The following is a 139,353-nucleotide window of genomic DNA, read 5'->3' on the forward strand; positions in this document are numbered from 1 at the left end:
CCTGTAGTAAAACCACACACAGGCTCAGCACTGTGCTTGCTCAGGCATGAGGTCCTGGGCTGTGTTGGGTACTGGAGCGATGGGGCCTGGGTAGCGCACGGGTGGGTAAAGCATCCTTCAAGGCACTGGCAGCCTTGTCGCCATCCTCACCCTGGAGGAAACAGCTTTTCCCAGTGACTAAAAAAATCTCTGCCTGGTCCCATCCCCACTGGGGTGATGCTTTCTACAACAGCAGCTCCAGCAAGGGCTCGCAATGCATCTGCACCATGGCCCTACAAGGAGAATGGGAGCAAGCACAAACCGCCCTGGGGTGAGCCCGTCTCACGCCACGCTGCCCCAAAAGGAGCAGGAATGAGTTGTCCATACGCAGCAAGGCCCAGATTCACCTCTCCAAGCTTTGGCCATCTGCAAGAGAGGTGTCTCCTCCAATGTTTAGCTCCTCTTGGCTCAGCAGAGGAAGATGGTGCTCACAGAGGGATTGGTCTCAGTCAGTTTGAGTCCTGATCAGGGGCTGGGCTGAAGCCAAGCGCTTGAACAAAACCAGTCCCATCATCCCATTGCCCAGACTGGGTGCAAAGCAGGTGGGTAAAATTCACGCAGGAATGAAAGACTGTGCAGGCAGCAAACCCTAAATCCTGACCATGACCGCAGTGTAGCACTGCTCCAGGGGACACAGCCATGAGCAGGCTCTGGAGACAGGAGGATGGTGATAACATTGGATGTTTTCCAGAGCTCCTGAGTATCCAGGGCAGCCCAGACAAGGAACTCTGCTGGGACTGAAGAAGCACGCAATAGAGAAACTTTATTAATGGCCTCATGACAAGGTCTCAGACCACAAAGGCATAAAACGTCAATGAAAGATACACTGCTAGGACATGGCTGAGCACACAATACAACAATTCTGTGCAGTTTCTTTGAGTTATTTATCTAACAATTCTTCCTATTGCAGTAATGACCTAACCATTTTCCCTGGCATGTTTAAGTTGAAGACACATTTTGGCAGGAACAAGTAGTTATTGTAACGATGCATCAGCAAAACACGCTTTTTCCCTACCTGTAGTAAAGACACCAGATATCACTAGATACACTTTGAAATATAGGATGGTAAACAGAGACACCCAAGGATGGGGAATGTTATCTCCCATTTTAGTTTGCTACTTGTAATTTTAAGCAACTTCATATCCCTTAAGCTTTGGGCTTCTATTAAGGAGAGGGAATGGGTGGGGGAGCTTGTTTACGAGTTACTTCGCTATAAAGAACCTGAATATGCCTGCATTGCCTTCGGTAAGAAATCAGCTCATTCAGAGGAGAATTGCTGAATTCAATTTCTGAGCCCATTTCCAAAGAAAATAAGGAGAAACCCAAACCAGTTTCACTGTTTTCTTCTTGGTATACTTTAAGAAAACAAACCCAGGCTGAAATCTTAACAAGGGTTGGCATTTTCTGAGGAGCCTAAGGGAATAAAATCTTCCAAATCATATTAAGAAGGAGATAATCTTCTGGTCTCTTTTGCAAAACCACAGCAGAAATGTGGAATAACTTGCCACTCAAATGATTGCTTTGCCCTTCAAAGGGTGAAATCCAGCCCTGAGCAGGGGGTACCAAGCACACAAGTAACAAAAGCATTATCCCGCCAGCTTCACTGGATAAATTTCACCCTACAGGCTTGAACCTGCTCTCAGTGGAATGGTTCCCACTAAGTTCAACAGTGCAGGATCAAGCCTTAGGCATTATGTGGCAGGGTCAGGTACTCTGGTATGTCTTATTCCAATTCATTCATTACTGCAGAAATTTTGCAGCCAATTTGTCCTATAAAAGGAAGGCAACAAGACTTTTCTTTCTATGGTTTCCCTCCTCCCATGTAATGGATACCGTTGATCTCCATTCCTGTAGTTACTTCCTGATGCTTCTCCTGCTGGACGAGGTTGTGGTCATGGTGTAGGATTTGGAGTCACCCCCAGGGGAGAGGCTGAGCACCCCGCTGCCCATGCCTGCTCCCAGGCTAAGGCGTCCTCCACTTCCTCCTCCCAGAAATCCACTGGAACTGGCATAGCCACCTCCACTGCTGGAGCTGACCAAGGCTGTGGCACAGAGAGAAGCAAACCAAACGTGAACACCAGGGAACTTCAAACCCAGTTTGGCACTCTCACAAAAAGGGCATTTTTAAATTGCAGCAACCAGATGAAAACTCTCTGTGATCTCCTGCAAAACACAGGGCCTGGGACACTAATCTCTTGTTACATTTTGGCCCAGAGCATTTATTCTCTGTGCCAAGCCAGATGCATGTGACGGCTGAGCAGTCCATCCCCTTCTCCATCGTTCAGTCTGGCTCAGGACCTCCTGCAGCATGGAAAACCCCATACCATAAACACATTCAGCTCATCTCTTGGTGCACCAAAGAGGCTGTGGGCATGTAGTTCACCAGCTATCAGTGGCAATTAAGTGAATGAAAAGTAGAGCCACTGGTTTAGAGCTGTGGACAGCGTCTCCAAGATGCCAGCATCTGCCCAATGTCCAGGCAAGGTGAATATGCAATGCTTCCCAAGCTGCTAAGACACCCTCTACTGTCACCTTTGCACTAACTTCCAGTCCAGGCAATGCCCTTTCTCATTAGTACATTTTTCTCCATGCAAAAATGGGAGGAAAGAAAGATCAATATTCCCCCAAGTTAAATTTCATACAGATGAGTTAGAGCTGAAGTCTGCCCTGGAGCCAGCAGCACTATCAATTGTCTCAGGAGGGGTCTCATTTAGGAAGGGGGCTATCTGGGTTGCAGAAACTAAGGCAGGACACTATGAGGCTCCTGCATGCAGGCCCAGCTGGTCCCCACCTGCATTTTCTATAGGCACATGGCTATGTGTAACTATTATAAATCATAAAATCAACTCACAGATGTTGACGTTGCCAACTCCATCACCAGCCAACCTGTTGGAGAAGAAAAACACAAAGGCAAAAAGGAAGAGGACAGGTTAGACTCTGCATTACTCAGTGTTCCCCCAGGGCCTCAGTGCTGAGGATGAAGACAATGGCAGTGAGTTATTACCACTGTTGTAAATAATTCAGACAAGATAAGTGTGCCATCCAGCGCTTTGTTCTGGCCCTACATTTACAAGCTCTGTTATCACCTGTGGAGGGGCTGAAAGAGCACAGGAGCTCTGTCCTAATTCCACGGGGATTTAAGCCACTTGGAAATTTTCTGCTACAGCATCAAACATATGATGGAAAACAACTTTTTTCTTCTTTGCATATTTTCACCAAAAGTATCAAATTTTCCCCAGAACTTGCCAGTTTGGCTCTTCAGCCAAAGCATTTTCAGGACCAAAAATAAGTTTAAAATGCAAGGTTTTCTCTTCTGTATTTCCCTGCAGAAATTGGAATCGGGCCCTCATAACGTGCCCAAGCGATGGGAACAAAGGGCTGGACCCTTCCTCATGTAAAACACACAGGCTGCACCCACCTGCTCTCCTCTCCCTCCAGCAGCTTCCTGTAGGTCGCGATCTCGATGTCCAGGGCCAGCTTGATGCTCATGAGCTCCTGGTACTCGCGGAGCTGCCGGGCCATGTCCTGCTTCGCTTTCTGCAGAGCTGCCTCCAACTCCTCCAGCTTTGCCTTGGCATCTTTGACAGCCAACTCACCACGTTCCTCAGCTTCAGCAATGGCTGTCTCCAGCTTGGCACGCTGCAGGGACAGAGCAGAGTACATCAGTGGGAATCTCACCTCCTTGGTGGAGGACACTACTGCCCATGGACTTCTGACATCTACTGCCCAGACAATCTCTGTGTCTCTGTAGAGCCCTAGAGCCATCTGCTCAACTTAGATCCCTACAGTTTTATGCCCACACATTTTTTTGGGCACTGGGCAGAGATCAGCCTGCAAAGGAAGCTCATCTCATCCCAAGATACATTCTTCTGGAAGGCAGACCCTACTTCTCTCCACTGCCTACATTTTTGGAAGACTTTCTTCAGGTAATCCTCAGCTTCTTAAGCTCACCCACACCACACACAACAGCGCAACACTTAGGGTTAATGCAGGCTCAAGTTTTCTCTCCTATTATGCCCCAGAGCTTGTTCAGAGCCAGTTAGTCTCCAGCAAGCTTTGATGTGAGGCAAGCATGGACTCGAGCAGACCTGCCGTTAACAAATAATCCAGACCAATACCAAAAGCACCCCTGTGGGGCCACATCAAGCTGGCAGTCGCATCCTCAACTGTGCCCACTGCACCTCCAAAAAAGCTCCATGTCTGGCAGGAAGGGCTCACAATGAACAGATGTACTTCTTACTCTCATTCATTATTCAAGGGAGCTGCACCGGGTCAGCTCTTTGCTTGTAAGTGTGTGTTGAAGCCTCCCTGCCCTGAAACCAAACACACACAAATGGATGAATCACAATAGCTTATCTCCAGCTTTGAGCTCCCTGGTTATTCACAACCAGTTTTCAGCCCTGAACATGGTCTGAACCACTCAACTGGTCTGGCTTTCACCAGCCATTTGATAAAGTGGTAACGGTCTCTGGAGAAAGCAAACAGAACTCCCATACAGCTGCAAAATTCTTTTATGTGCTCAAACATGGTGTTCCCTTCTGCAGAAAGGCAGTGGACAAAGATCCCAGAAGCAAGAGGGTACAAGGAATGTGTGTGGCTGGAAAAGAGGCCACACGCAGCCTTGCCCTTTGGAAACGGCTCTGCATCACTCCCCTTCTGTACTCCCAGGTTGCTGGCAGACTTGTTCTCACCTATAGTTCAGCTGTCTCTCAGCATTTCATTGCTCACAACACACTTTCTCCCTCCAGCAGAACTGACGTCTTTTGAGGTGAGCATTGCAGCCACCCCCAAACTGCTTCTACAGATGTTGTGTTACACCCAGATCCCTGGCACGCTTGTTGCTGTTAAATCCACTGATCTGCAGGAGGAGAACAAGGGCAGCTCCTCACCTGGGCCTTTGCCTTTTCGATTTCACCCTGCAGCCTCTGGATCATGCGGTTTATCTCTGTGATCTCATTCTTCATGTTGCGCAGATCATCTCCGTGTTTCCCAGCAGTGACCTGCAGTGCCTCATACTGTGGCATAAAACAGTATAAGAGAAAAGGATGGAGTCAGACTGGCAGTCAATTAGCCAGCTGAAATCTCTCCCACTCATGACACACAGGATACATGTACTAGCAGAAGCTGTAACTGCCTTTATCTCTCCCATAACTCACCTTGCTTTGGTACCAGGACTCAGCCTCTGCCCGGCTCCTGTTGGCAATCTCCTCATATTGGGCTTTGACCTCTGCAATGATGCCGTCCAGGTCCAGGTTTCGATTGTTATCCATAGACAGCACCACAGAGGTGTCAGAGATCTGGGCCTGCAGCTCCTTAAGTTCCTGCCAGTTGCATTAAAAACAATACCATTAATCACTGACTTTTAAGGGACTCTCTTTTGGAAGCCAATTAAAGAGAGAATCTGAGAAGAAAAGGGAAAGGGAGGCAGATAAGAAGAATTCAATCAAAACATTAAGTAATTAGAAGGAAACCAACTGAATCACATCAACCTTGCAAAGCACAAAGTAACAAACAACAGCAGAAATTAAGTTACTTCTTATCATCCACATTTTGACAGCAAGGTTAGTTTACCCCACTCCTGAGATAAGAACTCAGCATGAAATGCTAGTCCAAGAAGCTTGAGCATCAGCTTCACAACAAAGCGATGGCCAAATTCCACCATCTCACCCAAGGATCCAAGTGTCCAGTTCAATCAAACTCTTATCTTGCAAATAATGGGTAAGATAGAGGTGTCTTAGACAAGGAGCTTTCCTTTCTTTCTCTCACACAGCACACAAACACACAAGCACACACCAGCACTACAGCACTGGCTATAATACACTGGTTTTCCTTGTTTTCACACTAACAGCATCAAAAAAATAATACATATCCTGGCTACATTCGCAATAAATCCATCTCACATCCCAGACAGGGAGAAATCACTGTGACAATTCACAGGATGTGCACTTTACTTGCAGGCTTATTTCTGCTTAGACAAGGGAAGACTCCACGTCTCCATCGCATTTTTTGTCTCTGGAAACAGCACGTTAATTTTCTCAGTCACCATTCTCTGTTCTTCACCCACTGGTGGAGCTACACTGCAGCACCCACAAGAAGCAGAAAGGATCTTACCGCTTCATAGAGAGACCTCAGGAAGTTAATCTCCTCTGTCAGCACATCCACCCTGACCTCCAGCTCCACTTTGTTCATGTATGCGGCATCCACATCCTAAAAAAGTGATAATCCATTGAGATTGCCATAGCTTTGATGACTAAGTCCACCCAGCCTTTGATGGCTTCAAAAGCAGCCATAAACCCATCAAGTTCCCCAAGCTGTCTGCTCTCCATGTCCGTCTGCTCAGTGACCCACCACGTCCTAAAAATTATCTACCAGTGTACTAAATATTGCTGGTGTGCAGGATCCCATATGTTCTGTAGGGTCCCCTGGACCTGTGTTTGCAAGTCCACTGTCAGTGTGGACAGTCAGGGAAGGCCTTAGGAAATGTCCCAAAGAAAGACATAGCCATAATCTATGATATCCATGGGACCTGGCACTCCTCCCCAGCTTCCTATAGAGACTTCAGTGCCTACACTGAGGCAGGCTTTAGGCAGAAATGAGAGCTGTAATTCTTCACCTGCAGGTCTCTAGGCACAGCTGTAGCAAAGAGAGCGTAGGGGCAAAAGGGGGAGAAGGGCTGCAAACGTATATAATCAGCCTCAGGTAACATCCATGGCACGCACCTTCTTGAGCACCACAAACTCATTTTCCACTGCAGCGTGCTTGTTGATTTCATCTTCATATCTGCCAGAAAAAGGGGATTGGTGTGAAGTTAGAGCCTGGGTTAAAGGAAAAAACATCACAGATAAGAGTTACCCTGATTCCCTTCTCTCCCCCTCCATTTCTCTCTGTGAACTGCTGCAGCGAAGCCTATGACTTCCCCAAGCAAGCCAGCCACAGGCAGAAGAGGTTTGCTGTATCACTGCAGCATGTGTAGTATTTGCACAAGAGATACCAGCTGTATTCCACAGTTCCAGTTCCAGTCTCACCCGGGGTTTGGATGAGCTGATGCCTGAAAGCTGTTCTGGTCCATGCTGCCATGACCACTAACCTGGAAAGCCTTTCTCACCCATGCCTTCCCACATTCATCAAAATTCACTGCACTTAAGAAGATTTCTGCTCCTTATCCTCAGTCATGGACAGCTGCAAGATGGCAGCCTATGTCCTGAGGGTCTCAGCTTTTTCACTTGCCCCTTGAGAGAGCAAGTACAAATGCAGAAGAGATGCAAGCAGATTCAACAAATTCCTCTATGCCGATCAAAGCACCTGCTAATGTTACTTTCACTGTGCACTTCCTTATTACACACATTTGAGAACATTTTGCAGGTGTCAATCGCCTGCCACTGTCCTGGTAAGAGCGAAGTATAATTATTCTCATACGGCACAGAGTCGCTATGCTTCAAAGTCACACAAACTTCTAATATTGGCTACATCCCTTCGTTAGGTGTTCACCTTTAGATGTAATGAGCTAGATCCTCAGCAGATAAAAAACCATGCTCTGTTGACTTTATGGGAGTTCACCGATTTGTACCACTTGCAAGCCTGGATCTCAGAGCCTGCCTTACACCATTCTATGTACAGCCAACCTGCTGAAACAAACAGCAAGAATCTGCTATACGAATCCTGAAAGTCATCCAAGGAACAGAGCAGGAACCACCTTTTCTGGCTGTTTTGGAATTGTTGTTGCCAAAATTAGAACACTGGTCTATTTATTTACACAGTCCCTGCATGGCTAGCACTGTAATCTGCCTTCCAAAGTGTGAGCTACTTCACTTTCAACAGCCTTCATGTACCTCCCCTTCTGCTCCACACTGGAAGCTTGCCCATCCACACTAGCCGAAATGGACATTGTCCCTTTCGAGGTCAATGATCTGCATCTGTTACTATTGCAGAGTAATATATGACCTGGAAATTACATGACCATGCCGCATATGCACAGCCTGCAGCGCAGAATGGATAATCAGAGATAGGTAAAAAGGCTGAACTATTCTAGAACGGTTTGTCAAATTCCTCGTTTCCTGGGGGAAGCTCCACCAAGCTGCTCAATGAACTGACAAATCATTCAATATTCTCCATTAACTCCCGAAGCGCCTCAGGAAGCCCAATGCACTATCACACCTTGGCATGCCCTGCACCAAGGATAGCATGAATACAGTCTGCTCCTACACTGGCTTACTTTGAACCACACCCTTAGTCAATGCAGTTACTGAATAAGGGACTGAATCTCAATCCCTGGAGCCTTGTGCATATAAATCTCCTCCCCTACCCCAGATATAAATGGAGAATTACTGTGTAAATTGGACATATTGAAAAAGTGGCAACAGACACATAAAGAGCTAGTCATGTTTTAGGTATTCTACTTAGAAGATGAGATTTTCTTCATATAAATGGGGAGAAGCAGGTTCTGAACTCCAGTTACTGCATCCTCACTCCCTCTGCTGCACTAGCATCTTAGGCTCCTAATTCCTGCTTCCCTTCTCTTAGCACATACAGGGTTTGGTTCTACATGGACCTGTAAGCTGGAGGAATAAATATGCACCTGTGCACCTTGCATTCATGTGACATGCAACTAAAATTAGGGCCATAATTCCTCTGGGTGCAAACCAGCTCCTTGCTGCTGCCTTGCAGAGATGCAAAGTACAGCTGTGAATGAGCATGGGGTAGAAATAACTGAGCAGGGTTGGGGAAAACATCATCCCCATGCACCTCCTTGGGAATCACTGGCTATTGACCTTCCCTAAACACACCCTGGGGATTATCAGATCTGTTTGTTTTCAGTTCCGGCTTGATCCAGTATGCCAGCTCCCTCTTTTCTTTCTCCCCCCCCCCCCCCCCCCCCCCCCTTTTTTTTAATTAAAGGCATTCCCCTGTACAGCTGGGTTGGGCACAGGCTGGGACAAAGGCTACTTTCTTCATTGGACTCCTCCCAGGTGACACGATTTGGACTGAAAAGTCACTTACAAATTGCAGATCACCCGCTCCATTACCTACCCACAAAACAAGCAGCAGTTCACCCACTGCCTGCCAACCCGCTGAGCTCCCATGGGGTTCCTAAGGACCTGAACTGCCACGTCCAACCCAAAGTATGAAGCCATCCCTGAGAAGGCTCCAAAGCAAAGCCAAGAGGATGGAGCCACTGAAGACCATGTAGGAACAAGGTGCCAGGAACAAAAAGCGATCCAGGCAAGAAGAATCCAGGCAGCTTCCCTAGACTAGACACCTAACTCGTGGCTGGAAAAAAATGTCCCTCCCTAGCAGAAAAGCTGGGGACATCTCTGCCAGAATACTGACCAACCTGCCAGCTCAACTACACCATTAGATGGGAAGATTATACGTTACTTGGTCTTGAAATCCTCAACAAGATCCTGCATGTTCTTCAGTTCGCCCTCCAAACGTGCTTTGTCATTCAACAACCCATCCAGCTGATGTTGCAGGTTGTTGATGTGTGTCTCAAACACAGGAGCAATGTTACTCCGGGTGGTCTTCTGGTCCTGGAGGAGGCTCCATTTGGTCTCCAGTATTTTGTTTTGCTGCTCCAGGAACCGGACCTGGAAAGCAACCAAGAGACATTTGTGAAAGCGGGAGGAAGGGGGAGCTGACACTACCAGAGTTTGGATCCTGAGGGAAGGACAGGCTGTGGATGGTATTTGAAGAATTTAGATTGCTCATATGAAGCACCTAAACTCTGGAGGGTAATAAAGACCATGAGGGAGCACTGTTACTCTGAGGCTTGGCTTATGACTTTAAGGCTTTGTATGAATTAAAGATAAGCAGATTCTGCTTGCCTGACACTTGACAGAAGCCATCCACAGACCTCAAAGTTATCCAATTACTCAAACTCCAGGTCTGGATTCCTTGCATTTTGAGGATGCCAAAGGTGAAGTTTACACAGGACATAGGATCAATTAGTGCAAGACGGTAAAGCCACAGAGGTACAGGGCAGTGCAAACAAACACAGCAAGCTCTTACTTATGTCAAGATATGTTCTACTGGCACGATTCCTCTCCAAGAGGCCCCCTCCTCCCTGAATTTGGTGGTGGTGTGCTTGAGTGCAGATTTGCTTTTTAAAGCCTGCACCCACATGATGGGCAATACCAGCTGAATAAAGGGGGTACGAAGCTGGCCTAACCAGGGCAAAACCCTTTACTCTCAGTAAATGCAAGCAGGGCTTTAATAAGAGTTATTGGATTGCAGTAGGCAAATCCTGAGCCCATTTGTGAATCCCTCACTGGGTTAAGCAAGCTTTGGGTCAGACCTGCTTTTAAAGCAGTGTCCACAGAGCTATCAGTCCTTCCAGCACCTCACCTTGTCAATGAAGGAGGCGAATCTGTTGTTGAGTATCTTGATTTGCTCCTTCTCCTCCTTGCGCACCCGCTGGATATTGGGGTCAATCTCCAGGTTCAGGGGCCTCAGGAGGCTCTGGTTGATGACGACCTCCTGAACGCCCCCAGGGCTGAGCACTCCACCATATCCCATGCCTCCGTAGCCGTATCCAGGGTGAAAGTTGAGGGGCTTGCCAGCGTAGAGGAAGTACTTCCTGGCAAGGCCAAGGTTGCAGAGGCTGGAGCTGCCAAAGCCACCTGGCCTGTTTAAGCTGACACCTCCTCCTCCTCCACGGCTTAAGGAGACAGTGCTGACCCGCACTTGGCTGACCCCTGGGACAGCTGCAGAGCGAGAGCTGAAGTTCAAAGGCTTGGACATGGCTGCTCCAAGGGTGTTTTCAGTATCCCTCACCCTTCAAAAGCTCAGGGAAGCTGTGCTGCAGACCAGGGAAGTGAGTGAGTTCTCCTGACTGCTTCTCCTTTTATCCGTTAGAAAAGCTGGGCTTGGCCCAAGGGCAAGAGGGATCATTTTACTGCCTCGGAGATCTGGGTGTGCCTGGCTGCCTTCCCACCCTCCGTCAACCTGCTGAATTTGAGCAGGCGAGAAGGGAAGGGCCAGGGAAGGGACAGGACTCACCTGGCGCCGTGTCCCCACGCTCAGACGTGGCTTTGTTCTGCACCACCCTTCGCCTCTGCCACATGTGCAGCCAAGGGACATGAAGCATGGGCTCTTCTCAGCTCCCTTCACAGAGAGTTAGAACAACACAGGTCCGAGCCCCGTTTCCTCAAGGCTTCTCCATTCCTCCTCGCTTGCATAAATGGATGTTGAAATGAGAAGAGGGGGAATATGCATTTATTTTTAACTCTATTGCAGAGCAGGTAGCTCCCCTGTGCAACGGCAGAAAGATGAGGGGCCTCAGCTTAGTGCCAGGTCATGCCTAGTTTAATATAAACCAAAGCCAGCTGCAGCCTTGGCACACACATTGTACTCTGCCAGCAGCACCCAGCGAGTCTGCGCCAGGCAAGGGAATGAGGGTGGCAGTTGGGAGATGCCGCAGCTATCCCTGGACACCATGGTTTTGCTTTCTCTCTCCTGTTAGTGCTAAAATAAAGATGGTTTAGGTGGGTTGCACCCTGCACATGGAAATACCCAACATGCTAGTCCACACTCAAGAGGAGACAGGACAGGCTTCTGCTTAAATTTCTGGGTTCCTATGCAGAAGAGGCAGAGACAAAAATTAGTTTTATGGGCTTTCTGCATTTTCAAATAGCCTTAAAGGGACAGGTCTCTACTATCAGGTTGTAAATCCTCCATGAGAACTTCAAAGTTTGGCCTGAATGTGTCACCCTTCAGCGCTTCCCCTCATCAGGGCAGCAAGATAGCGCTGGCTACATATTCTGGCCACAGCCTATTCAAAATATGTACTTCCTTCTTTGCGGGAAGAATACAAGTTGACTGGAGATCCCAGCTACTAAAAGGAAATTCTCTTTTTGAAGGAGGCAAAGGGGGAGATTGAGCCAGACAGAGACGTATGAGGCAAGATTCTTCCCTGCCCTGCAAGCTGGCTTGGCTTCCACCAGCAAAAAAAAAAATAATCCATTGAGTGTAAAGCAAACTTACATGTTACACACACCCAGCTACACTCGACCTGATGCCTGATGTAGACAGGCTAGGGTTCATTTCATGTGTACATAGCTAGCAACAAGGCAGAAGCCTCCAGCTGCTTTACATAGCTCCAGGTTCTTCCGAGTTCACAGAGGGAGACAGGCTGCTCTCCTGCAACTCCTCTGGGTTGGCTTGAGAAGACAGGGATTGAATCTGAATGTGTGATTTAGAGTCCGACACTCAGGCAAGAATAACTCCCACCAAAGTAAGGCCCAGCTGCTGGATTTTATCAGGTTGCATTCCAGCCTCAACTCCTTTGTATCAGCAGACAGGGATTTTTTGCACAACACAACACGCAAACCAGAAAGCAATCCAGCCAGGTAAAATACAAGCCTGCTGTCAGATAAACTATCATAAAGGCAAAGCTGTTCTCAGCAGCCTCAGCAGAAACACCAGCTGAGCAGTAAGAGAACTGAACTTCACCCTGGTTTGCACTATCAAGGGCCAGATCAATGAAAAGCCATTTTTCCCATTGAAAAGCCATACCCCCATTACTGGCATGCAGCACCACTGATTATAGGTAAGAATGAGTCCATTTTCCATTCAAAGTTCAAGCTTTTTTTTCTGTACCATTAGCAACCCAGTCAATGCAGGAGAGACCAAGGAAAGCCTCATTTACCTTGCTGCTATATGCTCCCCTGCTCCCAGTGTTGCAGCTAGCCAGTTTAGATCCCTTGCACCCCTCCTACAAAGTGAACATTCCCCATTTAAGTCTGGTTTCAAGTCAGGTTAAGTCAGAGCAGGATGCAGCGATCCATGGATGTCACCAGAGTTTGTGTTGTTGAGATGCCATGGTAACACTGCATAGTTTCACAACCGCACGGACTGGTAAATACTTCCAAGCCCATGCGAATGACCCCCAGGGATTCAGGTTAGGTAACACAAAAGACACTGTACTGACTGGTTAAACTCCCTCTTGGGGTACATTGTGACTGTTGTGCTTGGTGTCACCACAAGCTAGCCCAGTCCCTGCACACCCAGGAACAGCCTGCCACTGTGCACCGACGCTCACAAAGCCAAGACTCACAAATGATAAATCCCTCCATAAACCCTTGGGAAAATGAACCAAGCTCTCAATTCCAGCCCAGAAAGTGAAAAAAGAAAAAAAAAAAAAAATCAAATATGGTCATGTCCTAATGGAAGAGGAAGAAATCTTCACAGGTGAGCAAAATTCTGTGTTAAGAACATGTTATTATGCTGATCAATGTTGGCCTGTTGTTTCCACATCTTCTGTCAATATCCCATGGGCTATCTCCTGCTGTACATTTAGATTGCAATGTTTGGATTGAAAGCTTTGTGGAGCAGGGAGTGCCCTTAGGTTTTGTGTGTGCACAGTGCAGTCCTAGTTTGTGATTACTGCTCCAAAGTGCTTCAGCAGTGAGTTATAAATTAATTAACATCCTAATGACAAGCAGTGTTTGGTGGTCTCATGATTGGGGTATCACAAGAGAACAATGGGGCACTCATGGGGCTGTCAGAACGATGCTGTCAAACTGTTGTTCTTGCTAACAATACCCAAAAGTGATGCCAACACAGCAGCACTTCCATGGACACCTGCAGCCATAAAACTGCCATGCTGAATTTTCCCACCATGCTGTGATCACAGCTCACCCTTTCAGGATCTAAGTAGCCTCACTAATAAAAATTTCCAGCTCATTAATAATTCCTGCGAATATAGAGAGGTTGCTCCAGAGAGAACTTGTTCTCTTACTGTCCCAAATGCAGGTACTGTAATTCAACAATCTGATACACAAGTGACTCATGTTAGGATGAGATGGCTACCTATCATGAAGTTTTATTGATTTGTTTAGTCCTACTTCCTGTGTCACTCAGGCTATAAATAATATAACGATACAGCTCTTCAGCCTAATATCTCAACAACAGGGAAGCAGCTTTTCCAGAAAGGCAACGGCTCGCTGATGTGAAGGATTCATTCGTTCTAAAGGCTGGTACCTTGGTACAGTTCATTGCTTTGCAGCAGGAACCCTCCTGCAATAACTCAGGGCTTTACGGCTAATTTGAAGTCGTTTAATGGGTGTGTTTAGTTTTCTGCCACTGCCCACTTCCGAAGCACTTAAATGGCTCTCTTGAACCTGGTACGATTTCCCCATTAATGTTAAGTCACCACCCTCTTAGTCTTATATTGGATAAACTGAATGGGCTGAAATCCTGACACATTTCATAAATAAATGGCTTTTCTGAGGACCTGAAATCACTTCTATAGCCTCTCTCTGCTCCAGTGCCCTTGGCACGTGCATCAGTATTGTTCGTGCTGCGACTTCATGCAGTTTTACACGTAGAAACCGCATTTTGCTCTCCACTTTTACAGCCCCGCAGCTGTAATGGCCTCAGGTCTCAATCAGTGCTAGAGGCTGGTATGACGGGTCTTACTTAAACTACACTGTGTCTTCCAGCTACACCTCTCCTTTTCACAACAAAGCGGAACAGCCCGAGTATTCAGGGGGGCACCACAGGGACCGGTGAGAATAGCTGGATGCAGCTTGCCTGGGATGACAGAGCCAGCTGCTGTAGACCAGAGGCAGCTCCATGTTAACAAGGCTTCCAGAAAGCTCCTGTCCCTCCAGGAGCTGTATCTCACCTTTCCTCCTCCCTCTGCCTGCTCCACCGAGGCTGGGAAGCTCTCAGCTTAGCTCCTTGCTGCCTGGCCACTCCTGGGAAGCTGCCTGCTGCTGGCTGTGTAATCCACCACTGAGAAACACCTCCCTGAGCTCAGAATTGGCCACGCTCGTTCTGCTGTCTGAAACACAAAAAGAGCATTGGTCCAAACTCCAAGGTGTTTAGCTAACAGCACAAAACCACTTGCCAGGCACCTCCAGGAACAACTTGGACTCCCAAAGCAGTTGCTGTCGCTGGAGTCGTGTGTCGTCCCCCCGCCTCCTCCCCAGCATTTTCCAGCTGCTCAGCACAGCAGTGTAGCTCCCCTGTCCCACGGATGGAGCCCCACATGCCTCCTGCCCTGTTTGCAGAAGGAGCGTTTACACCCCACGCTGCAGCTGCAGCAGTGGGAACCTCTGCACGTTGCCATGAGATCCTGGACAAACAAGCAAACCCAGCCCAGGCAGATGGACTGCAGGGATCCTTCCCAGGGACACAGCGTGGGGCAGGGCACCAGCTCATCAGAAAAGCTCTCTGTGCCTGACGCATGGTGGAGGCATTCAAGCTATGGACTTTCCCCCCCTCCAGCCTATTTTACATTTACCTAAAGCTGTTTTTTTCCCCTCTCCCCCAAATTACAAGAAATCATGAAGGAATAACTATAAATACAGTTATAATTACATATAATCATAATTACATGGATAATTTTTACATGAAAGTTGAGAGTCACTCCCACAGCTAAAGCCTTAAGGAAAAACAAACAAACAAACAAATTAAAACACTACAATTCTCAAGGCCAAGGTGAAATTGCCAGCCCTGGTAATGCTGAGCTCAGTTTTTCTGGAAACGGCACGTCTCAGAAGAGACTGGAAAAATCCATGTTCTGTCCTCACAAAAAAATCACATGCAACTTTTGAGTCCTGCCCATTGAATCTGTTGGTCTGTTCAAGTTCCTAACAGCTGATCTGATCTAACCTCTGTGGATACTTGCATGGTACAGAGCAGGCAAGCCAGGTCAGATCAGAGTCCATCTATCTCAAGCCAGTAATACATGTTGGCCAGCCCCAAAATACAGGGCAATTATGCAGTGATCCTTCCTCTAGCCACATTTCTCCAGCCATCAGCTGTTTAACCCTTCCCAAGTTGGAGGTTGCATCTTGACCAGCACGTTTAACTCCTGCTGATGGTCCTCCCTCCCCATTATTGGTCCACTCCTTGGTTAAACTCATCCCTGCTCACTACAGCCTGCAGCAATGAGATTGCATGTGGCATGACAAGATCTTCCCCTACTCCTCTTCTAATTAACTCAACTGCAAGCTAATGTGCCCCATTCAGAGCAGATGGAAACTGTGAGGTCATTTCACTGCAGTCAAGGGAACACCACCAGTTTATAAGAGCTGAAATAAAACTAGTGCAACAGTACTCAGCATTATTACAGGAGTTTGTGGGCCTGATTCATGCCTAGGTGAAAGGATAATGACGCAAAGTAAATGGAGCAAGGAAGGAGAGAAACGATCTAGCACAGTCATCAACAAGAAATGCTCTTATCAAAATTTTGTTTCACCTGACACAGCTTGGGCAGAGTCAATGGCATGATGCCACTTTACACCAACTGATCCTCCACCTCCAAATCCAGGAAGGATTAAGGTCTTACTTCCCCCAAAACACTAAGCATCCAACAAGACAGCCATCCTAATTCACCCGTGTTTGTACAGCCCTTGGCGCAATGTAATTGTGGACAATGACTGGGTTTCTTAATAGCTGCCACAACACAAATAACCATCTTCACCCTGGTGACTACACGGGAACAAAGATGCTCCGCAACCTCTGACCCCAATTATGAATTCCAAGATCTTTTGCAAAATCAAAACTGTCCAAACACATCTGTTGCCTAATAAATGCTCCTAAGGAAGAAAAACAACAAAGAAACACAGAACTGTATGCAGTGTTTTAGAGATAAACTGTCCTGCAGGCAGGAACTATGTGGGAGAGGCAGGAGTAAAACCCATATCACCTCCCTCCACTCCCTATGCACGGAGCAACATGTTACCAAATATGTGGCTGCAAATATTCATTTGAATTTTCAGGCTACTAGATTGCAAAAACTCCATCAGATTCAGTGTAAACTGTTCTCCTGCTACAGAAGGCAGTTCGTACCAGCCAGGGTTTCCAAAGATGGTTTCTCCTGGACAAGCACCAGGGACATCCACAGTGGGGATGTTTTCCATGTGCAGCTGCAGGAATTCAACACATTTAACTTGTAAAAATGGGAGGTTATAGGATCTTCCCAAAACAGCTCAACCTGTGAACACACGAACAATTTTGTGAAGGGCAGAGAAGCAGAAAAGCCAAAGCAGAGGGGCTAAACCAAAGAAGTGTAGGACCTCCTAGCAAGTGAGTCACCGTCAGAAGAAGAGAAGCAAAAAAAAAAAAAATTCAAGCGATTGAATTGTTACAAGTATTTTATTACGGCTATAATCACCAAGCTGAGATATGGTGTAACCATATCTCTGCTTACAGAGGGGCTAATTCAGCTCTCAGGGAGACAAGGTTTTTTTCCTACAATTGCAAACACGGGAAATACAGAAACAAGGAGAATCACGCTCCCAAGATCTGGCCTTCAGCACTTCCCACCTGTTTGCTGTTGCACCAGCCTGGTATTTTATCTCAGCATTTATATCTCAGCCAGTAAGACACACTAGTCCAGCACCCAGCTTTTAACCCTAATGTGACAGAGTTAGAAGCTTCCAAATGAAAACCAAAAGGAAAGCGAAACGCCTCCTTTCCTCTGGTCTTCTCCCAGCTTGGGACTTGGTATCAGGTTTTAGAGTAGGAGCAAAGGGCAAGATTGCAGCCTTGGACCAGATGGGGAGCCAAGCCCTGGGTGCTGATAGCAACAGAGGGTGTGGTAGGCCTGTATCAGGCACCATCATAATCAATACATTCAATGATGACAATTATAATTGTAATTATCTTGCACCTGCCCACATTGCCTATGACATGAATGACTCTTCCCAGGTCTGTGGGAGGGGAGGGAAGATCAGGTCCAGCAGTGCATGGAGCTGGGGCTACCCACGGCCATGGCTGCTGCTCAGAAACCTCCACCGGCCCCAGCACCCGACCGCCTCCTCCCTACACCCAGCAGCACCCCAAAGCCACCTCCAGCCATCAGCTCCACTTGCGGCAGGTTTCCATGTTACACGAGGACAGCGTGGGAGGAGAGAGGCTTGGCAGGAAAAGTAGAAGAGGGAAAACAGTGCCAAGAGTGAGAACAGCTCTCCACGACGCTGAGGATGCTTCCTTCCCACATACCGTGGGCTGCACAACTCTTCAGTGCAGGGGAAGAGCTTTACCCGGTACGAGAAAAGGCATAAGTGCCCTTCAAGGCAGGACTGAGCTGCCAGTTTACCGCGTTCACCAGGCGTGCACCAGGCATGAATCAGTCGTGCAGAATTTGACCCCAGGAGTTAAAAATCAGGATGAATCAGATCTGGTACCAGATTTAAGAGGGATTACAGACTCGCTCCTGGGCTTAGTGCCGGTGTGGCCCTGACACATGCACACACGTGGGGTTGCACGGGGCTGTCGCACAGGCACATGCAGCCTGGCCGTGCCATGTCATAACTGTCCTCACAAAGCCAAGACAGAGTGAAGCAAGCGGGCGATTCCTCCCTCTGCCTCAAGGTGCTGACTTGGGCCTGGGCCTGTGCTGGGTGCACGCTACAAACCTGTTGAGCTACGCTACAGGGCACACCATTTGGTGCCAAAGTTTCCCTTGCAGACACGTTGGAACGGCAAGCGGCTCCCAGCTGCAGGCTGCATTGCTAAGAGGAGGCTCCAGGAGTTAACCGGCCCCTGGGGGTAACCCAGCACCAAACCCATGCCCACGGCAACTGCCCCTTTGCAGCAATTCAAGCACTGACCAGGAGCAGAGCGGGCCGTGCCCTGCACCTCTCTGTCTGCGCTGCGGAGAGGTTGGGTTGCATCATTTGGGAAGTATGCAGCATGACAAACCGCCCCAGGAGAGCTGTGGTGAGGTGTAGGCATAGCCGAACGCCCGCTTTGCATTTATTCCAGAAAGGTGTTGGTGGCACAAGGTGAAAAGTGGGGGACTGAGATCCAATTCACATAAGTGGCCAGGAAAAAAAATAAACTCAGACCTTTTGCCTGATGATTTGGGCATGTGGCCTCTGAAAAGTGCAGGCACAAGGCAGCCTCACTCAGCAAGTGAGGGGGCTCCAGCACAAGGAGCTCCCACCCTGATCTTCATGGGATCCCACAGCAAATTGTCCCTCAGTTTGTCCCAACACAGCTGTGGCACCAAGCAGTGACACCATGCCCTTCTCCCATTCCCACCCTCACCATGCCTCTCTGCTCCTAGCTTGTGGCTCCCACCTGATGAAAAATGCAGCAGGAGCCCAAATCCCTGTCCTCACAGACGAAAAATACACTCAAAGACGTCTCACCTCATGTGCTGTCCCTTAAATTTCTGGGCTCAGTCCCGCTACACTAATTTTAGGAGAGAAGCTGCTGTAGGCTGGGATTGCTCCAATCAGCCACCAATTCCCACCTTGGGGCAAAATGATCTGTTTCTGCAATTCCCAATGCAAATGTCCACCTCCTAACTACCACTTCGATGTCTTAGGTCTCTCCCCCCCCCCCCCCCCCCCCCCCCCCCCCCCTGAAAAAAAGATCCCAGTGTATTTTAGTCTCAGAACCTGCATGTTGCAAAACAGGTAGATGGCCTCATAAATATCCATGCACCCTCATTAAAAGCTAAAGGTTTGCAGCACCCACTGAAACACAATACATCATTATTTATGCTGCAAACCATGTGAGAATGACACACAATGCAGAAACAAAATGCCCAATTAAAAGTGACACAAGAGCACAGAGCCAGATTGTAATCAGAGTGGCGGATACTGGGTGCTGTCTAAAAGGAATGAAGTCATTTGCTCAAGTGTAGATTGAGAAACACTAAGCAGTAAATCCTCACATTGTGTGTCTCATTTATGCTCTTTTTATAAGCAGGGACACTGAGAAAGGAGAAGCCATTTGCCAAAGTAACAGGACAGGTTATTAGAAAGGGAACTGGCAACATTCAGGCTCCCAGCATAGCTCAAAGAGTGGTTGACAAGTGGGGATGATGGACAGCTGAGAACACATGGAGATTCATAGACTTTGGGACAGCCTTCAACTGAGAAAATAAAGCAGCAGTTTCTAAGATGAAGCAGAGTCCTTTTTTTTTGGGAGATGATATGATACGGCTGCCTGGGGGAGATCTAGTGCCCAGCAGCTGCTTCCCCAGCCCTAGGCACGGAGAGTATCACCCAGCCTCTTTGTACAGTGGGAAGGGAAAAGCCTGCAGCACCTGAACAGAAACAAGTGATGTCACCACCACTTAATTAGTCCTCCTTATTTTTTTTCAATACCTGAAATTTCCTGGAAACTACGTGAGCAAAAGCGCAGCAGATGGGTTGGAAACCTTCCTGAGTGTGAAGCAGATGTGGGCGCGTCCCATCCTGCTTTCCAAACCCTTCTATAAATTCTTTGCAAGTGACGTCTATTGGGGGGAAGTGATCTAGATGGCAGGGTTTTAGCTACTTGCTGTTTCACCCAGAAATCAAAGAGGAGGAAGCAGGGAAGGGGGTTGGCAGGAGGAAGGGGACGCGGATGGCTCCGGGCAGGCACATAAAGGAATGAAAGGAGCAAGAGAGTATGGAAATGTGACACTAGAAGGGTGGATGAGCACGTGAAGAAGGAATAAGTGAGAAAGAAGGAAAAAGTAGGGGTGGGGTGGAGCTGGGGAAGGCTGCAGAGCTACCCCCAACCCTCCCCCAAACCAGGGTCCACAAAGAGCCACTGTCTGGGGTGAAATTCTCCCGTCCTCAGCCACCATGCCCCGATCCCAGCACAGGCAGGGTGGCTACAGTGCTTCCGTCAGTGCCCATCCACCGTCGCCCAGGTTTAGGGAGGGTCGGACAAGGAGAGCAATGGCAAACCACATGCGTGCCCAAATCAGCATGCAGCCCTGTGGTCACTGGCGTGTCCCTGGCTGTCCTACCACAGCACTGGTCTGGGCATGCCTCCAGCCCAGCCCAGCACCTTCCCTTCTCCACCGGGCACTGCAGAGATGGGCTGAGAAACAGAGCTGAACTACGGCGTCTCTGCAATCAAAGTCCCTCACCACAAACCCAGCTCTGGGCAGTGTTGCTGGCCATATAATCAACCTATCTACAGCCTACGCCACTGAACAGGTAAATGCCTCTCCTGTCACAGGATAAGGGCCAGCAGCCAAATTTAACAAAAACAAAACAAGCATTTAACAAAATAAACCCTCTTCTTACTTTTTTTTAAACCTGAAGTAAACTCAGTGGACTGAATTGGCTCTCTGGAACTAGGAACCTGCAGCTGCTCTGCCTTGCCCTACCTGCGGCCACAATATCAGCCATTCCCCTGCGATGTGTCATTTGGTTTAACACACACAGTTCCCACTCCAGACGCTCCTCGCGTGCCTGATGAGGCTTAAATAAGTCCTGCTGACCCACTCATTACCTCCGCAGCTCTCTGCATCCCTCAGCCCTGTCTCTGTCTTGCTTAACCTTAATCATTCGGATTCCTTGGGGCAAATGCTGATTCGTTGTTTATGCTTCATACATTACCCATACTTAATAAACAGCAATTACTTATGGAAACTTGATAAATAAATTATTCTACTATGTGTATACATACTGAGCCCATAACCCTAAAATGTGATTTTCCAGATGGCCAGGATAAATCTCCATGTATCAAGGGACACGTGACAAGACTCTCTAGGTTTGTCTGCAAAGATTTAAGCACCCCCAAGCCACCCTGTGATGGTTTAAGCCACCCTGTGCCCATCCCCAAACATCAACCTACAAAACAACCACACTGCAAACTCAAAGCAACACATTGCCTTGCTCCAGACATATCCAGAATGGCAGACTCTGGGACTGCTCAGCATCTTTGGATGGTGATGACTCCATCCAAACAGAGCAGGAGACAAGCTAGACCAGGCTGCAAGGACACAGGCAGCAACACTACGGCAGTAGAAAGACACAGCAGGTTAGCTGGAGGTGACTGGACCCTTCATCGCATCCTCCAGAGCCTTCTCCACCTTGTACCACCCTCCTCTGGTCCCCATCCTTTTTTAGCTTGTTTTGCTGTGTAGCCAAGGCGGCTAGCACCAAATCTCAAAGCCCGATTTTAGAGACCAGCCCATTCCAAATTGAACCAAATACCTGGCCGAGGAGGAGCATCGAGAACATCAGCAGGAAAGGAAGAAACACCCTGACTCAGCACTGCCTCTCCCATAGGGCAGGGAAGACAACAAGGGAGAGAAACGTGTAGCAAGGCTTTGGCTGCCAATGTGTAAAGCAGCCCTCCTTTCTTCATCCTTGAAAAGACAGCATGGGGTGACAGGTTTCTGCACTAAGTGCACCTACAATACCAAAGAGCAGAATCATTTCAGCATCAGGCCGTTGGGCACTGCCATGGAGCAATGCCCTGGCTAGACTGAAATTAGGGTCCCCCTAGGACCCAGGACCACGAGCAGCAGTGTCCCCCCCTTAACAGGGCAAGCTTGGATCCCCACCTCACCCATCTGCCTAGCAGGTGGGACAACAGGAGCTTCAGCCTTGGCACCTAGAAAGGAGAGGTTAGAAAGCAGGTTACTCCTCTCTATGCAAGCTCTTCCCACACATCCTCACATCACGTGCCAGCAGAGATGACCACTTGCAAACACTTTCCTTCGAGGGTTATTGAAAATTATACCCATCCTTCTGTAAGGAGGTAGAACTTTGAAAAGCCTTGCTCATCTGAGTAGAATGGCCCCAATGCTCCCACTGAAAAATGGCTTTCCACCCTGCCTTTCCCAAACATTAAAGGCAGCTTTAAACCTAAGCCATCATCCTTCTACATCTTTCTGTGGCAGAATGATTTCGGCTCCTGCCTCCAGCATCTAATAGAGAGGATATGGGATATAGTACACAATGCTATGCAGGAACGGGGACTCAAAAGGCATCAAGCAACATGTTACAATTAGATCTGATCACCTGAAGAGTTTTTTGGTTTGTGCTGTTCTGCACTGGGAGATGCTATTTCAGCCAAACTAGATATCCTCACAGGCTGGATCCAGTGTTAGAAACTTCATTTCAAGGAGAAAAAAAAAAAAAAAAAAAAAAAAAAAAAAAAAAAAAAAAAAAAAAAAGAGGGGAGAGAAAGAATTGATACTTAAAGGAGAAAGGACTTGATGCTCAGGCAGATGTGGTTGCCGATGCAATGACCAGCAGTGCTTTCTCTGCAACAGTGCTTCCTGGGATCTTGCAAAACATAATCGTGCAACATCCCACCTAGCTCAGTGCAGAACACTGCTTCCAGCCGCTATTAAATTGAACTAGCCTAATTTCATCTCTATCTCCTTCCCTCAGAGGGATCATTCCTAGGGAGCCATCAAAACTGCCCTCAGTACGAGATGAAGCAAAAACCTGCCAGGTGACCCCATGACCTGATGCTAATCAGGAACACTGATGTGCCTGCAACCGCAAAGCCACAAACCAGCAGCCCACGATGAGATACATAATCTCACCTCACCTTGCAAGAGCCATAAGCTTTGTCATCTCCCAGCCATAAATTTTGTTTTAGTCCTTAAAATAAACCATCAGGACTAAACTGAAAAGTCTTGACAAGGATCCGTTGAGTGAGGGAGTTGGTATTCAAATGGATCATCAGGGGAAACATTTTCCCTGGAAAGGGTGTTTTGGCAAGATGGACATGCCATGTGAAAGCCCACTGTTCATGGCAAAATATTGAAACTACACTTGAAGAAAAGGTTAACCCTACTGGAATGGGTCACCTTCCTTCTGAAGTCCTTCCTAAGACAAAAACTACTACATCATCAGATATGTTTCTTGTTGAAGCAGGTCTGTGACAGATCCAAGCTTTCTTTTGCCTCACTTGGCAGGGAAATTCCCAGCTTGTCTTCCAACATAGGGCAGAACCAAAACAGCAGCTTTCCCACAAAATGGAAATTCCAAATTTTGGCCAGAGATGACCATCCCCTTTCCTGAGAAGACCACAATGCCAATAGACAAAAAGAGGTAGAAACGGGTGTTGTTCTGTCCTGATTTTTCACATGAGAAACTGAGTTAAAGCAGGAAAATACTTTCAAGAGAGCTTTGTCCAACATTGATTTATACCTAGGTCCAAACAGGTATTTAAGGGCGTGCCACCTTAGCTGCCTAGAATTCATTAAAAGACAGTGGTTTTTGGTGTCTCCAGTGCCAGCTTTTAAAGGGCTTTCAAGGAGCGGGAACACAGCAGTCAAAGATGGACTTGGGCACTTTTAAGATCCAACTCTGTGTCTAGAGATTTTGAAGGTCTCTGTTGTTGCCAGACCAGATGACTGAATAACCTCAGGACTCTTTGTCCACACCCAGGGGTCTCAAAATGAGACCTATCATCCCTAAAACACTAAGAGCACCAGAAGCTTCTGTGATGTGCCCATGTGGTCAAAGGAAGACCATGAACACCTCTAATGATGATGAGCTTGAGATGTGTTTCCAAACTCCTACCTTTAGCCAACTCAGGCTCACTCTTTACGATTTTAAACATTCCCCCCCACCACCCCCCCCCCCAAAAAAAAAAAAAAAAAAAAAAAAAAAAAAAAATCACAATTCCTTCCTGCAGATTCTGGCTAGAAACCAGCCAGGGGCTGAACCCAGGCTCCATCCGTCAAGCACTAGTGCAGCAGCTGTGCTCAGAGCCATCCTCCCCAAGCCTGCTGCAGCCCAGCACCTTTGATTGCTTTCTTCACCATTTAAGGATGAGGAAAGCAGCCGCTTGGGGCCCAGCGAATTACCTGTGAGTGATTTGTTTTTGCTGTGAGTGCCTATGCCCTCACCACACAAACAAGCTCCTGAAGAAAGGAGGGTACAGACAGAGGAGGGAAAAAGAAAAAAAAAAAAATAAAAAGCCAACAGGTTGATCTGGATTACATCAACGGTTACACCCTCCTCCGTTTAATGAACATAGGAGAACAGGTGCTTGTAATTCATTAGCCAACCCACGAGCTGAGGAGACAGGAATTAAGCCGACCAAACTCCTCAGTGTGCCACTACTCTCCTTCCCTTTGAGGCAGCAGCAGCAAGAAAACTTCATCTCTTTTTTTTTTTTTTTTTTTTTTCCTTCCCCTTTCCCTCCCCTCCCCTTGAGCTGCAGAGCCGCAAGCTGAGCATGACTAACCCTTGCAAAGCCTTCACCAGTGGCTCCCTCTCTTCTTGGGAGGTGTCAGGGAAGATGAGCAGAGGAAAAGCAGCCAGCACGTCCCCGGATCGCCTGGGCCGCTGCAGTCCCAACGGGTTGGCCAGCAATGGCTACAGCTCTCTCAGCCTCCACGGAGATGGCGGATACCGGTGCTCCTCTTATCCCTCCTTCTCCATCGACAGGAGACTCCTGGCCCCCGTGCACCTCGATATCGACTCAGACTTCCAAGCCATGCGGCAGCAGGAAAAAGAGGACATCAAGTTGCTCAACAACCAGTTTGTGACCCTAATTGAGAAGGTAAGGTGAGCTACTGAGGACCATGGTACAGCATGGGGACAAGGATGGTGGCGGGGAAGCAGACAATAACCAGTCTCTCAGGAGACTTATCAAGGCCTTCAGCTAACAATTGCCAGGCTCTGAATATTAGGCTAATTACCCAATTAGTTATTCCTTCAGTGCTATCTGTTTCAACAAAGGCTAGCAGTGTCTCTAGGTGAAGCCGGGCCACGTCTATGGTCAGAGGCATCAGGCTGCCCGTGCCTCTCCTTTGCTGCGCCTGTCACCCCGTGGGACCCCGGGAGGACGGGCAGCCCTGCCCTCGGGGACCCTGCCCTGCCTGAGCAGCAAAGGCAGGGCCATACAGGCACGGTGCCGGATAGAGCAGGCCTCGGCTCCTGTAGTGGACAAACAGCCATGGCCGGTGACGCTGATTAAGGCTGCAGCTCAAATTCTTCTCCAGCTGCTAAAGAGAGCTGGAAATTCACCTCTGTGCCAACGTGGTGGGCAAGGGAGACATCCCACCCACCTCCCTCCTCTGTGGTTTTTATTGCGAGGGGTTGCGTGCTTAGCCAAGAAAGTGTTGCTTTCATCTCTTAAGATCCATGAGAAGGCAGAAGGTTTTCTCAAAGGAAAACAACTCATCCAGCCGAGGCAGGTTTCTGCAAAGCCCTGGTGCTCTGTAAACAGATGGTAATCTCCTAGGAGGATTGCTTCACTGCAGTCTACAATACAGGCACTCAATGCCAAGCTACTATGGCTTAGGATTTATTTTGTTTTGTTTTAGCTCTACCTCTAAGAGGACCTGTATTCACACTGAGAAGGAGAGTGGCAGGGGAACCATCTCCCATAGCATCTATCCAAACTGAATAGTTGTGAACCAGCCACACCTGTATGTGCAAACAGGCATGTGGCCGTACCAGGGGGCTGACCCTGGCTGGAGGGGCATGGCAGCTTCCATGTCTGTGCTTTTCCAAGCACAGGTCTTGGCAACGTGCATTTGGAGAACCCCTGGTTTGGAATTCACCCAGATGGGTTGTGTTGCACGTGCTGCAGGACTAGTCCTTTGACTATCCCGATCGAGAGGTCAGGGTTTGTGTGGATGTTGGCCCTGCTCAGAAATCAGACCTCAGCAGAAAGGATGGGGGTAGGGGAGATGGGACAAGACCATGCAGTGACAATATGTACGTGAGCCAGACCACATGCACTAGCCTGTTCCGTGCAAACAGGGATGGAATAAGTAAGAAAGCCTCCAGATTTCCTGATAAACCCAATCTGGTGGCCTGCTGATAAGTGTGCATTACAGGCTTGATGAACAGAAGATACAAACACCCCACCTTAGCTGGGTGGTTTTGACTTTAGTGTTGGCAGCTCCTGCATTGAGCTTTGAAGGTTGTAGCTTCAAGTGGTACATCAAGTGGCAAACTTCAGCCATCTGCCTCAGGCCCTCATTCCAGAGGAAAGTAATGACACTGCCTTGTCAAAGAGAACTTGTCTTTTTAATCAGGAATTCAGATGGTCTCAAGCCCGAGCGGCTAATTCCTCAGATAATTGACTGCACTAACTTTAGGAGTTTGCTGCTGATGGTTTTCCAGCAGGCTGTTCCAGACCTGCTAGTATTTATTTTCCATCCAGATATGTCCAGGTGGAAAACAGGGAAAAGCCAAGTCATGGAGCCCCTGGTTGAAGCCCTAGCTTTAGCCTGAGCAGCACAGAGGTAGAGGCCTCTGAGGACCAAGCTTTGGTCACTTCTTCTGTGTTCAGGCATGATTTTCCAGGAAATGAGGCCAGACCTAGGTGATTCTTCTGCTGCAAAGCTCATGTCAAAAGACGCTGCAAGGAAGAATTTCTGCTAAGAGGGATGGTGTATAAGCCAAGATGTAAGGAGTTCAGCCCAGTGGATGGGTATGGTTTGGGAACAGGAAAGAAACTGAATTGTTTGGGGAAAGGAGAAAAAGAGCAGCTAAGGATTAGGAGCAAGGTCAGGAACTGAGACTTGATTTGACACTCAAAGATGGACTTAGAACAACAGCCAACACATTCAGTCATTTACTGTCCCAGCAGCAAACAGGGAAACTGCCTTAAAATGAGAGGCTGTTCCCTACAGACAATCCCACAGGCTCACCCCAGCCCCGCTGACCCCAGCCCTGCAGAGGGATGCGCTATCACACTCTCTGAGATGCCTCAGATGGAGAGAACAGATGGCCCAATTGGCTCCTGGTAGCCCCAGAGGCCACTTATTTGTGCCACTTGCAATGCCCCTTTCTGGCTCTGCTGCAGCATCATCCTCCGGTTCTCAGCCTCACGCGTGCACACACACACACAGTGTGCCACTGATTTTGTGCCAGGACAAAGCAGCGAGTCAGTAGACTGGACTACCGACGGGATGTCTATGGCCATGTGTTAAGATATCAGGAAGAAAGGATTAGGTCTCTAACAGTGAGACCTGGAAGATCCCAACACTCACATCCCTTCTGCTGTAAACTGACTGTGAGCATTGGAATGCTTCTGCTTTGCTTGGCTGCTCTCTGTTCCTGCTTCTCTCTCTCTGTTCAGACAAGAAGTGTTTTGGGAAAGATGCTGTCTCTCACCATGTGCATCTGTGCAGGGGTCAGCAGTTGGGAACTCTGCCTCTTCAATACACTGATGCTGCTTCGGGCCACAGAAAGTCAAAATCAAGGCTGAAGGCCAAGCAGAAGGTCAAGGCCTGATAGCATCTGCACCCCACTGCTCACACCACACAGGGCATAATATCAGCACTGAATCATCATCATGACAGAGTGGAGGACACTGTTGGAGGCAACTGACAAATCACCAGCCAAAACGTGACTGAAGGAGTTCAGTTTTGTTCCGAGAGCAATAAGAGAGGTAGCAATTAGATATTAATTTAAGTTAGCCAAGAGCTTTGAAGATGAAAACTGTTAAACACTGAGCATTACTGTTAAGATTGTGAATATTAGGAAAGAAGAGTGCCAGACTCATCAAACGGCAGGTGGATGAAAATGCAGTGTATCCTCTCTCAAGCAGACATGCGCGCGCACACATAGACCTCACGTGGAGTCTGTAATTATTTTGCTTATTCTCTAGAGTTCCCATAGGCCTTGTCTATGTTACTTTGCAATACAAACCAGGACTCTGATTCATTACTCAAACTTCACCATGGTGTAATCCTACAGATTTGAGAGGAGTTATCTTTGTGCCACTCTGAGGTAGTAAATCTGACTTTCATTCACCCTGGACATCTGTGCATGACCTGTGGTGGATTTTCAGCCTTTGCTTCAATATGTTCACAGGCAAAGGGGACTAGCATTGAACAGTTTTTATTTTTCAGTGACTTAATAAAAGATGCTTATTCACTTTGATGTTCTATCAAACATGAACATGTTCTATCAAGAAATTAATTAGTAGGTAATGTGTAAAACCTCTAAAAGTCCCTATAACCCTCTATCCTCAGGCCTAATTTTCAGGGCATTTCTCGTTCTTACCTGGAAACCTCCGCTGATTCCAGCAGCTTCTCACTACTCTGAAGGTCTCCAGGTCAATGTCTCCTGCCCTGCCAGGAGCAGTCAGAGTTGATTTTGGCTGTCAGTGTTACTAATATCTCGGAAACCTCTTCTGTAGGTCCAGTGCTTGGAGCAACAGAACAAGATCCTGACGACAAGGTGGAACTTCCTGAAGGATCAAGACAATTCCCACTCCGAGTTGGACATCAAGGCCATCTACGATCAGTACATGAGCAAAATGAATCAAGAGATGAAGGCGCTCAACTACGAGCAGGAAAATCTTGAGTTGGAGCTGACAAAGGTCCTGAGCACCATGGATAACTTTCGAAGCAAGTAGGTGTCTAGCCTAGCTGGGTATTACAAGGGGGAAGGTATCGGTTCAGCTGTGTGCACAAAGAGTAGTGTGGGATTGATTTAACACAGAAAGTCTGTTATTCCCAGGAACAAATTCCTAGTTTGGTGTGCACAGAACTGCGTATTTGAGAAGTTAGCATCCTAGCCTTTTCCTGATTAACTAGAGATGAAAGGAAACCCATAAAAAGTGAAATACCAAAGAGTGCAGGGCATCTGAGAAATGCCTCAGGCCAGAAAACAGCTCTGGGGAACAGTATTATCAGGAATGACAGCCACTAAAACAGAGAAATATTTATTCTCCATGCTTTTGCCACAAACCAGAACTTTCTCCCCAAACCACTTTATGGCTCTAGGCTGCTTCATACTAACAAACATCCCTTCCTTTCCGCCTTCACCCCACAACATTCAATGCAAAATTCTGCTTTGACCAAAAAATCAGACTTTTACCCAGAAAACCTCTTGACAGAAAATACTGAGGCAGCTGAAAGTTTAAGGGAGGACCAGCTGCCACGTGCTTATCGCTGCTTTTGCCAAGAGCTTTGAGATCTTCAGATAAGAGCATTTGAGATGTGCCATGGCTCATTCAAGAAGACAATGCTTTTCTTATTATCGGTGTCATTTGCATACCACAGATGAATCCACAATTAGATACTTTCCCTTACAGTTACACCCATCTGCCTACACAAGATCTCTGGAGTCTTCCATGCTGATTTGTAGCAGAGAGCCATGTATGGGCCCTGTCAAAACAGAACAGTGATGCTAAGGGACTACCTTCTGCTGGCACTGATAGACATCACTGTAGTAATAGCCCAAACCTGTTCCTGAGGTACGAAGTGATGCATAAATAATAACAGTGCCCTCTCCGGGGAGTTTAGCCCAAGGATCTTAAAGCTCTTTGTAGCCTTTGATTAAACCAGCCACTCAACGTATCTGCAAATTAGGGGAAGGACCGATACCTCCACTTTACGGACATATTAACGGAGACACAGCAGTTAAATGTCTTACTCCAGCTCCCAGCGCAAGCTGGTGGCAGAGCAGGAATAAGAACTAGGAGTTTGGTTCTTGACCTTATGCTGAAATCATTATGCTCAGCATCCTTCAAGAAGTGACGCACTGATACCCAGGTGCCCAGAAATACCTAAATTCCTTGCGATGGGTGTCTGTCTGCTCTTTGTTTGGATGCTGGTTTCACTACAAGACTTAGGCTCACTGATGCTTGCATTGCTGACAGGTAGAAACCCTGAGCTCAGATCAAAGCCACAATATGGATTATGCCATTTACTCCCTGCCCTAAAAAGGTTAAAGCCTGTCATCCCTCTCTGGAGCACTTGGTCTTCCTTGCACTTCCCCAAGGAAGTAACTGCTCTGTGGCCCTGCAGTTATAAAAGATACTTCTTGGTTTATTCCCTGACAGTCAGGAAAACCCAGGTAGGAAAATGGCTGGGCTGGTGGAGAAATGTCAGATCAGTCAACCATATCTGCTCTCACAGTTTGTACTCATATTTGTGTTCAGTAATTGTCTCATTAATTGCCTGCGCCTGGCACTTCATTTATTTTTCAACCTGATTACTTAAGGATTTGTGCTTACACAAACATGCTATCTGTGTGTTTCCCCCTACCGTTTGATTTTCTTGGGCAGTTACTACCTAGTTGGACAACGGGATAAGATATGATAGGGATGCTACAACCCTCAAAATTAAAAAAAGAGACTGACTAGAGGAACAGGACCCACCCCACACCCAACACACACAGAAGATAAGGATGCAGCATATGCACATGTGCAGTATTAGACAGCAGAGAATCCACAAAGGGCACCAGCTTACAACTAGCCCAACTGTCGGTCTTGAGAAGAGTTCCCGTTTTGTGGGACTACACAGCCATGGGAAAACAGTGTTCAGAAATTACACTGCTCCTCAAAGCACTTCTCCCTCATTTGTGGAGCCTTCCCCTTCCGCTTTCTCCCATTTGTGAGCTGCAAGGCACGAGCCCTGCCAGGGGTGACCTAAGCAGCAAAACCCACCCTGTCATTGGGTACTGTTAACACCCAAAGCCAGTGCAGGTGGATTTCTGTGACAGCGACAATGCACTGTGCTGCTCCCAGCAGTTAGTGATTCACAGGGAGAGAACTGCTGCTTCTGCTGAGCCTTCTCCAGGCAGCAATCCAACCCCATCCTAACCCACACTGGCTCTGTTGAGTCCTGCACGCTGCCTTCGAGAAGGCTGCCTCAGCCCAGTTGTTTTTCTGGAGCAAATGGTCTGTCTAAACCATGCAAATTTTGGAGACTTCCAACTCCTCTGGAGGTTTCTTTTCCCAAGGGAATTTTTTGGGGGGAGGAAAAGCTAATAACTTCACTGGCAAATTTAACTGGTTATGTTCTCATCCAAGCTGCGGCACTCCAGATGAAACATGCCAGGCACACGGTGATGACCCAAGCAGGCTGCTGCCCAACAGATCACTTAAGATGTGAAATCTACCTGTCAGTGCCCCTCTGCAAGGCCCTAATTTGTCTGTTTTCTCTGTCCAGGGACTGCTTTCCAAAACCATACAGGAGATTTAACTAGCTGAGATACTTGCGCCTCCTTCTCAAATTAGGTTGTCATTGACCAGCAATTGCAAACGCAGAGAAGAATGGAGAGGGGATAGGGAAGCTGGTTGGAGGCTGGCACAGCATCTCAAACCCTGCTTCTTTAGGAAGTCAAGCTAAAAATCAAATACTGAAACATACCTGAATAGGGATAACTGCCCAGAGGTGCACATCTGTACAAGTGTTTGCTTCAGCTCCCCACATGTGTGATTTGCACATGCAAAGACCCATTTGAATGAGAAGGCTGGGAATTTTTGCCTATGCTGACCTACTCTGGTGTGGCACTGGGTAGATACTGCAGGAAAATATGGGGCATACAGCCCTTAGGGGATCCATTTCTGAGATCCAGGGATTGTATTAGTCAAATCTTGCCACCTGAAGACTGCCACCAGGCAGTCAACACCCCTCTACCTTCAACCTCTGCAGCTGGTTTTCAGCTACTTCCTGCCCCATTTCCTTGCTTTGCAAGACGAAGACTGACTTAATTTTATGTCACCAGGCTCAGGTCCATCCCACCACTATATCTTCACACTAAAGTAGTCTTGAAGGCACATCCAGAGAGGAACATAGGCCTGCCTCGGATTTGGTTCACCTCTGATTTTGCTTCACTGTCTATGGAAGGAGCCCAAGGCAACCAGACGCCTGTCTCAAGCGTGTCTTAAGTGCATGAATTGAGATGGGATGGATTTATGCCTTAATGCATGACTGCTTGAGGATTATCTCTAAGAAGATAAATGCTGTAATGTGTTTGTGGAATGCTCCATCCACATGTGAGTCACCTCCCAGCCGCCAGGTCCCTCCAGAGCCGTGCAGTGAGCATGTTTGGCTGGCTGGGCCTGCTCTCTTTCACTCGAGTGTTGTTTGTTCAATATGCAAGATTATGTCAGCGCCCGGCAATGTGTGAAGCTGCTTCAGCAGGCTGGGACAGACTGGGATTGGGCTGAGATGCAGTGAGGATGAAGGAAGAGTGGCAGGCTGTAATTAAGCTCAGTACATAGTTGCTGGCAGCAAGGCTAACATTCCAGCTAAAGAGCAGAGAAACCAGACAGGTAAATCTCGTTAGCCACGCTAACTGCCCTTACAAAAGCAGGCAAGGAGAGGGCAATTTTAACACCATGGGGGTACTCCAGAGGAATCTTAGAAGTGCCTAAATGTAGAGCCTGCGACTGTCAGATCCCCTCCATGCCCTCACTATCCCCTCTGTCGAGGGAGCAACAGCTCCACAGAGCTGTTTTTGATATTTCAGGTCAGCTCCTGAGCATGACTTACCTCCTTCCCCTGCAATGTGATCCCCTGTGCTGTGTTCCCAATTCCTTCTCCTCTTTCTGCTCCTAGGCACAGCTCCTCTTTCTCCTAAAGGTTTGTACAACAGCAGGGAAGGCTTTCGAGAGTAACTGCAGTGATGATGCACCAGACCACCAAACAATAGAATATGGCTGTCATTCCTGATTTTATCATCATCAGTCTGTTAGGAGATGCCATTTTACCTCATTCCCAAAGGTCTCAGCCTTCCCCATATCAGCTTGGTGACATCTATAAGTAGCAATGAAAGGTTTAATTCACAGCTTGGAAATGCTATGCGCACATTAGGCTAAGAGGAGCCTGAGGTATCATGGAAGAGCAGGGAAGCTGCGACCTTGCTGAGAGCGCAACCTGCTCTGGTCTCAGCAGAAGAGCCAACACTCCCAAAGTGTGTCCAGCAGTGCAGTGGGAGATACCAAACATCCATCACATAATGCTCCTGCATGGCAAACAAACCAACCTCTGCTGGTCACACACCAGGCCCAAAGGAGACCCTGTGGCTTCCTGGTCAGATACCTGCTTTTAGCAACACCAGGGCTAGCCACATGCTCATCCGAAGTGCCAACAAGGGTTGGTGTGTTCCCTAAACTACTCTCTCATGTCTGCTGCTGGCCATCAAGAAATGCATTTGCCCCTGGACTAAGTCTTTGCTATCCTGGTCCTGCCTTATCAAACCTGTTTTTAAACACCTGCAGGGTTGGTTCCTCTGCCGGATATTTAGCCATTAGGACTCCACCCTATCCCGTCCGGTTTTTGTTACCTTCTGCTCTGTGGGCACTGTTTTCCATGAATTGCTTTGCCAGGTCCTGTGTTACTTCACAAATTGTGCTACATTTAGGATAAGTTATGACACTAGTCCAGTATTCTCGGAATTTTCACAAGTCAAAGTTTTCTCCCTTGAGAAGACTCTCAGACTCTGGAAATTAAATTATGAGGATACCTGAAAGAAACAGAAGAGGAAGGCTTAGGGTGAAAATTTAGGAGTCTTTGGGCATGCAACTGGGTTTCGCAGAGAATAACTCACCACACCCCACTTCTCCATGCCTACTCTCTCTTTCTGTGGCAAATGTGAGGTAACCTGAGGTTGCTTAGCCCTCAAATTAAATAGAATTAAAGATACCTCCTCTCTACTCTGGGGCTCTTCAGACTTAAGGTGCTCATGGTGTTACTACAGAGCAGCTGGCATGTGGCAGCTTGTTATCCTCTCTCTTGTCCAAGATGCCCACACCTAGGAGATACCTCTCCTTGCTGTCTAGCGTATGTCAAGGAGGTGGGACATCACAGTACAAGCAGAAAGTTTCAAAACCAACGCTTTTTGAGGCCAGAAAGACAACCTTAAGCATCCCAGAGGCTTTCACTATGTACAATTTCTTACTGCTTTTTCCACTCTCCTTAGATACGAGGATGAAATTCGCCTCTGTAGCGGCATGGAATACACCTTCACAGAGCTCAAAAAGGTCAGTGGCAAGAGAAGCTTTTCATCGGGACAGGCTCTACACCAGCTCTGCGTAGTCACAGAAGAGCCTGGAGAGGCAAGATGGTCCACGCTCAGCTAAGACAGTCCAGAGCTAGCTCTGGACTGAGTCCTTGTACCACAGATGTTTTGTGGGGTAATAAGGTCTTGAGGAGGACAGTAGAGTGGTGAACACCATCACCATTTCAATTGGAAAAGTACAAGTGAGTCTGGGCCACTTGTAAAGTGGCCACAGAAAAGCCCCACGGCTCTTGGCAGAAGCACTTGGGGGTCAGACCATGCCTGCACCCAACCACATTGCAATTACACTGGCCAGACCTGGCCTGGAGGGGTCTGTACCCCAGGACCCTCCAAGACAACACCTCTCCTCCCTGGCATGTTTTCTCTCAGATTGACATCATAGGTTGGGAAAGGCTGGAAACTGATAAATGTGTTTGCTTTTGTTTCCTGTCACATGGCCACACCCTGTTTAAACATCCCAACCCTGACCTAGCTGCATTTGAATATCAGCTGAAATGGGAGGCTTTGTGCACAGCCTTTACATAAAAAAAAAAAAAAAAAAAAAAAAAAAAAAAAATCCAAGATGCAGGAATGCAGGGTACTATTAGACAGAGGAAACATTCTCCACAAATGATCATTATGGCTAATTGCATGTTTTCCCTGACACACTCATCAGCCAGTAAGGGCAGTTCTGGTGACTTCTGTGGATGGCATCAGAGTTTTCAATAACCCATGCTTTTTGTGGTGAACAAAAGATGAGTGGGTATGGACCAGCCCTGCCTGTTTCCTTCTCCACCCTACCTCATTTGAGACTTCCACCAAAGCACTTGCTCAAAAAAATAAAAAAAAAAAAACCTGCAGAGGAAAAAGGTCCACAAAGGAACCTCCCTACTTGTAGAGCAGAAGAGCAGTTTCACAAGTACCTGCCAATAAATAGCAAGCAGGACACTTGCTGGGGGAGTGGTGGCAGGGGGAAGACTTCTTGCTACAAACTCAAAGACAAACTATTGATTAATACACTTTCCATCTCCTGTAGGATTTAGATGTGAGCTCCTTGCATAGAACTGAGCTGGAGGTAAAACTCAACGGGCTCAAAGAGCTGATGGATTTGAAAAAAACCATCTATGAGCAGGTAAAAATGCATTTGGGAGAGTGGCCTGGGAACACACAAGCTACCATGCAAAAAAGTGACATTTTTGTGGGCAGTTCCACTACAGAGAGGGCATTGTTCCAGATTTATGCCAAAATGAGAGCTTGTCCAGGGGAGTTGCATGGTGTTGCAGACAACTATTAGATGGCTTAAGGCAGGGTCTCTTGAGCTAATCCCCTTCCCTTAATTAAACCAGCTCCATTTTAAATTTGATGAGGATGTTCCTCCTGCCCCACAGCTACTGCAGGGAGGCTGCTCCAGCAGGTCTCCCCTCTAACAGTCCAGAACCCCCATCTAACTCCTGAGCTGGCTGGTTTTGGGCTCAGCTCTTAACCCCCACTGATAGTGTTTGCCTTGATACCAAGTTCCCCAGGTCATGAGTGAGCTGAATATTATTCTATTCAGATTCAGAGGAGGGGCTCAACAAGAGACAAACTGTGGTGAAACTGGGTGAGGTGCTGGATGCTCTTTAACACAATCCAACATACTCCATTTCCACTTAAATGAGAAGTGTGCAGTTAGGTATGATTTCACCAAGGGGGTGAAGAATACAGAGTCTGCAGTCCTTCAGACAAACCCAAAGGCTGCAGCGTGCCTGTATCTACTCAAACAGGGTGAAGCGATTACAGCCACTTACTCAGAGCCTGTAAAATGTTACCAAGCAGGCTCAGCCGTGTTTTGGGAATACTAATGATTCGTCTAAATTCTACCAATACAAACAATTAAAATGCTTGACAGAGGAATGTTAACATTCCTTGTGGGGAAGCTGAGGCACAGAGAGGCAGAAGGACCTGCATAATATCTGAACTGCATTAGAACACATGCTCTGCCTGCAACTAACCATGAAGCCTTACCTTCCTTAAAATTATAAGATTATTCCTCGTGCAAGGCAATTCACAGGGGTAGTTGGAAATCAGATCCTGCTGTGAGGATCTTCTTGAGCTGAATTCCTCCAGGTTCCACATTGCTGTCCTGGCAGAAGGCTGCATTTTTTTTACCCATGCTTCATGTAAAGAAATTACCCTCCACCTCTCTCTCTGCCCCCTCCTCTCAATAGCTTGTTTTCAGGTTAGTCATTTTCTCGCCTGTACCTGTTGATTTGACTGACATCAACATATAAGCACACATATCCAGTGGAAGGGCAAATGAGGAAAACTTTGCTTGACAGTTTTGCTCACAGCTTGTTGCTATGAATCAGAAGAAAATCCCAGCCTCAATCCTCATTAATAAACCACCAGGTTTTTTGGTTTGGGGTTTTTTTTTTTCCCCTCCCCTGGCAGAGGATGCTCAAGTATTTGCAATAAACATATGTTTTCTCATATAGCTATTAACCTGCTTAAAGATTAACAAAGAGGCTCAAGGATTAAACACCAGTGGGAAAAAATACACTGATAATCCTTCTCTTTGGAAGAGTGGTGGGGTATTTTTCTATTATCCATGAATCACCATATCAGGGTGCCCTTTGTTTCCCCAGTCAGGGGAAGGCAAGGCAAACAAGGTATACAAATGCTTCTCTAAAGAGATTAGAGCCCTCAGCACAAAAGGGAAGAACAAAAACATCAAGATGAAAGGTAAATGATGGGGAGAGATGTATGCTGCTCTTTTTTAACACTGGTGTAAATCAGAAGCAACTGCAGATACCGATAAGAGTGACACCCCTGCAGGAACAGTTTGAGGCTGGGGGGGGGAGCTGCCAAGTGAATGTGTACGCCATCTGCTCAACATCAAGTCATGTCTCGCCTGGATACAAACCACCCAGGAGTGCAGTTTACAGGCACGGATTAAGAGTCCTTTTTAGGTTCACTGAGGGCAGTCTGCATTCATCATTGTTTGGCTCCTCTTTCTAAAGCTGTGACCGAGTCAGCTATCAAGAGCAAATATCCCAGTCAGCTTGTGTGTGCATGTTCCTGCTTCCCCCATGCTGGCTTGAGTTTCCCCAGCATATGAGAGCAGTACTGGGGACTGGAATAGGTCTGCAAGTGACAGATGTGTTCAGAGAAGAGTCCTGTTTCTCCTTTCTCTAACTAGACACAAAGCAGACTATAATAACACCAGTGGCAGCCACAGCCTCCCTAGATACTGAAGCAGAGCTCAGCAAAGGCATCTTCCTAGCACCACCAGCCTGCAAAATGATTGACACTGCCCTAATTCTTGCCCAAGACATACATGCCCACCATCCCAATATTGATATTGAAGCATGACCATCAGTTCAATTAACCTGCTCCTGATGCAGTAGAAATGCACTACTTTGTCAGACTCTTAACAGATTGTATCCAAAGGTCCCAAACCAACACCCTACGCTGAGTCTGGATTTTATGGAGAAAATAATACCAGCTTCCAAACTTCAGAGACTGAAAACCTAGGAAATCTCACCATCTCCACACTGCATATGAAAGATGCTTTGCCTAGCTAACAACAGCAGATCTGCCAGGGTTCAGGACTCTCCTGGCTTGTAGCTTTGTTGACTACTTGGTATCACAGTCCTGTCCTCTCTTTGCTATTCAGGAACTCGAGGAGTTGCTGACAGAAATTAAGGACATTTCTGTTATACTGGGAATTGACAATGCATGCAAACTTGATCTGAGCAGAATTGTGGAAGAAGTGAGGGCCCAGTATGAAGCCCTGGCTCTCCGGAGCTGGGAGGAAGCTGAAGCCCTTACCAGGAGAAAGGTATTTGTCTCCTTATCTGATTGATACTGGGGAGAGGCAGGGAAAGAAGAGGGAGAGAGATCAGCCTAGAAACTACAGGAATCAGCAAGATGTGGAGGGACACACTACACCTGGGAATGGAGGGAGGGACAGGGTGCTAACCCACATCGACTCCTCCTAACTCAGGTGTGTAAATTAGTAGTTTCATTGCTCTAGGCTCTCAATACTGTCAGTGGAGAAAGGCAAGGACATCTCCCAGTGGCAGCTTGTCCCACCTAAGATGCAAATGACCTTCCACTGGTGTCTCCTCCAAACAGAGGAAGAATGTGATTAACCCCAAGAGAGACTTGCTCTATACCTGGCACAGCTACAGCCAGAAGAAGATATGAGAATGAGCCCCCAATCCTTCCACACACCCACTATTTTTCCCCAGTTAGGCACTTCTCCTCAAGGGCAGTGGGAATCCTCCCAGATTCCGTTGCTACAGCAGAGGTGGTGTGCAGATAACCCACTCTTTCATCTCTCCTGCAGCTGAATGAAGGAAGCACCCAGTCAGGCACTTACGGGGGTCACCTCCTTGACAGCCGACGGGAGATCGCAGACCTGAACATACAGATCCAGAAGCTGAGGTCCTGCATCGTGTCCCAAAAGAGCCAGGTGTGTCCTGGGGTGGGGGGACAAAACTCTGACATACAGGTCTGAAATTACAACATACCTAACGCCTCCACCACCCTTCCCTTTACCCTTTGCAACACCAGTGCCTGTACTTAGAGGAGCATATCAAAGAAGCAGGAGAGCATGGCGAGATGGCCCTCAAGGATGCCAAAGCCAAACTGGTCAAGCTAGAAGAAGCCCTACAGAAGAGCAAGGAGGATATGGCTCATCTGGTGAAAGAGTATCAGGAGCTGATGAACATCAAGCTGGCACTGGATGTGGAGATCCTCACTTACAGGAAGCTGATGGAAGGGGAGGAGAGCAGGTAAGCTGCACTTCCTTGTGCCTGAAGAGGGGAAGGGATGCACCCAAACACCTAGGGAGAAAGCAGACATCCCAAGCTTTGAGCCTGGTATTGAAGGTTTGATCAAAGAAAGAACAAATTCCAGCATTCCCCATACAGTTCAGCCCTGTTTCTGGCTCTGCAGTTTTCCTTAAGACTCCCCACATTGGACGGGTTCCAGCACTTCTCTAGATGATGCTTTGCCCAGATGCTGCTGAGTTAGCCTTCATGATCCAGCCATGCACTTGGCTCTGCCCACATAGCTCAGCTCAAATGGGCCAAACTCCAGTCCTCTACATCTCTTTGGCACTGCAGAGGTTAATATGTGTCCTCACACACTGTCCTTGCGTTCACAGCATGGAGCAACCAATACCCACAGTCATCAGCACCGTCCACTCCAGACCAAAGCACCGTAAGTGGTTTTATTCATACAACTTGGTTAAGCAGAGTGTGAATGAAACATTTCTAACCTCCCCCCTCTCATTCACCCCAACCTCTGCAGTTTCTGCCAGCACCTTGAGAAACTCCAAGCTGTTTGCAAGAGGAACAGGCAGCACCAATAGTGAGATGAAGCCAAATGGAGGCAGCACAAAGATACTGCTCTCTAGAAGCCACAGTGACAACTCAGCAACACCCAAAGCAGATGCCTTCATCAGCGGTGCCCGGCCAAAGCTCAGTTCCCTGCCCACAGAAGAATGCTCCTAGGAGAAACAGAGCCCCACTGCATAAACACAAGACCCGTTGGCATCTGTAGCCAAATGAGGCCAAAGCACTTTCTCCTGAACTCAAGCCAATGTCCAGGGGACAAAGGATAAGAATCCACTCCAGGCTGCCTCTTTTAAGTTTGTCTTTACAACATCCCAGTTAACATCTCTGTTACCAGTTACAAGCAGAAACCGACCCAGGATTTTAGAGACTCTCCCATTCAGATACCACACTAACATCTTCCTCTGTAAGTCTGTTTCCCCAGGAGGACTTGCATTCACAACCTTCAAGATCTACCTATAGGCAACTTGGCAGGAGGGGAAAGTATTATTACACAAGCTTTTAACACAGCAGCCAGAAGCCATCAGCCCAGCCATGTTACCAGTATTACAAAATCATTCTCTGTGCTCTGTCCCTGCTCTATGCATGTCTGTGAGAGGTGTTCACTGATGTGGCTTTCAGAAGAAGGCAGCATCGAGCTTTCCAAACTGAACTGATGGGGAGATGCAGGTAAACAATCTGAGCCAGATGGATTTGCGACATCTGGATTTGCCTATCTGGTGACAAACATGCTGGCTGTACTAGGAAGGGGATCCTTGGCCACTTCAGAGCATTTAACTGATTTTACTGCCTTTTGGGTGGCCCCTCATTCCTTCCCATGCCACCAAAGCTAAAATTCCTCAAAACTTGTATTTTCATAAGCCACCTCTCTCTAACAGAGAGCATCTCCGCCTGTCTCACCTAAAGGCATTCCAGACTCCACACACAGTGGTGCTAGGTCCTAAAAATGGGATACAACAAGCAGGACTTGTCTTTGTATTTATTGAACCTACCTAGCAGCTTTTACCTTACCTGGCTGACACCAGCCAATGCACACCAGTCATGTTGCACCAAAGCTACTAGAGCCAACTCTGTAGATGCCACGTCCCCCTGCGAGCAAGGAGGGGGAGATGTTCTGGCCTCAACACAGACATTTCTGTGGCCCTCTTGCACAACCTAACATAGGCAGTGCCCTGCAGTATCTTCCTTTATAAGGCCAGGCTCTGGCCTCAGCCATTGCCATGCAGCCCCACTTGAGTTCCCAGATCTTGAGTTCCCAGGAGGAGTTGTTAATAGTCTCTTGGCATATTTCCGTTGAGTGCATCACAGTATTTCCACACTTCTGTAGGATAGACAATTACTGTAGCGTCCATGTAACTGAACACCGGCTCTCCGGGGTTATGGCTGTTATAATAAAGTATTGTGTGTCACACAACACATTGTGCTGTTGGTTTTCTCCAAGTTTCTTACCACATCCCACCTGAAACAGCAGTTCCTTCCCCAGATGCCAGCAGGTCTCAGCTGAGGGCTCTGGCTAAATGCTGGCAGCCAAATGAAGCTGAAATTGCTTCCCAGGTAATTTGTTCAGTCCACATCCCCAGGAAGAAGTACACAGGGCTGGAGGGGCAGACGCAGAGCCAGCAGCCAAGGCTTTGGGGAGCTCACCGCTGTTCTGCCACCAGGCTCCCACCTGGCTTTGAATCACAGAGCAGCTCAAGCATGTTTCAGGAGATGAAGAGTTATTGCACAGGCCACCACACTCTCACCATTGTACTCATCTACACAAAGCTTCCCCTTGCTAAACTCCCCCTGTACCTCTGCAAAGGGGAACTTCTGTGCACCTGGGACCCAAATCTGTCCTGGGGAACCACAGTTCCATGCAGCACCTCATTTCAGAGGTGCCCTTCCAGAGCACAGGGGTTTTCTTGGTGCTCCTTGCTCAAAAACACCCTCCTCTAAGGGACTTCCTTGGGAGATCCAAAACAGACAAGGTCCCCAGAGGTGCCAGGGGACTGGAGATGGGGAGCATCTCTGCCCACCTGAGAGAAACACTGCACTTTCAATGTCAGCTCAAAGGGTACAGGGGCAGAGGAGGGGAGGACAGTCCAGGCCAGCTGAAAGAGCCCACAGCTGTTAAATCTGGTGTCTCAAACTGGCAGGGGTGGGAAAAGGGGGAGCTATGAGTTAGCTCCCAGTCATACAAGCCGTTCCTAGCTCAGAAGGAGACAGCACTTTAGTGGAGAGCTTCCCCTGGAGGCAGGACCCAGCTGAGCCCTTCAACAACAGCCCTTCCAGCTGGAGGAACAATGCTGCATTTGTGCAACGCTGCACGACACCAAAGGTGCGTGAGGCCCAGAAGATGAATGACTGCTCTGAATAGCCTGGCATCCTTGGGGGGGCGGAGGGCTGAGGCTCTGTGAGCAAGGCGGGGGAAGGAGAAACACAGAGCTAGTGTTGCCCTGAATGAAACCTGAATGGAAAGGGAGGGTTTGGGAGGCCTGAAAATTCAAGCGGGGGGAACTGGAGGAGAGGGTGGTAAGAGATGTGTGCTTGTGGCCAGGCTGGAAAGGGCAGGGGCTCAACAGCAGCCCAGTCCTGCAAGAGGAGTTTCTAGCTGTTTTCCCTCCCTGCCGTATAGGTTTTGTTTTTTTTCAGCTGGTTCTGAGCCTTCACCACCCAGGGGACTGGGAGAGAGCCCTGAGGCCAGAGCAGGGCACTAGGAAGCTGGACTCCTGGGTTCAGTTCACTGTTCTAGGACCCAGGAGAGAAGGACCCAACTCACTACTTCACTGTCTCAGTCACTTCACTGCTCTGTGCTTCGGTTTCCCCACTGACAACTGGAAAGTGTGTATCAAGCCACATCATACCAGGGCAATTATTTTATGCAGCAGAATAATTCTGGCACTCCATTGATGGGAGCTGAGCTACGTCTGAGATAGTCACATTGCTTTGGGACACCCATTATCTGCCCATGCACCCATCCTTCCCCCTCCACCATACTACCCCTTAAGCACTGACTCCATTTGAAGGACCAGCCCCTTCCTCAGGGCTAATTTCTGTAGCTATTCTTACACCAGAGACACAGCCAGCCCTAAACCCAGCTGTTAAATTCACTGGGGAAGTTCTGTATCTTTTGCATTTGTCCAGTGAAGGGTATCACACCCCTTGCCCCCTTAAGAAATACCAGGCAATGCCATCAACTCAGGATCTCAGAAACCCCTTTGGGGAGCTGTGGGACAGTCCTACACGGGCAAGGATGCCAAGCCAGCAGTAATCAACAGAGCTGCCAACAGATTTAGCTGCTGCTAAGGCGGTCAGTGGAATAAAGGCAAGCTCATCTGCGTTATCTGGTGAGCTACATCTGTGCAATCCAAAGCACAGCCATCTCCAGGTAAAGCCGTATCAGTTTCAGCTGCAAGAGGCTTCCCAAAGATGATCTCAAACCCTGTCTGGAGCCAAAGATTGGCACATCTGCCCAAGCGTGGGGAAAGGAGACATCAGATGTCCAGGACATGGCCCAGTTGTGAGGCAAAGCCCAGGGGCAAAACTCAGGGACAGATAAATCCATGTGCTGAAAGCAGGGGGCAGAGCTGATTTTGGTGGGGCAGACTCTGGCAGGGAAGATCACCAGGGAAATATTCACATCTGCACAACAGCAACTGGGCTGGAGTCCAGAAGACAAGCCAGAGCAGACCCAGGGAAGCAGCAGGGCTCCTCTGCTGTCTTCCAAGCAGGGAGAGTCTGAGCCCCAGACCACATCTAAGGGCACCACATACCTGGGCTGCTGCCTCCCGGGGTGGGGAGCACCCAAGTGTGAGCTCCAGGCTCCCTCTCCTGGGCAGGTGACACCATTGCAAATGCCTCCAAAGAGGAGGCTCAGTGGCCTCCACAAGCCCTGGATCCCATAAGCTGCCACATCCCAAACAACCCCCTCCTTCCTTCCAGCAAGCCCAGCCTCCCAGGAGAACGGAAAAACAGCTCCCAGGCACCGAGGAAGAGAACACCAAAGCATGGTCAAAATCTTTCCCTGGATGCTTCAAGAGAGTAGAACAGTGACTACAAAGGTAGACTGAGACGCAGAGGTTTGCCTGATCCTAAAGCGTGTTCCTCACCCACCAAAAACTCACGTCCTGGTGGAAATCACGCCTGTAACCCTGGCTGGCTGGCCCAGATTCGTTTCACCGCAAACTGAGATCTCATTCCTTCGTAGCCCACACACACTTTTGAATCAGTCTAGGGATCTGCTTGGGGAAGGCAAATCAGTTCCCAGCAGCATTACCAAGAGTGAGAAACACCTCCCTCGATCAGATCCCACCAGTCCAGGGAATGGACCTGTTACATTCCCCTCCTTGGTGTCTGGCTTTGGTGAGTAACATCGAAAGCTCTGGCTGGGGCCTGTGCTGCCAGCCCCACTCTGAAAAAAGGCCATGGACCCTTTCTAACCTGCAGACACACACCACTTTTTTTGTCCTTTTAGGGCTAAATCCTGCAAGCAAACACTAAAAATAACTTTATAGAAGAGACAAACCACATCTTCCTTTGGAAACTCAGCTTTCAGCCCATCTGCTCCCCATGAAACAGCTATCCAGCTGCACATGGGAGCACTTCTGGTTCTTCTCCCACCTCTCCTTTCTCTCCAGATGTAGGGATGCTCCTTTGGGCAGAAGCCCACCAGGCTCCCATTAAAACAGGCCACGGACCTGGTCTCAGTGCAGACAGCCTAGCTTCTAGTCCTCCCCAGGGCACTGAGCAGCCAGGCTCACGGAGACAAGTAAATTTAGACTGGGGAAATCTGCCTCAAGCTGAGTTCATGCTCTGTACCGGAGCAGGGGGGGAAAATCCCTCCACACGTTCTATGTTGTTAAATGTGTGGGAAGTGAGATGGAAATGTGTTCCTGGGGTGCAGAAAGGATGGCCTAGAGCTCTAGAGACTTTCCACTACACTAGTCCCACTGAGTGCAATTGCACTCTTCCAAAAATACCCCCAAGCCCACTCCAATTTCCAACCCAGTTTAATCTGCCAAGTTCCACTTCACCCCCAGCTGCTCCCCCTGGTTCCAGCTTATGTCTGGAGCAACTCCAAGAGACAGGGCACAAGACAGGAGGAGAAAGACAGATCCTCCAGGCTCATCTCCCAGGCCTGCTGCCTGGCACAGCAGTTTCCAGGGATCGAAGCAGATCGAAGCAGCTCACCCCAAGAAATCAGCCATTGGGAAAAGGAACTCCCCCAGTCTTGGGCAGAGAAAAGAGTTTAATTTCCTTTCCCTGCATGATCTTGGACAAAACCATGCCTCAGTTTCTCCTGTTTGTTTTTGCCTGAAGCCTAAGATGGGATCAAGTTGAGGGGGGTATAATTTAGTTTTCTTAACCAAATGCTCCAGCCCAGGACAGAGAGCAGGGAGTTTAGCAAGCATGAAAGGGGCTTAACCATCAGGCAGGCAGTGATTTGTACTGTCCCTACTGCCTACCTGAGCTTGAAGAGGTCTCCAGCCCCACCAAGGGCACCCTTGGCTGCCCACCCATCATCTCCCTGGCTCTTGGGGAACACAAAACCAGCCACACTCACTGCGGGGGGAACCAGCCTCTTTGCAAGCCCCAGAAATCAGCCACGCTGGCTGCAAAGCCAACGCTGTAATTGTCTCCAGGGCACCAGGAGAAGGGAGGGGAGGGCAGGGAAGGGTGGAGGAAAACATGCCCGACCCCATCAGCCCATCCACACCTCTCCGCACATCCCTTCAGAGGAAGGAGGAGGAGCAGTCGGCACTGGTTTTTTGACCATATAAGGCTGGGTTTTTCTCTCCGTGGCCAATCCGGGGAGGAATGTGAACACCTGAGCTTTGCCTGGTTTGCCAAGGCCCACCCTCCCCTGCCCACACCCTGCCTCCTCGGCCAGGTGTGCAGAGCTCTACCTGCAGCAGGGGAGGGGAGGCTGCCTCCGCACAGCCCACTCCACACCTGGCACGGAACAGGGGGTGATTCTGCCCTGCATGAATTTGTAACTGGGGACAGCAGGCCAGTCGGGGCTTTCCTCTCCTGCAGCCCCTTGGACTCTCCAGGGCGGCCAAGCTGAGCTCAGGTTGTCTGCTGCAAGGCTGGGTTGCCCCTTTCAACTCTTTCCAGTTATTCACCATCCCAGACACGTGAAACACCTCTTCTTCTGTCCTGCAGCCATCCCTGTTGCTTAGTTTCCATCTCCACCTGCGCCTGGCTGGCTGAGGGCAGCCCTGGGGTCTCTACCTCCCAGACAGTGCCTGGGAGACAGGAGCCTGCACAGACCTGCTAAGGGAGCTTCACCTTTGAGATGTCCTCAGTCTGGCTTTGGTTCAGGGGAACTGGATCACTGGGGGACCCCACGCATCGCCCTGTCACGGCTGGGACTCCCAGCCGTACCAAAACTGGCAGCCTTCTAGCCCAGTGGCTCCCGGTCCTCGTACCACATCTCACTGCCTCAGCCCAGGGTGAGAGGAGGAATGAAGGACAAGGTTGGCCCATCACTTGGTGCCCCCAGACTAGTGGGGAAAAAAAAAAAAAAAAAAAAATAGACCCAAGCTGCTACCAGCCAGGGGGACATAGGAGAGACCCTGAGCTGCCAGCCCAGCCAGCCCCACAGTCCCGTGTCCAGGCCTCACTGCCTGCCTCTGCCACAGCGATACACGTGCCAACTCTGCCATGACTCCGCATGCCAGCGCCCTGACCAAACGAGCCCAAGAATTTCAGAGAAACCAGCGTTCCCTTGTTGTGCTGCCAAGATTCGGTACCCGCCTTCCAACGATCCTGGTTAGAGCGGGACAGATGCCAGGAGAGTTGTGTCAGCTCACTGCCCTTGGGCTTATGGGGTGGGGGTGCCAACACGTCCCCCACCTCCGCCTCCAGGCATGCCAGGGACTCGCACACGCAGTGAGGTAGCAGCAGCTGCTGCTTCAACACACTCCCCACCCAGCCCAAATTCCTGCGTATCCACAAGGCCGTCACAGGCCTGGAGGAAGCCTCACCTGAAACAAAATGGCAATAAGGTTGGCCATTTGATGTTTGCCCATGTTTAATCCTGCACAGCCCCTCCAGGAGGGCAGAGCCCCAGCGTGGGGGCAAAAAGGGTGGGGACCAGTGCGTGTGGGAGGGCAACGTTTCATTCCCTGGAAGGCATGAGTCAAAACAGCATTTCCCAGCACCTCCTGACCTGCTCTCCCCTCTATGTACACACCATTTATGCTACACAGCAACATCACCCCGTGGCAGTGATGGTCAAGAAGGTCTTCCAGTGCAAGAAGCAAAGGGGCACTGTGAAAAGCAGTAGCTCTGCTCACAGATGGGGACATGAACAAGACTGTCCCTGCCTGGCAGGAGGGGAGTGTGGACTGCGGCCCATGCTAACCTCCATCAGGTCTCAGCAGAGATGGGGACATTCCTCTTTCCAGCATAGAAAGGTCATGGGGGCTTGGGAAGTCCAGAGGACAGATGTGTGTGAGGTGGTGGCCGTTTTGCTGGGCAAACAAAGGAAAACAAAGCAGTTCAGGCCAAATTACTACTAGTGACAGGACTGAGACTTTGCAGCTCATACCAGGGTCTGTCTGTACCAGCTTTCACATAATCCAGGCTCTGTATGGTCCAGAGACCGTTTACCACCTCACAACCATCATCTTTGCTCTGCGTAGATGCTAGCTGAGTCTGAGACAGCTTTCAACTGTGGAGCCTGACAGCACATCATGGCATGGACTGCAGATCTTCACTGGTATCTTAACCTTGCTAGCAGGCACTGCTAGCACAGAAGACCTGCTCCCTTAGGCCTTTGTAGACATTAGGAACCAGAGCTTGTAACTGTGGTTCAGAGTTTGTTGTCTACTTGAGAGGTCATGCTGAAGTCTCAGCTACTGCACCCTCTCTGCTAGCTTTAAGCATGGCTACTTAAACAACACGTATCCCTCAACAACCTCACCAGGAACAACCAAGCGCTCGTGGTGTATTTGAGGAGGTGGAAGAAGCCATGTCCACCTTCAGGAAACGGAGATGGTTCGGGCCCAGACCACCCAGCTGTGCTTCCTCCCAGCCTGACATCTCTCCAATACACAAATACACCAGGCAGCCTCCAAACCTGAGTCGAGACCCATGGAGGGGCCTGGGTGAGCTGGGGCAGCGCCCAGCATGTAGGGCAGGGCAACAGAAAATATTTGAGATTGCAGGTTGGACGAGATGAGTCATTCACAAGGATGGGCAGTCCAGCTGCCAGAGCTGCTCAACTCTCCACCCCTACTAGCATAGTACCCTGGGAAGTTGCTAACCGTGGGAACTGGGATATCACAGCAGGCCAAGCAAGTAGAAAAACATGGCAGTTGCTGAGAGGAGATTAAAACTGTCCATCTCTGCAAAGCAATGACTTAGCGAGAGAAGCAAAACCCCAGAGCTCAGCAGGTCTAGGTGCTTGAGATTGGCTGCTCAGCCTGGCAGGATCCCCGTGGCAATCAGCCAGGTATTCATAACATAATGGGAACGGTGCTCACCCATTCCTGCCAGGGCCTGTGTGTGTTTGCGAGATTTCATAGACACACCCTTCAATTCAAGGGTTTGGAAAAAAAGCTCAGCACCTGAGGAGGAGGGGGAGAAAGAAAAAGAGAAGGAACCACTTCAGAGCTGAGGAATCCCAGCCGTGACTCACTGCGGGATGGGCAGCAGGGGCTCCAACACAGGAAGCAAAGAGGGCTGGGAATGCTGGGGAGAGGGTCAGGGCAGGCTGTCTGTAGCCCTGCAAGGGGATCCTGCAGGGCAAGGCAGCCCCCTCTGCGCAAAGGAGTCCTCCCCTAGACTCACCCAGCACCCAGCCTCCTCATGCAAAGGGGGGCTGCTGCCATTGGGGGCCAACTTCTACTCAGGGAAATGGGCCTTGCTATATTTTAGCATTAGCAAACCTGGCCTGCACATTTCCCAGCTTCCTAACGCCCATGTGCCCAGCTTTACCCACCTATATGGCACTCGCATCAACTCCAGGAGTCCCAAACCCTCCTTTGTCTCGAATGTTTCTCAGGCTGCTCATATTCCTGTGCAACACCAAGACCTTCCCTGGCTGGCAATCTCTGCCACCCAACAATCGTGGCCTCAACACACACGGAGGAAAAAAGTTCACTCTTAAAAAAGGGAATATAAAACATCTGGGGCTTGATTTCCAACTCTTCCAGAGACTTATCATGTACCCAAAGTGATCTGTCAGCTCCTTTGTGCAGGATAAGTGCAGTAGGGCTGAAAGACACCACTACCAACATAAGAACGCCAATTTGGAGCCCTTTGTATAGTTTGCAGGAGTTAGAAATACAAGACAAGGAGTAAGATAACACCAATTCAGATCCATAGCTGCAGATCCACTCTAGATTTACACCTGCCTGTCCCACTGGCCCTCAACAAGGTGTAAATCCAGGATTCCCTTGTCACTTCACCTGATAGAAGCCTGTGTAACTTCAATGAAGTCAGTGATGCTGCACCACTTTATCCTCCCCATACGAGCTCTCCCAGTGGGTGACACTGTTTTAAGTCCCAGTTCCTGAAGTCAGGGCAACATGGAAGAACAGTTGCTCTCCTAGTTCAAATCAAAGCTCTAGCCAACAACAGAAAACACTCAAAAACTGCGACTCCAAAACACATGCAAACTAGACAAGGGGGAACAACTCCAAACGTCTTTTTCTTTTAAAGCAGTGGACCACAAGGCACTAAAAAAGTCCTGAAGTTCATTTAGCCTTGGATTTGCCCAGGGGGACACCTGAAACTTAGCACCATGCAACATGTTTACCCCTCTTAAGAGCCAGACTCGAGCTAGCATCAGAGAAGCCCTATGCTCCCATCAACAGACTGCTGTTCAGTCTCCATGTCAGTGCTTTCTCCAACCTAGTTTTGAGTGCACCAAGGTGGTGTGGAGTCTCTGGATGAAGCAGAAGGACTCCATCCACACACGCTCTGCTGACAGCTTCCCGGACAGCCATCTCATACTCATGGCAACAAACACCTATGGGACATGTTCTGACCTGAGCGCTGCATTCAGTTCTCCCTGGAAGATTCGCCCACGTACATATCTGGAGTGTGCTTTGCAGATTATACAACACATGTTATCTAGGGCAACAATGACAAGTGGATCCAGAGAAAAGCCCCTGACTTTGCAAGGTCCTGGGGGATATCTCAGTTGGACCAAGGTAGAGGATTCAGTGGTTGGCAGGATTGAATTTCAATACAAAATGCCTGACTGTAACCCAGAAAGATGAATTTCCACCTTGCTGGAAGCTTCTCAGTCCTTGATGAGACCTTAAGTAGAGTAAGAAGCAACTCAGGCTCCCATCTTTGAATTTATAAGCCAGCCCTTGACCGCAGCAACGTTCCAGCCCTCTGCACTGGTTAAAAACTTGGCTCACAACTGGGAATTGCCTCTTGGCTGCACCTCTATTCACAACTTGGTTCTGGGAAGGGTCAGCATTTCAATCTCTCCTTCCTAAAGCGGGCTGATCTGTTCCAATCCTATTGCCACCCCGACCAGGAAAGACCCCCAATTCTTCACTCAAGCAAAGAAAACAACCCACAGCAGCCTGGCTGTGCTTGTCCATCCAGGTCCTCCAGCTGCACAAGGAAGAGGCAGCATCAGCATAGAAAGACTTACATTGCTTCTGAGCCTCCTAAAACCCTACTATCTCCATTGCTCCAATTCCAAGATTAACCCTGGGTTTGTACCTGAAGCAGGTACTTGACAGCTCTACGAGGACAGAGCTGTTGGGACCAGCCTGCAACTGTATTGAGGATGTTGCTGTCCATAAGCAGCAGAGCTGGCAAATTAAGACTAACTTCAACCTGACTGTTCTCAACGCCATGCCATCACCTTGCTCCTGATTAACGCTGCTATTAACAAGCACTGGCATCTGCCCCTTCTCTGCCAGCTTAAACCTAAGTGGAATAAGCAAAATTTCAGTGAGCATTGGCTACAGCAGTATAGTGGGACTAGACTCCCTGTGGATTTTATGGGAGCTGGACTGGGCCCCTCTGAGAGTTACTTTTGTGCCAGTTTTTCTGCAATTTACTGAGAAGCTTTTTGCGAAGCATCCCAGCCATGCAAAGAATGGGGTGGGGATGTTTTGACATGGAGTCTTGGATCACTTACAGATCCCACCCAGGTCCCTCCATGCTCACCTTTTAATGCTCTCTATGTGCTCTTGTTTCTCAATAACATCAAGCAGAGAGCAATTCAGATAGCGTAATTTAAGAGAAAACAGGCTGCAGGGAGCAGACACTGCACAGACCAGAGTGAATACGCACAGCTATCAGGCCCAGGCACAATCTGTGGATGTGAATACAGCATCCGAGGCTACACCTGCGTGTGTTCGTGTGTGCAAAAACATCTACGTGCGCAGATGTGTGCGGAAGCCTCTCTGAACGCCACTGCTTATCTGCATGGGCTGTGAAACTCAACTTTAAGCAATGCCACCACTTAACTGGAAATCTGAGGAGAGACTTGGCCTGGCAGCAAGAAAAGAGGAATGCTTGGGGCAGGTCCTGCCTGTTGGTTGGAGATGAAGGAAGGGCAGAAAGCCCCCTAATTAGCCCAAAGTGAATTTCCTTTGGCAGCATCAAGTGCCCTTTGCACCTCCAGCTGCTAAGCAGAAGGGACAAAAACATTCTCCCTCACCAAAAAAACGCTAAGAGATACAGAATTTGTGCTGCCTAACCAGATGTATTTAGCATTAGATTCCTGATAGGTTAAGCTAATCCTGTGTACATCACTAACTTTACTAAAGGAGATCCTCATCTTAGTGTGGTAGCTCAGCTCCAATTCACATCACCCCCCCTTATTTTCTTTGCTTCACATTTACTCCAGGTGAGGTTAGAACCAAGGCTGACAACACTCCCTTCAGTTAAATCCTAACCTGTAAGAAAAAATTCAAATTCTTTCTACATTTTCACAACAAACAGATGCTTCTTGCAAAACAGAACAGACACATCTAATGCACATGTACATGACTGTCCCTGCTCTCAGTGTTTACCATCTAAAAAGCCTTGCAGAATGACATTTGTTTAGTCTGCAGCGAGATCAGAATCCAGTTTTGGATGTGGATCTACATTTCACAGCTGGCCTTTATTCCTCTAACACACTATTACAGCCTTTCCACCTGAATGCAAAAACCTGCAAAATTCAGCAGGTCTTCAGATCTGGAGCTCACCTGTTGAGCCATGAACTTCGCATTGATAGAACACCTGGTGAAGGTGTCTGAAGCAGCCCTACAAAGTAGTGCTCCCTTCAGTTCTCAGACACTGGTGAGAGCTTTCCTGAATTCACAGGAATGTATTAGCCTTAGTAACAGTGCCCAATTGCAGTCCATGAACCATGCCAGGGAAGGACAGAAAGGCCAGGAGTGACTCTGGTACTCCTAAAAGGGCAACAACAAATTCAGCTAGGTGTGCTGGGGTAGAAGTAACCTCCCGGCACACACATTCATGTCCCCCAGTCCATGCAAATACTGCTCTGAAGTAAGGAGAGTGATGGGGGCAGGCAGACGGCCCTTGGGCTGGGGAACCTCAGGAGACACAGCCAGCTCAGGCTTCTTTTTCCACCTCACTGGGAAAGGAGAATTTAGAGGCTGGGCCGCCCAGCCCCAGAGGGCTTTGTCAGCATTGTTTGCAGCAGGGAGCAGGCTGTCGGCCCCGCCTGGCGCTTCCCTTTGTGCATTTGCTGAGCTCTGATCTTACAGCGTCCATTGCCGTGGGGAGGGAACTGCTCGCAACCAGGGCAGACTGCTCCAACCTACTTTCGCTGGGTTTTGCGCAGAAGGCAAATCTTGCAGGCTTCGAAGTTTCCACATCAGCAAATTGTCTGACAAGCGCCTTCCCTGACGTCTTGTCAAAGAAATGACAATGTAAGGGAGGTTGGGGGGTGTGGTGGTGTTCTCTCGTATGTGGAGGTGCCCAACTTCTGCATTATATCCAGGAACAGCTCATCTACCGCCCCTTTCCTTTCCCCCAGCCCCTCAGGCCGAGACCAACCTGCTCTTTGCCATCTTCACTGCCCCAAAAGTGGTTTGCCATCGTGCAACCACAGTGCAGGTGCCTCTGCCCCAGAGCAGATGCACATGCAAAGCAGTTCCTGTGATGGGGGGAAAATAGGCCATTCTCCCATCTTATCACAACCAAATTTGTGTTTCTGTTGCATGATATCCATAGACATATCAGAGAGAGGAACCAGGGTGAGCCGCTCTCCATAACCTCCCTTCTAAGAGATCCGATGGCCTCTTTGCACTTCTCTGCTTTTTAAGAGTCAAAATCTTTAAGACTACCCTTAGATGATATTACACAATGTGCTGCAAAAGCAACTGATGGACTCAGTGGGCCCACGTGCCCTGGACCCTGAAATCAAAGCAGGGAGTTGAAAGGAACCAGGTTCTGCATCAATCAGTTTCTCCACTGATGACAACTGTGACTGTCATCAAATGTACTTCTACAGGGTACATTAGGACCTCTGGAAACCTCCAAGTACCTTCTCAGTACGTGCGTCCTCTCCTCCCTGTCTCTACATATACACCTGCACATACACAACATTATCAGGTTTACTAGTGGCTTTACGAGCATTTACACACTCAATAAAGCATTCTTTTGCCTTGCAGTTGTGCCAGCTCTTTGTAAATCCTTAATACTCTTCCTTTTGAACCTGGACAAGAATGAGGCCACCTCTACCAATACTGTTCGGTGTAGTTTATAGCTTACAACTCCTTAAAAAGACTTTCTTTCCTCCCTCCTAAACCTCTACCCTTCTGAGTCATGCTCTGCACAGCGCCTGAAGTCAGCACTTCACACAAACCAGCTGAAGCTGGTCTTCGGAAAAAACGCAGACACATACATACAAAGCAGGGAACAGCTACCAGCCAGGACCTGCAGCCTTGGCAAAGAGCAGAGCGAACTTGCTGGTGACGGCACCAGCTAGAAACGCAGATCAAGAGAGAACATGGAGAAGCAGAGCAGCTCTCTGCTCTCTACCTCCCCTGAAGGCAAAGATCAGTGCTTGGGACACTAACTACTCACCTGGGAAACTTGCACCAGGGGAGAGAAAGGCCTAGCACAGGCCTGTTTTTTCCTTTGCATTACTCTATTCCTCAACCTACAGCTCAGGTAAATGCATCCTTTGGCCTTCGGAATCCCCCCCAAATCAGATTTGCACTGATGTTATTCAAGGTCAGATGAGATTCCTACTTTCAGTATCAATAGTACAATCCTCAGGACAAAAAGAGCTCAAAATTACAAAATTCAGGAGGTACCCCAGGAATACCTAATCTGATTCCCAAGTCTCATCCAGATTTACTCTCCTTTTCTTCCTCCCTCCTCTCCAAAGCAGTTACAAGGCTTACCACTCCTGTGAGGTCCCTGTTCCCTTTCACTGAGCCATAGCCTTTCAGACAGTATCTTTTCCACTCAAGGCTGAATACTTCATTACAAATTCCCATGCTCTCAGGTTCAACACCTCTGCTCTCTCACAGCTTTTCTATGAAGGCAATGCTTGCCCTGAGCACTGTACAAGATGTCACAGAAGAAGCCACACTGTTTTGCAAAGTCCCACAGGCTGGTTGAGGCAAGGTAGAAAAGGTGCTTTCACAGGTCACCGTCGCTGCCCTGATCTAAGGACAAGGTTGTCCACAGAGGTGATCTGCAGTGGGCTCAGAAAGGATCCAGGGCAAACCAAAAGCAGTTCTCTTCTGAGGCATTGTCCTGAGTAACAACTGTGAGTATTTTGAGGAAAAGACTAAGCAACACCTGTTTAAGCAATGGTTAAGATGTGGAGTTAGAACTCAACCTGAGTCAGTAAGGAATGCACTGCAGGTCCTGCTCTAGGGGCTGGAGGACAATAAATAATTCTGCATCCGCCCTACCTAGCCACCCCAGACAACAGGAGTCAGCACTGGTCAGGCTGGGAATGTCCAGAGAATGCAGTGATTACTCCAGCAAATCAGTCCCAGGAGATCCAAGAGCCCTGGATAATAGCCACCACACACATTCCTGAAAAGCCCTCACAACTCTCAAATACTGCCCTGCTAATTCACTTGCCTCCATGCACTGGCAGCAACAAGGTCTAACCCCTGACATAATGCAACAGCAGCCCTACAGAGGAGACCTCCTGCCCTGGTACCATTAAGGCACTGCAGCTGCAGGAGATTGATGTTCTCTAGGTAGAGATTGACACCAGACCCCACACAGGGCAGGTCACATCCAGCTCCCCTACTGGCTTTTACGCTCATGCTGTGTCACCTGCTCTGATGGGAGATGACGATGCTGGCTGTATTAGAAGGGTATGTTTAAACCTTCGCTCTCCTGTATGCTTTCGTCACAAAGGGAATTCTTCCCCAACACACAACCAAGGATCTCCTCCCTCACTTTAGCCACTTCACAGACGAGCTTTTCGCACCACCATCTCACATGCTTAAAACAGTGATCTTCTAGGAGGTAATTGAGATTAAAGGGACACGGAGAAAGAGATGAGCAGTCTCAAGGGCCAGCCAGGAGAGGAGCCGCCCTGCTTACTTCCTTTTGATCTCCGCAGAGAACACCACGGAGCTGCCCTTCTCTTTTGATGTGTCACCCTGCAGCTTGTTCTCTTGCAGGAGGGCAGGCCTGTTGCAGCATGACTGCTCCTGGATTTCAGCTGCTGGGGTAACAAAGCTGCGTTTCAGCAGCTTCTATGCGTTTCACAGACTTCAGAGTCTCTGGGTTGACCCCAGGGGTGGAGGGGAACTGAGAAGGCCAAGGAGAGACACCACCCTCAGACTCAACTCTAACTAAATCCTTGTCACTCACATGGAAGATGCATAAATTGCTAGTGCAACAATAAAACAGAATGAATTATTATGGAATCATGAAGCATTCCACACCAGGAAACAGAGCAGATGATCTGCAGTGCCATGTCTAATCTTTGGCCCACCATATATGACTTAGATGAAGAGGGTTTTAATCAATTACAAAGGCACTTATCTAAAGTGTGTTCTGCTATGGAAACACAAGTAAGATCCCTCCTTAGCTTCCCTGCTTCACAGCAAGGTCCCCACACTACAGGGAAGGAGTTTAGAAAGCTCTGTTACTCTGAAAACATTATCACTCAAAATAAAACCTTCTGCTCAGAGTCAAGCTGCTCTATGAAGGATCCAAGGACGGAGCGGTTTTGTTGCAAGTCAGGATAAAAATCCAGACAGCTGATAATAAGCATTTTATAAGCCTGATCTACAGCTGATTGAACTCGGATTGTCTGGTCATAACAGATCAGGTCTGCATAGCATTTCATATTCACTCCAGCGCTTATCACACCAGATGTCAGGCTATGCTTCCCAGTGAAATAGAGTGCAAGATCACAGGTCCAAGGAAAGGAGCAGCTTGCCCAAGTTCTGCAGCCAGCTGGTGACAAGCCTAAGAAAGGAACCCATACTTCCCAATCTAGAATGAAGGTCTTGAGATGTGAGCATTTTCAGTTCTCATCAGAACATTATAAGCATATCCCAAACCCAGGTCATGACCCCAAGCTTTTCTCTTCCAACTCAACACCCCTTCGGAGTCCAAACCTAGTGGGTGACCCAGCTCTAAAGTAACAAAGACACTGCCACATAATTAAATCCAACAAACTCAAGCTTGAGCTGAGAAGAGAATCGGTGGCAAGCCTTCTGCCCACAATGCTCCAAGGAATTTTTGTGCAAAGGCCTGTGGGGAACCAAACCTCCCACCCATGTTAACACAAGTGAATCTAATGAGAAAACTGAGGTGCCTACAACAAAACCCTGAAGACTATAAGAGCCCAGTGGCAGGACAAACTTCCCACACACCACTTATCTATCAACTTTTCCACTAGGTATGGAGAGACTGCATCTAAGCCTTGGAGACTCAAAGAGACCATTCTCGCCTAGGCATCAAATTTAAGTGTACATGGCTAAGCTGCATCCATTTCCATAATGAACAGGGCACAAGGAAGCAAGTTGCTAACCTTTTTGATCCCCTCTGACCTGCCCTCATCATTTGCAACAAGGCCAAATAGGACCAGCCTTCAGCACATGTCCAGAGTGAACCTCAGACTCATACCTTGGATTTGTGGTTGCTTTTCCACCAAGCCCCCCCAACTCTGCCAAAAGGGCTCTGTTTCCTCACACCACCAGCTCACCTAACAGATCAAAACTTTGCAAGAGAACTGGCTCACACCTGGTAGAGAAAAGCCATCATGTGTTTGGTTTGCGGCTGTTCTTTTCTCAGGTTTCCACACTGCCAGAAACAGACGCCCGTATTTCCAAGCGTTGACAACTCTCACTTTTCTCCTTTAATTCATGGGCAGTGAAGTGTCAGGAAGAACAAGAATGAACTTGCCCTCAACTGAGCAAAGGAAATCCAAAAATCTGCAGCTTCTGCCATACAAGCTTGTAGTGACAAGTTGCTGGGTTTCCAGCTAGAGGAAGCTGCTTATGGGAGCAGACTTGTTGCTGCCAACTCTCAGTTCCTAAACTTGATTCCTCCACTCTTAGGCTGGTCACACATTCTGGGGAAAGTTGAATTAAACCATTTTTAAACCATGTCACCATTTAGAAATGCTGATGAACAGCCACTGCAAGGCTGTCAATACATATATGCGTAAGAAGGGAAGCAGACAGCAGGGAGATAGGTGCTTACAATAGTCATTTGCTCTGGCAGCTGTCAACATTAAACTGATAAAATTGCTGCTGCTGCACCATATTTATGCACTAAGCTTTTCCCCACTGAGTGCATTCCTTGCATTCATCCAACATGAGAATCTAGGAAACAGTGAACTGTCTCTTAGCATAAGCAAAAGTTAAGAAAAATAAAAAATAATAAAAAAGGGCCTCTCATTGACTCTGTCTAAATCTTACTTCCTACAAAGGCTGGAAGCAACTGCAGAATCATCCAGAAACTGGAACTTCCAAGTTCTCAGCCCCAACTTTGATGCTAGCTTACGCACAACTAGATGCTTCACCTCTTCTGCCTAGATTTTTCCATCCAAGGGGGATAGTTAGCTGCGACTTGCTACACAGCAGTGGCGTGAAACTTTATTAGTCAGAACACTTTGAAGGTATGGTACCTAATTAATATCTGAAGTGGCTGCAGTGATTATTATGAACAATGGCATAGCTCACAGCTGGTGATACAGCTCAGCTCATCAGTATTCTCAAAAGTGCTGTGCAAACATACAGCCAATACTCCACATCAGAAATCTCCACAGTGGTGGGCGGCTATCATTTCGTGGATGGAAAAAATGAGGCAAGGTCTGATGGAGCCCAGCAACAATCACAAACCACAGAGCATGGGAACTTTACAAGGCACTCGCACGGGAATTCCTCGCTTGCTGCCAGGATGGAACAGAGCAGCAGTTTGACAGTCCCATCAGTGCCCTGCAATATTTTGGGTCTGTTTGGAAATGCTTAGCTATACATGCTCTGTGCAGGTGTTGAATTTAGCAGGCTCCTGTAAGCAACCATAGGGTTGGAGCTTTAAGGGTACCAATGAGCAAGCAGGATCTCTTAACTAACCCTCCAATGCACAGGCACACACACACGCAAATACCATACCACATAATGAGCGAGCCAGGGCAGCGATGGGACCTACACATCAGCACAGCCTGATGCCATATGCTCCCAGCTGAGTAGTGGAAGCACAGCCCTCCCTCTACATACACAGGCAAGTTGCATCTCCCTCGTTTCACCAGCAGCAACCACCACCAGGTTGGCCCCATCCTTGGATCATGGAGGTGATGAGCAAGCAGTACTTTCAGCACAGAGGTCTCTGCACCTTCCTTTAACCCAGGTACCCTGAACTCTACAAGGGTTACCACCCCCAGGACTCACACAAGCAAGGGGCATCTCCATTTCACCAGCTGTACAATGAACATTACCAACCAACTTTGCAAAGTGCTCTCAGCAATAGGGAGCAGAAGTTTTAGTTTTAACCCTCATCTTCACTTTCATTCTTTCCTGCCTTCAGGAGACCTGGAAACACACTTTAGCCACATTGCAAAATTCAGAGAGAGTAGAGTATAAAAAAAAAATTCTCCAGAGCCTTACATAAGCACTGCAGTTGAGATCCATAGGCTCTCTTCTGTCGCTATGTCATGGAGCTGGGTTCCCACCTGCCTCATCTCCTGACAGCTTCCTGGAGAGCAGAAGCAGCAAGGTGAAAAGAAAAGGAAAGAGATTTTTTTTTTCTCCTGTCTGCTAAAGGACTGACTCCATTTTGAGCTCCTTAGTATCCCAAGAACTGCAGAGATTTGTGTTGACATTATTTTGAGCTGTATTTGTGGCAATATCCAAAGCATGAGAAAGAAAACACACTGCTTTGCCAAAGCCAAACAGAGCTAATTTTGGAGCTCAGCCATTTCTGAGACAGTGGGACATATTGGTATTAGTGATTTAATAGTACAGACTTGAGAGACAAATAAGAAGTCATCATACTGTTACATACACACTGGACCGGTTTGCAGGTCTGTACATGGCCAGCATGTAAAGGCTGGAAAAAAAGAAAACAGCCCACAATCTTTCGACAAGCAGCAGCCCAGAAGAATCCCCCAGGCAGATACTGACCTGTCACTCAGTGTATAAGGAACATAAAACAGGGTCTCTTTGAAGGGGAAGGTCATTCTAGATGGGTGCAGGGGACGTCTCCTGTGGGTAACTCTTGGGTTGTCTACCTTCCTAGCAACTATTCATAAAATTTTTCACAGGCAAATGTGTAAATCCCCGGAGGAAAATGAAAGGCAAGAAACCCTAGTCACCCCTTTAAACTTGAGCACTGAAGAGATAAGTCCAGGTCTATTTTATAAATATTTCAAAGTTCAAAGAAAACAGCAACTAATATTGACACAACCCAACAGAAACATTCCAAGGGGCAAGGCTGTAGGTTGCGCGATACTCCAGTGCCACCAGCTGCACAACTCAGGAAAGAGCAGCTAAGCAGAACGAAAAGGGAGGCTGAGCTGCCTAGCAGCATCGGGTGAGCCAACACCCCTCGAGTCCATGGAGCTTACCCATAGATTACAATGAATGTCAGATGAGGTGCTTAATTACCAAAGTGATAAATGTTATAAGCTGCAAGAGAGATCAGGCACTTGGGTGAACCCTCAGGAAAATATATGACAAATTGGTGCTCCTTTCTCTCCCACAGGGATAGTGAAATCAGCCCAGACTTAAGTCTTCTTTAAGAAAATTAACAACCACCACCACCACCACCAGGGAAGGCACATTTGTCTGCAGCTGAGAAGGCAGAGAAACTCAGTGGGAGTCCTAAACATTTTCTACATAGCAGAACACTGGAAGCTGCATTATGTGAAAAGCCTCAAAGCCTCTCTGTGACCCTACTCAGTCCCTTTAAACACAGGTATGTGCACACATGCTTTTTTCACACATCCATCCATGGATCCCAGTAGTTTTTCATCCAGAAGGCTGTGGCCAGCCAGCTGGAACACTCACATGCTTCACTCTTTCATTTGAGCTCATTGTGGAAGAAATCAAAGCTTTCTTCCCCCCCCCCCCCCCCCCCCACTATCACTGCATGAGTAAATAACAAGGAAGTCCCAGTAAGAACATAAAGTAAAATGCAATCCAAGTTTCTCTCTGCCCCTGCTCACCTGGGCAGAACTGCTAGACAAGAGCACCTCCTGGAGGAGACGTCCTCCTCTTTCCTCTTTCTCTAGGGCTGAGCTCTCATGACACAACACTTGCGGCATGTACCTGGGCTTCCCTCTCACTTCGCAGTAGTGGAACCTAGAAATTCGTAAGAGTCATCAGTTCTCTCTTCCTGTGTGTCACAGTCTACCCAAGTGAGGTTTTTAATCTGTTTAGACAACACCATGAGTCCTACTTACTATCAAAGCTAACAAAACCACTATGTATGAACTAAAGGTAGTAGAGATATTAAAATGAGAAAAATGAGTTAAAATAAGACATTTTGCTCAAGTTTTCTTTCTTCCTAGATTTTACTGAAGAAAAAACCAACCCACAACCCAGTGAAAGTTGTAATACTTTAACCTTAGCCAAGCATAGCTTCAAACTTACCAGTGTCTCATCTGAGCCTGTAAATAAAACGAATTATAAACTCAGTGGGACTGCTTAGGTGTTGAAAACAATGCGAACAAAAAGAAAGATTAAAAAACCCAACACAGTATTACAATAAAATTAAGTTATTTTTATTTCAAGGATATTATTACAAAAAGCACTCACTCTGTTATACACTTAAATGAACACACGCCCTACCATAGAAAGCCCTCACTCCACAGAAAGATCACATCACTGTCAACCTCCAAAGCATGCTTCAGGCAAGCCCCATCTGCAAAGGTGCATTGATCACAGCCTGATCAGTATCACAGAATGGTTTGGGTGGGAAGGGACCTTTAAAGGCCATCCAGTCCAACCTCCCTGCCATGAGCAGGGACATCTTCAACGAGATCAGGTTGCTGCAAGCCCCATCCAGTCTGACCTTGAATGTTTCCAGGGGTGGGGCACCTACCACCTCTCTGGGCACCCTGTCACCCAGACACCCTCTGCAACAATCCAACTCACTTGTTCATAGCTGGTAAACCAGGCTATGTGTTTTCCAAGAGCATTTTATACAGAAAACATGACAAGAAGCAGAACGACGAGTGCATCGCACGGGTCAACAGAAATGTTCCCTTTCCTTGAAAAGCCCCAGGGACAAAAAAAGGCATGTTCTCTCTTCTTCCAGGGAATATTCTTGGTACACACAGAAAGCACGTATGCAGCAACTTTGATTTCAAGAGCACTTTCTAGGAACAGCAGTCTCAGAACCCACAAGGTAGGTTAAAACCACCACCACATTTTCCAGATGGAAAGAAAAAAAAAAAAAAAAAAATCACAGACATTACTTGCCTCAAACTCCCTAGGTCGGTCAAGGTCTGGTCCCAATAGGGATTTACAAATTCCTAGATCTGACCTTGTAAACAGCAAGCAGCTCCTTGCCTTTGAATTCATGAATGTCAGAGGCCATTTGTCAGTCACTGCTCCTGTTCTGAAGACTCCCCGCCCTCATGATTTGAGCCATTTGATTTAAAAAGCAGGAGGCTTCTGTCCCAGCTGGTGCTCCCAAAGCAGCACACCAGCTCCATGGCGCAGTCCTTCATTAAGATCTGGGTTATCCTCTCCACCATATCCCCATTAATAGCAAGAGATCGGAAGTGATCAAAGTCATTTCTGCCCAGCTTCCGCAGGCGGCGTGCAGCTGCCCTGTAGCACTTCCACGGCTGAGGTTCAATCAGCAGGTACTTGCACAGAGAGGAGAGGAAGGACAGGAACTCCATCAGGCCACTATCCCCATGATTCAGGTGGATCCACATGGTCACAGACATGCAAAAACCGATGTCAAAGGTGGAGCGGCCAAAACGGCCCAGGTAGGAGCGCAGGATTGGCTCCCGGGCACTGGAGTCCATGATGTCCAGGTTGGCAAAGGATATGGAGGCAGGAAAGGGGCTGCACTGCTGCGCCCTCTCAATCAACACTGGATCAATGTCACAGCACAGAAGATTTAGATCCTTTCCAGCTACAGGCTGGTCCAGGCAGCCTTTGCTCTCCTGAAGGCCAAGGAGATGCCTGTACAGAGCCACACTTAGCTCCTGCAAAAAGGAAAACAACAGGGGTTCACAGGGCCTGCTCTGCTTCGTTAACACATACTAAGCACATAGGATCCCACTCCTAGCAGCAAGGTATGAGCATCAACTCAGAGCTTTCTCTTGAAAAGGTTCAGAACAACCACCTCACCAACAATCCTCCTTTCTGCAGCAAAAAGCGTGACGGTAGCCCTAACTACCAGAAAGTCAACGAGAGATTGGAACATCACCCCACACTCGGGGTTTTGCTCCAAAAACGATGGTAAAGATGAGTTTTAGTAACAGGAATCTTGCTGGATTATCCCCATCCAACATCGGGATGAAGGCTTCACTGGCTTCCCTAAGTGAGTTCCCTACTGACAGAGCTATATATAATGCCTAATTTAGAGTAATAAATTTCTTCTGCTGCTGCTAAAGTAAGACATTCTTACCATTAGATTGTAGCATAAGATAGTTAACATGAGAGCTTTCCTTCAAATTGCCTTTCACAGAGTGCGCCACTAAGTGGAAAGCGTATTAATCTTTCATTAAACAGATCCGATGAAGTTCCTGAATGGCATCGGCTGTGAGCACATAGCCCACACAAGCAGGCAGAGTGTCCTCTAGCGGTGAAAGTCTCTGCATCTCAAAAGAACTGGACAGAACATTTTTACCCGACCTGTTTTACAAGTTCACCTGAAATAGGATCTAGAGTTGTCCTTTAGATAATACCTTAGGTAGACTTTCAAACCTTCTGGCTGGGGGAAGCGGAGCCATAGAAACAGCAGCCCCTCTTGTCCCCAGCCAGAATGCAATTTCATTCTGAATGAATAATTATTTCTAAGTAATACATTGATAAAGTTGCCATCTGAAAAAAAAAAAAAAAACTGGAAAAAAATCTTTAAACATAGTTAAATTAAACATTGCACCAGTACACATCAGAGATGTACAGATACTTCTGAATTACAACACAGCAAAGCTGCATACTGAGGAAAAGCCATGAGAAAAAAGCAGAACTAGGTAAAGAAAGAGAAAGAATTTTCAAAATAGGATATTCTATGAGATTCACCAGCTTTGTCACACGACCTTCAAGAGCATGCAACCAGGACTTTAGTTTCAAGTTCTGTCTCATGGATAAATGATGCAATATACACAACAAGTTATGGTTTCTAGCTTCAGGGTTGTCCAGTTCCCCTGCTCTTATGGCAGTCCTATAGTGGCTCTCCAGTGCTCGGGACATGCAGCAACCCAGGGCGCTGCAGGCTTAGGCCTCAGTGGGAAAGAGGACAGAGCCACCAACGCAGCCTCCGAAACCAACTCAACAACACAACCAGCTCCGCCCTACCCTGCCTTCACCCCAACCTTCACCCTCCTCTCACAGGGGACCTGCAGAGGGGGCTTCCCACACACCGATGATCTCCTGACCCCCACCAGTCTCATGCTGCACCCAAGTCCTGGTTTCCCACTCTGCCTTTTACACAGGCTCATCCCTGTCCCTGGCTGTATCCCTGCCCCGTCCAGGCTGTTTCATTCCTCCCCAGCCCCCCAGGTCAGTGCTCCCCCCAGCCTTCCCCACTGCTCCCCAAGACTCCAGGCAGCTGCCCCCACCCAGTCTTCTTGGTCTGCCTCATTCTTGCCCACCATCCCATGGAGTGCCTCCCCCAACCTTCCCAGTCTTCCCTCCAACACCCCAGGTCACCGCCTGCCCCAGCCTCCCTGCCTTGCCGCAACGCCCCCAACACTCCACACCAGTGCCTCCCCACCTTTCCAATCCACCTCCCAACACCCCAAGCTCCTGCCTCCCCCAGTCTCCTCCGTTTGCCGCACTACCTCAGGTCACTGCCTTTCCCAGTCTTCCCAGCTTGCCTCACTGCCCCCCTCCCAGGTCTTCGCCCCCCCCCCCCCCCCCCCCAACCAGTGCCTCATCTGCAATCTTTTCCATATGCTGGATTGTCCCCCAGTACGCCAGAGAAGGGCCTCCCCAGTCCACCCCACTGCCCCCCAATACCGCAGACCGGTGCCTCCCCCCAGTCTTTCTCACAGCCTCCCAAAACTCCAGACCCATACCTCTCCTCCATCTTTCTCACAGCCCCCCAATACTCCAGACCAGTGACTCCCCCCAAATCTTTCCAGCCTTCCCCCACAGCCCAGACCACCACCCCAGCGTTTCCCCTCACCCCAAGCCTGCTGCCCCGCGGCCTCCCGCTCCCGCTGCCCGCCGAGGCGGCCTCTTACCCCCGAGTTGCACCCCACATCGAGCCCCAGCAGCGGGCGGGCCACGGCGGGGAACAGGCTCTGCAAGAGCCCGCCAGGCAGGAGGCTGACTCGCCCCTCGGGCGGGTGGAAGCGGGAATAATTAGGGAAGTTGCCGTAAGGAGCAGCGCCAGGCTCCAAGGCGGGCGGCCCCTCACTCATGGGCGCCGCCATTTTTCCCTCTGCACCGGGCGAAAACCGGAGGCGAGCAGAGGCGTTCCGGGGAAGAAAGGTTCCGGGGGGGTCGCGCATGCGCATACCGGAGGCGGAGCTGGGCGTGGGGGGACACCCGCGGCCTGGGTGGGCTGGCGGGGACGGGGACAAGGCCACCCTCCCGCTGCCAACACCAGCCTTCCCGGGTCCCTCTGAGTGAAAAGAAGAATTTTGAGGGATTTTGTGTAAAAACACCCTGTCTGGGCCCTGGCACGACGGCTCCAACCACCCAGGTGTCACCTTTGGCCCGGCCGCCTTTGCCCTTTGCCCCAGCGTTGCCATGGCGATGCTGCGGCCTAGCGTGAGGACGCAGGCCGTTGGGGGGGGGGTGTGTGTCCCCCAGCCCAGGGCACCTCTGCAGCGGGGCCCCGGAGGAGCCCCCACCCCCAGAGAACCAAGCCATGTCCAAAGAGCGGTGTCAAATAAAGCCAGGAATTTTATCTCAGCTTCCGCTCAGTGCTGCTGTCAAAACCCACCTGAATCTGGGCAACCCAACCTCGGCCAGCGATTTACCTGTTTAGAAAAGCTTTTACAAACTTTTATGAAAATATTATTTATATATAAAAATAATATATAAATGTTATTTAAATCGCATTTAAACATACGATTGCCCAGGCCCCCATAGGCAGGAGGTTTTACAGCAGAAGAAAATGAAAACTCTCAGTTCAAGGAGGAAAAGAGTTGGCATGGGGGGAGGTTTTAGAGTCAAGTTGACACAGGGAACCTGGATTTCATTTTATGCTGTTGTTTTTAATCACAGCATGAAGAGCAGAGGGCGCCAGGAGCTCAGAAATGCAGGTGAACGACTCCTGCCTGAATCAGGGCCCTTCTCACGTTTTGTTCTTGCCGTGGAAGAAGCAGCAGGGATCAGCGGGGATTCCCCCACACTGTGGCAAGGCCTGTGCAGAGTTGGCATCAAGAGTCCATCCTTCCTCAAAATACCTCAAGCGCGGAAGGGAAGGAAGGCAGAAAGACATGCAAAAGTAAATAAAATTTCCCCCCTTCTCCAGGTAGTGGAATTCAGGTTTCTTGACCCTCTGACCCTCTCTGGCTGTACTTGGGTCCCCCAAATTCCTGTCCTGTTTGCTATAGGCACAGGAAGCAGCACGATCCCTTCCTCTTTCCAACATCCTTCGCAACCTGATGAATCTGCTGGTGTCCTTCCTTGACCCACATCCCTGCCTCCTACCTCTGAGTGGTCCCACTTCAATTAAGCCAAATGAACTTTTGCCCCGTTCCTCAAGAGCCAAGTGTTGAAATTTGACTGAATCATCAGCCTTTTATCCCATCTGTGGTAATTACAGGAACAGCTAATGAAGCCTCATATAAATGCTCATGGCCACCTCATTTTTTGCACAGAAATGCTCCACTTCAGTTATTTTTTCCACAGATGCTGTCCCACAACAGAGCATTACCCAGCAAAACACAGGGATAAATAGTTTATTGCTGCAGAAAATGCAGCTGTGGACAGGAAAGCCCACAGTGGCTGTACCACGCTGTTTAGTCACGCTTCTTAGGAAACAAATCTCACACCCGCCTTTTGGGCACGGCTCCTTCCAAAGCACAGAGATCTGTTGCAGCAAGATGCTGCAGTTGTGACTTCTGTCCTCCGAGAGCTCTGACAGCCTGGACTGATCAGCCCTTCAGAGCTGATGGAGAGAGATATGAGTTTTCACCTCCCAGTGTAGGCATTAATTTAGGTCAGAAAAATTGCTCTCTGGAGGCATTTCTTTTTCCCATTGACTCTAGAGAAAGCTTAGTACATCAGCTTGCTCTCCAGACCTACAGAAAATGCCATCTGAGCAGGTGCCTTGCTTACGTCCACTTGTTTTTTAATCCTGTGGCCACTTAAACCAAGCCTAAGAGAGAACAGGATCCTCAACCAAGGAGCCCTTTGGCCCTCAGTTCTCAAATACTTCTCATGCATGATGCCTATGCTGGAGTCATGTGCATTTCATTACTTTGTGTAGGATGTGTTCCTTAGTCATAACCGGAGAAGGGACAGCCTGGTCTCCGTTAAAACTTTAGGCCATGCCACATCACGCCTCAATCTTGTCTATGTTTTCTGTTTTCAGGGATTGAAGCACCAGCTGTGCAACCAGACCTTCCTTCAGCTGTACTACAGTAACAAGACCTCACAACAGTAATAACAGTTTTGCAACAATTTATTAGCAATGTTCAGAGAAAATACAAAATCCTATTTACAATGAAATCATAAGAATGGTCAGACAAAAGGAGCAGGGGGATACAGAGCCAGGGTCTGGATGATGCACACCTCAGGTAAGGGACATCCACACAGAGGAAGAGAAGCAGACCTGCACGTGCCCTGCGCAGATGGTCGGGGAACCCAGAAGGAACACGCCTATAGCTATATCCCACTACTAATCTTGTGTTACTCGGCCTCATGAGGACTTCCACCTCTCTGAGCATGTACGTGTTACTGCTTCAGTCTGAGTGCTTTCGGTAGGTCTGGCTTGGATGGACTGCAAGCCACAGGGTCAGCGCAGAAGAGGGACCAGGACACATGCAAGAAGGGAGGCCTGTGGAGGGGCATAGGAGGGCAGCGAGCCATCCCCACTCAAATGGCCTGGAGATGGAGCAGGTGCCATGCAAGCTTTTCCCACGCAGGAGCAAAAAGCCAGGACATAGCAGCAGCTCAGGCAGCAGCAAAGTTACTCCACACCAGAAGGAAAAAGAGCAAGAGATCCAGAGGGGGCTGCAGATCCATGTTCTCCTCCCCAGGGTCCCAGGGTATGCAGAGCCAGTGTGGAGGAGTCCTGGTGCAAAAAGGAAGGCTGCAGAGCTCTGGTCTAGATTGTCCTCCAGAGAAGGACTTTTAGGACAATTTCAGAGTCAGAACTCATCACATAACTCCACGCTCCCTCCTCAAAAGCCGGAAAGTAGAAATACCTACAAGGCCTTTTGCTGTGAGCAAAAAAAAAAAAAAAAAAAAAAAAAAAAAAAAAAAAAAAAGCCTGCACAGCCAGTCTGCTAAGATATTTCAGAAGTGCCTACATGGGTCTGAGCCAGAAAATTCCCTCTTTAAATTCCTATTTCATAAACTTTTAGAATACCTCCCATGCTGTCCTCTCTCCCAGTTCTGCCCACTCAGCAATTCAAGGCCCTTGTTTCTTCTCTGCAATACACTGCAGAAATCAGTGGATCATGAACTTAATGCTGTCATCACTTAATAGTTTCCTTTATCCCTAAAAAGATTTTGGCTTTGGGATCTTTTTGTTTGTTTGGGGGAGGAAGGTAAAGTCGAAAGCATCAGTTGTGCTCCTGTGTGATCATGGACAAGGTCAGTGCAGCCACAGAGGGGCTGAAGTATTTTTACCCTCTGCACAACAACTTTTCTCTGCCCAGATCGGGGCATTGAACACGTGTGGTGGGAGGATAAAACATGTGAAGGGTAAAAGCCAGGGCAGCAGCAGAAGAGGAATGTGCAGTACGGAGCATTTTGGCATAGCCTCTCTCTAACACGCAGGGATTGCTAGAGGCAGCTCAGTGACGCACTTGCCCTGGCATTCCCAGAGAGATTGAAGATACAGGTTTCTATCAGCAGGAAGGATCACTTTTTAAATAAGAGCAAAAGGCCTCTTATCTCCACCTGGAGCTTTACAGTTAGAAATTAGCCAGCTAATCCCCAAACAGGGGAATGCGAGCAAGGGGAAGATGGAAAGTTACCTGAGCACTCGGAGGTATCCAGTGCTCTCACCGACATCCCCGTTTCGGGGAGCAAAACTGGAAAATGGCCAGAGCAAGAGACCACATCGGTGTTTGCTACAAAGCAGTACCCATTTTGAGCAACAGGCATTCACCCTGGCCTCAGTCTCTGGGTAGTAACCACTTAGGACCATTAATCTCGAGCAACCAAGACAATTTTGTGAAGGCATCAGATCCTTATAATGGGTCAGAGGATCTCAGCCACCCGTTTCCCACATCAGATGGTGCCTGACTTTGCACAGGCTCTGAAGATCAGCCTCTTTCATCTCTTCTCTGCCAACAATCCTTACATGGGATCACAACCCTCCCAAGTGAAAAGTCACACTTCAGAGAGAACTGACATACATGTCCCCCTTGGGTGGGGAGGTGAGCCCACAGCCGATGGTCCTGCTATCCCGCTCTGGGAAGGAAAGAAAGCACATACTCAGCCCCACAGCCAGGTGCAAAGGATACAGAAGAATCTTCCTGCAGGGGCATTAGGGATGTCCTCAAAGAGGCTGCACGTCCTGAACAACAGGTTCCCTTGTGCCTGGAGGACTGATTGCTGGGACATCCAGACTACATGATCCTGTGCTCTGCACTTCTAAAAGCAGGCACTATCAGGAATATATCTCTGCAGAGGCCACAAGGCTCCAAATGAATGCAGGAGAGAAACAGGGGAAAAGGCTAGGGAAATCCTTGTCCCCCCTTTGTTCAGCTGGTTTTCCTGCCAGGATCCTAGCAAAATTCCCTACTCTTCTCCCCTTAATGATATTTTCCCTTTGCAGAGCTGTTCTCAGCACTTTGACATCCCACGACATGCAGGATGCAGACAGGCAACTCTGACAGCCTCTGGGGAAAAGAAGATCTTGGTCTCATGCCTCCCAATCTCTGGTCTGGTTTGATCTCGGTGGGAGTGGAGGGAGCAGAAGAGACATAACACTTAAGCCCTGCTTTGCTTTCTGGGTCACAAAGGCCTAACAGCATATATACAAAGCTGCATAAGGAGCCCAGGGGCTTTGCTCAGCTGATTGAACGGAGCCTGCTAGTGGGCCAGAAAGGGTGGGTTTGGTTTTGTTTGGGTTTTTTAACCCTCTTTTCCTCCTCTTTTAATATTTTTTCAAACACTTGCGTCTTGCCAGCAAAGAGAAGATACTGCCTTGCTGCACTCACTCCTGGCTGGAGCCAAAGAACTGGAGGAAGAAGGAGAAGATGTAGATGATGTCCAGATAGATATTGAGGGCTCCAAAGATGTATTCCTCTGGGTTGAGTGAGTACCGACGATTTCCCATCAGCATCTGGGTATCAAATGCCAGGAACTGTGAGGAAAGAGGAAGAAACCCAATGACAGTCACATGGAGATTTGGCACAGGGAGGCAAGAAGTGCTCTAATGACAGGAGTTCTCCCAGTTGCTTCACTGTACCCAGAACAAAAGTGCAGCCACTTTTTACAGGCTGTAACTGCAATTTAAAAAGCTCAGGACAATGCACTGAACAAGCTGCAATTTTCCCCTTCCTTCATTTCACTCTTGATAGTCAAACCCCAAGCCTGACTATTAGTCCAGGCCTGCTTCCTTCATGCTTTATCCATCCCAAATGTGTCCCAGGATCAGGTCTGGAGCAGTTCTCCCTGCTCCTCCTCAGCCAGTCCCTATGACTTGTTATTCCCAGACTTCCCCCGGTTCAGAAACAGCTGCCAGGTAACAAGGTGACCTGGACCCAACATGGCATTGCAGCAGCAGCAGAGCAATAAGGATCAAGAAACCCCAGATCCTGGGCAGCACCAAGGTCTGCAGAGCTGCCAGCAGAGGTAGCTAGACCCAGAGGGGAGCTAACACCTTTCTGAGGTACAAACACAACTGAGTGCAAGGCAGACTTTACCAGTGAAGTCATCACAGTGGGAATCCACTGCCCAGCCTGTTTGCAAGAACACAGCACTCACAGGAACAACCAGGGGCTACAAGGCAGGCTGGTGGCCCAGCTGCAAGAAAACCTGCACCTTGTTGCATGCCTTCAAGCCCAGTATCTTCTCCCATCTCACCTTTACTCCCTCTGTTAACCTAGCCTGCGACAGACACCCTGGCATGGAGCTCTTCGGGGTTGGCAGGGCATCTTTGCCATCGCCCGGGGTCAGCTGGCACCTCTGCCCTCCCCAGCCATAAATAACAACTGATCTCCCCAGACATTGTCAGGCGGAGCTGAGGTTCTGACTGAAGTTTATGGGGTAATTATAAGATGTTTAGCCTACTCGTATGTTACAGAACAGTCTTTAATCATGAATCAGAGAAGAAATATCCGAGCTCACTTGAAGTGACTTTTATAGCTAATAAATGAAATTGCTCAACTGTTCTTATTCACAACATGCCCAATGGGCACCGCCTTGAACCCCAAGGCAGCCCTCCTCCTGACCCCCACCTCGAGGTAATGCCAAGCACCTTCCCAGACAACTCCCACACCTGAATGGCAAGCACGGCACTGCTGGGACTTGCTCTGGGAAGAGGCTTGCAGGAGGGACTGCCGGGGAGCAGTCGAAGGAATGAATCAAGCCTTTTCAACTTTCTTTGGAGGAGCTGCCCAGCTGCAGGGCTTTTCCTGCCTGCAATGAACCTTCCTAATGCCCCTTAATCCCAAATCATGGCCTCTCACTGTCTTTCTCTACCTCTGTTTCTGTTAGTCAAATTTATACCCAATCCTTGGCTCACTCCCAGTCAACCAGCCTCAACTTGACTTTGCTCACTTCTGCAGCCTCATTTCCTCCCCAGGCTCCCTTTGAGCCCTGCAGTCCAGCTCCCACTGATGTGCCAAAGCTTACTCTCTGCTTTATCCACTCCAGAGATGCCTTTTTGCCCTGTCCCTACAATGCTTTCTGCTGTTCACACCTAGTATTGCGCATACAGCATGGGTTTGCCAATCACACCATGCCCTGCACCAGTGCTGTCACGTACACCAGCACCTTCTTGGGACAAGGCTGAGGTCACTGCAATAATTGCTATTCATGAGCCATTTGAGGATGTGGAGCTCTCTGCAATCCTGCGACTCTCCCTTCTCCCTTCCCCAAGCACCCTTCAAGGCTAAAAGCATTTACTCTTTGCTTATTTTTCCAGCATGTTCCCAGGCCCCAGCACCCACTCACCATAGTAAAGATAATGGCACCAAGCAGAGCATAGATCGCATGGAGCCAAGGGACCTAAAGGAAACAAATCCATCAGTCAGTGCCTGGGAGAAAACTGGTTAATTAGGACTTGGCACAGAAAAGGGCTTAGCTCTCATGTGGAGGATACAAGTTCGGGAAAGTGCTTTAATAGCCCAGGATGGACTTGCACCACTTCCAGCTCCAACACAGTTTCTGTTGTGGACCTTTTCATGGCAAAGAACAGGTCACTGGCTCAGTTTCCCTCTCACTGTGGCCTTTGTATCCATTTGGCTTATAAGCTTCTAGATCAGGTACTTGTGTTTCTGAAGAGCCTACTTCGCCACAGCTGCTGTCTCTGTGGAAATGTCTTAGCACTACCCTGATGGAAACATATTTTGCAGCAGCCCTAGAAGGTGTTTATTTACCCAGACAAGGCCGATCGCACTGGAGGAAACACCAAATGCTTCCAAGAGCCAGACCCAGCTTTAATTAACAAGCATAACTTAAATGTGTTCATCTGCTGGAGTCACAGCAGGAAATTCACTGGAATTAAGACCAAACCTCAAACCCTGCTTGCTGTGGCACAGTAGCACACAGCGCTAACGGAGAAGTTGCCTATGTTCCAGGAAAAGGTGCCCACATGGACAGATGGCTGATTCAACCCAGAGATCACAGCCTGCCTCCCCAGATAGACAAGCTCATTACAAGGCTGCCTTAAGCTATGCTTATCTTGACAAGCTGCAAGATAAAGAGTAGTTGTGTCAACAGTTTAATGGCAGTGGCTTGGCACTGCAAGCTGATTTACCCTCACGTTTGCACAGGGGAGAGGTAGATCTCAAGCCAAGACGACCAAAATTCAAGCTCCTGGTTTTGGAATCACCAGCCTGTGTATTTGTCCCTCATCAGACCAGCTCTAGGGCTAGTACCAGCGGGAGTGTCTCCTGCAGGTCTGGCCCTTAAAGTATGACTCAGGTCCCCAGAGAAGCCAGGTGAGATGTGATGGGTTTGGAGGTCACTTAAAGGCTGCTGTGATCAAAGCTGGGTGCCCCTGTCTTCAGCGCAAGCAAGCATTCAGGGTGATCAGTGGTGGCTGCACAGGCCCACACACCTTCCCTCTTTCATCAGCATCTTCCAGGGTCTGTCAGGCTCTTTCCTGAATGACAACTCTTGGATGGAGACCAGACACTCCATACTGCCACACCAAACCCTCTATCAGGTGTGGTCACAAGCCACTCCAAGATTTCAGCTGGGCACAGCCAACACCAGCTGTGACCAGTGAGGCCAAAGGAAGGGGCTGGACCCATGCAAGAGGGGCTGGCAGCAGTTGGAGGAGCAATAAGGTGGTCACTCATCATCAGGACTTGTCCCTGGGGTCCAGAGGTGCTTATTTCTGAGAAATTTGAGCCTCAGGATTTAAACACTGTGGGATGGTACCTGTTGTTAGCATGAATACAGCCAGGTCTGGCCAGACAGGCACCCCACTGCACTTGTCCAGAGTCCAAGTCCTGCCCTGAATTTGGGGCAAGAGCCCTGTATGGGGCAGGCCAGTGCTTTCACATGCTCACTACCCTGGTTTACTGGAGGGGAAACTGAGGCACAAGCAGGTGTTGTGACCTGCCATAGGGTCACTACACAGCTCCAGGAACAGAAGCAAACTTCCTCAAGCCCCAGGCCAGTGCTGTCCTACAGCCCGATATCTGATTGTACAACAACCAGGCACCAGCCACCTGGTCTTGCCTTTTCTTTCTGTTGGTGTTTCTGCACATTTTTGGAGAGCAGGCTGGGGCACACCTCTTCTCAAGCCAAGCCCTGGAGTTTGCCTGCTTTAGGCTGATCAGCTCCCAGCCTTGCACCAGGACTGGTGGCACTGGGCAAGGAAGGAGGGGCGCAAGTCATTACTCACATATTGGTAGGGCAGTATCACAGCCAGGATGATGCCACCAAAGAAAAGCACCATGAGCATCACGAAGAGGACGCCCTGGTAGGAGGTGAAGTCAAACTGTGGAGGCAAAGAACATCACGTTACAAGTGCAGAGTGCTGAAACAGGAGGCAGCAAGGGGAGCCAAACCTCCCTGTGTCCACAGGGAGGGACTCTCCAGCAGCACACCCATCTTGCTGTTACATGGCAATTGCTTCATCTGCATCTCAGGTCCTACAGCCCAGCACCCATCTGTACAGCACACAGAGCCAGACAGTTTATCGCCACAGGCAAGAACTCAGTACCCATCGCATACCTGAAATCCAAAAGCTCATCATACACATTTGTGCCAGTGCCCTTCTGTACCCTACAGCCTAGTCCTCAAAAAAAAAAAAAAAAAACCCACCAAAAAACCGGCTTACCCCCATACATTAGCATCTTCCAGCCCCATGTATACCCCTGACACATCCCTCACCCCAGCATCTGCCCTAATCTTCCTGTAACCTTCACTTTACATCTCAGCATCCCTCAGGTTGCTCCTGTATGCAGAGCCCTACAGACCTGCCTCTTCACACCTCACCCTCAGCACTGCTTGACCCTGCATCCTACCCCTGGGAGATACCTCTCCCAGAGGGACTGATCAGTACAAACTCACCTTGGTCTGGAAGCTGAAGATCGTGACAGACAGACACACCAGGGCTGTGATCCCCAGACACAGAAGGACTGACTTGGTATTGTAGTAACTGCAAAATTAACAGCAAAACCACTTTTCAGTGTTTCCCACAGGGACAGGTGGAAGGAGGGATTAAGACAAGCAGAGGCTTAGCAGAGGTGTGCAAGGAAAGCATGAGTCCTAGGGGCACAAACGGCACTGAAATTGTCAATGTTCCCCCTTAATGTAAAAAGGGAAGGATAGAAAACACTAAAAAAAGACTAGATGGGTTTTCCCCCTGCTTTAAATAGAAGGTAGGCAGGAGGGCATGTCTATGCCTTCTGGGAGCTCATGAGCAGCTAAGATGGAGACTTACTATAAAAATCTATCTGTCCATGGACAGATGGAGAAGGGGGAGGATTCAAACTGGGAGGTAATAAAAATAGAATGACAAATGTCATTGCAGCACAATGAGAAATCAGAAAGCTGCAGCCACTGTACACTACTGGTGTGCTTGTAACAGGGGTTTGGGTCTTGGAAAACTGCAGGGAAGGAGGGATTTGAACAGGTAGAGAGACTGCAGGTTTAGGTTATAATTTTTTTGTATGTCTGACTACTGATTTTGGTTACAGCACGAGGCTCAGCCCTAAGAAAAGCCAGTCCCCACTCTCCCCTTCGGTTTGATTGAAGAGTGATATCACTGGTATTTTCCCCGAGCTGCTGAAGCCGCTACTTTCTTTGTCCCCAGCACACATCCATCAACACCCACTGCTCATCTGCCTCATCACCAGGGACCCACGTGAACCAGAGCTGATCTTGTGAGCAGATTGTAACAGTAAAAACACAAGCAAAAGGGAGCAAGCTGTAGACTATAAAAAACCTGAAACTGCTGGAAAAAACTTCTTGTCTCACACCAGACCCATCTGCTGGAGTGCTGCTTAGTGGAAAAGGTGAGATCACAGTGTATGGTAGTCCCTTACAGACCATCCATGCAGGCACTGCCTTGTCCCTGGCTCTCTAGTGCTCTCCTATAGGGTTTAGCATAGCCAGGGACTGCCCTGTGGTACCTCAACTGTGACAGAGAAGGGGATGCCACCATAGGTCTTGGGGAGCTTCTTTAAAAAGTATTTTCAAAAGGGAAGGTCAGGCTTTGTGTGGCTACTGGAACAGTTCCAGAGAGATCAAGTGGCCCATATATTTTAGAAGTAGGGAAGTTTTTTTGCAGGAAGAGACAGGACATAGGACCAAAAGATATCCAGAGATCACATGCCTAACCTACCTGGAGAGCATCCCAGTGAGATAAGCCATGGAGAGTGTCTGGGAGGGAAAGAGAACCACATTACTTCTGCATTCATGTCCCAGGGAGAGACACGCAACAGATAAAACATCTCAATTACAGTGACAAGGGCAGTGAAACCTAAACAGATGCTCAAGAGAAGCAATTTTTGCATAGTTTCTAATCCTCCAGTGATTAATATCCACAGGGCAGGTTAAAATGAGGGCAGGGCACCACCTTGAGAGCAGTCCCACCTTCTCCATCCCTCTACCCTTCTTGCATAGGATTCCAGCACCCTACCCCAGGTCCCAACAATGACCAGCCTCCGTAGGCATTTTTTTTTTTTTTTTTTTTTTTTTTTTTTTTTTTTTAAAACAGAGGCTCCCTTCTTTCCTGCTTATCACATTCTAGTTCAATTACAGCTCCTCAGCCCAATTGCAGGGCAATTATTTGCCTCCATTAGAGGATGAAAATCCTGCTTTCTGCAAGAATCCAGACCAGATGTCTCTCCTGCTTGGAGCCATTATGAAACCCATGCTGGTTGCAGGGGCAGGGCAGATGCTGTCCAGATGTGCTACTTACAAAGATGCTCAGCAGGATCAGATTCCATGGGAAATACCTCCTGCAAGTGAAGAAACAGGGGCTGGTCAGCCCTGCGATGCAGAGGGCAGAGGTAGTTAGCAGCACTGCACAACAGGTTACATAAGATGTGCCGTATAATTAATGGCCTGTGCAGCAAATGGCAGGGGTGATGCAAGGGGACAGTCATCCTGTTAGGAATGAGAGCGCATTTGAGGTGCTCCTAGACCAAGACGGCAAACATCCCCATTATATTCCAGCAGAGCAGCCAGCAGTGCCTTGTTCCATCAAGACCAATGACCATCCTCTGCAGTATTTAATAATGATAATTTGGAGCTACACCGTGATGCAATTTTTACTGCAACATAGCTTCCTTTCCAGTTGCAATTTGACTTCAGCTTTTAATGCTTGTTGCAGCAACCCACAACTGCATCAGGCCTAAAATACAGCTGCCACCTCAGTCCCTATAGGACTGTGTCAGCATGACCCCATCCCATCTCCACAACATTGTTAGTCATGCTTGAAACAAGAGGAAAACATTCATCTTTCATTTCACAGGGCTGTTTCAAATCCAAAAAGAAAATATTTTACCTGGGTCCGGAGCAGCAAGCAAGAATCAAGTAGGTCACAAAGAAAACAGCACTGCAAAGAAGAGAAAAAGAGCAGTTTAGGGAGGAAAACCCAAGGGTTGTGTGTTGATGCAGGGGAGAAGTCTCCAGCTGACAAGTTTAAGTGCTCTGCTGCGCTGTTTAAAATGCAAGCAGCGTGCCAGAAGTTGAGGCTGGGTAGGAAGCAAGGCAGTTACTATCTCTCACCGAAGCCATTTTCTGCCCAAGGTGGGACAGCACAAACATCCCTGAAAAACCTGAAGGATGTTTTTAGAGCAGAGCAAGGGTAGCATTCAAGTCCAGGATAGATGGACCACCCAAATGTGTTTGTTGTTGACACCTCAACAGGGCACGATTTGCTCATACAGAGGTGGCCAGACTTTGCCCCTCATTTCCAGGCATTTCCTGGCTTGGTGGGATCAAGGCATCCCGCTGGGATTTCAGCAGCGCTTAAACCAAGATTCACAGGACTGGTAAAAGTGACTTGCCTAAGACCAGATGGAAGGTCTGTGTCTGAGAAGGGAACTGGTCCCATGTTACTGCACCAGCACTTGAGGAAGAGTTCAACAGCAGAAGGATCCTCCAAGGTCAGTGAAGCTTACAGACCCAAGCCTAATATGCTGTTGCACAAGCCATCCCCAGGTCACAGGAGAGTTATTTATCTCACATGACCCTTCAACAAAGCAAAAAAATCCAACAGCTGAAGGATGGTCTCCCCCTGCTCTGGACGTCACGCAGCCCGGGTGTTTTTCCAGAGTGCTGATGGGTTATGGCACAGTGGGAACCTGCTTTCACCCAGCGCCTGGGGGGGAAAGCAGCTTCCAAGCATGCCGATGACTGCACGATAGCCAGTCACCTTAGGTCTAATAAATGAACGTGACGGCAAAACCCACGGGCCATGATAAATGCACCAGAGATAAACCTGAGCATTGCTCTCCCACAGGGAAACCAGGAAAGCTGGAGTGGAAACGGCTGAATAGATGGAAAGAAAGCATGTAGGGAGCAAAGAGAGCCATTGAAGTTGTCCATCTTCTTTGCATCCCTTGTTGCACATCTGCTCTTGCTTTATTCCCTCCGAGTCAGCACCCCAGCACTAGGAAAACACCCTAGGGCACTCACTTCTATTTTTACAGAGGTGTATATAGAGTTAGAGTCGCTGTGTACGAAGGAGGTCCAGATCCAGGTCAGGACAAGCAATTGGAGACACTGGGATGGAGGGAAGGATTGGCTTGCTGGGAGGTGAAGCAACAGACAAAGTTTAAGTCCCTCAAGTACAGACCCTACCCCCAGCTGGCCCAAGATGTGTTTGATCCTACAGAAAGATAGGAAGAAATAAACACTAACTGGCCAATAAACTGCAAGAGATGAACCCAAAGGTCAAAGCATAGACCCGAGCAGAGCTTGGTCTTGTCTCCCTACGAGGCAGTGCTGCTTCTCCGATCTACCAATTGGCCAAAGAGGAGCACGTTATTTTCCCTTAAGGTCAAAGAGGCATGATGATGCACCAGTTGCCTTCTATTACTGTTATTTCGGGTCTCTTTCTAAGTTATATAAGCTGGTGTCTCATCTCTGGGCCTGGACACATTTCATGGTTTGGGTGTGAACTAATTAAAGCCAAGTTCACAGAGCCTTGTTCACAGACAATTGCATCGCACACTCTGCCTGCTTAATTAGCAGCACTAACACAAGCGGCATACAGGAAACCACCACAACTGCAAATATACCAACGCATGGAAGCACAGCCTACGCTACCTCCGAGCTGACCTTTTGGACCAGGCTTGACTAATGAATGGCATCACAAATTCTGGGCAGTGAGAGTGGCTCTGTGATGAAGACCCAGGCATGACAGCCCCACTCAGACATGGCCAGGAACACCCTAATACCTCCAAATGCACCCACCCAACACCCCCTTCATTGCCTGCACCCTTCTTCACATCTGTTGCATATCAAGGCATACAATGTAAACCCAGGCAACCTCCTTGCTTTCAAAAGGACAATCCCAAAATTAAGCCTCTAAGGTACCCTCAGCACCCTTTCAGGTCTCACATCTGGGTTTCTGCAGTGTTTTCCTGGAAGCTCCCCTGTTTTACCCGGTTTGCTCTGCAAGCAGTACTCATGTATTTACTTTGACCTTGGTTTGTAGAGCCCTCTTTTTGAAAGTATTTGGAGGTATCCAGCATCTCTCATGTCTCACACTCATTTAGGTGAGATTTTCTATCTTCTTACCTTGGAGTTATCCATTAATTTCCCCAGCTCTCCCTGCTCACATTTTGGAGCAATTCTTCACATGCAAGATACAAAAGTGTTTGGAATGTGTCTCCACATCACCACAGCCACATCCAGAGCTGTTTGGAGCATACATGGCCATAGGAAAAGACAGAGATACTCACTAGGAAGCCCAATACCAGGCAGAGTGTGTCTGAATATACCCCTTGACCGGCTCACTGCAAGACAGAGAAAAGGGATGCTGAGCAGAAAGCACAGAAAAAGCCAATCACTTCACAGGTTGCTGCTAAATTAAACCTGGAAACACACACAAGGTGATGCAGCACGGGGTATGTGGAAGGAAAAAAAAAAAAGAAACCAACAAAACAACAAAAAACATCATGGCTGAATCTACCTGGCAGAGTGACCATTGGAAAGAAATTCAACCTGTCAAGTTGGAAAGATGGCCCTGCTGTTATCAATTACACAGTCGAGCTTGCTTGGGGAACGGCTGCTGCCTTCTCTGAGAAGTGATTAAAAAGCTAAAATCCTCAGGCTGACAGTGATTCATTATTTATTCTGGAGGCAACATGAGCCACGCATGCCCAAAATGTTCAGTCATCTGAGCTAGAGACAGCTGCTGCTCAAGTGTGGGGTACCTGCTTCTGTAAGGGGGAGGGGGGTAACCCAGCCCCTGAAGCCAAGGTAGGCTGGGATCTGATGGCCTTGATAACTCCCAAAGGAAAAATACAGCAGTTAATACTCAAGGGCAAGCAGCCCAGGCCTCTTGCCTGGGGATAGCACCCAGAATGGATGACACACCATCCAGAGGACATGCAGGAAAGGTAGCAGAAGTACTGCAGGACCTCTCAGGGTTCCTTCAGTTTTGTTTTTCTATTGGAGCACATGGGAAAAAAATTCAGGTATCTACATAACAGACAACACCCCCAAGTAAACAGTAATTCAGGAGCGGGTCATACACAGGACAAAGCAAGCATTACTGCTACACAAGAGACCTACCAGAAGGTGAAGAAAGCCACAATAACAACTGTGACCAAGAGCTGGACCATCAGGATGGCATAAACCTGCAACAAAAGGCAGCCCATGGGTGACCTGCAGACTCTCTGCTTCCCACCCAGCCCAGGGAAGCCAGCCAAGCCATTACAGCCAGGTCCCTCCAAGGTCTCAGAGCCAGGCACCTGCCTTCACAGGGGAAGGCTGAGCCTGGAGAGACTTGCCCCTTACCTTCCTGATGAACACTCTGCGCACATTCCTGTCATCCCAGCTGAAGGTTGTGAGCATCTCCATGTCCCCTGGGTACCCGCCACTGCCATAGCTCGGGCTCGTGCCTGAAGCAGAAGCCAGACAGATCAGCTCCCACCACCCAGTTTCCTCCCCAGCTGCAATAATCTGACCCCAGTGATTGACTACAGTTCAGGAGGCCCACATTTTAAGGTTTTCTTGTTGCACTGCAAAACTGAGGCTTGCTGGGATGCACTCTGCTCCTTTCCCACTCCTGCACCTTATTAGGACCATCTCTGAGAACAGAGCAGGGGAAACCACTTCTGCAAACCCCAGCACGACAAGGACACCAGGGTTAATTCCTGTCTATGGTAACACAGTATCTTTAATGGCAATTAGAAGGCTCGTATCATATCCTTGCTCACCTTTCACTGAATGTTAAAGCATCCCCCAGAGGAGCCATGACTCAGCACCTCAGTCATTCCCATCGGGAGCTCTGGTGCAGGAGGATTCCCTCGCTGCTCTGTAATTGCTTGAGCTTAGACTGTGTCTGCATCATGTCTTATGTCAACAGTGTGCCCTCTCCTCTGAGAGAAGCTCGTTACAGCCAGCTTTTCCATAAGGTCCAATCTTATTTCCAATGCAGGGAGTCAGAGCACGGTTTAGCAGCAAGCCTAAACAAGGGGGAAAACTCCAGTGCTACTGCTGAGAGTACCTTCCCCAAAAATCATTGCGCCACACAACCCAGCTCTGCTTTGCTGAAGGCTCTGTAATGCAAGCTCCTGTTGCTGTAGTTTCCCTGCAGATGGGCAAGGAGGAAGGCTGGACCATAAAGCATCAGTTTGCTCTGCACCCTGAAGGGAGATGGAGGGAAACATCAGAAAACATCTGCCTGCCTGGGAGGCAACTGTGCCAACAGCCAGGGGTGAAGGTAGCAGTGAGAATATTGCAGGGGAGCGGGTTACAAGGAGAAACGCAAAGCAGCAGCTTCTCCCTGCTAAGATCAACTTTACAAATTAGATACAAGAATCAGCTTTCTCCATCTCCTGAACCTCATGCTCAAGAAAAAAAATAAAACAAATACTGAAACCTCAGTTGTCTTAGCACATCATTCCCCTGTGCTATTTGCTTCTCTTTCAAATATCCCCTTCCGTGTTACTAACTCTCCCCGCCTGGGTTTCCTATAGAATGAAGGCTTATGTGATTACACCAGCTATACATTCATGTCCCTGCCTGTTTGACAGATGGCTTCCCTCCTTCTCAAAGCTTTTTAGCTCAGTGATACTCAGATCCTTCAAGCAGATGGAGGAAAGACCCTCTCAAACTCAAGAGGACAGACTGCAGACACCAGGAAATCCAAACTCAAGGCCCTGGTCCTGGATTTCTTCTGTTTTACTGGTCAAAGGTTGCTTGCTCTTATTGCAGAAGCTTCATCCTAAAGATGCCCCTGGCAGGAAATAAATCCCTTGTGCTCTTCTTGTGCCTAATAAATCTCTTGTGCCTTCTTCTACACCCCAGTGGAGATGAAACTCCTGCAGTATGTCCTCTCTGCATTTCTGCGAGATCTGTCATCACCCACAAGGGGCCGAGAGCACCTGAGGCCCATATCCCCAGGACACTTCAATGTCTCCTGCATCAAAGCAATCAAGGCATCTAAATACCGAATTAGGCACCTAAATGCCTTGGAGGAATGGAGGAGGTTTCCTCCTCCCTGGCTAGTGTCCCCAGCACCTGTGTCACCTCCCACCCACAGCCACATCTGAGGCAGCAAGACAGCATGTCCCAAGCTTATTAGTAAAGAAAGCAACCCAAAACACACACCACTTCCATCCAGCTATGACCAGTCCCTTATAAGTTGTTAGACACAGCCCCATGGCATCTCCCCCACCAACCCGCCATGGTACAGGGGCCACAGCTTACAGCATGGCTGAGGGCAAGGAGAAGGGAGAAGGACATGAAATCAGAGGAAAACACCAGCAGGGATCAGGGCACAGGACCCAGCTGCAGAGAGGAAATCCTGCCAGGCTTGTCAGGGAGGGGACAAGAGATGACATCTCCTAAACAAGTCTTCCGGGATACCCAAAATACCACCATCCTAACCCATTTGGGCTTTACCCATCCTAATTCATCACGACAGTAGAAAGACCCAGATGGTTATTAGAGCAAGCTGGAAGGTTATTTATCCCCTCTGTTTCTGACCCCTGAAGGCAAATAAGAATGGGAAAAATCTGTGAGACCACTGGAGTGTGCAGGCACACACATCTCAGAGGGGTTTAGCTTGCTCTTACCCCTTCCCCAAACATCTGCATCCCTGCAGCTGCGACCTTTGCCACTGGATGGAACAGGCTATCAGCAAAGCACAGCAGAGGAAGAGGATTGAGCAGAGATAGAGGACCCAGGAGTCATTAAATCCAGTCCCTCCAGCGCTCTCTCCAGTTCAAGCTGTGCTGACCAAGCAGTTGGCCACCCCAGCAGACTTGCTTGCCGGCCACTGCGTCCTGCATCCATCCCAGCTTGCCGCTATACAGCCATTCCCCGGCATTGGGGACAGTCAAGCCTTTGTCTGCTTGTCACGACCAAGCAGAAGCTGCATGCAGCACCCACAGAAGAAAAGCTGTTTGTTTGCTGAGGAGTCAGCCACACAGACTGATGCTGGAACAATTCAGCCTTCAAGTCCAGCCATGTGTTAGCCTCCACTGGCTCTGAACACCGGCTCATAGCAGCCAGACATCACTTATGCCGCAACACCGATTTTGCCAGTTCAGCGGCTTCTTTGAAAGCTGGGGTTGAGCAGGAGCTAGAGGGGGGGGGCTGCTGCCTGCAGAACTAGGATCATTGCACCAGGACTTTTCCCAGCCCTGGGAAGTGGCATTTCCCAGTGCAGCAAGCTGGGAGAGGGGATTTTTCCCATGCCAGTACTGGGAAGGAGAGCAGGGACAGAGCACTGGAGTTTAGCCCCACCTCTGGAAAGCAGTGTGGTCTAGTGGTTGGGTAAAATAGCTTTTACATATAGGTATAGACTTACATGGCTTACAGCTACAGCTCTAGGCTGAGCTCTACCATGGACCAAACTGGGCACCACATCTCTAGTTTCCCTTTTCTCTCTAAGCCCTTAGGGGGAATCCCTGCACCCCTCTACCCCCTCTGCAAGGAGCTCACCCTGGGTACAGCCACAGGAGGACTTACTGGGGTCGACATAAGCCCAGCTGGGGTGGAGCGGGACCGATGGAGGAGGAGGGTAAGCACCAGACTTCATCCCTTCTCCTGCTGTTGCCTCCTCATAGGTTGGAGGAGCTGGTGGAGCCGTGGCATTGTCCTTCTTCTCCCCTTGCCCCTCAGAGTTGGGGGGTTTGTTGTTCACAGAGAGCTGCACAGAAAAGGGCGGGCAGAGGGGAGAGATTAGACTGTAAAAACAGCACAGAAACTGCCCTGCAATGGGGACCTGACAGGGCACGGATGGAGGTCTGGTGGTCCCTCCACTGGGGGGAGGGATCAGGAACTGGAAGGACACCCACCAACTCCTGTGGGGTGGCAACGGGCCCATCCCTGCACCCCCAGGAAGGAGCATCCTCTGGTGTGATTGAGGGAATAGATGGGAGAACACCTGACATGTTAAAGGGGATGAAAAATTACAGGCAGCCAGGTTTGAGGGGAGACAGCCTTGCCCAGGCTCCTCCGTGGTGCCTCAGGCTCATATGTAACATGATAAGCATCCAAATAATTCTCTGCTTTTCAGCCTCCTCCTTTCTAAATTTTCCCTTAAAAACCAGATTTCAGTCACTGGGCAGAAAATCCTGAACTCCTTCATTTCCACTTACATCCATATTTTGAGGAGTTTCTTCTAGCCCCCCAGGAAACCCATGCTCTGGTTTGGCCCTCCAACACTTTCTTCTAGCTCATCCCCCTCTGCCCATCTAGAGGCTCAGCCTTGCTGCTTTCCATAATTTGAAGATGCAGCTAAGGGACTTGGCATCCCCTGTCTTCAGACTATGAAATCCCAGCAAAGATCCAGCCTCGGGCCACCTGAGAGCTTGCTTCTCCTTGGGAACATTATCCATTTAACCTTCTAGATCTTTGTCAACCTGGGATAAGTTATGAGCCTGGTATCCTGCCCTTGCTGCCAAAGGGGGTGCCAGCTCAGCATCAGGGATAGCATCCCCATGGATCACAGGGATGGGGGGCTGGAAACCCGAGAAGTCCAAAATGAAGCAGACAGACTAACCAGCACTGCAACACACAGCACAGTCCCTGTAAGAAAGTCTTAAATTACAGGCGTAATAGGCCCTTGAAAATAAAGCCAGGGTACCAGGCTGGGATGTGCACCACGAGCAGCTCCAGCTGCCTCAGGATAACTGTGCCACCTCCTGTGCCAGCTCATAGGGACTGTCCTCACCCTGTCCTTCATTACATAGCCCTTGGGTATAGGGTGGCCAATATCATGCAAGACCCCCAGAGATACCCAAGGAGATACAAGAGGGATGGTGCTGCCTGCATCCAGGCAGCCTCCAGGATCGTTGTCATGGCAATGGTGCACTGTGCAAAGGATGCATAAACCCCCCTTGCTGGTCTCAGAGCCTTGGAGAACCCCCAAAATCCAGAGCTCCCTGGAGCAGGAAGGAGGTGCCAAGGACTGACTGCTGGGGGCACGGATGGAAAAGCACAAGCACCCCATTGAGCTCCCCGACGCCCGGGATGGGTGGAGGAAACAGCCACAGGTCCAACAGCAGGGTTGAGCTGCACATCCAGCACCGGGAAAAACAGCCCCCAACCCCATAATGACACAGCCCTCCATCCCTCTGCCGAAAACACCCCGATCGCAGGGGCCAACGCACCGGGCTGTGCATGGATACCCGGCTCCCCCCTCCACAGCAATTGTTTTATTCCTTAAATCCCCTCCCTTCAACCCACTTTCCCCCTCTAAACATGCAAGAATTATGCAAGCAGGACGACTCACCGTCCCAGCACTGGCCTCCCACCTACCTTCCCCTGGGTCATGGCTCCTCGCTAACGATGATGCTGCCCGGCCCTGGAAGCAGCAGCAGGAGGGAAAGGGCCGTAGCTAAGCACAAGCCTCCTCGCTGGCTCCCTTCCACCCCCTCTCCCGGGATGCCTCGGCTCTGGCTGCAACCGCTGCAGCTTCCACAGCCTGCGCCGATGCCTTCACCTTCTAGCAACATCCACGGAGCAACGGGCGCTGGAGGGAGGAGGACCGTACCATTCCCAGCCTGCAGCACAGGGGGAAGCCGGGAAAAAAACAGCTAAAACAGAGGCGAACGGCCACCGGCAGCGATGGGGAAGATGGACGGACACAGCACTGGGGAGGTGGCGGCAGGGTCCTGCACCACGGCGTGGGAAGCGGCCACCCCAGAGATGCTGAACTCGGGGGCCGGGATTGCAAAGGGGAGGGAGACGGGAAGGATGCTCTGCTGCAGCATCTCTCCGCCGCTGCGCGTTAGAGCCGACCACGGGCCGGGGAGCAGCAGCTTCCACAGGCCCTGCTGCAGCCCCGCACAGCAACAAGGGCTGTTTTGGGGGCTGGAGGCTGCCCTGGGGCAGAGGGGAAGGCTGGAGCCAAGCTCTGTAACAGGAGAGCAGGAGGGAGGAATTGCACAGGGCTCTGGCTCCCTTCCTGACCCTTTCCAGTCTTTGCATGAAGCGGGGAGGGGGCATCTCAGAGAGGACAAGGCTCATTTGCCCCATGTGCCTTGTCCTCTTGGGACTTATGCAGCCCCACCTGGGGGGCACAAGGAGGGTTTGGAGGTGTCCCAGGGCAGCCAGCACGCTGCAGCCCCCATCACCAAAGCAATGTTAGTAATTTAAGCCCTGGAGGGCTTAAATCTTGAGTCCTGCTCCCAGACCAAAGCATTTTCAAGGGAAGGGGCACAAAGCAAATGAGGTTTTGCCCCCCATGACAGGGTCAGGGTGGTGGGGGGATTACAGTCTCAAGGGCACAGGGAGATGAAGACATCTGCTTTTACGCCACAGGCAGCATGAAAGGTGAAAAAACCCAAAACGTCCCTTTACACAGAGATGTGCTTCACATGGGCAGAAAATTTGTCCAGGATTGAGAAAGAGACAGACAGTACAAACAAAGCACACCCTCTACCTAAACACATGGAGAGGCAGGCTTGTGATGAATGACAGATGTCAGCAGAGCAGTCTTGCTCTGTGTTCCCACAAAATAAAAGCATAATTTCAGGCAGTTCTGGAACTACACTTAGGATAGGAGCTGTGCCCCTACATCCCAACTGTCCACATCCTCCCTCCAGTCCTTCCCCAGCCCCTTCAAGTCATTTATTGCTTGTCATGCCATAAGCATGCATCACTCCTCAAATTAGTTTGCCAAGTCTATAATACAGGTACAAAAAATAAATTAGCTTATCTGTTTACTCTGCCATGAAAAAAAAAAAAAAAGACCCTGCCACATTTTAGGCTCCCTAACCACAGTCCTAGAGAAGGTGAAGAATAGGCTGTCTGCAAGGAAAGGACTTTGAAAAGACCATCCCCATTTGCAGCTTCTGCAAAGAAGCAGGATGATGGAAGGGTTAAAAGGAAAGCATGAGCTGGAAATGAAAGAATGCAGCCAAGCAATGTACAGCTGGCATCCGTACAGACCTAGCCCGAGCTATTCAATTGGAAAGAGAGGCGATTACGACAAGGACTGCAAAAACTTGTCAGGATTATTCAGAATCAATTAAGTGCCAGTTAACCACAAGCTCCTCAAGGGCTTTCATTCTCCTCGAGGTTGAGCAGAGGCGTAAAACTGGGCAGGTCCCAAGTGAGGGAGAGAAACTCAACCTAGCAGGTGGGGTTGTCACTGCTCCGGCCAAGCACAAGGAAACCCTGCTTGGCTTGTTGACCCCTTTCAAGCATGGGGACAAGCCAAGGGGTCAAGTGCTTGGGAACAGAAACTCCAGGTGATACATGGCATTGTGGTGAGAAAGGAGACACCCATTTTCTTAACAAACCCCAGAAGGACTCATCCCAGCTGCAGTCCCTGGCCAAGCCAGATTCCTTGGTGGGACAATGCAGGACCCTGCATGCTCCATCCCAGGCAGAAGGTGCTTCAGAGAGCTAAAATACTGGGTCTGGAAGAGGAAAAACCCTCAGTAAAGAAAAGCAGATGGCACAACAGCCTCCCTCTAAATAAAAAGCAGCAGGGAAGAGAAACCAAGCCCCTCCACCACCCTGTTGTCTAGAAGGCCCATTCCCACCCCCTGAGCTCCCAGAGAGTATCTCAGTCTTCCCTCACTGCCCAGCCCCAAAACAAATCCAACACCAACAGGCAATGTTTTCAGGGGACTCTGTGAAACCATCATGTCTTCCCCTAGCCAGGAAAATTAGCTGGGAGAGCCCATGGGCTGCAAGGCTTGAAATGAGTCTCATCTCTGCCATGGAGAAGACAAGGATGACTCTGCCCAGCTGATAGCAATGAAAAGCAGAGCCCTTCAGCCTCTGCAGGGACCATCCTTCTCCATCAAAATAGCTCTTCCAAGCCTGGTTTCTTGCTTTCCTGTTTGAGCTGGAAGCTCTTAAATGTGTCAGAGTCCTACCAAGAAGGTAATTTTCTCCAGATCTCCTCTTTTCCCAGTCTTACAGATGCATTAGGAGGATAAGTACACACAAATGCCAGATTCCAGATCGTGATGCTCACACGCAGCATCACAGCAACTGTTCAACATCCCCTATCCAGCTCCCTGACCAACCGCTGGTCCAGCTCAGCATCAGGCTGTGTGAAGCAGCCATTTTCCTGCACACACATACCTTAATACTCAGGGGGGGGAGGAAAAAAAAAAAAAAAAAAATCTGTTGAGGCCACACCCTGCCAAATCCACAAGGGATTTCACAGGGATTAAAGCAATTTTGCTGAACACTCAATCACATCAAAAACAAGGTAAAGAAAAGCTGATGGGATAATTAAGGGATGTGCTGCCTCAACATACATGATGGCACACCCAGGAGCCCTCTGTAAAGACACTTTACCCCATCCCCAAGATGGAAAAGCCCCCAGTGGCAGTGAATGTTCTGCCATGGACTTCAAAAAACATTAAAAAAAATAGGAATTTACCCTAGGCTTTCAGGCTGCTGAATTATCCACAGATTATTAATGCTAAATCCTGCCACCAGGCTTGGTCCCTAGAAGGGAGATTAACATGCAAGCTGTGAACACCAGGGCACACATGAAGAGGGGTCTGGAAGGATAAAAGAAATAAACCCAACCTTATTCTTGAGGGGCAAAGCCCTACCCTTGTCTCCCATCCTGCCAGCATCCCAGGCACAGGGTAGGCAGGGAGCTCCCCAGTACCTATCAGCCCCAGGTGAGCCACCCCCGAGCTTCACCTCCACGAGAGGTGGAAACCTGCTCCCAAGAGCCACTATTTCCCTTTCCAGCCAGCTTGTACCTTCTTGCTCTTGTGCAGAGTCCTTCAGCTGAAATAGTCCTCCTTCCTCCCCAAGCTGTTCTTGAAGAGCAGAGATCGCTTCCCCTTAAGATGCAATGTAAGGAGCTGGACGAGCCAGAACTATTTGGGGTGGGATGTTCTCACTGGCTTCCACACTAAGCATCAGTCTCTAGCTCAGGCTTTGATAGCCAACACTGGTGCCTGAGCTAAAAAAAAAAAAACAACACCCCAACCCTTCATCACCTCCTTTATACCATCAGTTTTCCATTGCCTGGAAGAAAATCCTGCAAACTGTGCTCAGCTGAGCTGTCACACCTGATCACAGGCACCCCAACTGCTGGGTAAAATCAACTTAAGCCCTCATAAGGGCATTTTAATTAGAGACAGCTCAAACTCCAGTGGTGGGCAGTAGCTGCAAGTCAGCTGGGGACCATTATCTGAGTAAGCTTCTTGGTTGCTTGCAGTTGTTTGCCCATGCTGTGGGGCTAAGACAGTGCCAGGATTTGGGTGCTTTGAGAAACTTTGCCCTATTGTTTTTTCAAACGCCTCCAGAGCTGCGGTGTGTGATTTTGGTGAACTGCAGGGAACAGGTCCCAGTGGTGAGGTTAAAAAGTAAACAGAAGCAAAATCTGTGATACCCACAAACCACGTCAGAGAGTAACAACAACACACGCGCATACACCAACCAAACAAATAGATAAATATAAAGATGAGACACTCCCCAGGATTAAATTGTTCAGCTGCTCAGGAGTGCATTTCACTCATCGCTGCCAGAAGAACATGTTCTTACCACCATCGTGTGCATTTGATGCTGTTAAACGAAAGGAATTGCACAAGTATGCAAACTTGCCTCACTGGGAGTGGGGGAACAGAACAGGTTTGGGTGACACTTGGAGTGACACCTTCATGCCACTGTGCAGTTTCTTCTTTAAACTATTATGAAGAAACTTTATATAATACAATCCAAGGATGTGCACAGGAATTTTTAAATTCTTATCGGTCCATATAACAAGTGACCCATGGCCTTGCGGTGACGCAGCAGCCTGATGCCCAGGACCCGGGTAATCAGCAGGAAGAAAAGACGGAGGAAAGACCTTTGCTGCATTACAGAGCTCAAATTTCCATCACTGAAACTGGCCTAAAATCCAGGTTTGTTTTTGCTATCCTGGAAGAAGGCTCTGTCTTTGCCTTGGAAGCTCAAAGTTAGAAGTGAGGGTTTTTCCCGTCTGGCCTAATGACGTCCCAGGAATAGTTTGTAATGTGTGCCCTGTCCTCCAACCCCATGACACTTGCCTTCCTTGCCTACGTCCCCAAGGAGCAAACACCTTTGCATTTCCTCCTTTGCATAGCTCCAGATTTCCCGGCAAGCTGCTTCCTTCCTCTCTTTCCTCCTTAAAACACACCTTTCCCATAACATCCCTGCACACTTGACTTTGCTAGGTCAGGAGATTGATGCCTGCCTTGCTGAAAGTAACTTCATTTCCTCAAACTTGCCCATTTGTCTGCAGATTTCTCTCCTACCGTTATACCATGAGTGACCTGATATTCACTACCTGGGTCCGTACCGTCCTTGTCCGAGATCAGTAACCTAAAATAGATTTGCAGTCATGGCGTGTGCTCTTTGAGTGGGATTTTCAGTTTCTGGTGTATGACAATACCTCCCCCACACCCCCAGTGAGACCTGGATCCTCTTGGATTCACACTGCAGCAAATTTACGAGCTCCATGGGACCAGCAAAAAGAAATGCAGAGCTCCCCAGGCAGCCCAGTCCCCACCCAGGAGACAGCAATGCTTTCCACATGCTGGACTTTGCCGGCAAGGTCTCGGAGGAGCTGCCAATGCTCCTCTCCACTCGATACAATTCAAGGAAGTGAAGCAAATTGCACTGACACTCCAGGGCCAGATCCCATCAACATAGGCATAAATGCAGAAGGAAATCAGTGCAATAGCCCAGATTAAAAAAAAAAAAAAAAAAAAAAAGTCCTCAAAAAGCCTTTCTACCAAAGTAGGATGGCAATTCACGCTGCTGAGAGCCCAATCCCTGCGCCACACCCGAAAACCCACACAGAAATCAAGTAACTAACCACAGATGAAAATATCCCATGCTGAACCTTTATTCTCAGAAGTGGAAAGGAGCCAGAGGCTTTACGAAACCAACTTTGTGGTTCCCTTACTGTTGCAGCCTTGGCATGGAAGTTGGTGTCTGGGTAGCACCATAAAGCAGAGAAAGAGACACATAGGGGAAAAGAGGATGAAAGGTGATAGGCAGATAATTAAAAAAGCATAGAAGGAGGGAAGAAAAATGGCACATTGCATTTAAATTTTAAAAGCAATAGGTTGTATCTTCTCCTATCTAAATGCCTTATGTAATAGTATAAGTTTTAGGAGCAGTTTTGGATCCTGTCCTAGCCCTTTCCCAGCATATGTTGATCACACGGACCAAAGGAGACCTCTGCAGAATCCAGCACAGTGGAAGGGGCTAATGGCCAATCCTGAAGGCTCTTGAGGTCTTCTCATGGGTGGTATCCAATCTATTGAACTGTTCTGCTCCTTTTCCTGCTTTTCCCACCTTCCCAGATTCAACATAAATCTCCATCTGGTGTGGGAGGAATTTCCTGAAGCAACGTGGAAAACATGAAAAGCATAAAGGTTTCGTCTGATGTGAAAATGAGCATCACGAAAGCGGCTCTCAGCTAGCAGCTCAGTGGAGAGGACCTTCTGGGAACTCATACCAAGGTCCTAACCTTGTTCCTGATGCTGTCCCCGAACAGAGTAATGGTTTCCAAGCCAGTGTCAAAGCCCCAGTATGGATAATATCAGGCAGAGGGTAGCTGGTGGATGCCCATGGCCCATGGGCAATGTCATTCTCCAACAAAACCGCTCTTGCCCTCACAGCTCTAGGCCAACCATCCTGTTCACTTGCTGCGCTGCTTCTTCACTGGAGCCTATCTAGGGTAGGACCCCAACCTTTTGTTAATCGTTCAACTGGTTCTGCACAAACCCCACAGGCCTTTGGGCACCAAGCACTGGAAACCCCAGGATGGAGGATGAGCCCACCATGGCTGGGAGTGTTCAGTAACTCGGAGAGTTACGGGACGGGCGGCACCACACAACGGCTCTGGGCTGCTGGTGAGATTGCACATGCTGAGCTTCACATTTTTAGCGTCGTGCTGAGACTCTGAGTTGAAGACACCTCTGAGCAGTTCAAGACACCTCTGAGCAGTTGCAGCCACCAGCTTCCTGGGGCTGCCAGAGCCTGGCTCCGTACCCAGACCCCAGCTCCATGCTCCACCAAAGTAGAGGCAGAAGCAGCTTCTTACCCAACAATTGATTTTAAAATGACTGTTCAGTTTAATGGCTGGGAGGGATTTAATGTAATCTGACATCTCATCTCTGTGATTGCTGCGCTGCAGCCTGAAAGTGATCCTTTTTTTTTCCTCTGTGGACCACAAAGTTTCTTACACTGCTCCCCTTATCCGGCTGTACAATAACCATGGCACTGACCTTGTTCTCAAATGAAAGATGCTGTTTTCAGAACCCAAGCACCTTTTTCTTTCTCCAGCAATCCCAGCTGGTTGTTAGAGGGATTTTTTGCAATAACCTACTTTCATCTGTTTACTGTTCACGCTCCTCCTCACCACATGCACCAGCAGCTCCCCAGGAAAGATGCTGAGATAACAGCCTCTTCTCAAAGGTAAAGTTACCAGACACACTCCCGCTTCCCTCCCAGCAACGATCAGGAGATAGCAGCCAAAAAAGTCCTGCAGCACAGGTGAGCAGTCAATACACAAATTGGTACCCACAGCACTGATGGTGAGATAACACAGGTATTGCAACAGCCCTAGCTCTGCAATCCTTTATGGCAATGAGCATCTCAGATCCACAGGCCTGCAGAAGACAGGACAGGAGGGGGCAGGGGACATTGTTTCTAGAGCCACCAGCAGGACCATTCCTGGCAGTATCTAACCTAGCTTTTTTTTTAAGTCCAGGAGAATTACCTAGAGAAAGACACTTGAATCAAGCTCATTCACTTTTCCTTCATGGACTTCAGCTTGATTACTTCTGATTTACATAAAAATGAGGAAAATAGTGAAAAGACCTGCCGCTGGATGCTCTCAGTCAATGTCACTGCACTGATGTCAAAGCCACGTCCCCAGTTTACACCCGCTGGGAGTTTGGCTCATTAGACGTGATTTGTTTTGCAGACATAACACTGGGTATCCGGCGAAGGGTGAAGCCAGGGTCTCCTGCTCAGTTCTGTCACCTGAGGATGATGTTGCAGTCTGATTGATTTTAACTAAAGTAATATTCATGCCTGGGCAAGTAGCAAAGAGCTTACAAGACCTGGTAAGGCCACAGGGTCTATCTCACTTCAAAATCTGCTGGCTATATGGATATCCTGGTGCCTGGCTTCATGGATTCAAGAGAAAAAGCATTAATTACTTTCTTATAAATGTTTACGCAAAATATGCCATACTCTGGCCTTGAACTTCAGCACTCAAACAAGGGAAGAATGCTCTCCTTTCTTCACCCCTTAAGGCATGATTAAACGGAGGTCATCACCTAGCCCTGTCTCTGACCTCATAGTATGTTGGGATTGGCCATATCTTCTCTACTAAGTCTCTCTGCAGAGGCAGAAACCATGTTTTCTCCCTCTCCCTGGTTCTGTGCAGTCTGTGTCTCATTAACATGTTGTTAGCCAAAGAAAAACTATATTTTCCTGCAAATCACAGGAAGAAAGAATTAAATCCCTGCCTAGGTGCTGTACAGAGATCAGATCATGCTGGGGTGGAAGGCTTCATGGTCTCCACAGATGTCTTGCTGTCTACCTTGACTAAGACCCTAGGCAAACATTCAGGACTGAACTTGCAAGTCCTTGAGATGGGATAAAAAATAAAATGAAGCCTTCTCCTAACACCAGGCCCAATTTCTGGCCCACGCTCAAGCTCAATTCATTGAAGTCAGTGAAGGAAATCAGGGCTGCATTAATCTTTCTGCTTCAATTAAAACAAGAACAATAAACACTGCAAGAGCCAGCAGAAGTTTTGCATGAATAGGGATTTAGGATTTGGCCTGAAATGCCGGAAAAGGTGTTGATTTTCTTCTGTTTTGCTCCTCTGGGTGAAAGTCCTTTTGATGTAATATGACAATGGGAGAATATAACTCTTCCTGATGGTCACCTCGCTTTGGGGAATACAGACATTATCCTCTGCTCTGTCTGTTCTCCAACCAGGCGCGCGAGAGAGGTAAGACTTCCCTGGTACATTTATGAAATGCAATTAAAAACATGCCTCAGTTTGCATTGCAGTGAGAGCTGTGCTGCTACATCCCATCACAAAACAGCCTGGAGCTAAAAGGGGTCTTAATCGGCTCCCTCAGTGCTCTGCAGCTCACTCTGAGCAGGCATCTCTGTACACCCCATCCTGCAATGGGCAGCGGGAGCCTAATGGATAACAAACTCAGCTTAGAGGAAGGTGAGGGACCTGTGTTTGGTCCTTTCCCTGCCAGGGGCACCCAGACCCACAGACCCGCTTGCCTGGGTAACACCCACGAGGGTCAGTACATTTGAGGTGGAAAGGTCCCTGGAGCCAAACTAATGCTGCAGGTGCTCTGGTTCCCTGGTGAAAAGCTAGCTGAGGTGTTTCTGCCCCTGGTGATCCCAACGCAAAAGTGTCCATACCCTCATCCCCATCTGCTCTGCTTCCCCAGGTGTCCTGGCAGCCCGTGGCTGCCATTCCCTGTGCTCTGCTGGGGGCCATGGATGGGGCCAAATGCACCGGCACATCCATTTATCCAGGCAGCAAGCAGAGAAACAAGAAGATTAGTCACAATACTAGAATTAAGATTTTTTCCTTCTTATCCTTTTGCTTCTTTTAAAGGCTTCTCTACAGAACTCTTAGAGGTAGCATGTTCAGTTTTACACCTCCTTTCTTGGAAAGAAAACATGTATTTCAATGAACAGCAAAACCAATAATAGCCAGGTTTGTATAAAGCTCTCTCCCAAGACTTAGTCCTGCTGTGGATTCTCCAGTGTCTAATAAGAAGGGCATTTGCTGACATGTGAAGCATGGGTGCAGGTTGTCCATTCAGCCATTGGAGAGGAGGGGGAGTTGTCTGCAGGCGCCCTCCACTCACAGAAAAGAGCAAAAAAACGGAGCTTCCAGCAAGGTCTGGGCAGTACATGCACCTCCCACGACGGATCAGATCCAAGCAGGAAAACTCACTGTTGTTTATGCAATAAATCCTTTATTCTCTGTGGCTCAGAGGTATTTTAGATGGAATGGAGATACCTTAAAGATGTTTATACTTTCCTGAAAGCCAGGGAAGCAAAGATATCTGAGCCATCTAAGTCACTCGAGAAGCAAGTTGTTGTGCAAGCACAGTTCCCTTGCTTGCAAAAAGTTCTTCAAAAACGTGTTACCAGGCCATTTTCTGCCATCGAGAGGAAGCACGGTGTATCAACCCTCTGCAGACGCCAACACACTCTTAATGAGCATTTGCATTTAATCCCAGGGGAGGGCTGGTAATGCTGTTACACTCCAAGGGCTGTGAATTAAAAGGTAAAATAATGCACTTTCCCAACTCACCTGGCTTCGCTACAGGGCTGCAATGCTCTTTGCTGCTCCCAAAGCTGCAGCACACTTGGTGTAACATGTAAAGCCACATTACTGTCAACACCAGCAGCTCCAGGAACCCCTCCTAGACACAAGCAGAGCTTCAGCAACCCAGTACCAAGCTCTTCAGCTTGCTTGGTCTCCCGATTCTCCATTTCCCAGGCATGTGGCAGGATACATGGCCATTGCACCACGCAGCAAGGCAGGAAACCTTGGCTCTGCCACGGAGTCACTGCCTGGCATTAGCAACAGCAGTGTCTGGCTTCGTGCCGTGCACCCCTCTTTCTGTAAAACCAGAAGGATTACAGTCACCACAGTGCTAGAGGTCGCTGGGTGAAAGCTGGGATGCGCTATTATTCTTGCTGGAAAGCCGCATCTCACAGCAATAGTTTGCTCTGCCCCGCAGTGAAGACCACGATAGCAGAGCTCCCTTTCAGCAAGACGGCTCACAATGCAGCACCAGTCCTTTCATCATGGTGCGTAGCAGAAACCTGCCATCCATAGCACAAACATCTCAAAGCACGCCATAAACAAGAGCTGCAATGAACTTTTGCATCACCAGATAAAAGTGAAGACCGCAAGGCTGCGTTAGACTTTTAAGTTGCTGAGAGCTAATCCTGCTTACTTCTCTTTCCTTTTAATTAGTCCTCGTTAAGCACTGATACATCACAACTCGCTCACCATGAATAACTATTAATCAAATAGGGTATCAGCTCCAGTTAATTGCCCATATTTGTTCTTTGTCATTCCCTGCACTGGTAACAGCCTGCATTCCTAACCAGTCCCTGACATAACTAGTTCTTGAGTAACGCTATGCTCTCAAGTCTGTACCAGGCAGAGAGGAGCAAAAGCCTACAGAATGGATGTGACCACGTTTCTGTAGCTCATCAGCACCCCAAATATATGTAGCCTCACAACCTGTTTTATGAGGTTGTCTTCATTGCTGGAAAACCAGAGGCTAGAGCAATGCCATTATGGGCCAAAGTCCCCGAGGATGTCCAAGAGAAAGATTTTCAGAGGAAAAGGTTTCCTAGGACCACAATCCCACCTCCTTTCAGACTCACCCATGACTGGACGTGTTCTCCCCATAATGTCTCCCTTGTTAAGAGCAATATCCCCATAATCTTCTTTGTTAACTAGAAGACAAGAATAGAATAGATCAGAAGTAGAATAGTTCAGTTGGAAGGGACCTACAGTGATCATCTAGTCCAGCTGACAGTATTGTTACCCACCTTTTGTGGAGGAAAGAACAGGCCTTCACATATCCTTATGGGTGCCTTCCAACTTGAGACATTCTAGGATTCTATGATATAATTTGAGCAATATGGAATATTTTGCGTCAACGTTTCACATCAGTTCAATGGCACTTGTACGGTTCCTCTGGAGAGGAAAAATATTTGGTTTATCGTACAGCAGCAGCCTTTGTCAGACCCAAAAAATGGACTCTCAGTTCTGGTGCTCTGCATCCCTCTGAAATAAAATGGTCATTTCAACTCCAGCTCTACCCTGGGGGAGTGCTCCTCCCAGCTCGCAGTGCTTTAAAATAACTACAGAGTCTGCTAATGAGGGGAAAAAAAGAAGCAAGTGCTATCTTTCCAGCAAACCCACCAACCCTAATGACATAGGGAGCAAAAGGCTTTACAGACATCACCCAGGAATGGGCAAATGTGCCCTAAGCAATGGAAGAAAAAGGAAAATAGACTTGTTGGGCAATTAGTGGATGGTTTGATGTGAAGAACCCTGCTCCAGAGAAGAAAATCTTCCTTTTGGGGGAATTAACACCAAGAAGTAAAAAGACATTTCTGAAGAGCTGAGTTGGCCAAAATCCCCGTAATTAGAGCACAGCCGGTACTCCAGCTGTGCATGTCATTTTTTCACACTAGAATTTCTTTCCTGACAGTCATTTCTTGGGGCTGGTTCCCATTTTTCTGGGTAGGAAATCTGTGCCTAGGCTGTAAAATTCTGGTACTCTGAGGAATCAAGTTGTAGCAAGTCACTCAGAGATTTGTGCCTCTGGGAGACTCTTCTGCATCCCCTTTTGCCTGGTTATTTAATCACAGCCCACATCCTGCTATTCAACACAACCCAACCTCAGCTCCATCTCTAGCTCTACAGAACCCGCCTTGCTTTCTCTCCTCTCCATGCTGCAGGTGGTAGAACTTGGAGACGAGAGGAGCAACAAGCACCTCTACGGATAGGTCCCCTAGTAAGAAAGCACAGGAGAAAGGGAACAGTGTTTCACAGCATTGCTTGAGACTGATTTATGACCTCCCAAGGGTGGCAGACACTGCATTCCCCAGCTTTAATAGAGGGGGCAGGGTCTGATGTTCCCTCAACTGGAACACAAATGAAAATAAGCATCAGGTTTCCTAGGACCACAATCCCATCTCCTTCAGTGGGTGATCCTTCGGCCCCCTGCATCTATATATAGATATGTTGTCCCCCTGTCATCCTCTATGGACACAGCAGCCGTGGTAGCAATTGCCTGAAGACACCACAGGCAGGATCAGTCCTTGCAGCCTCCAGCAACTGCCAGTCCATGATGTGGGAACTGCGATCCGTAGCCTTCACCCGGGCTGTCTTTGCAGAATTTCTGGCGACTTTGGTCTTCATCCTCTTTGGCCTGGGCTCTGCTCTGAACTGGCCCTCAGCCTCCTCCCCGAGCATCCTTCAAATTGCACTGGCTTTCGGCTTGGCCATCGGCACGCTGGTCCAAGCCCTGGGGCACATCAGTGGAGCCCACATCAACCCTGCAGTGACGGTGGCTTGCCTCATCGGCTCCCAAGTCTCCTTCCTCCGCGCAGTCTTCTACGTGGTGGCCCAGCTCCTGGGGGCCGTCGTGGGGGCTGCCATTTTACATGAAATCACCCCAGCAGACTCCCGAGAAGGGTTGGCCATCAACAAGGTAAGACTTCAGCCCATGGATGGGCTTGGAAGGGAGAAGGAAAGATTGCCCAGGGCTTTTGGGAAGGCTGAGGGATGTGAAGAAGGGGTTTGTAGCCAGCAAAGACCCTCTTTATTTAGTGTTGGGTAGGAAGCCACTGTCAGCTGCAGCCCAGCACCATGAGCCTGCTGCACCAAGGGTCCTTCCAGGAGCAGGGACAAAGGCAGGGCTCCAGGCTGCCTCCTCTACTTTTTAGGACTAAAACCAGAGGTATGATCCAGCTGGCCACATAGACACCTCCCTTAGAAGACAAAGACACCATCATCTCAGTTTTATCTAGGGTTGTATTGTGGGGGAACTAGATTCAGGGGACACCAGGTGTTTAGGGAAGGACACGACCAAAAGTATCACCTTGCAGTTCCTCTTGCCCCAAGCTCATCCCACTTTCCAGGCTTGGTGTGGGTACGGGCAGCCTTTTCTCCCCTCTGCATTAGCAATGCCGCTATTTCCAGGCTGCTGTGCCAGATTCCCAGCAATGGGGATGTTGTGTCAGGGTGAGGGCAGGGAGGTGTCTAAATCCCAGCTTTTCATTAGATAGCGCTAAGTTGTTGTTAAGCGTTAAGTTGTTTCCCATTGTGAAGGGATGGCCACACCAGATCCAGCTGGTTCATCCCAATGCCCAACACATGCAGGTGCCCTGGCAGTGCCACCGCACAGTGCCAGAAGCATCACAAGGATCCCAGCCTGCTTTCAGACATGCAGGGAAAAAAGAAAACCAGGGAACCTTAGGAAGCCATGAGGGGACTCCCCAATGGTATCCCAACCCAACATCCCCTTCCCCACTGATGCACACAATAAAAGGAGGGGAAAAAAAATTAAAAAGTCATGGGGTTCACTATCCCCTCTCCATGCCCTTTCAGGCAGCTGTATCCCCTGTAGAGACGCCCATGCCAGGACCAGCATCACCCAAAACCAAGCCAAGCGGCGAGGGAGGAGGCAGGCAGCGTGTTTTAGGAAGTGGCACGTAGAAATCCCCTTTCTTGCAGCAGGGAGGCACTGCCAGGACCCAGCTTCACTGCCAAAGATATTAAGAGGGTTGAAAAAGGGATTGCGGATTAATCTGAACAAGACTATTTAGACTGATAATAGCCGAGGTTTAATAAACCCCACAAAGAAAGTAGGAGTTTTAAGAGAGCCTTTCAAAATACCCAGCTCTGTTGTTTTACAGATTAAACCACCTAAAAGAGGGAATAGGGTTTTTGATTTTTTTCCCCTGTGGGCTGTTCATCTTGCAGCTGCCTGCACAAATTACCCTTAAAAAAAAGAAAAGGGAATATTGGAGAAGAGAGCAAGCAAGATCTGACTCTGGATCTCAGCCAGGAGGGCAATTGCCACCATCGTGGCATCACCGAGCAGAGCGCTCTCGGGATCAGCATTTGGGAGGATGCACGGTGTCTGAAGCGGGAGTGACACAGGGAAAGAAAGGGCAGAGATGTGCCAGGACAGGCTGGGGGAAGCAATAGCAAAGGGAGACTGTAAGCAAGCAGGACTGCCAGCTGCAGATCTGGCTGGCAGCACTGCCAGGTCCATCCAGATCTGGATGAAAACCCACCAAGGAGTAATAAAGTGTCAGAAAGCAGAGTTGGAGGAGAGGGGGTGCAACCAGGCACAGCTTCAGATTGAATCTGACAAATTCTTTCACTCAAAAATGTGGGGGAAGGGGGAAGGGAATTTTTTTTTTTTTTTTTTTTTAATGCCAAAACAGCTTTTTGACATTTTTAAAATGCAATTTGTAAATTTTTCCAAAAGGCATTTTGTATATTAAGTATGAGGAAAAGAAAAAAGAATTCCTAGGGGAAAAAGAAGAGTGGGAAAACATACCCAAAGAAATGCCAATAAAACATTTCCTGCCAGGTCAATCAAATATTACCCATTGACCCACTTTTCCTTTTACCTGGAAAATCTTTCCTCCTTTTCATATTGGTGCCAAAAATCTCACCTATTTCCTATGTCTATTTGGTTCCCTTGATTTGGGTTTCCCCCTCCACCTTCCCAATCCAGTCACCAAACTGGCCTGTCCCTGAGACACATTTTTCCTCTTCTTCCAGCTGCACAACGAGACGACGACGGGGCAGGCGGTGACCGTTGAGCTCTTCCTCACCTTCCAGCTGGTCCTGTGCATCTTTGCTTCCACCGACGAACGTCGGGAGGACAACCTGGGCTCTCCTGCCCTGTCCATTGGCCTTTCTGTTGCCGTGGGGCATCTCCTTGGGGTGGGTTGAATGGGCTAAAACTCAGCGCTTTTTAGATTGTCTTTCTGTTTATGCCCAAAGCCTGCTTGGCTGCATGCTCCGGGGTGGACAGAGGATTTGTAACTCGTGTGGTGCCCATGGCTTTCCGGTGGATAGAGAAGAAAAATCCCACCAAAGCCATAACAGAGCCTTAGCCTGAGCTCGGCTTTTATTGGGCATGAACGAACTTAACCTGCTGGGCTCTGCTGCTCCTGGAGTCTTGTAGGGAGCTCCAGGGATCAGTGGGGTCTTCTATCCTGGAGTGAATGTGTTAGCAACTGAGGCACTCAAGACCCTGATAAGACTGGGAAGTATTTGGGATGGACACCCAGGGAAATCTCTCCTGGATGACAGACCAAAGCAGCCTCCAACCCTCCCAGCCTCTCGGTGCATGCATTACAACAGTGATGTTTACACCTCATCTTCTGTCCTTAACGCACTGCAAGCCCATGTGTCTATGGGACTATTCTTCTCCTATCCTCAGTGGCAAGGAGCAGGAACTTGCTCCAGGATTAGGCACAGCAGGAGCTTGTCCCTGCAGTCCTTGTCATGCTGCAGGGCATGTCACCCAGCCTGCAGCTGAGTTGCAGCATGCTCAGGACACATGTGCTCACACAGAAGGTGTGCAAATACAGACAGCTCATCCATGTTAACACAGGTGGTGGAAGCTGCCAGCAACCCTTTTCCTGGAACAAGCATGCTGGAGGGTGAAACATCAGCTCAGTGAATGAATTGTGCTGATAACACACCAGGATTTTTTAAAATGTGCTAAAAGGGCTTAATGCTAACAACAAATGTGGTGTTTCTCGGCAGATCCGTTACACTGGCTGCTCCATGAATCCAGCCAGATCTTTCGCCCCTGCTGTGATAGTCGGAGACTTCAGCGACCACTGGGTAAGAAGGCAGGTCTATGTGTTGTTTTGGTGGGATGAGCCCCCCAAATTGCCAATATTCCTCGAAACCCACAGAGCCAGCCAGATTCCTGGTGTTTCCACACCAGCTCCCAGCTGGAGGAGAGATGTAGAGATTAGTAAAAAGAGGTGGGGCTGCTGGGTGCTTAACTGGCTTATCTAAGCAGGGTGCATTGCAACAGGAAAAGGGTGTGTGATTAGTTGACCGTGACTTAGCAAAAGAAGCAAAACCAATGGAGAGTGGAGCTCCTCTTGCCAGTCCTGGAGACCCTTCCTGGTTCCAGTTGGACCTAGGCACACATTTTCCACCAGCTCCTTTGGGAGTACTCCCAGTCATTTCCATCTGCAAAGAGCACATTCGGAGCCAGAGCTGTGGTGGTTCAGGTTGACATGGTCAGAGGTGTCCAGCCCAAGCTGGTAGCCTCCTCCTCTCCATAGCAATATGTAAATGGGTAGGAAGATGCTTCTCCAGAGGAACCCAAATATTAAGTATGCTCATGATGGGCCTAACATTAATGAAGATCGTGCAGCTCTCAACAGAGGAGGAAAGACAGAAGAGGATGGTTAGGTATACTCAGGCACAACAGCAATGGGTGGGAGTTCAGGTCAACAGTGATGGCCAAAGCAGAGCTGGCTTCTGCCTGTTGCTCCCAAGGCACACAGGGTAGGAAGGAACATAAGCCCCCTGCAATGCTCTTCAGAGATCCTGGTTCCTCTCCTCCAAACTCAGTCTAGTTTTTGCTCACCCGATTCTTCTCTTTCCCTTTCCCCCAGGTCTTCTGGGTGGGCCCCCTGGTTGGGGCAGCAGCAGCCTCCATCATCTACAATTACATCCTCTTCCCGCAAGCCAAAACCTTCTCAGAGAGACTCGCCATCTTCAAAGGCTTCGAGCCGGAGGAGGACTGGGCAGAGCGCGAGGTCCGTCGGCGGCAGTCGGTGGAGCTTCACTCCCCACAGACCCTGCCGAGGGGGATGTCTGAGAAGGTGTAGCCAAACCTCCCGCCGTGCTGAGAGAGGAGCTGGGGAAAACTCTGGCATCCATTTTAGAGACGGTGCTTGTTCAGATGAGCGTTTCACCTCTCCCCTCTCTCCCTTTATTTTTGCTGGTGGACTAAAGTTGGCTCATCTCCTGGGGAGATGCACTGTGATGGTCCAACCCACCTTCTGTCACCCAGCTCTCCCCACGGCCAACGGTTTTCTGATGCTGGGGGAAAATGCCATTAAATCAAAACCAGCAGTGTAGCAACAGGAACGAGGACACTGGGATCCCTGGGCCGGCTCCTTCCACGCCCCCCTTGCAGGAGGTAGCACTCGCTGGAGTTTGTTGCCCTTCACGAAGAGCTCCGAGGCACTGCGGAGACTTGTTATTACAGCCATTTGCTGGGTGTGGAGGTTGCCACCCGATGCCTCATTGCTGTTGAACTCCGTTCACCTGTCTCCCATTTCTTCTTGCTGCCCAACTGTTTGCACACACGCGCACAGAGGAGCACTCGCTCCATGCCATAAGTATCCCAACAAACTACAAGTTTTGCTCCTGCGAGGATCCAAATCGCCATTTACCACCCTCTACGGGACGCAGATGCTCTTCGCTCATGTGGAGGCTTTCCTGAGAAGATGGGACTTGAGTCCCTGCTGACCCCATTGGGGAGCTCTTGCAACTGCTCACTCCTATGACAATGAGAAACCTGCTGATTTTCAGTCCAAATTCATCCATGGCTTGTTTGTTCTCGGACCAGTGTTGTCCTTTAGCTTCGATGCTTCACTCTGTCCCTGGTTTTTGCTTTCTTTCCTCTGTTCCTGTTCCACAATGATTCTCAGATGAGCAACACAAAGCATTTCAGGTGTGATCTTCTCCATCACTTGCTTCCTATAGCCCAGACCTTTTCCATGGCTGCATCACGCCAAAGCCTCATAACCATCCCACCACCCCTTTCTTCTGCTGTGTCAGGACCTGGTTATGGTCCCCAGCCTAGTCAAAGAATTTGCGTTAGTCTTTGGGATGCAACTTTGCTCTTTCAACCATTAGTTTAATCCCATTTCTATTACTTAGCCCAAAAGTCATACATTTCCACATGACATCCTAATGCTTTTTTCTGTTGCTGATGTCACCCCAGCATTGCATCATCACAAAATGTCATCACCACATTCAGGCTTTTTCTGCTAAGGCTGTTAATGGAAATATTCAATGAGATTGGACGCAATTCCAAAACATAAGGAACATTACCGATCATTTTTCTCCCTCTGTTTTGACATGAACCACCACCAAATGATGCTCTTCTCTTCCTCTTTGCTCTACTTCCAATTTCCTCCTTCTATTGAATTCATAATTTCCTCTATTCCTTGTTGTGCTCTTCCTCAAACATGTACTAATGGCTATTGCTGGAGAGAAAAGGAGTAAACAAAGCTTTGATCTGACCCAGACAAGGTGTGTGTTATCGTGGTCTTCATTTCACCCTGCCAAGCGAGGCTGAGAGCATGGGAGTTCCTCTGTCACCTCCTCTGGCTGTCATTTGCTGTCCCTGATGCCACGCTGTGAAGCAAGGGGAGAAATTCTATCAATCACAGGTACCAAGCTTTATTTGTTGTAGCCAAGGATCCATTTTACTCTACTACTCAATTAATGCAAATATCCTGCTATTAAAGTGCAGCAGTCTTAGCACTGGTTTAACCCATTATCTGCCACAGCAAAAATATTGATTCTGGACCTCCACTTTGTTCCTTCAATGGCAAAGGAGCATTTGAATATTATTTCAGAAAAGGCTTTTCAAAAAATCTGTCTGTTCTCAGCAATGGGAATTAAAATCATGTTTCAAATCAATCAGAGCGTAAAAATATATTTAAAACACCAAATACACAGTTTTAAAAGTAGTTTGTATTTTTGTTACTTTTCAAAGGAAAACAAATCCATGTATGTCAGGAAAACCCAAAGAAACTTACCCAGAAGTTAACCTGTCAATGATCTGCTGTATAAAATGCCATACAGCTGAATCTTTTTTTTTTTTTTTTTTTGGCAATGTTCAAGCTAGTTACATGCCTCTTCTCCTTCAGATCTAAGCATTTAATTTATTATTTACCCTGACAATGTTTAAGACTCACATAAACTGCCCAGGGCACAAGAATGAGTTTTAATGTCTAACAATTACCATACTCTTTCAAATAAAGTGCTTTAAATTCGCTTCTACCCACTGAATTAGTACATGTGAAGCAAATAATGACACGCTTATGGTCATATAATATATATACAGTCATATAAAGTAACATCCAAGACCCTAAATCCCAGAGCCACCAGTGCAGCGCAGCCCAGTTCAGCTTGGAGTGCAGCTGCCTCGTGCCAATGACCTGTCGATGGGCAAAAGTGACATGAAAAGAACAACCCCCATCTTCAAAATAGCGACTCACAACATAAAGACCATCCGCACTTCAGCACCCCTTGGACTCTCCGATCTCTGACCTGGCCAGATTCTGGTCTCAGAATGCCAGCGTTAACACAAAGTATTCTCACTAAACCAGATTTTCAGATGGCTAAAGCAGCCTAAGTCCTCTCGAGTCAATCAGGGACGTGAATTTACCTTGTCTGCAGAGTTGTGTCATTGACTTCAATGACACTTCCAAAACTTGCACTGTCAGGAAACCAAGCCAGTCATTCCAGATTTACACCAGGACAACTCAAATTAGAGGGCAGGATCAGCAACCCAGAGATCAGAGCTGCCACAGACCAACCTAAAACCTCGCTAAATTGATAACACTTTGTGTATTAGACCTCAACAGGAATGCTTTGAGCCAGGATTTGAAACCACCCAGCCATGCCTATCCATGAGCTCAAGACTACACAATAAAGGTCTGCAATATATATTGCACCACATATTAACCTTTATTAGCTTTGTCATGGATCTGTGATAAATAGTATGACCATGAAATCAAAATGAAAATCACTGTACAATGTGTCTCAGACCACATTGCTTCTTATGGCCTGCCGTCACTTGAGACCGTGAGGCTTTCCTTCACCTCCCGCTGTCCCACCTCTGAGTTCTGGAGGTCCTCAGCATTATCAGGTTTGGGGTGGTCATTCTGCAAAGCACTATAGGTTCTTCAGGGTGCTGTGAAAATTCAAGACACGCCCAGATGCCTTTCCTTGACTTTGCTGCTTGGCTGCCATTTTCAGCCCATCGTGTTGCTTTGAGATACCAATTAAATGCCAAAATACTGTATGTCTTCAGAAGAAAGATGTGATTTTACAGAAATACCTTTTGAACCACTGTGTTGTCACCCAGGGCACAGTCACATGGTTCCCTAAGACAATTCATCCACCCAGGTCCGGTGAGCTTTTCATCCCACTGGGTCTCCAGGGGTCCAAAACTACACAGCCCAAACACTGTCGATGTCTCAAGACCTGGAGATCTGGAGAGGCTGCTGGGACCAACATCCCGGGAAGTGCTCCGCAGCGTGGTGGCAAACCAAGACACCACAATGTTTCCCAACACGCCGACCCTACCCAGGGGAGGAGGGACAGAGGCAAAAGGTGATAGAGATGGGCAAAATGTTGTTTTGAAAAGTATTATTGTGTTTTCAAGGGAAGGAAGTCTCCCTTTCTGCACGCTCCCGTGCCTTCAACATCAGCCATTCGTCACTGACGTCATGAAATGCATACTGATGCCTTTTACAGGCGTCTTGCAGTTAGTAGCAAGACATTCCCTTGTTTCAGCATTTAAACTGGAGGATTGCAACACTTACCTACTGAGTTTTTACCTTGTATAGAGGTGGGTGAAAGCAATCTGAAGGCATCCAAATCTCTGCTCCAAAGAAAGCTGAGACAGTCTGTCCCAAGAGCACAGACCTCAAATCCAGCACCTAAATTGCTTCTCCAACACGCGGCTGCAAGTGGGGAAAGTGCAGTACCTTACCTAGGAGAAAATGGAAAGAAAATCAACCTGGCTTGGATAACACCAAACCCACCAGTATTTTGGAAAACACAGTGCAGGGCAAACCGCTTCACTCCTGTAGAGAAAGGCTCACACTTGTAGGACGGAGAGGAAAAGAGCACAGCCCAGCTTGAAACCTTGGAGATCAGAGCTGAGTTTTCTGCTCTGAATTTCTTGGCCTGACTGTGTACAAACCCTCCAGATTCAGCTCCCATCTAGTACCTGCCTTGCAATGGCATGACCTACCTAGGATGCAGGCACATCATTACTTCTATGGATCTATTTATGTTTGTAGAAGTATTTCCCAAGCATGTTTTCCTTGAGGAGGGGCCGGGAGGCTAAATCCATCCAGGAGAGCAAGAGGAGGAGGTAGGGCCAGGTGTAGTCTGGGAAAGGACCACAGACCTTCTCAGAAGGTGGCTGGTCCTCCATGGGGGAAGCCAAACCCCCCAGCTAGTTCTGTATCTTCAAGGCTTGCAGCAAGTCCCGTTTCACAAGAGTCTGTCAAAGGGTCTGGGTGCAAGACCAGAGGCTCTTCTTCAATTTTCAGTCTGATTTTCCAGGAATACAAACAACCTAAAGAAAAGCCCACATTTCTCCAGAGACGACTCAGTGCAAGAATCTTTAGCTCCAGATCTGATGCAACAAGGGATGCTACCACCACAACTCTCTTTAAATCCTAATCAGTACATACTACCTAAATCTTTAAGTTGAGAAATTTCTTGATGCATTTGCTCTGTGTATCAGAGGCAGAATGGGGCGAAAAACTGATTTTCCAGTTCACCAGGGTAATCAGCTGTTCACATGTTGTCACCAATATTTTGCTTTGCAAAGTCTTGGGCTCTTGGAGCCAGGTGATTATGTGAGAATTTAGGCTTTTAAGAGTTTCCAGATTCCTCTCTGTTATGTTCTTTACGGCATTTATAGGTGCTTTGGAGCCTGGTTGTGCTTTCAGTCCCCCTCTGCCTTGATGCAACTCAACCACCTCTCACCCCAGAGCTGGCCGCTGCTCTCCAGCCAGCTCTGTGCCCTCCCGTCCCAGCAGCACGCACAGCAGGATGGCATTGCCAAGGGAAAGAGGGGAAGATTGCTTTCCCGGTGGCAGCTCTCTCCCCACATCATTTCAGCATTTGTTCCCAAGCGTGCTCCTTGCAATCTTGAAAGGAGACTGCACGGGCGAAGAAGACATTTCCACGGCAAACACATCTCAAGAGGAAAAACACCACTGACCCAAACACAGCTCTGTCTGAATCCTGAGGACACTGATAAACGGCTGCTGGCCAATAAGAATTCAAAGTATTTATCTAGATGAGCAGAAATGAAGCCTCTTAATGTTGCTGATGCAGGTGGTTTTGCTGGAAAGGGCTAGACCTGAAAATCAGGACACCAGGGTTTCAAGCCCAGCTTTCTCACTGTGTGATCTCATACAGATCTTTTTTCTAACCAGCCCTTTGCTTTCCCTGATACACATTATTATCCCCATGTGATGATTTAATGATGATTTCAGTGCAAATTAATTATTAAGGATGCTGGCATTTCCACTGCAGACCAGCCCCAAAGCATTTGCATCCACTTGTACGCCTTAGACACCATCAAGTAATTTCTAAGCAAAGAGCAGAGCAATGCTGTTATTAAACATTAACACTATTCAGCATTTAAATAGCATCATCCCTGTTTACAGGCTCACAGGTCACTGTGACCACCCAGCTCAGCACAGCAGCCACCAAGGGCTGGAGGACAGCTTCAGAACCAGCTTCTCAAGCCGAAGCGTTGGGACATGGGCATGGAGACATCCCCGAAGGCAAACTCAGTCTCCCTGCGGAGGGGGGGGTTGCTCCAAAGCTGGGTCAAGTTACCAGGGGAAGCAAAAGCCTCGTAGCTCCTGGGCTGGAGGAGGTGGAAACATCATCAGCCTCAGGCCAGCAGAGTAATCCCTCGCCTTTAAAGACAGCGCAAGCAGATGGTGGGTTAGATAAGAGAAATCCTTGAAAGCCCTGTCTGAAACACCTGTACAGAGACATCACCTTGCCCTAGAAAGTGGTGAGGCTTTGTGCTAATCCCACCACTTTCCCTACCACCACAGCAAGAAGCAGCCCCAGAACTCAGGATGAGGACGGAAAAGTTTGCTACTTCTTGCTCTACTTTTAATTCCCAGTGTATATTATTTTTTTCCCTATCAATGGCTTGCTGCAAACTCCCAAAGCTGAGCCAGCAAGAAACATCCTTTCTCCTTAAAACAAACTAAACCAAACTTTCTCCTCTGGCCATCTAATCCCAACTAATCACAGATTCCAGCAGAACTAGTTGTCTCCTGTTACTATTATTATTCCTGCTGGTATCATTGTGCCAGTTTTAAGGTCCTTGGTCAAGATACAGAGCCAGGTGAGGGAGGAAAAACAAAAACCTGGCTGGTCTGGGTCTCAGCAGCATTTATAATCTGAACTTGGCTGCCTGCAATACCATCTGCCAGGCTTTGAGGTCCAACATGGAGTTGAACTCATCAGAAATCTGGGCTGCCATGGAAATGACAAATTAATAGCAGCCCCGTGCGGGCTCAGAAAATGAAATCAGCAAACTGGGGACGACAGGGACCAACACACGTATTCAGTTAATAACACACACGCCTCCATGGGTGAGGCAGAGCCTCAGGAGGGCCCTGGGCAAGGATGAGGCACCAGCTGCCTTCCTCCCACCCAGGTGCCCTGCACCCCAACCCAGCAGTTGGCTTGGGTCCCTATCCCCCTCCAGCACATCATCCCAAGCCACGTGGCCCCGCGATTGAGTGGTAGATGCAGGCGATTTTTGGTTGTGTTTGTCTGCCGACACCAGCGAAGAAGAGGAGGAGGAGGAGAAGGAGGGAGACGATTAAACCTGTCCTCCTTGCAAAAAGCCTCCTCGTCTTCTTTCCTCCAAAAGCCTAGGGGTGAAATAAGGCATGCGTGACCCCACCACGTAGGTGTCCGTCTGTCAGCAGGGACCTGCATAATGCCTTCTCAAGGTCTTGCCCAATTCAGTTCAATTTGACACATCAAAGGCACTTTCAGTTCGTACAAGCTCCTTGGAGGGCATGCAGCTAGGGAGAGGAAAAGGAGCCTTCCCAACCCCTGCCCAACGTGGTTAGACATCAGAGAAGCCAAGCCCCAGTGAGGAAAGTCTAGCAAACAGCCTCGGGAAAATAGGTTTTGAATGGCATGTTGTTAGAGAAACCTCTTGTTTCTCTCCGGAAGTTTTCCCCATCATTTCCAGCCTTATTTGATTATATCTCCTAGTCAGCTGGAAGATTTTGCTAGGAGGTTATTACCCACAGTTGGGAACCTGGGAGAGCGTCTTTCGTCTCAACACTGCTTTTCAGCTAAAGCGAGGCGTGTGGCGGAGGAGCTGCCAGTAAATGCAGCCACCTCCGAGGGAGATCTGTGGCGGGCACATTGCAAAAGGGTTTGGAGGATGGGAACAAGGAGCATTTGATGCAGCTGGAGCCACAGACACGGCTTAAGGGAAGTAGCAAGCAATTACTCCAGCTGGAATCTGGCCAGGGTGTCTTGAAATACCAGCTTGCAAAACTTTCACCAAAACACGCCAACGGACCAGGTGTTTCTAGGATAACAGATCTGGTCTTTAAGTCTGCAATCTTCCCCGGGATCAGCAGAACCAGGAGAAAACCATTATCAGGAATTAACACTGTAACGGATCCTCAGTCCCTCGAGACTCTCTGGGTCTGTTTGCTGAGCTCAGGACTTTGGGTATGGCTGGAGGAGAAAGGCTCATTTATTTTTGGCTCTGGAGGAAGAATTCCCCTCTTCTTGCTCTGAAGAGGAAGCCCTCCTAGCCTTTGACCCCACAGGATTTGTGCAAGTCTGACTGCACCCACCAGAAGGCAGCAGTGAATGCAATTTTTTAGTGCTTTTTAAATTTAAAGAGGGATTTAAATGATTTTACCAATCTCCTGCATGTAGAGCTTTGCTCACCACGTGCCAGAGTGTGACCGCTTCTGCAGAGACGCGTGGCAGCCACGGATAAATAACCCCAGCCTGGGCTCGCTGCATTAGGCATGGAGAGGTGGCATCACTTGAGAAAGGCAAGATGCAATCAACCAAGCAAGGAGAGCAGATCTGGCACCCAAACCCGTTTCAAAAAAAAAAAAAAATCCTGGCACAAGGCTGCAAGGACTACGAGGAAACCAAGAATTCATTGTTAAGTGTCACCGGAGCCTTTTTCTGCCCCAAAACCTCAGTCCCCAACAGCTCTGTGTTGCACAGAGCTGAAAGCCTCCCCCCTCCGCTCCCTGCCAACCAAGGATTTGCAGCTGGACAGATTTAGGATGGAAAGCAGCACCATGGGAACATGAAAGGAGACGTGTAAACATGGCCCGTGTCCATGCAAAGCCTGTGGCTTTATGCTGGCATTCCCAAGAGCAAAATCATTGACCTCATTGAGCAATAGCTTGAAAGGCAAAAAGAAAAGAAAAAGACCCGAGATGACAGGGGTAGCATATACCCTCCCTGGCTACAGGCAGCAAGCACCCCCCAACTGCCAACCCACACCAGATGCTCTGTAAGGAGCAGCAAAGCAGAAAGGCAGCAAAGAGGTCCACAGCCAGGCTCCGCAGCGATCAGCCTGCTTTATCCAATCTACGCCATGGCATTCAGCCTCCGTGCAGGCACCTCGAAGAAGCCCCGGTTTCTCTAGGGCTCCCCGGCTAGGCAAAGCATGCCCCAAACCCTGCCCTGCTCCTGCAATTGCAGGACAATTGCAAGCCACTTGTTTCCTGGACTTGAGCTGTCTTGACAGCCTGGGAGCAGCTCCAGGTGCTTAACTTTTCTTTACATTTCAACATCCCGTGTAAATTGAATGCACTGGGAGCCCGGCCCCAGGAGAGCTCCTCCAGCCTGACACCAGCAACAAGACGTTTCAAACAAAAATACAGTCCTCTCCAGTCTGCAAGTACACGGAGGAAGGCAATATTAACTACACCCCTGCTAACGAAACACTCAAAACCTGGCGAGAGGTAGTAAAAGGGAAAAGCAGAGGAGGGAGCATAGCATCGTTATGCAACTGCGTTATCTAACGACCACAGAGACACCCTATAGGGGCTCTTTGTTTGCAGAGGGAAGGAGAAAGAAATGCCACCAATATCTGAGTCACTGGTTCACCAAGAGGCTCCGAAGTTATTTTCAGATGGAAACTTTTCCAGTTTCACATGATAATTTGGGAGGACTGGCTAATTCCCTGGCTCCACCCACCGCCTTGTAACACAGCTCCCTGCTGCTCTTGCATATATAGATAGGTATGGCCCTACAACTGGGTGCAGACAGAAGAGCCTGGAGACAGAGGAAACCTAAACTTTCTTCCTTCCTAGCCGCCCTCCACCCGCTCCCACCATGAAGAAGGAAATATTAACCCTGGCCTTTGTTCGATCCGTCTTTGTTGAGTTTATCTCCACGCTCATCTTCGTCTTCATCGGCCTCGGCTCAGCCCTGAAGTGGCCGTCCGCCCTCCCCAGCATCCTTCAGATTGCGCTGGCATTTGGCCTGGCCATCGGTACGTTGGTGCAGGCGTTTGGCCACATCAGTGGAGCCCACATCAACCCAGCGGTGACCATCGCCTTCTTTGTCGGGAACCAGATCTCCTTCCTCCGGACACTCTTCTACGTGATCGCCCAACTGGTCGGGGCCATCGCCGGGGCTGGCATCCTCTATGGCGTGACACCGGTCAATACCCGTGGCAACCTGGCCATCAACGCGGTAAGTCTCCCTACCTGGAGATAGTTCACCTTGCCGTGCGGGCTTTCCTTTCCCTCTGAGCAAGGAGCTGGTGCCAGCGCCAACCCGGAGAGCCAAATCCGTAAGGATGGTTGGTCTTGGCACATCATCCTGCGTGCACAGAGGGATGGGAATGGGATAGGAGCAAACACCGACATAGCCAGCAGAGTATTGACATGACAGCTTTATTGTGTGGGGTAATGAATGGTATGTTTTTTTCCTCCTTTAATAAGTGCTTCCTTTATCCTAAGGGCCTGAGTGAGTCACCCGCACCATTGAGATGTTCTTGACTGCAGCCTCTCCACCTGGAGATCAGTGCTGGGATAGGAGCTGCGCCAGGACAGAGGGGGAGGGCAAGGAGCAGAGCACAGTCACACCAGTATGGGCAGGGGGAGCAGAAGCCCACTGTAACCAGTGCACTGGGGGAAGCTGGGAAATGGAGGTGGATGGAGAGAGGTGGTGGAGAAGAGCTGAAGAAGGAGCAATACACGGGAGGGTGCGGAGCGGCTGTGAGCGGCAGGGGCTGCTCTTGGAGGAGGAGGGGAGACAGTGGAACCCTCTGAGATAAGCGGGGACGAGAAGCATGTCTCAAACCCTTGGGGAAGTGCTAGGAAACCACCTGAAATGGGAGCGGTGGAGCTACTGCTCCAACCACGGCCAGGTTTGGACCCCTCAGAGCAGCACAGGCACGTTGCAGAGGGTTCAATCGCTAGGGTGAGGTGCTGCTATGCATCTTACTCCCATATGCTCCATGTCCCAAACCAGTCAGCTTTAGCTAAAAAAAAAAAACAGGCTGTGATGGCTTGAGTTGCTTTGCCCTTCCCATGCCCAGTGGGGTCGAGTCCATCTGACAGTCCCCAGTGGTTAGCACAGAGGTACTGGGACAACAACAGCCTGTCTTACCCCCATGGCTGCACCCCAGCCTTCATCCCAACCCTCACCCTTCATCCCACACCCCTCCGCAGTGGCTGCTGGCTGCTCCCCAGCCTCCTGGGGAGGTGCTGCACAAAGTGGAGGGGAGAAGAGTCAGGATACGACAGCTTGCAAGGATCAAGGGGGGAAAAAAGGGACAAATCAGCATGGGATTTGGTGGGAAAGCACTAAGTGCTGCAGAGACAAGCAAGCAGAGAGAGATATGGAGAGCCCCAGGGGAGAGACAGATTTTGGAGCATTAAACACAAAGAAAGATCATTTCTTCCCTTTCAGGGAAAGGAGCAGTGAGCCCAAGCAGTGGCCAGCACGGCACCTCGTGCCCCAGGGCTGGGCAGGGGACCTGAGGGGGGGCTTCTCGTGCATGGCTTTGCAACCCAAATCCACCAGCAAAGCACCTAAGAGCCCTCCTGGTGATGCTTAGCCCCAGGGGTGGTTAATTATTGTTGCTTTCAATGGTTCGCAGCTCAACAACAACACGACCCCAGGCCAAGCCCTTGTGGTGGAGATCATCCTCACCTTCCAGCTGGCCGCGTGCATCTTTGCGTCCACGGACAACCGGAGGAATGGCAACGTGGGCTCCCCAGCACTGTCCATTGGCCTCTCCGTTGCTGTAGGCCACTTGGTGGGGGTGAGTGTCCAGGAAGGACAGGGCAGAGGGTCCTGCTAGGACAGGGGTCCCCAAAATACTCTCGTGCGGTTGGTCCCAGAGGGAGCTGCGTTGGGAGAGCCAGCACGGGACATATCGGGGCTCCTTCTCCATGATGATGTGTGGACCTCCACCTCTCTGCAAGAGAGACAGCACCAGGGGCCATTTTGGTCCCTGCTCCTGAAAAGCTGCTCGTATCTGCTAAGCAATATGATGCATCTTAACCCAGTCTCCTTTCCACACTGACAGATCTACTTCACTGGCTGCTCCATGAATCCAGCCCGGTCCTTTGGGCCTGCGGTCATCGTGAGGAAGTTCAGCCCAGCACATTGGGTGAGCATCAGCAGCATGCCAGGACGGGCTGGCCAAGAAGCTGCCAGGGCCAGATGCCGGCAACGAGGGGAGAGGGCAGCGATTGCCATGGTGATTACAGGGCTGGGTGTTTCAGAGCCCATCCCAGGCCCGAAAGGATAAAAGGGGGCTGGAGAACAAGAAAGGTTGTCCCCCTTGATGCGTGGGGAAAAAGTTATCCCCATGGCACAGAGCCAGCAAGGGGACAAGCATAAACCCCTCATGCAATGGTGCATGCTGAGCTAGGGCATCATCCGAAGTCAACAAAACCCACAGAGAAGCCCAGCCTAGGCTCGCCCAGCACTGCCTGCAAGCTCAGACCCAGCCTTGCAGAGCAAGCTTGGTGCCTCCTTTCCAGGACACCACATCTTTGCACTCATAAGGAGCTTGATGTCTTCAGCAAGCAACGGTTGAGGGGATTTCAGCCCAAGAAGTCTACAGGAAACTGTATTTGTATCTCTCCATGGGCTAGGAGATGCGGAGCAGCAAGGGATGCCGCTGTGATGCCTGGACCTGGTGCACCAGCCCCCAAGACCTGCTCTCACCCTCTCCCTTGTTGCTTTCTAGGTGTTCTGGGTTGGACCCATCCTCGGGGCTTGCTTGGCCTCTCTGCTCTACTTCTACATCCTCGTCCCCTACTGCATGAACATGTCAGATAGGATTGCCATCATCAAGGGCACCTATGAGTCAGAGGAGGAGTGGGAAGAGCAGAGAGAAGAGAGGAAGAAGTCCATGGAGTTGACTCCACCGTAGGAACAGTTGGAAAAAGCCAAGCAAAAGGAGGGGAGGAAGCCCCACACATGGGCTCATGTGTGCACCAAAGCCAGACAATGAACACATCCAGCTACAGTAGACTCTTAAGCAAAAGTCTTATAACTCAAAGACCATCTGTGATTAAGAAAGAAAGGAGTATTGAAGTGTCTGTGTATATAATCCCTCTATGTGAATGCGAGCGCTAGAACCTCTCCTAGCTTAACTGCAGCCAGCTAAGCCCAGCAAAGGAGTCTCAGCCCAGGGCAGCCTCTCAGCTGTGGTTTTACACCCGCTCAGCTGCATCCCTGCCCTCCTAGGTGCGAGTTTTGCACAATTTTCAGAGGCCTGAGACCGCACGTTCTGGCACACACAGGATTTCACCCCTGCATCTGATTGCCCAGGGGAGGGAAATACCATGTAGATACCAGCAAAGAAGAATGACCGCTTTGGGCATGTGGGTGCAGCAAAATCCCCAGCTTGCTTTCTGCCACAGGGCCCACGCTGCTCATAGATGCTCTTTCATGCATTAACTGGTGCTGGTGAGTTCTATTTATTCATGGCTGCAGAAAAAAAACCCGTGATTTTTTTGATTTTGTGTTGAGATCTTTGTAATATAGTATATTATTTATTGTGAATAAAGGAAATTGTAAAAAAGTCATGGGCACAAATCTGCTTGGATATCAAATTTTAGGAGCAAAAATGGATTAACCTGGATGCAAAGCCATCCCAAAGAGCCAGGGCAAGAGCAAGTGCTGGGACCCCAAATCCCATGGCAGCTGGTACCACGAGCAGATGGTTTGGGAGTTGATAGTCATTAATCCTGAGAAGGATAAACTGGCACTGGTGTTGGAGTGGGGCAAGAGCAGGATGTACCTCACGACAGGGTGCCAAGTCCAGGGCACTGTGAAGCCCATCTCCGAGGCTGGCATGAGCTGGGAGGAACCAGCAACAATCCTTCACGCTCTTTGCCGGTTTGACTCAGGCACGGCTTTCTGCCATACCAGTTCTCCCAGACACTTCCACAGGTGCCCTCAAAAAAGTGACCCACAACACTCCCCAGCCCCCTCGCTGGGTGCCAAACCCACACCTTCGCCCTGACCTTCTGCTGCAGCCCTGCTCTTCCAGTTCTGCCACAACCCTCTGCCAAAGCACCTCGCTCCCAACCTGGGCATGGGGATACTGAGTGCTGGCACCGTCCCAGCCGTCCCTCCCACCGGCTCCCTAAATGCAGCCCCATGCAAAGCTCCGCCATCGCAGCCCCTCTTCTTGCTGCAAAGATGGTGCTTCTGCTGAGCGTGGACCCCCAAGGAGGTGGGAGATGCTTGCCTGGGAGCTCCCCCATCCCAGATGCAGCTTGATCCCAATCAGACAGGTTATGCCACCTTTGCATGGCAATACCAGGGAGGATAGGCAGCATCACCTGTATTTTAGCATACCTAAGCAGATTTGCAATCCAGGCTGTGGCACTGCATGAGCCTGGGTAGCAGCAGACCCTTGTCTCTGATTTTCCTGTGCCCCCCCACAGTTCTCAACAGGAGAGGTTGGTGACAAGCAGGAGGAGAAAAGGAGGTGGAAAAGCCCTTAGTTTGGGTCACACAAATCAGCAGCAGAGCTAGGAAGCTAAAAATGAAATCCTGTGCCCTGTCTTAACACTCACAGATCACCCCACCTCAGGCATGGGCTGAGAGCTACAACACTTCGGTGCCTCAGTTTCCCCTTTTGTAAGGGGGAAAGAATATTAAGCCCCTTTCTCATTGGGAAAGGGCAGCACGATCACATGTGGCATGGGAGATGCTCTACAGACACACATTAAAGCACCTCCAGATCCCAGAGACACCCCTCTCAGAGCGACCCCCAGTGAAGCACGGGGCTGGGGCAGGTCAGCGTCCCCAAAAGCTGCATCCCAGTCTCCTTCCACTGCACCCCTCGACCCTGAAGATGCACCCAAAGGGTGCATTCCAACCTCCCCAGAACAGGGGATCCTGGGCATCCCCCTTGCTTTGCTGCTCTAAACCCCATCCACCCTCGCACCCGGGAAGGGATCCAGGAGTCCCAGCATACCCCACACCCCATCCCGGAGTGGGAATCGGGGGCCACCGCAGCATCCCACGGAGGGGCCCAGCCCACACCAGCACCGCCAGTAAGATCAACAACCAGGAGAAGAAAGCCAGCCTGGGTGTGAGCCCTCCATGGGGATGAATCAGAGGATCCTGCAGCAGCAGCAACTTTGCGTCAGCACAAAAAGCATCCGGGGCCTGGCTCGAAAAACCCAGGCGGGATGGCCCCACGCAGCGCTGGGGTCTGCGGGAAGTGGGAGCACAAGCAATTGACCCCCTTCCCCAACAGACAGGCAGGGGCAGACCCTAAACCATGGTGTAAATGCAGGCTGGAGCCTGGTGAGCATGCCGGTGAAGCCAGCAGCATCCCGACACAGAGCAGAGGTCTGGAGCTGAGCGTGAGCCCTGGCACACCTTCCCCACCCGGCTTCTCGCTAGTCCGTGTTGCATTTAATCCGGGCAGAGAGGTTGCATTTAATCTAGACCAAACCCTGGCATCCAGTGAGCACCGTGACCTCACCTTCGCCGGGACAGAGCCCAGGTCGTGGCTGGGAAACCCTGAGGTCCTCCTGCCTGTTCTCACCTGCCCAGAAGTGAGAACAGCAGCGCTTAAAAACAAAGAGAGAATTTTTTTTTTAACATTCAAGCTTCTTCAGCCCCATTTTTAACGAGATTGTTACTGCTGACCACCAGCCTTTCAACACTCCCTTAGCAGAAATAGCCATTTCACAGAAAAAATACCTTTATTTAAGCAGACGCAGCAAGGGCTGATATAATCCCTTGGATTCAAACCAGATTTACCTGTACTGCACACTAATGCAGTCACAGCTACACCACGCTCATTTTCCAGCTTCTTCCCTGAAACAGGAGCTTCCATTTCAGAAACAGTATCTCAGCACACCTCCATCCCATACCCCCACGCTGTCGCCTACCCTTCTTTACAGCCGTACAGATCCAGCACCGGTTTGGTCATAAAAAGTGAACTATATTGGTGCTTTGTATTGCTGGCTATTTTTTTCCTATTTTAGAGGTATGTCACCAGGTGAAACTATTACACCAAAGCACCCCAGCATACAAATCTTGTACCTATTTGCCATAATTAAGAAGGGGGGGAATGGATGCAGTTTTTTCCTAGACATGCCTACTAGCAATGTCTTTGCACTAAGAGAATTTCACAGACTATTTCTCATTCTTTAGTATCTTTTCCATTAGCAGGTAATTACTGGACAGCTTTAAAAATTTCTTTTTTTTTTTCCTGGCAGAGGAGAAAACCCAACTATTTTCACATGTTGTAACAATCTAGAAACCTTATATCTTTTTACTCATCGAAGGGCTTTCAGTCTATTTAAGGAAGGTGTCTAGCAGCTCTGTTGGTGTATCATTTAAAATCCCCAAAACACAAGTTGGCTGGGCCATTGTAGAGACAGGGGAAGGAACGAGGTGCTTGAGAAGAAGCAAGACCCAGTGGCAATATCTCAATTAAACAAAGATTTTTTTCAATGGGTTGCAGGTGCCTCTTTCCTTCAGTCCCTTGCAAAGGGTCAGCCCCAGCTCTCTCCATCACTCTGCCCCTGAGCAAGAAGGGATAACACTCCACAATTTGGGAGCATATCCATTCTACCCTGCTACCAGCTCAGACTATTTTGCAACCTTAAGTGTTTTGCTTAAAGCCACGGTTTCTGACTTCACATGAAAAGCACGAGGCTGTTTCACCTGGAGAACAAAGTAGAGCGGTGCCCAGTCCTGCTTGTTGAAAACCAACAAAAAGAAACCCAGGCAAACACCAGGGAAGGTGGAAAAGCATTGCAGAGCGGTATTGCAACCCACCAAGTGCTGCTGGAAAGTCCAGGCAGCACAGGGAAGCAAACCCCACTCCAGGAGGATTTCCACCGCTTTGCTAGAGCTTTCCCAAGCAGCCAGGGACCAACTCAGGAGCAACGTGAGCCACAAAGAAGCCAACGTAGAGACGTCCTCCCTCTGCACGTAACTCCACACTGCACTGGGAGATGTGCAAGGCTTGCAAATAAAGAAGTTTCCAGTGCATCGCCCAGGGCTGATGGGCAGAAACGCTGCCGAGAGAGGAGAAACCTCTGTGCGGAGACATGGCAGAGGCTGGCATGGGTGTTGACGTTAGTCATGGTATAGACTGTGTCAGCACCCACCTCCTCTTGAGCGCAAGCACCGAGTCTTCCCCCTCCTACTCAGCCTCTGCCCAGCCTATAGTTGTTGCGGTACCAATTTGTTACGAGCCAGGAAACAGCTCACACAGCCGTTAAGGGCCAACAGCCACCCTTCCTGTTGTCAAAAGGCATCACCCCGGCTGGGTAATGCAGCCTCCGCCTGAAGATCAGCTGCCATAATTTGTATTTTGCTCACTGGCTCGTATCACGCGTGATTTGGGGTGATTTGAATGCAGCAGCACGTCGGGTCAGGCTTTGGCACCCACCAGCAACAGGCACCACTGGGACAAGCTGCCATGCTCACGTGAGCGTGAAGCCACCAGTGCCCCGCTTGGTCCTTGCTTCAGCATCGCTGCAGTGCACCCAGACCCTGCTGTGTGCATGGGCAGACGTGGGGAGACACAGCACCATTAGTGCATGGAAATACAGGGTAAAATGAGTCTTGCCCCAAATAAACCGTGGGATTAAAGAGAAGGGCGGATGTCCAGAGACCAGGGAGAGCAAGCATAGATCTGCATGGTGTCTCTCTTCCCACCTCAACACACTCCTACAGCCTCAAAAATGACTCTTTAAAGCCCAGCAGAGTTGGGAATTATTAGCAGGTGCCCCAAGGTGGGGGACCAGAAGGGGACAGGGGTTGGCCTGCCCTGACACCAAGCATGGGTTCTCTGGAGCAGCACCCATGGGAGAGCAATGGGTGCCCAGGGCATCTCTTGCTGCCCTCTGCTGGGATGCTCCATGGAGAACAGACAGGGGACCAGGAAAACCCTCATCGTGTCCGCCTGAGGGGAAAAAAAAAACAAACCCACTCTTGCTTCCACCCACCCTTCCCCAAAGAGCAGCACGCCATGTGAAAAAAAGGTTCCCACTCTCCCCGGCACATGGGGACTGCAGGCTCAGCACCACCTGGATCAGGGCTGCGTTTCTGCTGCCAAGTTTCCTCTTGCTCAAACTTTTGGCCTCCGCTTTCCAGGATACGGCCTGCCGCTGCCCGTTTGTTCTTAATCAGCCTCCTGCAAACAAGCAAAGTCCAACGGCGGCTCATATAATGGATCCTTGTGCTGCTGGGCGGTGACATCAATAAAAAAAAAGGAGTAGTATGTAAAGAAGGGAAAATAAAAAAGCAACCCCACAGCCCTGAGGTCTGCCTGACAAAGGTGCTTTGTTGGGAAAGGTCAGCTCCGGAGCCGGGAGGGTTTCCCAGGCACAGCCGCCAAGAGCAAGGAGAACGCAAGGACTTAGCAAGCAAGGAGGGGATCAAACACAGCTTTGTTAAACCACAGCCTAACAGAGATCTCTGAACTGTCCGAGCTCCCACCAGGGGAGATGCACGCTCAGGATTTGGGCTGGTTTACTCCAAAACATGAGGTCCCCAAGCTCATTGCCTTCAACCAGCATCAGGACGCACAGGAGTGAGGGAGGGCAAGTCCTCAAGGACCCTTCCTATGGAGCAAAACTGGGCACAAGATCTAGGAACCGGTTCAGCTCAGAAACAACACCTAAAAAATAACCACTAACCAACAAAATAAAACAAATCCTCTGGCATGTGTCCTCCAGGATACAGGCCCTTCTCTGCTGGTTTGACATTAATCCTGTTTGGCAAGACAGCAAGAGCTCTTTTGCCCACAAGCAAGGTGCAGCTGCAGGTTGATATAATGCCCTCTTGTGCAGGCTGGAAAAAAACGGATGAAAACAAACTTAAAATGTCCTACATGATTTGCCTTTTTAAAAAAGGCACAAATAAGGAAAAACCAATTCCCCTTCCCCAACAATTCTTGCAACATTTAACAGTTGGGATTTTTCCCTCATTCCCAGGAGCTGTATTTGTTTGGTGACAGAGCAGCCGTTTTCCTGCCAAAGCAGCATCAGCTAGAGAAAACAAACCCTTTCTCCACTCTTTTAAAAAATTCCTTATTTTCTAAGCTACTTAGTGAAACAGCCAATTGCTTTCTCACAGAGAGCCGTTGCCCCCCACTTAGAGATCAGAGTCCATAGGAATTATGATAGCTGTTATCAGCGCCAATCACCATCATAAGGGAAAGGGATATAAAACGCTATCAGCCGATTTTGTTCCAAGTAGATAAGAAAACATCTATGGATGTTTCACAAAGAAATCCTGTAAGGACAGTTAATCAGTGGATAAAACCTTCATTTAAGTGGAGTGTGTAAATATGCACCTACTAGCACTAGTGACATCAGCAGGCTTTTTATCTATACGTCTTTGTCCTGGATTTCTGCCACATTGTGTTGGGATTTTGCTTTGGGTTTTGAGCTAAAAACTGCAGCTGAATGTCATTAACCAGCAGAGCTCAGCTCTCCCTCTCTGCAGGCAGCATCCCTACAAGAATGAGAGCCTGTGCTTGAGTTTACTCATCCCTTCTACATCATTCAACCCCCAAATAGTCTTTTTTTTTTCCCATGGAAACAGCAATGCATCTGAAGAACACACCTTTGCTCCAGCAGCCACCCCAGCTTTTCAGCGGTTCAAATAAAACAATGCCTTGTTGCATTAATAAGACTCTTCCCCACCACAGAGCACATCCACCCCCACCAAGGCACGCTCCGAGACTATCTGTAAATGAGACATCCCGCAGCACCAGAATCATCAGGAGCAAACATCCCCCAGCAGATTAGCTGCTGGGTTTTCAGCTTGTGCCATTGCTATTTAGCACCGGCCCTACAGCCTCAAAGCTAGATCAGAGCGGTCAAATCGGGTACCCACGACTGCTAGGAGTGTTTCTACCTGGGCACGGGAGCTGCAGGTCTGAAGGCAACCCCTGCCCCAATCTGGTGGGGCTTAAAATCCTCCTGGCTTGAGCATTGCAAGAATAAATTCTGCACTAACATCTTGCAAAAAGGAGAGCTCAGACAACTCAAGTTAGCCAAAAAACAGTCGGTGCAAGCAGGCGGACGAACTTTCAGTTTCCGGGTGAAGGATCTGAGGCCAAAGGGTCTGAATTCTGCAGCTGCAGCAGGGTGCAACTCCCCGAGTTTATCATTTGACATCCCCTGGGGTAGATTGAAAACCATAGCCAAACATCCCCGGCTGAGCAAACACGACTTCTCTATATAAACAAGCAAGTGAATCTTGAGGCATAATTGGTCATCTAATTGCACCAACACACCCAGGATTAATTGTTGCATTTGAATGTGAAGAAGTTTTGATTTATGGTATGATCAGGTTTCATCAGCCAGTTACCAATGATTGTTGCTAAACTAAAAGCCATTGTAAACAGCCAAAGAAGGTCTCTAATAGGGGATTTTTTTTTGCAATGTTAAAGAGTCAAGGGTTATTTAATCACACACAAGCCTGCTAAGGGCCCATAGAAATCAAGAGGGTGAAATTAAAACCTCTGCCACATTTGCTCCAGACTCCGCTGAGGACTTTTTAGCCCGTGCACAATGGTAACTTGTCTCATTAGGGTCTGTAAGATTTTTAGACCATTATGGGCAGAAAGAAGAGGAAGGTAAAAAAAGAAACTTGACAAAGTTTTCCACATTTCAAAGCCAAGGAGACATTTAGCAGAAATAAACCATTAACCACCATCTCCCTTTGTCTCAAATAAAGAAGGGCAATTAAAAAAAACCACCCTAACCCTAAATCAGGATTTTGGCAGGCTTCAGGCACATAAGCACCAAGGTGTTGAGCCAAAGCTTCCCACAGCCACCCAAACCCATGAGCATCACCCCAGGAGCTCCCCATACGCTCGCAGATTTGCTTGCCCAGAGCTGCCCCAGTTCAGCTCCTGCAGGGCCCCAGTACAAACCAGCAATTCCTTGGTGCAGGGCCAGGGTGCCCCGAGGGACGGATCCTGCTCAGCGCACCTACACCTTGCTCAAAACCACCTAATAGCACCTGGCACAGCTCACAGCAACCACTTTCCTCCAAAAGTGAAAGGGAAGCACCCACTTTTCACTGCAGAGCATCACGCTGAGAGCCCACAGGGAGCGAGGGCCAGCCGAGGAGGGCCAGGGAGCAGGAGGGACGGCAGGACTGAAGACCAAGGAGGGACGGCAGGATTGCAGAATTGAGACCACGGAAGGATGGAGCACCAGGCTTTGCAGGCAGCAAGGGCTCAGCCCTGTGTCCCATGTCCTGCTCCACCTGCTGAGGCTGATGGCTGGGGTTTTAGCCAAAGGATGCAAAATGCACTAGTTAACCCAGGTGAAAAGACAGAGCCTCTAATCTGACCTTCACGTGATTCCCGATGACCAGCGGCTCCCACTATGAGGAGGAGGAGGGACACTCTTGCAGCAGTGACACCGCAGCTGGATACCCACCAGCTGTCCAGACCCCAAATGTGAGAGCCGCATACTTGACCCCAATGCATTTTGCCTGCAATTCCCCATTAGCTCACCCATCTCCCAGCCCGGCATGGGTGCAAGCTGGTTTCTCATCCAGCCACCGGCTGATGAAGCCACTTCCACTTCTCCAGGCTCATGTTCAAGTTTCCCACATGGGAAGCATGCCTTTGGCACCCAACAGCTTGCCTTCCCGTGCGTGTCTCATGGACTTTTAGTGCTCATGAAGGGTACCTGGGGACAGGAGAGTGATGGGAGTGGGGGGCAAGAGGGAGCTCACTCCGTTTCCTTCTGCTTTGTTAACAGCAAAGGGAGAAAAATAATAAATTCATCAATAATGGAGATCCACCACCAAGTAGATATGGCCTGAGCTTGATTTTGGGAAGGGCTACATGGCATTGACCCCTAGTCTTAAGGGCTTACGGCTCCAAATGAGCTCGTCACAGCCTGCCATGTAGCTCGGCACTATCTCTGCATCCCACCACACTCTTCTTCCCTGGCATCAAGGGTCAGCCATGAGCACAAGCCAGGAGGCTGCAGGCCCTCAACTCTGCAGCATCAAAGGCAGATACTGTTTCCTGCCTAAAAAAGCATGCACAAAGGGGAAAAGAGGCAGGAAAATAATCCATGTCCCTTCAGAGCTGCCAAAATACCTCGCTGGGAACGCAGAATATCTTTTTTAATGGCCCTCCTTTTGCTTTTAAACACCTGTAAAGCAACACACAGGAAAAAAAGCCCCAACAATGCTGAAACTGAAACCGTGCACTCAGCATCACCCTGAAGGAGGTGTTTCAGGTTAAACCACTGACCCGAGAAGGTCCGTCTTTGCCCAGTTCTGTCTTGGCAGTAGCCACTGCCACGGAGAGGCAGCACACTCTGACGTGGGGATATAAAATGGCCTTCGATTGCGGCAGGGAGGGAGGAGACCACAAACACCTTCAGCAATGGGGAAAACAAGAGTGGAGAGCATGGAGTCCTGGGGCACCGAGCTCAGAACTGTGGTTGGGGTGGACACACAGGGGAAGGTTTTTCCATCCCCTGCTCTCTTGCTTGGGTTGGACCTGAAATGCACCTCTGAAGGAAAGGAAGGTCTCTTTGCAGAGGATCCAAGAAAGTGAAGTCAAAGCCTTTACTCCTCCTTGCTTGCAGTAAACCTCTCCAAAATTAACCATCACTTGGTTTGACTGCACCTGCAGCTACAGGACAGTGGTATTGGAGCAGTTTGATGTATCGATGGTGACTTTGTGGTTGCCTTCAGGCTGTTGCGTGGAGGCATCCAGGTATGCCAGCCTGACCCGCATCGCACCAGGCAGGGAAACCGAGCCCCAAAGCAGGAGCTGGCTGGTGGCAGAATGAGCCTCGGCAGGGTTGTGTTATAATTTAAGAGCAGGCTTAAGCATAAACTCATCTTGTTTCCAGCCTGATTTCGGACAGCCCAGCAAGGCCACATCCCACCGTCCCCATCGGAGCAGCCCAGCTCCTCCTGCCTCTCCCATGCTTGCAGAGACCAAGACTGGCAGAGGCGGGCAGGTCAGCCGCACAGCTGGTCCTGGTGCGACCCAGTGGGAAAATGCAGCCAAGGTTGGGTGGGATATGGATGAGTTTATCGAAGGGTCGGTGGACACGGAGGACGGTCCAGGAGTTTTCCCTTATCAACTGCTTTGGTCCAGGCTCCATCAGCGCAGGATGCTCACATGTCCTCAAAGGCACTTCTCCAAGGATGCACACAGAGTGAGGATTTGAATCAAAACTGACTCAACGGGGCTGTGGCATCGCCGTGCTACCACCGACAGTGTCCCCCAGCCTGGGGTCTTCCATCCCCGGAGAGAAGGACATCACATCACTTTGGTCCTTGGAGGGACAGACCCAGTGTTTGGGGAGGCAGCGAGCGAGGAGGAGGAGGCTGTGAGGCAGAGGAAGGGCAGGCAGAGGAAGCCTGCCACCTGCTGTCCATAAAATCCTCTCCAAGTCATAAAATAGGACAAAAAACAGATCTGCATTTTAAAACACGGGTTCATGCCCCCATGGTGCGGTCCTCCAGGGCGGGAGAGCCACCAGCAACATAACCCAGGTGGAAGGAGGAAGACCACAGAGGACACTTGGAAAGGGAAGACCATCATGTCCCGATGGGCCAGTGAAAATCACCCGTGGACAGTGGACAAAGTGCCTTGTAGGACATTTCTCCAACCCACCCTGAAACTGAGAGCCACGATTAAGAAAACCAAGAAGCAACACAACATGCACTGCACTGGCTGAGCTGAATTTCTCTTCTCCTGAGCCCCCCACCGCTGCAGATAGCTCGTGTGCCTTCCTGGGCCAGGGGGACATCGCAAACAGTGTCACCACAAGCTAATTTGGTGTCATTAATAAATATCCTATCCATGTGATGGGTAGGAGATCTGGACCTCTCCTCTGAAGGTTGAGCTAATTAATCCCCTACCTTCCTCCTCTGATGTCAGGCTTTCTCATAAGGCCACTATTGGCCCTAATTAAAAGGCTCTTCAAGATGAGTGTCCCCTGAACACCAGCCATATTTTGACAGTGACAATAATTACAGAAATCTCTTCAGTAGAATAATAATAGTTACCCAACCACGAGAAGAAAGGTCCCAGGAGGAGAGGACAGTAAGTGGTGGAGAAATCAGGATGTGGAACCCTCGTCTCTTCTTGTGAAGAGCTTCAGCTTTCTAAGACTTGCTTTTCTCTGCCCATTGACCATGCACCTGTGAAAAGGGGACATTTAGTCCCCCGAGCACTGAACCATAGCAATTCCTTAGCCAAGAGCTCCCCAAATATCTCAAAACTGCCCTAGAAATGCAGCCTGCCATCAATCCTCCGAATAAGCAGCCCTCAAAAGCTCATCTGACCTGCCAGCATCTTCAGGGAGCTGAGGGCTTTTCTCCGCATCCACCCGGAGCTGGCAGCACCCTCTCCTCCATGGCCAGATCGGTTCTTTAGGGCTACCCTCAGTTTTGGTCTTCTCAAGCCTTTTTTCTTTGCTGGACTCAAGGATTTTAAAAAATGAGCCCAGTTCCCAGGAGATGGCCCTGCAAAACTATTGTCCTTGGCCTGATGAGTTCCAGATGCCCCCCCAGCTCCTGGGCTGAGATGTCCCATGGGGAAAAACACTGACCCAGAACTGCAGCCGCCCACGGTGTCTCCTGTCACTCCCAAATCAAAGAAATTCAGGGGAACAGTCCCAATTTCAGATCTGGCCTTGGGGGACAAAACCAGGCTTGGATCAAAAGTGGTGTCTGTCCAGCGGGTGAGCTCTAACCCGAATTTTGCACTGCAGGAAGCAGCAGCAAGTGCTTGGGTACCCAAATGCTTCTTTTACATTTTTGCTCTTGCTTTTTTCCTTAATGTTTTTTAACTCAAACCGAAGGTGTTTGAAAGGGCAGCCCTGTGGGCAGAGAAATAATTTCTCTATGCAAGATGCGCTGTGGCAATAAGGGGCCATCTCACCTGAAAGAATGAAACCGACAGGTCACTCCTTTGGTCCAAGAAGTGGAAAAAAATAGAAAAGATAAGAGAAATAGCAACAATAACAACAACAAAAAAAACCCTCGCTGAAGGCATAAGCTGAAAAATATGGCAACAACTAGATTTTTTGCAACAGCCCCACTTAAAAAATCCTGTAATGATTCATAATGACCCATCCAACTAAAACCAGGAGTACCGATGACCTACCCGTCAGCTTTTAGCATCCTGCTAACAAGCTTAAAAGCACTGGTAAGGAGAAGAGTTTAGCCACAACCAGCTTGAAGGAGGAAAATAGGATCTTGCTTTTAGGGGAACAGTTGTCTTTGCGGAAGGTAAGTGCCTTTTCCTCCCTTCTTTACTACCAACCTCTGAAGAAATTAAATCTGAGTAATGAAAGTGCTTGGTGATAGGCAACTAAAAGTCTGATTTTCAGCAAATAAAGGGTGGGGGTTGGCTAAGGCATCCAGCATCCAGCGAAGATAAGAAATTTAAAGCTCTAATTATTCAACTCTTCTGAAAGCTGCTTTTCTGAGCACCTAATGGTCGGGAAAGTTCTCCAGCACTCTGGTGATATGCTTAAGATAGAAAAATTGCTCCGAGATAGAAAAGGGGACGTTCGTGATAAAGTTTATTGCAAAAAATTGTATCTTTAGATTATACAAACCCGTTCTTGCAGCTATGTGCCTGTGCCTAGGCAACAGTAGACATGCCAATAGGTAATCGTGAGGATGCGATTTTCACGTGCACCCATCAAAATGCTGCCAAGACCCCTGGGAAGGAGGTTGTCTCATGCTGGATCTGTCCCGTGCCACGCTGCCAGGGCTCCCGCAGGGGCTGGGGGGCAATCAATGGTGATTGCAGCCCTGGACGTTTCTATCTTGACTTTTGCCTTCTCCAGAAAGACAAATGCAGATCATCCGGTGGCTGTACCTCTCCGGGCTGGTGTTTGCCGTGCTGATCCGGGCAGGGTGGCAGATGGGCCCCAAGGACTTGGATGACACATCCAGGTATGGGACGCTGGTGGAGCTGGCCCGGGGAGATGGCCAGCGTGGGAAGGGGCTGTCGGAGCAGCTCAGCCCTCTCCGTTACCGTTGCTGCCGGCTCTCACAGCTCCAGGGCTATTGCAACGTGCTTGTTTCTTTTGTATTTATGTGGACAAGCTCCCTCCTGGCTCTCTACCAGCCCACGCAGGGACATTGCCATGTTTCCCCCCCCCCCGCCAGGGATTCCTCATCTGTGTCAGAGTAGAGACGGGCTGCACAGGGACACGGTGGGGCAAAGCCAGGACAGGGCGATGCTTTGGGCACAGTGCTGAGCCCCGATCCTTGGCAGCAGCCGCGTGGGACGAAAACCCTTCGGGGACCTTTTGCCGTGACCCTCACCATCAGCTCTCCATCCTGGAGCAGGAGGAGGTTGATCTGAACCTCGGGGCGACATCATGCTCCCGCCCAGGAGTGGCAAGTGGGGACCAGGGCAGAGGCACAAACCCACCGCGGCCGAGCAAGACGTAAGGCAAATAACATGGGTTAGGATATTGCACATATTTGATGCCAGGAACAACCCTGGCCAGGCTTGGCAGACTCCCCTGAAACTGAAAATTATTTTTATGTATTATTATAGCTTTTCTGGAGAATGCTCCGCACAGTAAAGTACTTTACAGGACACAGCCCTGGCTCTGGGCACCTCCTGCAGGGAGGACGCAGAATGCCACCGTCTGCGCTAAACCACATTTTCTTCCCCTGTCCTTCTCTCCCGAGCAGATGGCAGCCACACGAATCCCAAAGCGCCCGAAGCTTCGCGTCCAACATCAAGCGACACTCGGAAGGCACCTTCACCAGCGACTTCACCCGCTACCTAGACAAGATGAAGGCCAAGGACTTTGTGCACTGGCTCATCAACACCAAGCGGTACAGGTGAAAAGGGGAGAGGGGAACGGGACCATGCTGGGAAATAACCTCCCACCACGCCACGAGCCCCCGACCCCAATCGAGAATGCAGTTTTAGTTTTGTCCCGGCTGTTTTCTTATTTTCGGCAGCTCCACGAAGAGGTACCTGAAGGAGGAGCCCCGCAGCATCCCCTTCCCGGTTGTGTTCCCACCGCTCGCGTAAGTCATCCCAAACAGCAAACGTGGCCAATTAAAACTGAATAAATGAGTAATTTCAAAATGTAGCCACGAATCAGTGGGTTTGGCGCAAAGGCAGAGCGCGGCTTCCTATGCCTGATGCCACATTTTTGCTGGCTCATGTGGATTCTCCGATGTTTATTTGTAATAAAATAAAACAAGGAAAATTAAGCTATCTGGTGGGGGGAGTTACTAATTTACGACAGGAAGAGACTGTTCCGTTCTCATCGTGCTTTGTTCTGACGTTTTATGTTTCACGTCAGTGTTAATGTGGTGGGATCATTTGCATTTATAAGGGATATTATCATGTTTCAGGCTCTTAGAAGCAAAGAGGCTGCTCCTTTGCAAACGAGAAAATCACTGCCGCTGTTTCAAAGCTCCTAAACTGATTTTAGGGGGAATTTCTATTCCGTGAAGCTGTTTGCTGTTTGTTTGTTTTTCATTTTTAAGGTACAATTAAATGGCAAATCGAGGCATTGGCTTTCCAGCAGCATCAGCCAGGGGATGCTGGACCCCTCCAGGGCCGGCAGTAGTCGGATGCTCCACGGGAAGGATTTATCCACCACACGCAGCTGCGTTAACCCATTCAGTGTTTCCCAGTTGCCTCATCCCATGGATCAGCCTTCCCTCCAAACCTGGATTTCTCCGGCTTCGTTTTCTCTGTAACCGCTCCCACAGCGCTGCAGATCCTGCAGCTTTCCCTAAATCGTAATAAAACCTTTGCTAAATGCGGCAGCTCGTTCCCGATGTCTCCAACCCTTCCGAGCCCCCCGTCAGGATCCCACACGCTGCTGGTCCTGGGGGAGTTCGAGGCACTGGCCTCTGACCCCGGCTTGGCTCAGGTGCGCCGTTTTTCTCTCAATTCCTCCAATTTTAGGTAAAAGGGCAATGAGGATGCACCTGCCTGACCCCACAGACCTGTGCCAGAGGGGATTTTGAAGGAAATTTTAAAAAATAAATAAATACTATATGAAGGATAACTAGAACCTCTCTGGATTTAATTTAATGTTAATAAATTGTATTGCAAATGGACTCCCTGCACACCCCAGGGTCTGGCAGAGGGGACACATGGGACACTGTTGTCCTCTCCCCCCTGCAACACAGAGCTCATTGCAAGTACTTGCACAGAGAAATAAATAAAATAAAAATAAATGAGTGAAATCTAAAAAATAAAATTAAAAAATCTAAAAAAATAAAAAATAAAATAATTTAAAAATAAAATAATTCTTAAAACAAAAAAAAAACCAAACCCCACACTAATTTAAAATCCTTCCCCAAGCAGCTAGTTCCTGACCCAAACCCCAGGGAGATGGACTTCCCCCAAATCAGCACTGCCCACTCCCCCATCACCTCCAAAATCCCCCTTAACAAGCTCCAAAGACATCTCTGACTCCTCTCCACCCTTCAAAAGACACCAGAGTGGCACAGCGAGACAAACGAGACTTTTATTGTATTATTTTCCCATTACTTTCAATGGGCAACAAGAGAAAAAGCAAAGACAGACACGGCTCTGGCAGGTGGAACCTGTCAGTCAACAGCAACACTTCACTGACGGGACCCACGAGGCAGCGACATGGATTTCTGTTACTTGAGTTTCACAAAATGAACCCAAAATAAATCCAATTTAAAAAAAAAAAAAAAACCACACACAACAAAATCACACAGATTCAAAGTGATAAAGAACACAGATTCGCTTGGTAGATTTTTTTCCCCCCTCAGTTTTATTTGCAACACGGAGCGTTTCCAAACTAGATTATCTCTTACAATAAATAAATATATTTCAGCATCTCCAAAACAAAAATAATTTCTGTATTTCTACATGTAGCACACTGGGGGAAAATAATGTAATTTAAAAAAAAAAGTATCAGCACCTTATTTATTACCTTTTTACATCTTTTTTCCCCCCCCTTACGGATTTCCATACACTTCATTTTACGAAACTTTTTTGAAGGGGCCCACGGGCGATTTGGGGAGCTGTTTTAAGGCACCGAAGATGAGGAAAACACCCATCCCACATCGATGGGAAGGGGGCTTGCTGCCATCTGAAGCATCACAGATCACTTCAAGGATTTATTTTTATTTTTTAGTCCTAAAGCAACTCCAGGAACACCTTTGAGAGGGTTCCCCCCAACATAATTTTCCTCTGCACAGGGAAATATTAAATCCTTCCAAAATAAGGAGCCATCCACAGGTCTATGGTGTATAAAGGGGGCAGGCAGCCGTAGCGCTGGGTCTCACAGCCAGCCCGGGGGGGTTACGACTACATTTTAGATGGCCCAGAGTGACATTATTAAGCAAGACCTCAGCTTTCATTTCATTAAAAAAAAAAAAATTATAATAATTAAAGAAAAAACACTAGCCCTGTAAATAGCAAAAACAAAGCTTCAAACGGAGAAGACAGCCACGCTGGGGCACACCGCGGAAGCCTGGTTTGCTTTTTAAATAAGCAATCGCCAAGGCAGCCGCCAACATTTTGCAGCCCCCTGAGGCCAGGGGAGATGCAGACTCCCGCAGAGCTGGACCCAGCCCGCTCTTCATTAAAACTGGCACCGTTTTCCTTCCGGAGGGGGTTTCTTTCTTTCTTTCTAAGCTGGAGAGATGCCAGGCACGTGCTGAAAACAATCCCAGCCCCTGGCCCTGGCCCCTGCCGGGAAGGAAAGGAGTCCAGCCCGGTTCTCTCCTCTTACATAGAGGAAAATAAAAAGGGAAAACCAAAATCGTCCTACGTTAGAAGTCCAATAATCCCATTTTCCAGGCAGGGCAGCAATAGGATTGGTACCACAACCACCCAGCTCCGCACCCAGTGCCGTTCAGTGGCTTAGTGCTTATACCTGCACAGGAATTAAAGTTTATTTTCCAAAGGGTGGAGAGATCAGGGCTCTCCTCCACCGGGACCTTTTCTCTCTGGGGAGGGAGAGACGGCACGTCGGAGCAGCAAGCGCAGTCCCGCGCTCGCAGCCAGCCAGCATGGAAGGGATGTGCACAGGCATCACAGAGGAACAGCAGCAAGAAAAGCCAGGCTTTGTACCTTTCCCTTCCTCCAAGCCTGGGTTTGTTTTTTTTTTTTTTTGCTTCCCCTCCTTTTCGAAGGGCTAAACCAGCCTCCTCCCACTTCAAAAGTCACCGTGCCACGTTGGCAACAGTCAAACCCTAGTTTGCAAAACCCCAGCCCATAAAGATTTTGGCCCTGCTTGGTGATGTGCCGCTTTCATCCATACACAGCGAGTTTATATTTTCTTTTCTGCACCCATTTGCAGGCAGCAACAACTTGCTGTTGTCATTTGGGGTTGGTTCGAGGCACGAAAAGGCTCCCGCAGGGGCCGGGACCAGCCGAGGGCAGGAGGATTCGTGTCCCTGTCCCAGCTGGGCACGGGGCACTGGCTGCAGACGCCAAGAGCCCGGAGCACGTGCTGAGCCCACGGCAAGGCGGAGGGCTGCGAGGGGACCTTTTCTGCTGGATTGTCCTCTCCTCCCAGGCTCCACGGTCATCCGACTCGACCGCGTGTGCCTGGGGTGACACCGCAGCCCGACGACCCCCCAAAAATGTGAAGAGAGAGTGAGAACCATCTCTGCTTAACAGCTTCTCCCTGCAACGCGGCAGGGGAGGGGAGCAGGAAAAGGCATCTTCCCACTTTCCTCCCGGCTCATCCCACCCCATGAGAAGAGACTTTGCAAGGACAGGGGTGAAGAAAAAAACTACACAGAGTCCCAGGGAGATCAAAGGAAGGAAAGCGGAGGAACAACAGAGCGGGCAGCCCAGGGGCAGAGAGCCCCAGGTCTCACCTGGCTGCTCCCACAACCATACGGTGTATTAACGGTATTCGATTTTAAGTGCTTCCTTACATTTAGTTTACAGCCAGGGGACAAGAAAGTGGCATTTCTGCATTTTGCAGCTGCCAGACTGATGGAAAAAAAAAGTAAATTAAAAACAAAATGCTGTAAAACCGGAGCGCAGGGAGCAAATGCTTTTCCTTCGCCTTAGCCCAACTGCTCGGATGCTCTCCATGCTGCTCCGTCACAGACGGCATCCCTCTCCTACCAGTAAGGGACATTAGAGTGAATTAAAGCCAGGACCCCAAACCAGACCAAAAACCCGGTCATGATGAAGAAGAAAGTGGAGAATGCGTCAAATATAGCAGAAAGTGGTTTTGTACATTCAGAGTTTATATTTGGAAAAAAGAGAAGGGAGAGGAGGAATTAGATATTAAAAAATAGCACTGAATGATAAAGCGGTAGCAGTCCCTCTACCACTACAAAACCGCAACGACACACACACATACACACGGAGGCTTAACAACACCGAACTCCCATTGACACTGATGTGCACCTCAGTTTGCTGGTCTAGAGATACCAAATGCCTGAAGCACACCAAGAATAACTGAAAACATCTGCATGGCTTTAATGGGAATCCTCCAATTGAAAAAAAAGCGGTTTCTCCCCGTGTCTGCGTTGGCACATCCCTGAGTCACGTTCTCACTCCTCTCCTTCAAAGTCAAGATTCCTAAACATGAAAACTGAGGGACAAAAGAGAAAAAGAGGGAGAGCACCATCAGTGGAAGACCTGCCGGCTGCTGCTGGTTCAGCCCCGTTCGTGGGACCACCCCAGCGGAGAGGAGCTGGTTTGCTGCCACGCTCCTCGCTGCCTGTTCCCAGAGAAGCACGGTCACGTTCACATGCAATCCTTTACCTTTTTCCTCCCCGGATTCAGAGTGTTTCTGTGTTCATAGTGAGAGCCTTCCATACGGTTGTTTTCGACATTTCATCCGAGATATTAATCTCGGAAGGATCAGTCCTGCAATAAAGATTTTACATAGCAATCTGTGGTTATGGGAACTGATGCCACCAAGGGCATTAGTATCAGCAAGAGGAACAGGGGGCCCCGCAGAATCAAAGCTCAGCATAAGAACTGGAGGTTTTGCTGGATGAGGAGTTTTGGGAGGCAAGCCTGAGAGCTGCAGAGCAACAGCTCCATACAAAGGCTCTTGCTGGTGTTTAGCCCTGGACTGGGTTCCTAAGCCACTGCTGGCACAGATCACGCCTGCAACTCCTCATTTTCAAGTATGACGATCTCCAGCTACCATGAAGTCACTGGTGATGGAAGTTTTGGGGGTCAAACATGAGTTGTGCAGCCACTCTGCTTGGGGTCAGACCCCTGTGATCACCTCCTGCAGCCCTGCCCGTAAATTTGATTTTCCCACCAAGATGACTGCTGGTTTCTATGGGATGCTCAAAAGAGATGCAAGTGGAGAAAACTCTGCCAAACACCTTTAAACTAATCTTGCCAGGGGTCCTGGCACTTGGTGGGGCTTTACCTGTCGCTGCTTTGCTTTGGGATATCCAAGTTGCTGGTCTTCCCAAGTTTCAGCTGAACTGAATTTGCAGCAGCAGCTTCCATCATCTTCTGGGACTCCTGACATAAAAAGAGACAAGTCAAGTTCTTTGCCTTTGATCAAAGTGGAGATAAACTAAGCACCCAGCAAAAACATTGCCTGCTGCCCTCTCCTGACCCATGGCAGCTTCAGCTATTAGTGCAGTAGTGTAAAGACCTTTCACACCAAATATTTTGAGGGAGTTAATAACACTATTATGAGCAAACCTTTCCATAATAATAACCATCTTTATTATAAGAGACTCATTTTAGAAATTATACCTCTCTTCAAGTGTTAAGCTCACTGCTAATTTAGGAAAAAAAAAAAAGGTTACAATGCGGGATCCAGGCTATTAGGATCTATTGCTATTGAGTCCCGATCCTCCCCCAATATTTCAAGACCAGCTGTGATAGAAACAGGCAATCTCACAGCCGAAGGGAGATGTCCAGCCCCGAGCACCCAGCAAGCATTACCTCTTCTTCTTTGGCTTCATTTTTGGCATCGTCCAACTTCTTCTTCTTGCTTTCTGGCATAAGGTCATCCAGAAAGCTAAGCTCCCGCTTTGAGAAGCAGAAATCCATTACTTTCCGGACAAAAACAAGAGCCAAAACCTTCACAAATAAGAAGGAAGATGCCATGAGGTCAGAGATGATGCTACATCTCACTCAAACACTGCAAACACCCCGCTGCCGAGCGGCGGCACTGGCTCTTACCATCATGGGAAAGATGATGGCGGCACGGGACACCTTGATGGTCCAGAGCAGGACGAGGCAGATCAGCTGGATCACCGTGAAGAAATGCACCTTTCGCAAGGGCACGTGCCGCAGGTAGATGAAATCCGGCTGGTGTTTCGCCGGCATCAGAAACAGCTTCAAGCGATCAAAGAACTGCAAAATAAAAGGGAAAGGTTGCCACCTTGGGACCACAGAAAGTTTCTGGCCTCGTTGAGAAGTGGAGGAAGTTTTCAGGATGTCGCTTGCCATGAGAAATCCTGGATGCCATTATGTTCCTCCTGGGAGCAGCACCCATTTTCCCTTCACTCCATCCATAAACCAGCTTGCCCATGAAAGCTGCCCACCAAATTGCAGTTATTCCACATTATTCTGTTATTAGCCTTTCTTGGCCCGCTGAATCCCCCAGCAAGGATTTCCACCAGTGGTAGAAATTGCCTTCTCTTTGCACTGAATTCCCCCATTTTCACGTCACCAAACACCGACCTGCCCTAAACCATGAAACAGAGCGCTGAACTTGCCTGGGTCTCCTACCCCTATATACCTCCTGTGTCTCCACCAATTTTTTTCTTACACAAAATATTTTCATTGCTTGCTTTTGGAGAGGCTTTTTCCCATGCCACTGCTTTTTTCCTGCTTCTATGCAGATGAAATACCAGGGAGCTGACATGCTGCATGCTGTAAGAGTCCGTACCTGAATTCCTCTGAGCGACGACACACCCATGTAGAGAAAGACGCCATAAAGCACAGGCATTGGTATAAACTGGGGGGGGGAAAAAAAAAAAAAAAAAAAAAAAAAAGAACGCAATCGTTTCTTTTTCTGTGTTGCATTTTCAGTATTACCACCCTCTTCCACAGGCACTGCCTAAAATTGCTTGAAGCTTTCCAGTTTCCATTCAGGGTTAGAGATGGGTCAGATGTTAACCACTAAAGATTTTGTGCGCACGAGTGAGCTAAGGCTCTGCTGTAGGCTGAACTTTTGAGTTACCTCTCATCAGAATCATCCTATTTTCCAGAAAGGTTGGAGGAAAATAGGCGATTTCACCCGTGCTACCCTATGCCGCATTCTGTGGCGGTAGAAAAACACTTCTGCCTATTCTTGGGGCAACAGGCAAAGGCCACATGCCTCCTTTTAGCCTAGAGACGAGATTACTTTGTGGGAGGAACGTGCAAGGAAGCCCACGGGGATGACTTCAGTGTGTTTAGCTCCTGGGAACGGCTGTTCCGGGGCGTTTGGGGAGCAAATTGCAACCAGTAAAGGGCTGCCTGTCTGAAAGAGAGCAGATGTGCTGGTCTGAATATGCTCAACTGTAACCCATACACATGGGCGGGCCTGAAAGACACCTGAAAATTAAAGCAGTTGTCTTGCTTGCTTGCTTCAAGCGCACCAAACTGGGGTCTGAAATGCTGGAAAGTGTAACCAAGGCTGGTTCCCACCGTGGGTTAAGCCCCAAGGTTTGGGATCACCTCCTCCTCCGCTCCGTAACTGCTCAGGCCTGGAGAGAGGGGGCTATTTTTGTATAACCTCCAAAAAGCTTGTGGTTGTTGGGTGTTTTCCTCTTACCTTTAACACAGAAGTGAAGAAGACAGAGCAGCCCATGAGCACAAAGATCATCAAGCCAGTGACTCTCTGCTCCCGTATCCCCAGAAACTTGGGTTGTTCTCCTGGAGCTGAGCAGTCAGACTCTACTTTGAGGCTATTCACGTGGGTGATGGACAGGACGGTCGCAGCCACAAACCAGGGCAGCCCCATCACAGAGCACACCCCGAGCATCACGGCCACCATGAAAAGGTCCAGGTGGTACCCGCACCCTTTCTGCAGGCAGGAAAACAAGAAACAGAGCATCCCAGAGCACAAGAGCAAGGATAACGTCGCAAGTCAGACTCAAACCCTGCTCGAGCACAAGTCAACTTCTTCAGAATTTAAAACAAGAAATGGAAACAAGTAAGGGTGTATGCAGGCTTTGCACAAGCACCTGCCATGAAAATCTGGCAGGAGTTCAGACACAATGGATATGGGGAGCTTGTGCGATACATACTTCTCAAAAAAAAAAAAAAAACAAAAACCCAACCCAAAACCACCAAACCATTTTTTTCACTCACAGAGAAAATTCTACCACTTGCAAGGAAGGTGTGACTCTGAGTTATCCCTGGCAGCCCATCAGAACAATTCATTCCCCGCAGCTGCTGCTGCCATTTTAAAACAAAAACGCGCTTCTATATTGCTCCAAGATTAATTTGCTCCTCCAAAAGGTTGCTCATCTGAACTGCCCTGTCACTTGCTCCCTGCACCATCATTAATCCAGGAGAGCATCCTGCCACGCAGCCTGACCTTGTCCCAAACCAACGCCTTCAGAAAGCATTGGGAATAAGAGCTTCTCCCCAGACCTGCAGCCCAGAAGGGGCTGGGGATAGGGTCATCTCTTGCAGCCCCTTACCTTCAGCTTGTGCTCCTTCCTGTTCACAATAACGGCACTGATCTGCTGGTCCATGAATATCAAGATGGTGCAGAGCAGAGCTGGGATGAGCGCAGCCAACACCGTCCACCAAGGGTTGGGTCCTATGGGGTTGATGAACCACCCGCGGTCGTCCCTGGTAGGCTGCAACAAAGCCCACACATCAGCATCGTCTCCCAGCCCAGGCACTTCACTGGCTTTCATTTTCCCCTCCGTCCCTGTGTCAGAGCACCTCCCAGCCCCGGCTTCGTATCACCCTCTCCCGTGGGCTTCAGCGGTGCCAGTGTCCTCTTTGCAAGCACCTCTAGATACTTCTCCTGGAGGTATCTAGTTTTGGGGCCATCTTCTCGTTTCCGGAAGGAAGCAAGGCACTTGGAGGTGGAAGAGGAGATGGTCACACCACCAGCATCTCCTCCAGGCTCAGCCCTGCCCTGCCCCGGCATCACCTTGTGGCACCCCCACGTGCCAAAACACCCCATTACCTTGAACGCATGGGGGACGTGGAGCTTCGGCGATGGGATCCCAACCACGAAGTCAAGGAGCACCATGATGACGATGGTGAGGAAAACAGCAAAGTCGCTCACTGCGGACCGTACCTGGGGCGAGAAACCAGAGGTGAAAGGCGCATGGCAAACAGGGCCGTAACGTGAGATGCAAGAGTTGCAGACATCCACAACATTAAGGCTGCTTAACCAAATCCCACCACCCCTCTGAGCACATGCAGCCTAATCCCTTGCTTAGATACTGTTGCTGTGTTTGTCCCTGTCAGATCTGGTGTCAGACAATAAAAAAAGGTTAATTAGGTGGACAAGGGTTGGTTTAAGTCAAAACCTAAAAATAATAATAATACTAAAAATAAGAAAACAGATGTCTGCCACTACAGCTACACTCACAGCTACAATGGCAACAAGGCACTGAGGCATCCTTTATTCCTCAAGAGGAAGCTCCTCATTTCAATCTACTTTCCGCTCGAGCACATAATGCACAGAAGGTAGGGGGAAAAAAAAACAACAACCCCAAACCCCAAAACTTTGGGAAACCTGACCTCCTGCTACCTGAGGAGGAAAAAAAAAAAAAAAAAAAAAACAAACAACCAAAAACTCATCAGTCTGGGGCAGGACGCGAGGCAGGCGGGAGGAAACGCTACGATGATTTTGCACTCATGGAAATGAGTGCGGGACATGCAAGCTCTTGGAGAGCTTGGCCTGCAAGGCCAACGTTTCCCAGCTTGACCAAGGGGTGGCAAATACTGCTAAGTGCTCCAGGAAAGCCATTTTGGGAAACGAGTGTGGAGATGGACGCTGGCCACCATCTTCTACCTACTCTGGTTGGAAAGTAGCGGCTGGTTTTAAACTTCTTCAAGAAGCTTGACAGGGCAAAGGTGGCGAAGAAGAGGATGCAGCACCAGAAGAACACGTCAGGCGTGTAGGGGCCGTCGCGTCCACAGGCAGGTCCTTGAAACTCCCCATGCAAATACCGACATTCCTGGAGAAACAGAGCGTCAGGACACAAAGGCAGCGCGCGTGCGGCAGGGAAACCTCGCATAGCTAGGGGGTTTCTGAGGGTCGTGGTCCAAGATCCACGACCCTGTAACTGCTCCTGCCAATGGAGATTGATATTTAATGAGCAGCAGCAGCTGAACAAGTGACACATCGAACTACACAGCGGAGAAATGAGGTGTGAGGGGACACCATACCACACACCCTCAGCACATCCTCTGCCTGCCATTCGAGCAATCGTGGCTAAAGACGACACCAGAGGGGAAGGAAACACTGGAAACTCTTGGGGATAGAGAGAGGGGGAACAGGGAAGGAGGGCTAAAGACAACCGCGGTAGGAAAGGAGGAGAAGAGACAAATCGTCCCTTCCCAGGGGAGGGCTCGCAGAACCTGGCCAAGAGGGGATGAAGGCCACCATAAGAGCCTGCCGCCCTAGGCCCGGGCTCTGCTTCCAGCAACAACAGCCTGAGAGGCTGCTCAGACATGCAAATTTATGCATGTACCTACAGACAGCACTGAACAAGAAAGCAAGGCCTGGAGTTACTAGGAACCC

At 49.0% G+C, this 139,353-nt stretch overlaps 8 protein-coding genes and 1 long non-coding RNA gene across 11 annotated transcripts in view; 4 read left to right on the forward strand and 5 right to left on the reverse strand.

Moving 5' to 3' along the window:
• Nucleotides 1-788: 788 nt before the first annotated feature.
• LOC115351062 (keratin, type II cytoskeletal cochleal-like) lies at nucleotides 789-11,220 on the reverse strand. 3 transcript variants are annotated; one of them, XM_030037373.2, is made up of 10 exons: nucleotides 11,035-11,194; nucleotides 10,381-10,739; nucleotides 9,415-9,623; nucleotides 6,759-6,819; nucleotides 6,151-6,246; nucleotides 5,196-5,360; nucleotides 4,929-5,054; nucleotides 3,458-3,678; nucleotides 2,891-2,925; nucleotides 789-2,081 (listed from the first exon to the last, which is right to left on the reverse strand). In XM_030037373.2, exons 1-10 carry the CDS (start codon nucleotides 11,120-11,122, stop codon nucleotides 1,894-1,896), a joined length of 1,548 nt encoding a protein of 515 aa, XP_029893233.1. In that variant the 5' UTR covers nucleotides 11,123-11,194; the 3' UTR covers nucleotides 789-1,893. The 3 variants fall into 3 exon arrangements, with proteins under 3 accessions (XP_029893233.1, XP_029893235.1, XP_029893234.1); XM_030037375.2 differs by lacking the exon at nucleotides 10,381-10,739 and having other exon boundaries at nucleotides 11,035-11,220; XM_030037374.2 differs by lacking the exon at nucleotides 11,035-11,194 and having other exon boundaries at nucleotides 10,381-10,999.
• A 13,532-nt stretch (nucleotides 11,221-24,752) lies between these two features.
• Nucleotides 24,753-41,213, forward strand: LOC115351063 (keratin, type II cytoskeletal 80-like). The gene is made up of 9 exons (XM_030037376.2): nucleotides 24,753-25,260; nucleotides 28,861-29,075; nucleotides 34,380-34,440; nucleotides 35,494-35,589; nucleotides 38,113-38,277; nucleotides 38,788-38,913; nucleotides 39,015-39,235; nucleotides 39,610-39,665; nucleotides 39,756-41,213. Exons 1-9 carry the CDS (start codon nucleotides 24,934-24,936, stop codon nucleotides 39,956-39,958), a joined length of 1,470 nt encoding a protein of 489 aa, XP_029893236.1. The 5' UTR covers nucleotides 24,753-24,933; the 3' UTR covers nucleotides 39,959-41,213.
• LOC115351078 lies at nucleotides 28,868-59,491 on the reverse strand. Its single transcript, XR_005934030.1, has 4 exons — nucleotides 59,341-59,491; nucleotides 58,825-58,912; nucleotides 33,744-33,923; nucleotides 28,868-28,958 (listed from the first exon to the last, which is right to left on the reverse strand). It is a non-coding gene; the product is annotated as an uncharacterized LOC115351078 (long non-coding RNA).
• Nucleotides 59,492-60,919: 1,428 nt separating this feature from the next.
• On the reverse strand, nucleotides 60,920-64,823 carry BCDIN3D (BCDIN3 domain containing RNA methyltransferase). Its single transcript, XM_030037397.2, has 2 exons — nucleotides 64,590-64,823; nucleotides 60,920-62,381 (listed from the first exon to the last, which is right to left on the reverse strand). Exons 1-2 carry the CDS (start codon nucleotides 64,779-64,781, stop codon nucleotides 61,767-61,769), a joined length of 807 nt encoding a protein of 268 aa, XP_029893257.1. The 5' UTR covers nucleotides 64,782-64,823; the 3' UTR covers nucleotides 60,920-61,766.
• Nucleotides 64,824-66,967: 2,144 nt separating this feature from the next.
• On the reverse strand, nucleotides 66,968-85,556 carry FAIM2 (Fas apoptotic inhibitory molecule 2). The gene is made up of 12 exons (XM_030037823.1): nucleotides 85,120-85,556; nucleotides 83,326-83,506; nucleotides 80,143-80,246; nucleotides 79,918-79,982; nucleotides 79,083-79,136; nucleotides 76,676-76,726; nucleotides 76,088-76,127; nucleotides 75,509-75,546; nucleotides 74,233-74,320; nucleotides 73,562-73,657; nucleotides 71,659-71,712; nucleotides 66,968-69,844 (listed from the first exon to the last, which is right to left on the reverse strand). The coding sequence occupies exons 1-12, from the start codon at nucleotides 85,132-85,134 to the stop codon at nucleotides 69,695-69,697; spliced, it is 936 nt and encodes a 311-aa protein (XP_029893683.1). The 5' UTR covers nucleotides 85,135-85,556; the 3' UTR covers nucleotides 66,968-69,694.
• A 12,016-nt stretch (nucleotides 85,557-97,572) lies between these two features.
• Nucleotides 97,573-104,010, forward strand: AQP2 (aquaporin 2). The gene is made up of 4 exons (XM_030037535.2): nucleotides 97,573-98,060; nucleotides 100,148-100,312; nucleotides 101,144-101,224; nucleotides 102,016-104,010. The coding sequence occupies exons 1-4, from the start codon at nucleotides 97,695-97,697 to the stop codon at nucleotides 102,229-102,231; spliced, it is 828 nt and encodes a 275-aa protein (XP_029893395.1). The 5' UTR covers nucleotides 97,573-97,694; the 3' UTR covers nucleotides 102,232-104,010.
• Nucleotides 104,011-111,435: 7,425 nt separating this feature from the next.
• Nucleotides 111,436-115,264, forward strand: AQP5 (aquaporin 5). The gene is made up of 4 exons (XM_030037978.2): nucleotides 111,436-111,901; nucleotides 113,316-113,480; nucleotides 113,748-113,831; nucleotides 114,417-115,264. Exons 1-4 carry the CDS (start codon nucleotides 111,539-111,541, stop codon nucleotides 114,600-114,602), a joined length of 798 nt encoding a protein of 265 aa, XP_029893838.1. The 5' UTR covers nucleotides 111,436-111,538; the 3' UTR covers nucleotides 114,603-115,264.
• Nucleotides 115,265-126,404: 11,140 nt separating this feature from the next.
• On the forward strand, nucleotides 126,405-129,478 carry LOC115351133 (pro-glucagon-like). Its single transcript, XM_030037556.1, has 5 exons — nucleotides 126,405-126,955; nucleotides 127,522-127,630; nucleotides 128,384-128,536; nucleotides 128,660-128,728; nucleotides 129,197-129,478. The coding sequence occupies exons 2-5, from the start codon at nucleotides 127,530-127,532 to the stop codon at nucleotides 129,204-129,206; spliced, it is 333 nt and encodes a 110-aa protein (XP_029893416.1). The 5' UTR covers nucleotides 126,405-126,955; nucleotides 127,522-127,529; the 3' UTR covers nucleotides 129,207-129,478.
• Nucleotides 129,479-130,173: 695 nt separating this feature from the next.
• Nucleotides 130,174-139,353, reverse strand: part of SLC4A8 (solute carrier family 4 member 8) — a 21,588-nt gene continuing 12,408 nt past the window's right edge. Inside the window, exons 16-25 of the mRNA XM_030037547.2 lie at nucleotides 138,626-138,787; nucleotides 137,785-137,898; nucleotides 137,285-137,446; nucleotides 136,411-136,662; nucleotides 135,541-135,609; nucleotides 134,829-135,002; nucleotides 134,589-134,726; nucleotides 134,059-134,156; nucleotides 133,434-133,538; nucleotides 130,174-133,260 (exon numbers count right to left, since the gene is read on the reverse strand). Coding sequence (XP_029893407.1) covers nucleotides 133,451-133,538; nucleotides 134,059-134,156; nucleotides 134,589-134,726; nucleotides 134,829-135,002; nucleotides 135,541-135,609; nucleotides 136,411-136,662; nucleotides 137,285-137,446; nucleotides 137,785-137,898; nucleotides 138,626-138,787 — 1,257 coding nt within the window. The 3' untranslated portion in view covers nucleotides 130,174-133,260; nucleotides 133,434-133,450. The remainder of the gene's footprint in view (nucleotides 133,261-133,433; nucleotides 133,539-134,058; nucleotides 134,157-134,588; nucleotides 134,727-134,828; nucleotides 135,003-135,540; nucleotides 135,610-136,410; nucleotides 136,663-137,284; nucleotides 137,447-137,784; nucleotides 137,899-138,625; nucleotides 138,788-139,353) is intronic.

Source organism: Aquila chrysaetos, chromosome 15 (assembly GCF_900496995.4).
Source record: "Aquila chrysaetos chrysaetos chromosome 15, bAquChr1.4, whole genome shotgun sequence".
Classification (NCBI taxonomy): Eukaryota; Metazoa; Chordata; class Aves; order Accipitriformes; family Accipitridae; genus Aquila; species Aquila chrysaetos.

Coding starts and splice junctions, on each gene's coding strand:
- FAIM2 (XM_030037823.1), bottom strand. Junction 79,137..79,917: donor GTGGCTTTCTTCACCTTCTG/GTAGGTCTCTTG, acceptor TCTGTCTTGCAG/TGAGCCGGTCAAGGGGTATA. Junction 71,713..73,561: donor TGATACTGCCCTACCAATAT/GTGAGTAATGAC, acceptor TGTTTCCTTTAG/GTCCCTTGGCTCCATGCGAT.
- LOC115351062 (XM_030037373.2), bottom strand. CDS start 11,122: ATGCTTCATGTCCCTTGGCTGCACATGTGGCAGAGGCGAAGGGTGGTG. Junction 5,361..6,150: donor TGAGGTCTCTCTATGAAGCG/GTAAGATCCTTT, acceptor TGCAACTGGCAG/GAACTTAAGGAGCTGCAGGC. Junction 2,082..2,890: donor AGTTGGCAACGTCAACATCT/GTGAGTTGATTT, acceptor TCTGTGCCACAG/CCTTGGTCAGCTCCAGCAGT.
- AQP5 (XM_030037978.2), top strand. CDS start 111,539: ATGAAGAAGGAAATATTAACCCTGGCCTTTGTTCGATCCGTCTTTGTT. Junction 111,902..113,315: donor GCAACCTGGCCATCAACGCG/GTAAGTCTCCCT, acceptor AATGGTTCGCAG/CTCAACAACAACACGACCCC. Junction 113,481..113,747: donor CTGTAGGCCACTTGGTGGGG/GTGAGTGTCCAG, acceptor CCACACTGACAG/ATCTACTTCACTGGCTGCTC.
- AQP2 (XM_030037535.2), top strand. CDS start 97,695: ATGATGTGGGAACTGCGATCCGTAGCCTTCACCCGGGCTGTCTTTGCA. Junction 98,061..100,147: donor AAGGGTTGGCCATCAACAAG/GTAAGACTTCAG, acceptor CTCTTCTTCCAG/CTGCACAACGAGACGACGAC. Junction 100,313..101,143: donor CCGTGGGGCATCTCCTTGGG/GTGGGTTGAATG, acceptor GTTTCTCGGCAG/ATCCGTTACACTGGCTGCTC.
- LOC115351063 (XM_030037376.2), top strand. CDS start 24,934: ATGACTAACCCTTGCAAAGCCTTCACCAGTGGCTCCCTCTCTTCTTGG. Junction 29,076..34,379: donor ATGGATAACTTTCGAAGCAA/GTAGGTGTCTAG, acceptor CACTCTCCTTAG/ATACGAGGATGAAATTCGCC. Junction 35,590..38,112: donor AAAAAACCATCTATGAGCAG/GTAAAAATGCAT, acceptor TTTGCTATTCAG/GAACTCGAGGAGTTGCTGAC.
- LOC115351133 (XM_030037556.1), top strand. CDS start 127,530: ATGCAGATCATCCGGTGGCTGTACCTCTCCGGGCTGGTGTTTGCCGTG. Junction 127,631..128,383: donor GACTTGGATGACACATCCAG/GTATGGGACGCT, acceptor TCTCCCGAGCAG/ATGGCAGCCACACGAATCCC. Junction 128,537..128,659: donor ATCAACACCAAGCGGTACAG/GTGAAAAGGGGA, acceptor TATTTTCGGCAG/CTCCACGAAGAGGTACCTGA.
- BCDIN3D (XM_030037397.2), bottom strand. CDS start 64,781: ATGGCGGCGCCCATGAGTGAGGGGCCGCCCGCCTTGGAGCCTGGCGCT. Junction 62,382..64,589: donor ATGTGGGGTGCAACTCGGGG/GTAAGAGGCCGC, acceptor TCCTTTTTGCAG/GAGCTAAGTGTGGCTCTGTA.